At 32.4% G+C, this 144,179-nt stretch overlaps 1 protein-coding gene and 1 long non-coding RNA gene across 2 annotated transcripts; one reads left to right on the top strand and one right to left on the bottom strand.

The window, feature by feature from the left end:
* Positions 1–45,472: 45,472 nt before the first annotated feature.
* LOC126883599 (uncharacterized) lies at positions 45,473–97,488 on the top strand. Its single transcript, XM_050649251.1, has 3 exons — positions 45,473–47,062; positions 87,084–87,390; positions 97,283–97,488. Exons 1-3 carry the CDS (start codon positions 45,473–45,475, stop codon positions 97,486–97,488), a joined length of 2,103 nt encoding a protein of 700 aa, XP_050505208.1.
* Positions 97,489–111,877: 14,389 nt separating this feature from the next.
* On the bottom strand, positions 111,878–113,670 carry LOC126883554 (uncharacterized). The gene is made up of 3 exons (XR_007697708.1): positions 113,401–113,670; positions 112,909–113,313; positions 111,878–112,199 (listed from the first exon to the last, which is right to left on the bottom strand). It is a non-coding gene; the product is annotated as an uncharacterized LOC126883554 (long non-coding RNA).
* Positions 113,671–144,179: the final 30,509 nt, after the last annotated feature.

Below are 144,179 nucleotides of genomic sequence, written 5' to 3'. Positions count from 1 at the left end.
CGTGGGTATTTTGATAATATTTTGATTATTTCTTAAGTTTAATTTATTAATTGACAATAAAGATTAGTATTTTAAAAAAATTTTTGGTGGTTTTTCGCTAGAAAAAAAAACTACAAATGTTATAAGGTGTTGTGGAGCTTTCGAGTTAGCTTCAAGAGGTCACGCCGAAAAAGAAAATTCAGAAAATAGAGGCATATTTAAGGAGCTGGTCAGTTTTAGCGCCGAATTAGACAACGACTTAAAGGTTCATATTATTCAAAGTACCAGATCTTTCAAAGGTCTACCTTCTCCGGACATTTAGTTGCTTCTAATTTATTTATGTCGGAGAAGTTTTCTGCTTATAAGCATCAGTTCTCCGAATCATTTCTTAATGATAAACTGTGTGTTTAATGGTACTTACATAAATAAATTACAATAAAATTTTGGTTTTGAACAGTTTTATTCATGAAATAATCGCAACAAATTGCACTCGGCCTCTGAAATTAATATAGAATTTTTGCTCTCGTGACACTTTGACATAATTTTACTCGCCTTCGGCTCGTGAAATTCAAACTGTCAAAGTGTCACTCGGGAAAAATTCAATAATTTCAGAGCTCTTGTGCAATTACTACTGATAATTTTTGATAATATCCCGTCGTCAAGTATCTTACTTCAGATGTCCTTCGTTGCTACGAAAAAATACATTCAGTGACATTAATGACAATTACTGTTTTAAAAGTTATAACAGTGATGACTTTCAGCCGTCAAATATTTATAACAACTGTGTGTTTAACTGTAGTAATTTGTACTTACATAAATAAATTACAATAAAATTTTGGTTTTGAACAGTTTTATTCATGAAATAATCGCAGCAAATTGCACTCGATCTCTAAAATTATTATCGAATTGTTTCCCTCGTGCCACTTTGACATAATTTCACTCCCCTTCGGGTCGTGAAATTAAAACTGTCAAAGAGTCACTCGGGAAAAATTCGATAATTTTAGAGCTCTTGTGCAATTACTACTGATAATTCAATGAAATAAAATTGTTTTGACATAATATTTAAAAGTCAGATCAGTAGACAATTACAATGGTTTTAAATCGTCGTCATGGATACCAATATCGCCTTCGTGGTAACCCATTATATTGAAAGTTTGGTTTTGACAACCTTGTCAAAGAATTAATTTGTGTATTTTCACTTCTAAATAAAAATTGATATAACTCTAGTTTTTGTGGCTTTTTCCAAACGTACGGCTCTAGAAAAAATATTGTTCCTAACTCATGCGGAAAGTGTCACTCGACTGCTTGCCCGAACTCCGCTATCGCGTCGTTCGGGTCAACGGCAGTCTCGTGCGTGAAAGTATCACTTTCCGCACTAGTTAGGAAAATATCTATTAATAAGTGTTATCATGGATATCAACGATGTGCGCACTCGTTTTAATAATTATATAAACTTAATAGTCAAGTCAAAACGTGAAGATAATAAATCATTTTTAAACCGTGATGAATACACTAGCCGAATAGAATAGCCATGGTTCACTATCTTGTCAAAATAAAAATAATTACAAGTCTTTTTAAAGTTGTTTTAAATAAAAAATAATAATACATCATGGATAGCTTTATTTATTTATCAACATTGACCATTTGCTTCTGACCACTGTCGTTATTGACCGGTTATTGATGAAAAATCTAAGTTTAAGTTACGTTTTTACAACATTGGCCAATAGCTAAGGTTACTGTCGTTAAAGGCCGGGCATTATTTGTCGGAAATACCTAAGGAAAATGGACATTCACGACAATGCCCGGCCATTAACGTCAATGTCCAATTTACGTTATTGACCGTACCATATAATACAAGTCACATATTATTCATATTAGTATCTACTTGTACAGTTATACTAGTAACATATGCTTGTAGTTGGTTTTATATCACATTGAATTAGGCATGAGCTCTGTGAAAAGCGCTTCCGTCACAACGGATTTTCAGTTACTCCTTGAATTTTCCTTGAAAAATCAGAAAGAGTTATTCGGTTAGAAAAAATTTACTCGTCGACAGAAGCTGTGTTAAATGTATTTCAGCTCTTATGTCTACACCGTTTTGCCCTTGATGGATGAAGTAAAAAATATATATTTCCTTCTTTCGCTTCATTTCATTTGCGAGGTTTAACTTGAAAGAATGTTGTTTAAATGTTAAACCGACAGAAATGGGGGATGATATACGTAAATTTTGATTTGGGTGTGTGTAGCTGCTCTGATGTGTAAAATTTAGGGTGTGATTTCGTTGTTAACGATTTTTTATGGAGTTTCTGACTTTTGTGTCATTGCTACACAAACAGGGTTAGGCTAGCTAATTGGATCAAGAAAACATTTTTTTAATAATTAACCCTGACTTTAATGAATATTAATGTGTTGAGCAACATACGAAACGTTTTTTAACTTTTATGTAACACAAAAAACAAAAAGTTTAAAATTCATTTTAGCGACCTGCATAACCGGTAAAAGCTGTGATATCCTTATTTGATTATTTTGATTATCTTAATTATTTGTCTATGTAAAATAATGAGTTCTGTAATTCTTGTAAACATATTGAACGAATTTTCTGTACTTTATTTAAAAGTGTTTTCCTTCAGCCCAATAAAATAGATTGTAAATCTGAATTTTATTTCTGCAACCCATTCCCATCATTTAAGTCACTGTACGTCACGATTATATCATCCAGCCAAGATACGCAACTGAGACCCTTTCGGCATGCTGCTGTAATTTATTTTTCTGTGCCATTGATACGACGTTATTGTATATGGATTCGGTCATATTACTACCGGTACTCTCCAAAATTATTGAGAGACCTATAAAAGCCCGACTTATGTCCTTTCTCATTGATAACAAGATTTTATCACAAAATCAGTTCGGCTTTTTAAATAATAAATGTACCACCGATGCCATGTTTTTTGTACCACATGAGGTTTATCAAGCATTAAACAATAATCTGCACACTGCCACTGTTTTTGTGATTATGCCAAAGCTTTTGATTGTGTAAATCACGACATTTTGATAAAAAAAACTAGATTTCTATGGAATTCGAGCTATTTCTTTGAACTGGTTTCAATCTTATTAGGATAATAGGAAACAACTGATTAGAGCAAATGATACAGACTCTAGTCTTAAAAATGTTGTATGTGGGGTACCACAACGTTCAGTATTGGGTCATCTACTTTTCCTTATCTTTACTAATGACATCACTAGTTTAAAAATCGATGGAAAAGTTTTTCTTTTTGCTGACGATACCAGTATCATTTGGAGCAACTCAAATATCGCAACTATTCATGATACTATAACTTCTGATCTACTCACAATAAAATCCTGGTCCGATTCTAATTTACTCTCTTTTAACGTAGATAAAACAGTAGCATTACCCTATAAAGAAACTCTTCAACCCTTACCTCTTCATAACAGCCAGATCAGTATCGTTAATTCTGTAAAGTTTCTTGGTATTTTTTTAGATAGCAACCTTAAATGGTCCCTTCATATCGATGTTTTAAGCAAGAAACTATCCTCAGCTTGCTTTGCAATAATATCTGTTTCGAGGGAAATGAATTTAGCCTCTTCCAGAATAACATACTTTTCACTGTTCGAGTCCCATCTTCGATATGGTCTGCCTTTTTGGGGTTCTGGTACAGCTGTCCAATCCGATGTTATTTTTAAATTACAAAAAAGAGCAATAAGATATCTGTTTGGCCTCAGACACATTGCAGAAGCTAATTCAAAGATCACAGGATTCTAACATTACCTTCTTTATATATTTTAGAAACTGTTTGCTTAATTCGTAAACATTTACATGTCTTTCCAGCAAGACCTAGACATGATTATTCAACCAGAAATTCTACCTTTGACATCTATTTACCGATCCTGTCCAGTGAGTTAGTAAATAAATCTATATTATATTCTGCAATAAAACTATATAACTATCTCCATCTACAACTTAAATCTGCAACATATTTCCCCAAGTTCCGTAAAATGACAAAAGCCTGTTTATCTGAAAGACCATATTATTCAATAGCAGAATTTCTTAACCAATAACTAAGAAATTACAGTATTCTTATGTATAAGTAGAATCTTAATCTATATTTGAGTGTCATATGCAGGAGCACAACTTATTAAATTACTTATTAAATTTCTTAAGGTAGATTACGCAATTTGCAATTTTTTTTTAATTTTTGCAATAGATTGTTACTGATTTTTATTTCACTTTATCATGTTTTATTTGTATTGACGATTTGTATAATTTTAGTAAATTGTATTTGTTATTGTTTTTATTTATGATTCTTGTAAGCTTTGTCTATAAAATTGTTAAATTTTTCATGACAATAAAGCATATTTCTATTTTATTCTATTCTATTCTATCCATAAATAAAGGTTCTGTATTACCGACAAACGCATAACTTAGCACATGTCAGAACCTTTAGTCATGGCCGAAACCATATACCTACGATGACGTCATGGCGGCAATTTGCCTTCTTTTTCAATTCGTCTATTGGCTTGAAGAATTTAACGAATACAAAATAGTGACACCTTGGCCATGGTATGAAAAACGAACAGAGATGTGGCTTGTTTCAACTCATTCTTCAGGACAACGTATTTGAAAAGAGAAGACCAGAAGAAGAATATCTTCGCTTCAAAATCAGAAAAGTGGCTCAATACGTCTTTAACCAGATTATTCCAATTAGCTGCAAGTCAAGTTAAGATATCCATGCTGACCGCCAACATTTGGAATATCGTGAAAAGAAGAATATAATGACACAGAAAAATTAAATAGAGTAGCATACCACAAAAGGGCCTTAGTTACATAACCTTGCTCCTATTGGTTCAAACTTGACGGACCGCGCCTCAAATGATAGGATTTAATGAATAGAATATGATTATTAGTATAGTAAAATAAGAATACACTACATGTAAATCGAAATGTAAAATTCGTACTGGTTGGAACAAATTTTATATCAAAGTTTAGGTGAGTACCAAAGATATTTTCAAGAAATTATCCAAATCATATAAGGGGATCATTGTTTAAATAATTAAAAAGGGGTAATTTTTGCACAAGATTTACTTTTTTAACTGCTGAGGTAATTTAAATTAATTTTAATGAAAGTCTTTAGGTTTTTTTCTACAAAGCAGCTGAAGGACAAATCTTTCACCTAAGACTTACTAAATTAAATTTGACCCCCCTAAAATTTAAAAATCAAATTTACAAAAAAATATTTTTTTCGTTTTAAATAAGCACTATAATTGATTTTATTTAATACGAGAAGTTGCGCTATATTACCAGTATTAAGCAAAAAAAAAATTGGTTAAAAATATTTAATAATTTATGAGATATATAATTTGTTTATCAAATGTTACTATATTTTCAATAGCAAAAACGCGGTAGCACCAGAGTATAAACCTGTTTAAAATATAATTACTTTTATTTTTATGTATGTTTTCGTTAAATGTGTTGATAAATTAAAATTTCAAATTAACTTCTCTCTAAAATAACATTTGAAAATTGTTCTAATCCGCATATAATTTGTTTTTTTAATAACGTCGCGTCGCGGGGATTAAACATTTTGAAATGCTGTTCCTATAATCGGGTTTCTGGGAATTTTTCCCTAATTAACAATTTTTTTTTGTAATTTTTTCTTCTTTTTTTTTTCTTAGAGTAAAAGATATAGTTTTGCTTATAGAGGGGGTTTCATTAAGAATGTCCAATTTCTGAGTAGTCGATTCTAGACCTCAAAATATTAAGATTTAACCAAAATCACTTAAATAAAATATGGCTCCTTATTGAGTTACAGGGTGTTTTATTTAAACATTTAAAAATCTTTTGGCTCAGTATATTATAACTATTCGACGTATTTTTTTGATACTTAGTAGAAAGTGTAGGTGCTATACAACTTATGAAATTATGGTAAATACAGGTTTCCGGATATTACCAGAGGCGTACGACAGGGTAAAGAAAATGGTTGACCCTTCCCAAATTCTACGTCACTGGCGAAATTGCTATTTTAGTGCAATTTTTAGATTCTCCAATACTCTCTATGTAAATAACTTACTCTTCACTCGTAACGATAAAGTCATTAGTTTTCGAGATATTTGCAGTTAAACATGTAACGACGCAGGTACTTTAATGCTGCTAAGTGCGGCCTAATTTTTAATTTCAAATATCTCGAAAACTAATGATTTTATAATTAAGACTGAAGATTATTTTATTTATTCTTAATGATAAAATCATTAGTTTTCGAGACATTTGAAACTAAAAATTAAGCGGCGCGATAAACATATTAATCAAAATAATTAAATAACTGTGCCGTTACATGTTTGACTTCAAATATCTCGAAAACTAATGACTTTATCGTTACGAGCAAAGAGGATGTTATTTACATAGAGAGTATTGGAGAAACTAAAAATTGTACTAAAATGGCAATTTCACCAGTGACATAGAATTTGGAAGGGTCAACCATATACTGTCCCCTATCGTACGCCTCTGGTAATAGCCGGAAACGTATAGTACTTACACTTTCTACCAAGTATGATAAGGATACGTCGAATAATTTTAAAATACTGCGCAAAAATATATTTTTTTATTTTTAAATAAAACACCTTTTAACTAAATAAGGAGCCATATTTTATTTAAGCGATTTTAGTTAAATCTTAATATTTTGAGGTAGTCAATCTAAAACTCAGAGATTGGACATTCTTAGTGATACCCCCTCTATAAGCAAAACTATATTTTTACTATAACGAAAAAAAAAGAAGAAAAAACGACAAAAAAAATTGTTAATTAGTGAAAAATTCACAAGAACTCGATCATCGGAACAGCATTTCAAAATGTCTAATCCCCGCGACATTATTAAAAAAAAAACAACTTATAGACAAATTAGAACAATTTTCAAATACAATTTTAGAGGGGAGCTAGATTGAAATTTGAATTTATTAATACATTTATCGAAAACATACATAAAAATAAAAGTAATGAGGTTTTACACATATTTATATTCTTTTGGCAACAACCGCGTTTTTGCAATTGAAAATATAGTAACATTTAATAAACAAATTAAATATCTCATAAACTAATAAATATTTTTAACCAATGTTTTTTGCTTAATACTGGTAACATACCGCAACTTCTACTACTAAATAAAATAATTTACAGTGCTTATTTAAAACGCAAACAATACTTTTTTTTTAAATTTGATTTTTAAATTTTATATATAATTATTTAAATAAATAGGGGGTCAAATTTAATTTAGTAAGTCTTACGTAAAAGATTCATCCTTCAGCTTTGTAGAAAAATACGAGTATCCTAAAGACCTTCATTAAAATGAAAATTACCTTAGCAGTTAAAAAAGTAAATATTGTGCAAAAAGGACCCCTTTTTAATTATTTAAATAATGATCCCCTCGTATGATTTGGATACTTTTTTGAAAATATCTTTTGTATTCACCTAAACTTTGATATACAATTTATTCCAACCTATACGGAAATACATTTTGATATTTGTTGTTTTATTAGGCTATATGGAGAAAAATCGAATATGTAAATTAAAAAATCAATATTTTGACACATACTTCCGAAGTGGAAATCGAAACGTCAAAGAAAGTAATTTTAAAGTAAAATTGTAGTTTATTCCCAATAAAATTAGTAAATTGCATTAAGAAGCCACAAGATAATTTCTTCAGAACTATTGTTTAATGTAGTTAAAATCAATAGTTCTATTCGAATAGTAATTTTTTCAAAATATTTCATGGTATGTTTTTCTTTTTAGACAAATACAAAAGCTCTTCTTCCAGTATGTCCAAAGCTGATCAAGATTACAGATCTAAACAAATGAACCCAAACAATAATGCTTATTATAAATCGGAAAAAAGATAGGTAAGAACTCTTATTTTTTTAAAAAATATTTCTCGTAAACTTTTACTTGTAACATTCAGGACCTATTGTTCAATTGGAGATTATCTCCAGATTAAAAATATTCTCCAATTAAACTTAATATTGTGTTGTTCAATGCAAGTTTAACCCTGAACCATCTCTTAATAAGAGATTAATTTAGTTGCTCAAAAACGATGTATTAACGGTGTTAACTAGAGATTTGTAATTAACTATTTACATGGGAAATAAGCCACAATTAAATTGAAAAAATAATTTTATTAACTTTTCGACGGCCAAATTGGGTGTCGTTGTCAAAATAAAAAATACTACTAAATTAAACAAAAATGTTGTTGCTAAGTAAATAAAAATTCTTCTAATAATTTATTTAATCTGACTCATTTATATTGGCAATTCAGACGTATATTATACATTTTAAAGTAGAAGACTTTAAAATGATATCGCCAATATTTATGCGTTGCATTCCTGGGACGACTTTAGTAAAATATAGTTCATTCGATTACATGAAATCAATCCCAACTCAAGAATATATGTCACAAAAAAATCATAGCATGTGATCTGTCTTTAAAAAGACAACCAAATGCAACGATGACAGTAAATTTCTCGTGTTAGGGATTCCATAGTAAATCACAAGGGAAAACCAGGAAAAAACCTCGTGATACTATCCCGACATAGTAAGTATTTGGTCTTACATTTAATTTACTTTCAAAAAAATTTAACATCTGTTTTTTAAAAAATGATTATTCTTTTTCGTTTAAAAATAAGGAATTGTCAAGATTGGATCGAATAGAACAGAACAACGTGGAACGGGATCCTATAACAGCCACAAGAAATAGTACGAGGAAAATATCAATACCATATATAAAAGGACTCGAGAAACTAAAAACAATAGGAAATAAATTCAACATTTCAACAACATTCAAAACAACAAACACGTTGAGATCTATTCTATCTAAAACTAAACCTAACAATGAACAAGAAAGAACAAAGAATTGTATTTATAAAATACGTTGTGAATGCGAACAATTTTATTTAGGTGAAACATCAAGACCATTAAACGTTAGAATAAGTGAACATCAGTCTTATATTAAAAATAGAAAGTTTGATAGATCTCAAATATGTCAACACGCATGGGATAATGAACATAGAGTTCAGTGGAGAGATTCAAGTATAGTCCTGAAAGAAACAGATAATAAAAAGAGAAAAATTAAAGAAGCGGATCTAATTATGCTAAATGAAACCAATTGTGTAGCAAATTCCTCGGCAGAATGCAGTAGGATGTGGTTACCCATACTGAAAGAGGAAGTCAATAGAAAGAAAATACCACGATTAGTAAGTCAGTAACATATCGAGTTAGAACATATTTTATATTTTAGAATTATGTATGTAATATCTATGTATTATTAATATTATTTATAATTTAAAATAGCATATATATTAAAGTCGGAATTTGGTATTAGATTTGAGAGTAAACTAAATGTAAGCCCAAATACTTACGATGTCGGGATAGTATCACGAGGTTTTTCCTGGTTTTCATTCGTGATTTACTATGGAGTCTGTAGCGCGAGAATTTTACTGCCACCGTTGCATTTGGTTGTCTCTTTAAAGACAGATCACATGCTATGATTTTTTGTGGCGGATATTCTTCAGTTGGGTTGATTTCATGTAATCAAATGAACTATCTTTTAGTAAAGTCGTCCCAGGAACGGAACTCATGAATATTGGCGATATCATTTTAAAGTCTTCTACTTCTTCTTCTACTAAAAAGAAGAATTTTTTTACTTAGAAACAACATTTTTGTTTAATTTAGTAGTATTTTGTATTTTGACAACGACACCCGATTTGGGCGTCGAAACGTTAATAAAATAATTTTTTCAATTTAATTGTGGCTTATTTCATTTCCCATCTAAATAGTTAATCTTAAAAATGCCACATGGAAATAGCTTCAGAACAACATAGAGATTTGTAACCTTACTTTCTGGTTTTAAATTAAATATTTTCAAAAAATTTCCATGCTTAAACAACCAGAGTTATTGAACTATAGGTACATACTATATTGAATTGTTCTTTCTGCAAATTTTCATTCGTAGATGAGATTTCCAGTAATAACCCATTATAATTTCGTGTCTATAATAATGGTTATTTCTAATATCGCTGCCTTTGATTTTGATGTTGGAGATGTCACAGAGGACGAAGATTTCTTAGCTGTTGTTAATGTAATTTGACAAATGTAACTTGGTAAATGTTAAAACGTAAGACAACTTCCTTCTTCTTCTTTTTGTATAGACATGACTCTGCCTGCTTTTTAAATGTGCCTCCAGTAAGTTGTCATTCCATCCTTTCCGTGGTCTTCCCACTGACCGTCTTCGTATTGGGGAACCCTCTCTCGCCGCGCCGTCCTTATTACTCTGTTGTCATTCGGCTTATGTGGTCAGTCCATTTTACTCTTCTGTTTCTTGCCTAATTATTAATGTTCTATACTTTGCATCTCCATCGTAAATCTTTACTTCTAGCTCTGTCTTATAGTGTCTTACCATCGATTTTTCGAATGGATTTCATCTCAACTGTTTCGAGCAATCTTTTTGTTTTCTTTGTGTCAGGTCGTGTTTCTGCCGCGTATGTCATTATTGGTCTAATGACTGTTTTGTAAATTGTGCCTTTCATTTCTTTTCAGATATTTTTATTTCTCCATATTGTGTCATTCAGGCAACCTGCAGCTCTGTTTGCTCTATTCACTTGATCTTCCACTTCTGTTTCGAACTTTCCGTAGCTAGATTATTGTTGCTTAGATAGCTAAACTCCATCAGTTGTTCTATTATCTGAGCCTCCAGCTCCAATTTACATCTTATTGGATTTGCTGTGATAACCATGCATTTTGTCTTTTTTGGGGAAATTAACATATTAAATTTTTTGGCGGTTATATTAAATTGGTGCAGCATACGTTGTAAATCATCTAAGAAAACTGAACAGGCTAAAATAATACTCTTATACTCTATAATACTCTATAATATTCTTCCTCTTCTTGTGGAGCAGATGTTTGACCGTTCCGGATGTTGACGAGCATCATGTAAATTTTAACTTTGTTTACAGCTGCTAGAAACAGGCCTTCGTTTGATATATTAAACCAATTCTTAATACGTCGCCTTTCCAAACACTTTCTCTTCAATGACAATCTGTAATAAACCATCATTAATCAGCTCTGATTTGTCTATTGTTGAACATAGGCCTCCTCCATATATTTCCATCTTCTTCTGTTCTGGGCATCTTCTATCCAATTGGTCACAATTCTTTTGATGTTGTCGGTGCATCGCGTTGGGGTCTTCCTCGGCTTCGCTTGTCTTTCCCTGGTCTCCACTCAAGCAATTTCTTCGTCCATCTGTTGTCTTTCATTCTTGCAAAGTGTCCCACCCATCTCTATTTTTGCCTTGTAATACGTTCGATAATATCTTCCACTTCGGTTAGTCTACGAACTTACTCGTTCCTTACTCTATGCCAGGGGTGGCAAAGCTCCTTGATAGTCAGAGCCACTTTTCACAAGGTAACATTTTTCGCGAGCCCAATTAAAAACATATTCAAAAAGTATGTATAGAAGGTATGTACAATGTTTTTTAACAGAAACCTTATTTATTGAAAACAGAAATAAAATTATGAAATATTAAAACTTAATTACATTTGTTATCCTTATTCTTCTTCTCGTTGTCCTTATGCAATAAGAGAGTCCAATAAGAGAGTCGAACTTTGCTATCACCTATCACCTATCTATCTTTTTACCCATTTCGTCCACGCCTTTTGGTCTCCTGCCATGTCCTTCACCTGTTGCGCTGTTTTCCGTCTCTTGGTCTCGATTTCCTGGATTTTTTCCATCCACCCCTTTCTAGGTCTGCTCCTTCTTCTTTTCCCCTGTCTCTTGGCATCTGTCACCTTCTTTACTAGTCTATTCTCGTTCATTCTAGTTATATGTCCAAACCAATTCAAGTTTCTTTTTAATTTTTTTTCTCTATTGGTCCCTGTCTTAACACGTTTGTAATGTTTTCGTTCCTTTCCCTGTCCAAAATTTGTTTTCCTTCTTTAGGTAATTCTTTAAAATTTGGTGAATAATTTGTGATAGCACTTCTCAGTAATTCTTTCAGATGCTGGTTAGTTAATACTGATATGTGTTAGGATTTCACGAATTTTAAAATGGAATTAAATGGTCCACACAAGTACGTTGTTCCTAATATGGAAAGAATTCAACAAGCATCCTTTTTTAATTTGGGGTATGTACTTCGATTTTGGTACAAATTTCCAAAATTCGGTAATCGGCGTCGAATTATAGTTTTATTTTCGAGCTTAATCTTCTTGCGTTTCTATTAATTTTAATTCTCTAAATCTTGTTTGGGTCATATACTGGTAATAAAAAAGTCACTTTATGGACTATGTTTATTTAAAATGAATTCAGAAAAAAATGAAGAGACGATTTAAAATATTTCAAGTCTTGAAATCCTATACAAATCGGTGTGGAGTAAGTTGATTACTGACTTTTATGTCGCGCCACTCTTAATGTTCTTTAGCGCAGTTTTCGATGTGTCGTATCACTATTAGCTTGGATGGAAATGGAATTTGTTACAGAGTTGCATTTGGTCTTTCATATTTGTTGTCAGTAATTTAAAAGACATTCTCAAACACATATATTAAACGATAATATTTTTTTTAAATAATAACACATCATTGAAAAGGATCTCGGGTACATTTATCGAGAGCCACAAGTAATTCTTTAAAGAGCCGCATGTGGCTTGCGAGCCGCAGTTTGGCCACCTCTGCTCTATGCCTTAAGCTTATTTCAAGCATTGATATCTCCATCTTTTGTTGTGTTCTCAATTTTTCAGCTGATGTTTTTGTGAGACTTAAAGTTTATGCTCCGTATGTGAGGACTGATAGAACGCACTGGTTAAAAGATTTCCTTTTTAAATGAATTGATATATTTGATTTAAATACGTCTCTCTGAAGTAAATCACATCTTTTATTATTTCGAATAATAGACTCAAATCCGTTAAGTCTAAAGCTAATGTTATGGGGTTTGGAAAAATAATTGAGGTTGCGGAAACATCAATCAGAAATATTAAATCCATATCAGGTAGCTGGATATCAATATCTAATCTAAAAAAAAAAGAAAGAGACAAACGGACAGAGAAAAAAATAGATAAGGGTAAACCAGATACAGGCTGACTGAACATTTTACTTAGGCTATACAGGGTGTAACAAAAATACAGGTCATAAATTAAATCACATATCCTGGGACCAAAAATAGTTCGATTTAACCCAACTTACCTTAGTACAAATATGCATACAAAAAAAGTTATAGCCCTTTGAAATTACAAAATGAAAATCGATTTTTCCGATATATCGAAAACTATTACAGATTTTTTAAACAAAATGGACATGTGGTATTCTTATGGTAGGAACATCTTAAAAAGAAATTATAGTGAAATTTGTGAACCTCATAAAGATTTTATGGGGGTTTTGTTCCCTTGAACCCCCCCAAACTTTTGCGTACGTTCCAATTAAATTATTTTTTTTTCCTCTTAATACTTTTTCCAAAAGCTGATTTTTATCGAGATATTTTGAATATTTGTCAAATCCACCACATATTTGTATACTGACAAGAGACCTGGTAGTAATATGAAAATTTATTTATAAATTACAGTTTGAGATATATTTTGAACTATATTAGAAAAGAAGCCATATCTCGATAAGAGGTGTCTTATCGAAAAAAGACTAAAAGGCAAAAAAGTTTTAAAAACATTGTGTTTAACTAATGGTACCGCAATAATAGTAAAATTGGAACGTACACAAACATTTGGGGGACTTAAAGGCACAAAACCCCCATAAAATTTTTATGTAAATATAATAAAAAAGAAGCCGCAACTCGATTAAAACTGGTTTAACAAAAAATACTAAAAGACAAAAAAGTTTTAAAAACATTGCGTTTAACTAATGGTACCACAAGAATAATTTAATTGAAGCGTACATAAAAGTTTGGGGGGGTTTAAGGGAACAAAACCCCCATAAATTTTTTATGGGGTGCACAAATTTTACTATAATTTCTTTTTAAGATGTTCCTGCCATAAGAATACCACATGGCAATTTTAGATAAAAAATCTGTAATAGTTTTCGATATATTGGAAAAAATCAATTTTCATTTTGTAACTTCAAAGGGCTATAACTTTTTTCGTAGGCATATTTGTACTAAGGTAAATTAGGTTCAATCGAACTATTTATGGTCCCAGAATATGTGGTTAAATTTATGACCTGTATTTTTGTTACACCCTGTATAGAACTTCTAGAAACTTGGCTATATACAGCGTGTCTACTTAAGTTGGAAACATATGGGAAACTTTTTTATTATTAATTTTACGAAAAAAAGTTATTCTTTATAAAAAGTTCTGCAGGCCCCAAAACCTAAGATTAAATAATCAGATATCAAATTTTCTCAATATTATACGAGGTATGTCAAAAAATATGAATTTCGGTCAAGGGTAAAGTACCTTTATTTCTCTCAATATCGATAATTCTTATGATAAAAAGTTGTTTGGAACTAAAAACTAAGATCAAATATGCAATTACATGCTTCTAATTGAAAAAAAAAATGTTTTCTTAAATTTATGGATACGCAACATCGTTTTTAATTATTACAAATATGATAACTCGTTTATTATTCATTTTACGAAAAAAAGTTATTCTTCATAAAAAGCTTTGCATGGTCTAAAACCTAAGATACAACCATGATATATCAACTTTTATTAATTTTATACGAGGTGTGTCAAAAAATATGAAATTCGCTCAAGATTATAGTACCTTTATATTTCATAATATTTCAATTAGAAGGATGTAATTGCATATTGAAACATAGTTTTTAATTCTTAACAACTTTTTTAATAACCGTTTTCAATATTGTGAAAATAAAGGTACTTTACTGTTGAGTGAAATTCATATTTTTTGACATACCTCGTATAAAATTAATAAAATGTGATATCTGATGGTTGCATCTTCGGTTTTAGGACAAACAGAGCTTTTTATAAGGAATACCTTTTTTTCGTAAAAGTAATAATAAAAGAGTTATCGTATGTGTAAACAATAAAAACGAAGTTAGTGTCAATAAATTTGAGAAAAATTTGGAAAATATTTTTTTCCAATTAGAAGCATGTAATTGCATATTTGATCTTAGTTTTTATTTCCAAACAACTTTTCATAATAAGAATTTTCGATATTGAGAGAAATAAAGGTACTTTACTCCTGAACTAAGTTCATATTTTTTGACATACCTCGTATAATATTGACAAAATTTGATATCTGATCATTGAATCTTAGGTTTTAGAGCATGCAGAACTTTTTATAAAGAATAACTTTTTTTCTTAAAATGAATAACAAAAAAGTTTCCCATATGTTTCCAACTTAAGTAGACACGCTGTATAAATAGAGCACAATGGACAAAAATGAGGGAGACCTATGTCCAGCAGTGGACGCGAAAGGGTGGATGATGGTGATATAGAACTTATGATGGTAGTTTGATTTTAGTTAACACGTTCGGTACCCATGATGCACGAGTAGCGTCACAAAGGTTTTATCAAAAGTACCGATGACATATAAGTGGCGTTAGTAGTACTGTGGCGCTTGTCCAAGATGGGCACTGAACGTGTTAAGCATATTTACTCAGGAATCTGTAATTTAAAATGCCAGGAGAATTACGATATATTGCAAAGTCCAAAGTAAATAAAATATATGTATCTGAGAAGACGAACTAACAAGGACTCAACAATTTGTGATATTTTAAAGTGTCTACTTATATTCAATCAAATGCCCACAATTGGTCTTAATCATACCAATGACTATGTGGCTTTCCCAGAAGAAGAATGACGTAACTGCCAATTTTGTCAGCTGCTGTTTATTGCGTAATTAACTTCTAAAATACTGTGTGCACAGCACATGATACAAAACCGACAGGACTGTAACTGCGAGCTGAGCCACTACAGGGTAGTTGCGCCATTATTGAAATACGCGCATTTTAGACCTTGTTTCTGATGCACAATACCGCAACTGTAGATAGGGTTGAAAATGGGGGGATTAAATTAAGATAATAAAATTCAAACCAATAGGGATGAAAATAAAAGCCATTATTGTAAGGATAAACGCCGTAATAAATATTTAAAAATCGTTTTCCGTACAGAAAAATTTTAAGATGAACAATGGCGCAACTGTAGATAGGGTGGAAAATGGAGGCATTAAATTAAGATAATGAAATTCGAACCAATAGGAATGCAAATAAAAGCCACCGTTGTAAGAGTTAATGCCATACTGATGCTCCTGGATAATTACTCCTCATTTACTCCCTCATTTAAATATTTAAAAACCACAGTCATGATGTGAACAAGTCAGATTTGAGCTCAATGGTACCTAGAGCATAAAACATTGGATATGTTATACATCTATGTCTAATTTCCTATCTTATTTCTATGTTCCTATGACGGATTAATTGTAAAGGGTTTTTACCCAAATATTTATTATTTTGGTGGTTAGCATGTTAGATTCAAGCAAACCCTGATGATGATCGGTCAACCGATTGAAAACTAGTTCTGTTTTGTGATGTAGCCCTGTATAGGGATTTTAACAAATATAACTTTTATAAAGGATTTTATGGTTTTTTGTAATAAATGGTATACAGCCAACTACAGGAAAAATCTTTCCCTCGTGGATTTACAAATGGTTTTTTTGCTCTCCTGAAGAATTTTGCTTTTTGCAGTTACGTCATTGTTCTTACAGACCGACGATATTAGTTTCAACAGCAACTAACTGCCTTCTTAGCCTAATTAGATAAGAGAACAATTATATTCTAAAAAAATTTTACTATCTTTTTAAACATACTCCATCTTTATAAAATATTATTCTGTTTTAGGTTAAAGTATGCTGCGAGACACATCACCATATCACAGTATGCTGCAGTTACATCTCAAATATTCATAATACAATTAATACACTTATTTATTTAAATTAGAACTTAGAACTAATGTATTTTTTATAACTATATAAATATATGATATTTTATAAAGAAAATTTCATTTAAAATCAAATCTTCTTTAAGAGGATGGGTACGTATTTTCGGCTGCAATGCTATTCAAATCGGGATTCATTTCTTTCGAATCCTGAGAAAACTAATAAGTATTTTTGAAAAATTTAAACGCAGAATGTAATTAATAATAATACGCTCGCTAATACGTTATCAGCGAGGGCCGAAAGTCCCTGAGAACTTCTATAATGTTTATTTTAATAAGTTACAGGGGTGAAAAACTAAGAGAAAATTTAGTGTGATTTTTAATTTCAAATATCTCATTCAAAATAAACTTTTTATTTATCATAAGGGACTTTCGGCCCTCGATAATAATTTAGTCTTTCATTATGCGTTTAAATTTTTCAAAAATATTTATTGGTTTTTTCAGGATTCGAAAAAAATGAACACAATATCCGTAGTAATATTTTCCAAATCTATCTTTGTCTTACAACGCACTCAGTCGAATATAATGTCAGTCAGACAGTGACAATCATGCAGTGACAATTTTAAATATTTGACATCGCATCGGGAATATTTTGAGTTATTGATTAAATAATGTTGATATATAGTGTATTTGATAAATAATTGATTTAAGACGTGAACTTAATAAAAAGTTATTTATTGTGTATTATTTGTGGAAGATCCAAGCAGAGAATACATCAGAATAATATATTCGGTGATTCAAATCCAAGTATTTTGTTGTTAAATATGTTCAAAATTGTAAGTGTTCGAGAGTAACCATATATTATTAAAAAATCACTTAAACATTTTTCCTTTTCTTTTCTCTATTAAGTATTAGTTTTTTGTACATATAAATTATTACAATCACTGAATACATAGTTAGTGAAAAAATTATCACATATTTATTAACTGAATTAATAATTTGCAATTATACAAATATAACAGTTATCCAAGAACATTCAAAAGCCATCTCTTTAAATTAATGATGACATTTTCAAGTAGAATGACATTCTATATATTGTCCTTTTCATGATCATTTTTCACTGCGTAACAAATGATAGGAAAAAGGGTAAGTCCGTGATAATACACATTTATGACATTTATTCTAACATGACATTTTAGTTAAATCTGACAGTTGTCACATTTTATTTTCAATTTGGAATAAAAACAAATCAAATGTTTCTTGCATTTATAAAATGGTATTTTCTTTGATTTGTATAGTCTTATAAATTATACAGATTATATTTGTAATATTATTATAACTAGAATAACTAGAATAAATGTTATAAAAATGTCACGGACGAAATGTAATCACCGACGTGCCTTTTTTTCTGTCACATACAATTTAATGCGTTAAAAAGAAATCGAAAAACTGTGACGCACTGAAAGATGATCATGAGAAATACTGTAGTAATGTTTACATATCCATACCAGTGTGAATTTTACTACACGTAATTTGCCGTGTAAAGTTTATGTACCGATAGCCTTAAGGATACGGCAAATTATTAAGCAGAAAACGATGCCTTAGTAGACCGGGCAGTATCGTCGCCCCCGCTAGCGAAATTATTCCGATTCGATTTTTTTGCACAAACTTACTCAAAAAGAGGTTCTTATAACATATCCACAGGGTACCGGGCGGTGCCGTGGTCGAAAAATTGTATAAAAAATTTTTTTTAAACAAATTCACAAAAATAATTTTTTCATTTCGAACAATTTTTTTTAGATAACTTGGGTCATTCTGAGCAAAAATGGTCCCATGTCATTTTTCTATAAAATTTATTGTTGTCGAGTTATACGCGATTAAAAATTTGAAAAATGCGAAAATGGCCATTTTCAAGGCTTAACAATTCAATTGAAAATTATTATTATGAAATTCAAAAAATGACCACATCAAGTTTCAAACCCCTTCTTCAAGGTCCTGAAGAGATTTTTGGCATTATTTTATTACAAAGCTGCTATTTTTAATTATTAACAATTAGCGCTATAGTCCTGGATGTATCGTCGCCCCCGTTAGTGAAATTATTTCGATTCGAATTTTTTGCACAAACTTACTCAAAAAGAGGTTCTTATAACATATTCACAGGGTGACGGGCGGTGCCATGGTCGAAAAATTGTTTAAACAATTTTTTTAAACAAATTCACAAAAATTATTTTTTCACTTCGAACAACTTTTTTTAAGATAATTTGGGACATTCTGAGCAAAAAAGGTCTCCTGTGGTTTTTCTATAAAATTGATTGTTGTCGAGTTATACGCGATTAAAAGTTTAAAAAATGCGAAAATGGCCATATACATAACTCGACAACAATCAATTTTAGAGAAAAATCACAATAGACCTTTTTTGCTCAGAATAAACCAAATTATCTAAAAAAAATCGTTCTCATTGAAAAAATTATTTTTGTGAATTTGTTTAAAAAAATTGTTTAAACAATTTTTCGACCACGACACCGCCCGGCACCCTGTGGATGTGTTATAAGGTCCTATTTTTGAGTAAGTTAAAAATGTAATCGAAATAGTTTCGCTAAAGGGGGCGACGATACAGTTGAAGTATAGAGCTAATTGTTAATAATTAAAAATAGCAGCTTTGTAATAAAATAATGACAAAAATCTCTTCAGGACCTTGAAGAAGGGGTTTAAAACTTGATTTAGTCACTTTTTGAATTTCATTTTAATAATTTTTAATTGAGTTATTAGGACTTGAAAATGGCCATTTTCACATTTTTCAAATTTTTATTCGCATATAACTCGACAACAATCAATTTTAGAGAAAAATGACAAGGGACCTTTTTTGCTCAGAATGACCCAAATTATCTAAAAAAATTGTTCGAAATCAAAAAAATTATTTTTGTGAATTTGTTTTAAAAAAATTGTTTAAACAATTTTTCGACCACGGCACCGCCCGGCACCCTGTGGATATGTTATAAGAACCTCTTTTTGAGTAAGTTTGTGCAAAAAAATCGAATCGGAATAATTTCGCTAGCGGGGGCGACGATACTGTCCGGTCTATAAAGAACAACTAAAGTTACAGGTAAAAAGAATAATATACACAGTTGTGTTTCCGATTTTTCTTAAAGTAGCAATAGTTGTCTAAGCAATGGCAAGAGCATTTGCTAGAAGATTTTAACTTTTACACATAGTGCCAAGGAAGGAAATGATATTATATCGTTTTCGTTTTCGTATTATGACGATCAAAGGAGATGGCGCCTTTGTACGCTAACCACTGGAGTTGGAAACATTCAGGAGACATTGGCTGGCATGTGCGCATGCGACTTTACATTCAGCCCGGATGTCTGCTGAATGTATGGGAGCTCGAAATTATATTCTCACTTTGTTGATTGTCAATTCGGACATGAGAGGTTAAAGAATTTTTCTTCTACGCCATATATTATATTGTGTTTTTAATGGATTTTCTGAGTACACCACAAAAATGACACCACAAACAGCATTTAACAGAAATTCAGTATAATTATAAAAAAGGTGACTTTCTGAGCTTAAATGTAAGTATTAGAAATGCAAACTGGGATAATGTGATTAAGGAACAGTCAAATGTGAATGTAGCATTAGATGCATTTTATAATATATGGAGCAAGGAACAAGTTATAGTAGTTATATTAGTAGACGATTATATTAGTAGACGATTATAGTTATACAAGAATAAAAAAATATTCCAGCTACAAATGATCTGATATGAATATTACGTGGCGCGAAAATGTATTTTCATTTTGATGCAAAACAAAATTCTAGTTTTATTTTAAAATATTTTTTAATAATATTTGCCCAATTTGAAGTAAAACGCGCCACAAAAGAGTAACTTTGACACAGTTTGAATTTTGAAACTCTTTTGTGGCGCGTTTACTTCAAATTTAGCAAATATTATGAAAAAATCTTTTAAAATAAAACTAGAATTTTGTTTTGCATCAAAATGAAAATACATTTTCGTGCCACGTAATATTCATATCAGATCTTTTGTAGCTGGGATATTGTATGCGCCACTAATTTTTACGGCGTTTAGCGGTTTTTTATTCTTGTGTAGAAGAATTCATCTGTACTCAGTAGATATATCTTAAAAACACCCTGTAATTATCTACGATAATTACTTTCAGTTATTTATGTCATCATAACAATATTACACCCTTCATTCGATTATATAAATATTGTTATCCTAGATCACGATTCACTAATAATTGCAGAGTCAAGTATAAACACTTTTCATGGTCGATGCTGAATAGGCATTTCTAAATATATAAACAGCAAAACTTTAACAAGGGAATTCTTATTATTATATCAGACATTCGTCATTCTATTTTGGTGATCAGACGTAATATTTCCACATTAAAGTTAGTGTCTCTTTCTTCACGAGACGTTCTTTGGGTGCGGTGCTACCAGCTTATGCTCATGCGAGTGTAAATAAAACAACTCAACAAGTAAAAGCGTATCAATTATTCCACCCCTCGGATAAGGGATAACCACCCTCACCGGGAGAAGATAGCCTTAATGCCAGGGCTGTCATATGGCGATCCAAGACCAGGCGAGAACTCAGAACTAGCAGTCTAGAACGAGAAATGAGAAAACACGTCAATGTTCAGGCACCTAGACCACCTTAGACAACAGTGTGGTATGTAAAATGGATGGAGACATCAGGCCGACGCGGAGCTGAAAATGGAATAGTAGGGAGATGGAACATCGTGGGACAATGGAAAATGGACAATGCTATGGAACGTGCAGCGAGGACTTGTGATACGAACAAAGACGTGTAAAAGTGGTAAGTCCATATTAGCTATTTTTATGGTATTTCCTGATTAATATAAAGTATAAAGTATAAACATTATGTGCTACCTTAATTACATTAATATATGTTTCAAGTTTACCTATTTTTACTTAATTATTCTATTCTATTACCAATATTTATCAATATACAAAGATTTTTTTTACCCTCATATTAAGTTATTATAGGACGCAATGATACAATTTTATATGATTTTTTACATATTTATCAACGTATACTTTATCCTTGCTGACTTTTATTCGTTTATTATTTGACTACTGATTTTTAGTACATTTTTGCAATTTTTTATGATTTTAATATTTGCTATCGTAAATATACCTATCACAATAAATATACGATATAACAAATATACGCTATATGCATAATACATTTAAATTATTATTCTAACTACTTATTTACAAGGGTTAATATAACGTTATTTATTTTTGAATTTTTTATTACCACTGCAATTTTTACATATTTTTACCATATATTGACGTATTATTTTATCTCCATATTTTTTACTATATATCTATATACTACATATCTATATACACCGTAAGACTATCGAATTTATATTTTTGCTAAGAAGTGCAGAAGCTGGAAAAAAGAAAAAAAATTATGTATAAATGAGTAGCAACAAAGTTACTTGGGAAGATTTTGTCAAAATAATTGAGGAAATTGCACAAGAAATAGACAGGCAAAGCAGAAGATTCCTAAAGAAAAAAGTTCCGAAATCTAAGGACATAAAGGAAGAAGTGACGACACAGCTAATTAAAGCTTATAACAAGTTCACGCAATTGACTAGGAAAAACTAGGAAGCACTTTCGGACAAACAAAGGGAATCGTGCAACAAATATTTTGGAAAAATCAGAGACAAAGTTATACGATCATTTCAAGCAGTAAATGTGAGAACAGTGGTTCCAAGTTCAATACATCAACCAATCGACAAGGAAGTTGAAGAGGAACAAAGCGATGAGGAAATAGAAGAAGGAAAAAGCGACGAGGAAGGAGAAGAAGAAATAATTAACGACGGAATAAAAGAGGAAAAAGGTGACATAAAACAAGATATAACAATATTAAACATGGCTTTGACAATCAATGAATTTTTGAATATCGCAAGCAAGATATTGCCCAACGAGTTCGATGGAAGCGCAGGGAAATTACAACCATTTTTAGACGCATTAGAACTACTTGGAAAATTGGCAGAAGGTCATGAAGACACAGCTGTAACGCTAATAAAAACGCGACTCACCAATGAGGCTAGGAACCTAATAACCACAGAAGATACGATTCCACGGATAGCTGAAGCACTAAAGAAAGAATTAAAAGGTGATAATCCGAAGAATTTAATAGCCAAATTAGCCAAAAAAGCAAGGGCATAGAGATGCAGCAGTGTACGCATCTGAAGTGGAAGAGTTAGCAGAACAATTAAAAGTAGCATACATAGCGGAAGGAATGCCACTTGACTTAGCAAAGAAATATACGACGGAAGCAGTAGTAACAACAATGAAACGAAACGCTAATGCAGAGAAAGCTAAGCTAATACTGGAAGCAGGTAACTTTACATCACCGCAGGAAGTAGTATCTAAATTTTTGTCGATCGATACGACTGAAGAAAATGCACAAGGAAGAGTCTTAAATTATAGGACAAACTACGAGAATAGGAGAGGACAGCAGCAGTACAGAAGAGGATACCATAACAAATATGACAGAGGAAGAAGAAATAACTTCGGACAACGGAACGAAGGAGAAGCAACGGACAATCAACGAAATTATTCGAACAGAGGATACAGACAATTTAACAATCAAACATACAGAGGAAACCAGAGAGGCGGACGCAACAGGAACGTAAGGTTACTAGAAATAGAGGACAGTCAAGAAGAGCAAGAAAACCAGCAGTTGGGGTTTTGAATGAACAAGAAGTTGGAAGCACACAGGCAGAAATAAAATATAACATTTACAACTTCGACCTAAACCTAACGAACTTTGTACGAATGAAAACAGGAATTCTTGAAAACACAAGCACTTTTATCATAGACACAGGAGCTGACATTTCAATACTAAAATGTTCACAAGATTTTATGAAGGAACAGGTGAAACCAAACACAAAGGCGAAAATAAAAGGAGTCACTAAAGGAGAGTTGCAAACAATGGGAGAAGTTGAGACAACACTCGAAGTAAAAGGAACTCGATTCGAACACATCTTTCAATTGGTAGAACCTAACTTTCCAATTCCAACAGACGGAATCATTGGGAGAGACTTTATTTCTAACTTTCAATGTATACTAGATTACGCAAACCTTAAAATGCACATTAAAGAGGACAACGATTGTTACATTAGTACGAAAATTCTGGATAATATAGACAATGACACCATAATAATACCGCCTAGATGTGAAATTTACAGAATCGTAAAAATTTTTCAAACGTTAAAGAAAGACAGGATAGTGGAACAGCAAGAAATACAACCAGGAATATTCATAGCAAGAGCAATTATTTCAAGTAATAATCCATACATCAACATTTTGAACACAACGTACGAAACAGCAAATGTAGACGCAAGCACAATCAGGACGTTGGATATTAAACTATTCAATATATATAGACTAGTCAACGACAGCAAGGACAGAAAAAAAGAATTACGAGAATCACTGAAATTAGACATACCAGAATACATACGAGACAACTTAGTATCGTTATGCGAGGAATATTCAGACATATTCGCCCTAAGGCATGATATGTTAACCTGTAACAATTTCTACGAACAAAAACTAAGAGTTAAAGACCAAACTCCGGTATATATCAAGAATTATAGGACACCTCATGCGCAAACAGAGGAATTAAATCGACAAGTACAAAACCTAAGAGACCAAGGAATCATAGAACCATCTACATCCGAGTACAACAGCCCAGTAGTACTGGTACCGAAAAAAGCTATAGATGGAGGAAAAGCATGGAGATTATGCATAGATTTTAGACAACTGAACAAGAAGATAGTTACAGACAAATTTCCATTACCAAGAATAGATTCGATATTAGATCAACTAGGAAGAGCAAAATGGTTTTCAGTTATAGACTTAATGTCAGGCTTTCACCAGATACCATTAGAAAAATCATCGAGAAAATACACATCGTTCAGCACAGAAAATGGAGCATTTCAATTTACCAGATTACCTTTTGGATTAAATGTAAGCCCAAATAGCTTTTCAAGAATGATGTCAATAGCATTTTCAGGATTAACACCAGACAAAGCATTTCTTTACATGGACGATATCGTAGTAATTGGAATATCCGAAAAACATCACTTAGACAACCTGAAAAAGACATTCGAGACATGTCGAAAATTCAATTTGAAACTTATCCCAGGAAAATGTCAATTCTTTAGAAGGGAAGTAACATATTTAGGACATGATCTTTCTCAAGAGGGAGTATCACCAGACAAAGCGAAGTATGCAGCAATTGAACAATATCCGACACCTAAGACAGCGGAAGAAACAAAGAGATTTGTAGCATTTTGCAACTATTACAGACGTTTTATTAAAAATTTTGCGGAAATATGCAGACCACTCAACAAACTATCGAGGAAAGGAGTAGAATTTTCGTGGACCGAGGAGTGTGAAAAAGCATTCAAAAAGGTTAAAGCATCTCTGACGAAACCACCAATTTTAAAATATCCTGATCTCAACAAACAGTTTATCTTAACAACAGACGCATTCAATGAGAGTTGTTCAGCAATCCTAAGTCAAGATTATAACGGAATTGACCTACCTATAGCATATGCATCAAGAAGTTTTAGTAAAGGAGAATGTAATAAACCTATAATCGTTAAGGAATTACTAGCGATTCATTGGGGAATTAATTATTTTAAATGTTATCTATATGGAGCACCAACATTCAAAGTAAAAACAGACCATAAACCTTTGACACACCTATTTGCAATGAAAGAACCAACCTCAAAACTCACGAGGATCAGATTAGACCTAGAAGAATATGACTTCGAAATAGAGTATATAACAGGGAAAAGTAACTACGCAGACAGCCTTTCAAGAATAACATTGCATCAACTAAAAAACCTATACATAGACAACGCCCATATACTAGCTATAACAAGAGCTCAGCAAAAGAAAAGGAGAAAGAAGCAAGACAAACAAAGGCTAAAAGTGAACTCGCACTACAGCCAGAAGCCACCAAACAGACAGTAAGGAAGGTACTAAATAATTTAGAGGCGCATAGACTACCAATTTTGTCCTTTCGAGCAGAACTAATCTCACCAAGACTGAGCATTAGGGCCAAAAACAAAATAAAATGCAGCAAAAGCATAGCCACAGGATTGAATCGTTTCGATTTAAACCAAGCGTTGGTACAGCTTGATAAGCTGGCGGTAGAGAATGCAGTACGTAAAGTAAAAATATACGTAAATGATATTATTTTTAAAATGTGCACAATTGATGAATTTATTAAAGAAGGAAATAAAAAATTGAAGAATATAGAAATATACATATGTGAAGTACCAGAAACAATAAAAGATGACAAAGACAAACACAGATTAATAGGAGAATACCATAATCACCCGATGTTCGGAGGACACGTAGGGAATAACAGATTAATTAAGAAGCTAAAGGCAAGATTCCGATGGAAAAATTTGGAAAAAGACGTAAGAAAATACGTAAAACAATGCCACAAATGTCAAATTAACAAACCGAAAAGAACACATGTCGAAGAGTTCGTGATATCGGACACATCTTCCAAACCATGGGACATAGTATACATAGATACAATAGGTCCATTCACGAGAAGTAATGAAGGTAATAAATACTGTATCACAATGTTGTGTGAACTGACAAAATACGCGGTCAGCATACCAGTGTGCAATAAAGAAGCAGAGACAATAGCAAGAGGAATCTTTGATCATTTCATACCAACATACGGACTCATGAAGCAAATAAGAACAGACCAAGGCACAGAGTATAAGAACGAAGTAATGCAGGAATTAACGAAGCTATTAAAAATAGAACACAACTTTTCAACGGCATACCACCCACAGTCCATTGGAAGTTGCGAAAAACTGCACAGAACGTTGAACGAGTACGTAAGAGCATTCATAGACGAAGACAGAAAAAATTGGGATGTGTGTTGCAGAATGTTCACATACTGCTACAATACAACCCCTAACGCGTATCATGGATACACACCGTTCGAACTGTTATATGGCAGGAAGGTTAACCTACCGGAAGACCTTACACATGAGATTCAACCATGTTACAATATAGATGCCTACTACAATGAGTTACGATACAAACTACAAAGCGCACACGAGAGAGCCAGAACCTTCTTATTAAAACACAAAAAAGAGCGGCAAGAAAAGAATAAGCTCAAAGCAACACCACAACACTTTAAAATAGGAGACCTAGTCCTTGTAAAAAGGGAAGAGAATGGTAAGTTTGATAGTCTTTATGTAGGTCCTTTCACGATAACAGAAGTAAATAACGTTAATTGTAAAATCAGAATAGAAAACAATAAAATCAAGGAAATACATAAGAATAGATTATATGCTTACAATCCGAAAACACAGTGAGTGACAAGTGTTACGAAACAATGTTGTTAAACGAACATTTTATATTATTTATGTATTTGCGTAGGCTTAGGAAGTTGTATATAAAATAAATTTTTTGTATTGATTACAACACAGTATGGGTTGGTAGCACGACTTGCAAATTTCCCTCCCCGTAGTCGGAAAATTCCTAAAAAGGGAAGGTGTACAAGAATTCATCTGTACTCAGTAGATATATCTTAAAAACACCCTGTAATTATCTACGATAATTACTTTCAGTTATTTATGTCATCATAACAATATTACAACCTTCATTCGATTATATAAATATTGTTATCCTAGATCACGATTCACTAATAATTGCAGAGTCAAGTATAAACACTTTTCATGGTCGATGCTGAATAGGCATTTCTAAATATATAAACAGCAAAACTATAACAAGGGAATTCTTATTATTATATCAGACATTCGTCATTCTATTTTGGTGATCAGACGTAATATTTCCACATTAAAGTTAGTGTCTCTTTCTTCACGAGACGTTCTTTGGGTGCGGTGCTACCAGCTTATGCTCATGCGAGTGTAAATAAAACAACTCAACAAGTAAAAGCGTATCAATTATTCCACCCCTCGGATAAGGGATAACCACCCTCACCGGGAGAAGATAGCCTTAATGCCAGGGCTGTCATACTTGTATCAGGAGTTTTTCAAAGTTATTTATAAATTAAATGTATAAAGTTGAATGCAATGTTTCTTGATTACACGTTGAGCTTTATAAATTGTCGCCTTTGTCGCATTATCTCCCAAATGATCTAGTATCCAGCGAATGTACACTAGATTTTTTTCTATTCGAAATATATTAAAAAAAATATTGGGATGGCCGGCAAATGAACTCATATTGCCCGTTGCCAGATCAAATTAGCGTCGTAACCACTACAACTACATAAACCATTTGGGGAATAACCGTTAATTGGATTATACTTTTGTAGCATAATAACTTTTAAACGCCTTAACCGATTTTGTTCACTAAAAATGAGTTTAAAACGTATTGACAAGTAGTATCTTATGCATCTTAGGTCAAGTATGATAACTGAAGCTATTACAGGAATTATTGAGCTTAAAAAACCGTTTTTCCCATAAGAAATAGATTTGATCATATTTATGAAGCCTATAACTTAAAAATTAGAATTTTCTCGGATATAAGGTATACACCGTTAGATTCGCCTAAAGTCCTTCTACAAACGCTCAGTTATTGGCGTAATTCGTAAGTTGAAATTTTGAGTAATTGTCGAAAACCAAAATTTTCAAAGTTTAGTTTTTCAGTTTTTCGGCTATACTGAGCCGTGTGTATGTCTGATCCTGACAGCTTAAACACCATTTGAAAGCTTAACTCAACGCTATTGATTTGGTGTGATTTTTTTGCATAAAATTATCTAAAAAGTGTATTTAAGTAGATATAAGACTGCAAAGCAAAATTTACCTTTGAAAAAACAATATCTTTAATAGTCAGAAACTTAAAAATAGGTTTTTTTATGTTTTATTGCAAAATGGGAAATAAGACATTTTATTTAGGACTAGGTACGTATATCAGAACAAAAGTCACATAAAAATATGATGTTCTATTTTGCAGTATGAGAACATGCTTTATCGCTATTAAAAAAATTTATAGGCCAACAAATAAATAGGTGGATAAAACGGGACATAAAAAACTGTACCCCATTTTATCCAACTTATAAGTGTCCCGTTTTGTCCAACTCAGACATTTTTCAAAACAAAAATGGCTCCTGCCTAAACGTGAAAGTAAAATTAGATAGATTACACATGAGAATATTCATTAATGAGTGCTTAATTAAATGTAATAGTCACCGGAATTATATGTTTATATATGTAGGCAGTATATGTAATGTAGAAAACAATGCACTTAAAACTACAAAGTAGCAAAAAAATATAGTCAAACAATTCTAAACATAACAACTTTTCATCAAATAGTGGCATCGAGGTAAAACAAACTGAGAATGTTAAAATGACGACTGAGAACAAGTTTTCGTCATTGTCCATTTAATAGCAGCACTAGTTGGGTCTCTAGGCCAGGTATCCCGTTTTATCCGACTATCCCGTTTTATCCAACTCTCCCCTATATAGTGTCGCGTGTAGGGGTGTAGGTGTGCGCCACTGGCGAGAACTGCCGTTCTCTGGTAATTAGTAGACGATTGTGTACCGAAATTTTGTAAATATGTAAATTTAAAAAAATATCCGGTCTGCTTTACTACAGAAATTAAAAATTTATTAAAAGAGAAAGATAGATATAAAAAATTAAAGCTTGTTTCCAATTACTATTTACATAAATACATACAATGAGTAGCGTCAATAAATTGATTAAGTTAGAGGAAAGTAGGTATATAAGTAATATTGAAAATAATTTATCTACAGATATTAATTATTTTTGGAATCATGTGAATAGTAAGAAAAATGATAACACAAGTTTCAGCAATTACACATTTAAAGGGGAACAAAAAGCAGAGGATAGCACTGTAGATGCATTTGCAGACTTCTTTTCATCTGTGTATTCACCAATTAAAGTCTCATATAATCTTAATTTTCCTGAAAATACTGTACCTACATAGTGACAGCTTTGTAATAAAATTCATAACCGAAGCTGAGTACAATAATGGAGTAAAAAAGATAAAACTTAAGAAAGTAGCTGGGACTGATGGGATTCCGCCGTATATTCTTAAAGCTTGTGGAGAATAGTTAGAACAACCATTGCTTCATATATTTAAATTAATAGTTTCCTCTAATAGCTATCCTGTAGTATGGAAAACTGGTATTGTAACTCCTACATTCAAAACAGGTAATAAAATGAATGTAGAAAATTATAGACCGATATCGATAATGTGTGCACCAGCTAAACTATTCGAACAAATTATTTATTTTAGTCTATATCATTATGTCGAAAAGTTTTTAGTATCTCAGCAACACGGTTTTGTAGCCAGTAAATCTACTAGTTCAAACTTATTTATTTACATGAATCCGGCATATGAAATTTTAGGATCAAAGTCCCGATTAGATACTGTATATACAGACTTTCGTAAAGAATTTGATACGGTTGAGCATGATGTGTTATTATCAAAATTAAATAAGTTTGGTTTATCAAAGAATTTTATCGAATTAATAAAAAATTATTTGCTAAACAGATCTTTTATAGTTAAACAAAATGGGAATACGTCAGGTAAATTTGAAGCTAATTCGGGAGTGCCACAAGGTTCTAATCTGGGGCCTCTTTTATTTGTACTTTTTATAAATGACTCACCATCAGTATTAAAACATTCAGAATGTCTTCTATTTTCTGATGATTTAAAACTCTTCAAACGCATACAAACTGTTAGAGACTCTGTATTATTACAAAAAGATGTAATTAATTTACTTGAATGAAGCTATTGCAACAAGTTATACTTTAATGTGAAAAAATGCTGTATATTTACCGTAACACGTTTAAAAGATCGTATTATATTTGAATATAAAATTAATGAAGAAACTTTACTGAGTTGTACAGAGGTAAAAGATTTAGGCATCACCTATAATAATTTATTATCCTTCGCTGGCCACATAAATAATATGTATAACAGCTAAGTCTGCAAATCGATTATTAGGGTTTATAATTAGACAAACCTTTAATTTTAGAAATATAGCAACTCCTAAAATTTTATACTGTACTTTAGTAAGGGCAAAATTAGAATTTTTAGCTCATATTTGGTCTGGTGAGTATCAAACTGCATTAGATACATTGGAAAAATTTCAAAATACATTTTTGAGATATATTTATTTAAAAAAATATCACATACCACCAGACTATACTGAAGTTAGAACCACTCGCCTTAGAAATGAGTTTAAAATATTATCATTAGAAGACAGACGGAAACTTACAGCTTTAATATTTTTACATAAAATAATTAACAATAAAATGAATTCACCTAAAATTCTAGCTTTGATTAGGTTCAATGTACAGTTAAGATTAACTCGCAACATAATAATGTTTAATATTCCACTATTATCTACTACCATCAGGGCTCCTCTGGTGACCATGTTTCGACTAGCTAATAACATCAATACTCTAATTGATTTAGATTGGTCAGTCTCACAAAATGTATTTCGGGGAATAGTGTTACGATAAATTATTAATTTATCGGCATAGGATTAGTAAGTGTTGTCTTATAGATAATATACAAGAATGGTTTGTATTATCTGATATGCTAGATCTACTATGTACTTATTTTGTTTTTTTGTTAAATTTAATTTTTATGTTTTTGTATATTTATTCTAGAAAATCTTATTGTATTTTATCCTTGTTATTAGACCTTACAGGTCTGTTGGGATAATAAATAATTAAATAAATAAAAAAAAAGATAAAAGTTCAAATCTGCACGACGACACAACAGGGCATTTATAATAAAAAATAATAGCAGAACAATGCAGAGACAGCTATATAATCCAAAAGATGGAGGCGAGTAAAGCTGGGCAAACATTAAATCAGACATGTTAGAGTCAGCTAAAGAAGCACTGTGTGAAAGAAAGATAAATAAAAGCAAGTCTCTTCAAAGACGAATAACTCCGTGATTCTTCTGAAAAAAGATTAAAGAATAATGCAAGGAAAAGAAAAAAACTTACCATAAGAATTAAAATAAGCACTGGAAATGCTTCTCAAAAGAACTGGAACACGATTTTTATGTTTTACAAATAAAAATATGGCGCCTTTTAAGGGGTCAAAAAGTGGAGCTGAAGCTGGGAAGACCTGAAACATCGAAAAGGATGAGTGGATTGACTAATCTAAAGACGTTATGTACAGAAGAACAACAAATGATATTGGAACCAAAAATTACCACGAACGAAGAAGTTCACATAAGCAAGCCTGAAGTACAAAAAACATTTGAAAAACTAATGGATAAAAAAGCTGCAGGTAAAGATGAGATACGAAATTAATTGTTGAATTATGAGGAAGCTGCAATGATGGATCAAGTGACCGTATTAATTAACAAGATTATAAGACACACTAAAATACCAGAATAATGAAGGATAAGCGATTTAATCATATTATTAAAGAAGGGTTCACTTTTAGCCTATCCCTAACTAGCTGCTTGCAGAAAAAATGATCTCTGCTGCAAGCCCTTATCCCCTGCCGTACTGCTCCTCCATGGGCCTATCAGACACCAGCGTATTTCAATGTAAACCGTAGATTCATATCTAGAACTTTAAACTGCTGCGTTAAACTTTTTTATTTTTCTGTTCACCCAGCCAGGGTTTGAACGCACATCCACTAGATCCCGTTCAGCATCGAAGAGAAGTGATGTCGACCGTCGTCCCGCTTGGCTATCTGACCTAGTTAGAATTTCTCTATAATATATCAAAATATTTAGAAAAATAGACATACCTACGTAACCTTCCCTTTGATTTAATTTTTAATATAATTTAATTTTTTAATATTCGTGACTACATTTTCTTTTCTAGATTTATTTTATTCCTTTATAGGCCTGGATCACGCGCACCAAAAAAAGTTTATTAATAGTAAGCTAAAAATTTGTTGATAGCTTAACGGTGTCTAGTCGGACAAACTTTGATGTATGGGAACACTGGAACAGGGGAAGTTTTAATTGTGGAACGTGATTTTGCAGAAGTGACAACTAGCAGGTTGTTTTTAAGTTTATTCAATAGCAAACTTTGTATAATATATGAAAAAATATTTGTCCGACAAATACCTATGTTGGATATTTTAATAAGCCCGACACGTAGAACATGTCAAATGACAGGATTTATATTGGTGATAAATAGCAGTTTGATTTTTGCATGAGAGTTTAATGAAAAAGTAACAAATCAATAAATTGGAAGTTCTGCCCGAGAAAATATATGGGACGTTTTCGTAGTCTGATATTCAAAACCTCAGGGCCCCCGTAAGGGTTACTGGCGCCTGTGTGCAAAAAAGGATTTTGGCGCCCCTTAAGGCATTTTGGATCATGTTTTTTTATTTTTTTAAGGTAGGAAGGTGATTGAAACAAACCAAAAATCATGAACTTTAGAAGTAATATTTATAGTCCATTCCTCAAGGTAAAATATTGTAAAACCTCCGAATTTTAAAGAACTGGTTGGATTGACATAACGTTTGGCATACACATAGCTAACATGTCAAAGAATAAAGTGATATTGTGCCGATGTGTGCTTTTGCCCTGAATGTGAGTTTCTCGCCTTCTCGGGGGTGAAAAAAAATACGTTAAAAAAAGTCTGAAATTGGATAAAATGACTAAACAGCTTTTGTTGTATAAAGTTTTTCACTAAGTCAATACTTTACAAGTTATTTGCGAGTAAATATGTTCATTTTTCAACAAAAAAAAAACACGTTTTTAGAAGGATTTTCACAAATAAATCAAAAAGTAAGTATTTTATCGAAAAAATATAACTTTTATAAAGAAGTAACAAAATGGTGTAATTACCTATATATGAAGACTGCAGACCAAGTAGAAGCAGAGTTGTAGCTAATGAAAAGGATGTTCTTTTTCGACAAATTCCAAATCGAATCGTTTAACGGGAAATAACCAAAAAATCAAGCACTTATAAGGGAAAACTCATTATAACTTTTTAAAAGTGTTTCACGTTCCGTGTGGATGGCATACATGTGAGCCACATGATGCCTTCACCACTGGGCGGACGGCGCGCATATATGCCATTGATTATACACATTTTTAATATGTGTTTTTTGTCCGTTCACAGTATGCCTCAGGATCAAACATCCGCAAGCAATGTGTTAAAAGAACTTATATATTTTTTTTAGTTTTTTAAGATCAAATAAAGTAAGCTACGCTGAGAATAACGTTGGTACTCTTTTTGGTAAAAAAAAATCGTGAAAAGCACCCCCTAATTAGCATCCCAAATGAAATTAGTCGTTACCGCTTCACCACAAGATACTTTACTTGCAATACGTATCTATTGTTTATATGACCTGAAGTTTCATCGATTCAAAATGTTTATTTGTGAAAATGCTGTAGTTAAAAGGGCTTGAACGAGTCACTAATCACGAGTGTATGCAAATTCACATATCTTCACCAATTTTTTTCTTACAGGAAAACAAAAAAATCAAAAATATTGAGACAAACAAAACCTAAATTTGTTTACTGCTTGAGATTTTTGGTATTAATTTTAAAGTTATTTGGAAAAAAGAAATTTTTTCAAGATTAAAAAAAATTCACTTTAAAATAAAATTTTTTTAAAATGAGCACTTTAACCGATTAAACTTACAGATCATATAAACAATACATAGAAAGTAAATGGTAAAGCGGTAACGATTAATTTCATTTAGAATGCTAATTAGAGTGTAATTTTTACGATTTTTTTTCCAAAAAAAAAGTATGCTTGCTGCTTGTTCTTGTTGCTAGAAACTTTTTTAAACACTTTAAAGAAGTTGTATTGACTTTTCCCCGAAAAGTGCTTAATCTTTTGGTTATTTCACGTTGAAATATTCGATTTAGAATTTGACGAATAAGAACCTACTTTTCATTAGCTACAACTCTGCTTCCTCTAGGTTTGCAGACTTCATATATAAATTATTTTTTTCACATTTTTGTAAGCTATATTTTTGCTAGGAGTATTTTCTCGATAAAATAATCAGTTTTTGAGTTATTTGCGAAAAACCTTCTAAAACCGGGGTTTTTTGTTGAAAAACGAACATGTACGCTCGCAAATATCTCGAAAAGTATTGACTAAATCTATATAGAACAATTAGTCAGTTTATACAATTCCGGACTTATTTTGAACGTATGTTTTTTCACCGCCAAGAATACTTTTACCACCAGGGCAAAATCACACATCGGCACAATATCACTTCTTTTCTTGTTAGCTATGTGTATGAAAAATTTCATGTCAATAAAAGGGGTTCTTTAAAATTTACAGCAAAAACCGTAAGTAAATGGACTATTTGTAGACTAAAATATCAATATGAAACAAACAGAATAAAATCATAACAAAATAAATTAAAATGCCTGACTTCTGATAATATGTTCTCGCAAATGGGAATCGGCAGTAACTGGATAATTTTGTTTTTTTCGTTTGTTTGTTTTTTTTTTGCAATTTTTGACCCCGGGTGTTGGTGCCCCTAAAGGATGGCCGCCCGTGTGCATTGCACACTTTGCACATATGGTAATAGCGGGGGCCCTGCGAAACCTATAACCTGTTCCACAATTAAAAGTTTCCCTGTTCCAGTGTTCCCGTACATCAAAGTTTGTTCGACTAGACACCGTTAAGAGATTAACAAATTTTCAGCTTGCTATTGATAAACTTTTTTTTGACGCGGGATCCAGGCCTATTATCTTTAATATCTCCGGGTAATCATTAATAATTATTTAATATTTAGCAAAATTTATGTCTAGTTTGCATGGAAACTAATTAGTAGCAAACACCAAGAGATCTATTTCTCCTAATTCCCGGATTGGAAAGTTATATTAAAGGAAACTTGATTTAGAGATTTTAATTTCCGATCTCTTAGTAGTTGCTTATTGTTATCATTACTATCAGCATTTATAATCTTTATTTGGGGAAACAACTAACCCCCAAGAGAGATCCATACCTAGTTTTTGCCGGAATGCGAATACAGTAGGCGCTGTGTAATATTCCAATAATTCATTTTGAATTCTCGCTTTTCTAGTATAATTCAGTTGGGATCTCACTTAATTAGTAAAAATGAATAATTGCCGAAGGAGAAAAAAAACCGGAAATTTTTCATATTTTCGTGAAGGAAAAATAAAGGTCGTCAACTGAAATGGAAAATCCGGAATCTACCTTTTTCACTGCGCTAGAAGACGGTATGATTGATTAGTTTATGCGTTTTCGGTATGCAGAGTCGGCTTTGGGTTATTTGAAAATAGTAATTTTTAGTCTTTAGGTAATGAAAATGGTCTTTCACAATTAAGAAACAGAAACTTGAATACCTCGATCATATTATGAGACATGAAGATATATCATATACTCAAACTGATAATACAGGGTAAAATATAAAGCAAACGCGGACCCGGAAGAAGAAGATACTCATGGCTTCAAAACTTACGTCAATGGTTTGGACTAACATCGATCAAATTATGCAGAAACGCCGCAAACAAAATTAAAATTGCTATGATGATAGCCAACGTCCACAACGGATAATGCACATGAAAAAGAAAAAGAATGAAAATCGTCAATACTTAGGTACAATTTTTTATATTTTATTGTTGGTAAAATGGTTACTGGCTTCGGTACCTACAATAATTTTTGTTCCATCATCAGGCCAATACAGAGGATTTTGTTTATTTGGAAGACAAAACTTATTTTTATACTTGTTGTAGATCTATCGATCTATTAATTCTGACGTTAAAGTATTTCTTAAGAGGTAGTTATCCTCCAAGTAGCTATGACTAGAGGAAACTATCTCTTCATCTTTTAGGTGGTCTCCCCGGTGGACACTTGCCAGCTGGTTTTCCCTCTAGCGCAATTCTTGGTAGTCTGTGCTCCTCCATTCTTCTTACATGACTGAACAATTCTCTTCGTCTTTACCTGCCCCACCTTACTACATCTTGCACGCCAAATTGTTTCCTGATGATGTTGTTGCTTATTCTATCCCTTCTTGTTTTCCCTGCTATCGCTCTTAGTGTCATTGTTCGTAGCACACTTTTGGTTTTATTGGTGTCTTTTTTTGATTCGATACCATGGGTCATAACAGGTCTGATGCAAGTTTTATAAATTGTTACTTTGCTGTCCATTCTCGTATATTATATGGGTTATTCCAGACCATATCTCTCAAACATTTGGACATGACTGCGATCTTGCCTATTTGTCCTCTTAGGTCTCTAGCTGGGTCATGGTAACTTGTTAAATCTACACCTAGATATTTGAACTATTTGAAATGGTTCACTGTTCTATCGGTTTCCCCTCTACTACGAGCTTGCATCTAATTGGATCTTTCGCAATAATAATGCATTTTGTTTTCGTCCTAGATATGTTCATGTTGAGTCGTTGACATGCTTGGTAGAATCGATAAAGTTATCTTTGTAGGTAATCTTCATCCTTCAGTAAGTAATCTTCATACCTTTGTAGGTAATCTGCAATCAGGGCTGCATCATCCGCATAGCACACTATACCGATTCTGCTGTGACCGAGTCTGTATCCTAGTTGTAGCGATTCCACATTTAATATTATTCTCATTTTTACTAAACTTTGGGTCATCATTGTTTAAACAAAAGCGACTTCAAAATCGGAACTAAAGATTCATGTTCTATTTCTGCGACTGTAATGGCACGTCTGGTTAGAACTTTTTAAGCGGAAATGATGTAAAAACAAAAATTTTTGATTGATTTTCGACTTTAAAACAGTACTTACGGTTGTAACTCTAAAACCGGAAGTCCGATGTCAAATTTCTTATCTTTAATACTATCCTTGGATTATAAGTTTTCATTCGACACCTCATTTGTCATTCTATCTGTATTAATAACGGATCAGTTGAATTCGCTGATGGATGGGTTCTCGTTTTGCGAAAGCGTGTCGAATATCATATCACTTGTACTATTCCGCTGACTTTAAAACAGTACTTCTGGTCGCATTTCTAAAACCGGAAGTCCTAGGACAAAATTCTACCTTTAGTACCATGCTTGGAATATAATCTTTCATTTGACACCTCATTTATAATTCTACCTGGTATAATGACCGAGCAGTTATATTTGCGGTCTGACGGACAGACGGACAGATAGCCTAGGTCAAATTTTTCACCTTTAGTGCCATCCTCGGATTATAAGCTTTCATTCGACACCTCATTTGTCATTATACCTGGTATAATGACAGAGAAGTTATATTCGCGGTCGGACGGACAGAGAGCCTAGGTCAAATTTCTCACCTTTAGTACCATCCTTGGATTATAAGCTTTCATTTGACACCTCATTGGTCATTCTACCACGTAAAATGACGGATTAGTTGTGTTCACAGACAGACAGACAGACGGACAGACCGACGTGGAAAATTCAAAGTTTTCACATTTTTTCAAAATTAAATGAAAACAAGAATTATTACCAACAGACTATCAAATAAATTCGATAGTTACCAGCCTGTTGAACAGACGGGATTCCGTAAAGGTCATAAAACATAATCTTCTTCATCAAGTTCCATCTCCGCGACGGAGGTCGGCAATCATCATAGCTATTCGGACTTTGGAGACGGCTGCTCTGAAAAGTTCGTCTGATGTACATCCGTACCGTTCTCTCAGGTTGCACAGCCACGATATTCTGCGTCTTCCTATGCTTCTTTTTCCTTGAATCTTTCCCTGGATAATGTGTTGGAGCAAGTTGTACTTCTCTCCACAGTAATATGTCCCAGATATTCCAATTTTCTGGTTTTGATTGTATTTAAGACTTCCATTTCTTTATTCATCTTTCTCAAAACCTCTTTGTTTGTGACGTGTTCTGTCCACGATATTTTTAGAATTCTTCTATATACCCACATCTCGAATGATTCCAGTTTTTTCATTGATGCCGCATTTAAGGTCCAAGCTTCCATTCCGTAAAACAAAGTCGAGAAAACGTAGCACCTAGCCAACCTTACTCTTAGCTCTAACCTTAGATCTCTTGTGCAAAGCACTTTTCTCATTTTGTTAAAATTCGCTCTAGCCTTTTGAATTCTAATTTTAATCTCCAGGAAGTAATCATTTGTGGAGTGGATCATTGTTCCAAGATATGCATATTGGTCTATTCGTTCGACGTTGGTTCCGTTTATGAGGAGATACTCGTTATTTCTTTGAGTTTTAGATATTCTCATAAATTTATTTTCTTGATGTTCATTTTTAGACCGTATTCTTGGCTATATGTCGCTATTCTGTTAACTAGTCTCTGAAGATTTTCAATATTTTCGGCTAAGATGACAGTGTCATCCGCATATCTAATGTTGTTAATGGGAACTCCGTTCACATTTATTTCAGCTGTTTCACCCTCAAGAACTTGTTTTAGGATCTCTTCCGAGTAGGCATTAAAGAGAACTGGCGACAGTACGCATCCCTGTCTCACCCCACGTCTAATTTCAATTTCCTCTGACAACTGTTCGTTAACACGTACTTTTGCTCGCTGCTTATAGTACAAATTAGATATGATCCTGAGGTCATTGTAGTCTATCTTTTTTTAATTTCAGGACATTCATTGATTGTTCATGTCGTACTTTATCGAAGGCTTTATTATAGTCAATAAAACAGACATATATATCTTAATTGACGTCTAAGCACCTTTGTATTAGGATATTAAATGAGAAAAGGGTTCCTAGGCCTTTGCGAAACTCAAATTGTGTATCATTAACATCTATGTCCAGTTTATGATATATTCGGTTATTGATGACTTTCAGTAGCAACTTCAGCACATGGGACATCAAGCTGATGGTGCGGTAATCGGCGCATTCTCTTGCGTTTTTCTTTTTGGGGAGACAAACAAAGATCGACGTTAACCATTGGTTCAAAAGTATAATTAGAACATCAATGTGCTGTTCATCTATAATTTTTATTAATTCGATAGGAAGCATGTCAGGCCCAGGGCTTTTTCCGTTCTTCATTGTTTTTAATGCGTGTGCTATTTCTTCTTTTGTGATATCTGGACCTATTTCTTCTGAAGTAAGTTCTATGTTTTCCAAGTCTCCTCTTTCATCATCGAACAGTTCATCTATGTATTCTGCCCAGCGTTGTACTTTCTCATCGGTCTGTGTTATAGTAATCCCGTATCTATCCAGAAGTGCACCAGTCAGATTTTGTTTTCTTAGCCCTGCCATTACTTTTACTTTCTTGTGTAGATTAAATAGATTGTATCTTTTTCGAAGGTCCTCGATCCCTTTGCATTTCTCTTCAAAGTGTTTTTCTTTTGCCTGCTTTATCATCCTTCTTATCTGGTGGTTAATCTCCATGTATTTATTGTTATCTTTGTTCTTATATTGTCTCCGTTGTTCCATCATATTGAGTATCTCGTCATTCATCCATTCTTCATTTCTTTTTGTAGAAGTCTTCAGTATTTCTTTGCACGGTTCTAGTAGGCAATGTTTTAGTCGATCCCAGTGCTCGTCAATATCATTGGTGGTTATGTTTAGTTTGCTACAGCTAATATTAAGTTTTTTGTTGGAGGCATTCTTTTATATTTTGTTATTTAAGCTTGTTTGTGTCTATTGTAGGAGTTCTTTGATGTCTTTTAATGTCTTTTAATGTTATAAAACATAATACATAAGTGTAATGAATACAATGAACCTCTTCATTTTTCATTTGCGGATTACAATAAGGCATTCGATTCCATACAACCCTGGGCTGTATTAGAAGGAATAAATAACGCAAGGATTGATTACAGGTATAGAATAATACTTACTCCTAAAATACATATACAGCAATGCAACTATGCAAATAAATGGAACAGAACCAGCAAACAGTCTAACAACAAGCAAAATAAGAATGTAGAGAGAAATTAGACAGGGAGACACTATCTCTCCAAAATTATTTACTATTGCATTATAATAATAATAATACTAATATCGTATATCATTTTTGCCGGGGAGATCCTTTCGGACAGGCTCCAGCGCCATTTACATCTTTAACCCTGTTTCAAGTAACTAGTGTCGATGTACACTAGCCCAGGGGGACCGACGGCTTAACGTACTCTTCGAGGCACGGTGAAAAGCTCGTATCATTTTGGGAAATGAAAATGGATTGTCTGTGCTGGGGCTTGAACCCGGACCCAGGCTTATGAGGCCAGTATCATGCCGCTGCGCTACAGCTGTTCACACTATTGCATTAGAAGATGTGTTCAAGAAGTTAAATTGGGAACAACGCGGAATTAAAAAATCTATGGCGTTTTTTTTTAGGTTATCTACGATTTGTCAATGACAGTATTCATAAGCAACAATACAAAGGACCTAATCTACATGCTAAAGGAGCTTAAAATAGAATCTGAAAAAATCGGTTTAAAAATGAATTTAAATAAAACAAAAGTGATGACAAATCAAAATATCACAATCGACTTAGAAGTGAGATCTAAATTGTCGAAGAGTACATATACCTAATAATATATACCTAGGGCGCACGATAAAACTAGGCAAACAGAAACAAACGGCAGATATAACTAGAAGAACCCGAATGACTTGGACAGCATTAGGAAAACTCAATGTTGTATTGAAAAACAAAAATATACTAATAAATCTAAATAAATGGGTATTCAACAGTTGTATTCTACGAGTTATGACCTATGGAACGGAGACCGTTACACTTACAGAGTTATCAGCCAATAGATTAAAAACAATATAAACGGCAATCAAACGAGGTATATTAGGAGTATCTCTATATGTTTATACAAAATGAGTACATGCGAAGCAGGACGAAGGTGGAAGATATAATTGGAAGAATTGCGCAAATGAAATAAAACTAGGTAGAACAGTTGGCACGGCAAAGCAACGAAAGGTGGACAAGAAACATTGTGCATTGGAGATCACGCGACTACAGTCGTAGAAGAAGACCACAAAAACGATGTCTAGACGACATCAAAGCAAAAGTGGGGAAAAACTGACACCAAATAGCACAAAACAGAGAAGAGTGGAGAACTCATGGAGAGACCTTTGTCCAGGAGTGGATGTAATAAACTGAAGAAAAAGAAGAAGAAGAAGAAAATGAGAAGGAGAAAGAGAAGGAGAAGGAGAAAGAGAAGGAGAAGGAGAAGGAGAAGAAGAAGGAGAAGGAGAAGGAGAAGGACAAGGACAAAGACAAGGACAAGGACAAGGACAAGGACAAGAAGAAGGAGAAGGAAAAGAAGTAGGAGAAGGAGAAGGAGAAGGAGAAGGAGAAGGAGAAGGAGAAGGAGAAGGAGAAGGAGAAGGAGAAGGAGAAGGAGAAGGAGAAGGAGAAGGAGAAGGAGAAGGAGAAGGAGAAGGAGAAGGAGAAGGAGAAGGAGAAGGAGAAGGAGAAGGAGAAGGAGAATGAGAAGGACAAACACAAAGACAAGGACAAGGACAAGAACAAGGACACGGTGAAGTAGAAGGAGAAGGAGAAGGATAAGGGGTAGGAGAAGGAGAAGGATAATGAGAAGGAAAAGGAGAAGGAGAAGGAGAAGGAGAAGGAGAAGAAGAAGGAGAAGGAGGAGGAGAAGAAGGAGAAGAAGGAGAAGAAAAAGGAGAATGAGAAGGAGAAGGAAAATTTTCATTATCAAAGAGCGTAGATGAGAATTATGCCTAGATTTCCGTCTTCGGCTAAACGAAGCAAAACGGCAAAAACGAAGGCTAGACGACATCAAAGCAAAAGTGGGGAGAAACTGATACCAAATAGCACAAAACAGAGAAGAGTGGAGAACTCATGGAGAGACCTTTTTGCAGGAGTGGATGTAAACAAACTGAAGAAAAGAAGAAGAATAAGAAGAAGAATGAGAAGGAGAAAGAGAAGGAGAAGGAGAAAGAGAAGGAGAATAAGAAGGAGAAGGAGAAGGGAAAGGGGGAGGACAAAGACAAGGTGCAGGAGAAGGAGTGGAGAAGGATAAGAAGAAGGAGAAGGCGAAGGAGTAGGAGAAGGAGAAGGAGAATTTTCATTATCAAAGAGCATAGATGAGAATTATGCCTAGACTTCCGTCTTCGGCTTTAGTGCGGTATGGCTCATGAGGTCTTTCTCTGTCTTAGTTTTGCTTCTTAAACTTAAAAAGAAAAGTTTGTCGATTCTATTTTTTAATATACTTTTTAGCCCTAAGAAATTGGCGTATGTCATCTTACGCGTAGGTCTTCTGCTAGTGGTTTGTCGTCTCGGACAGTCCTCCTTTTAAGAGGATGTTGCCTTTTGATTATCAGCCCTTTACTCTTGAGTTGACTGCTTCTGTTTTCTGAAAGAAAGGATCGATTAGTGTTACTCTTGTGTTAATTAGTGTTTCCTGTCGAGACACTTTCTAATTTCCATGAGTTTAGCGTATGAGTATGTTCCAAAAAAGCCATCACACAAAACAACATCCATACTGTTCAATTTCTATGGGTTACTTCACACATAGTAGTCGATAAAGCACTAAACTTCCGAAAAAAAAAACGACAAGACAGATCTTAATAATTCTTTTTGCATTCCGTTCGTGAATGAGTAAGGAAACTTTGTGACCCATAGCCATAAGATAATATTGAAAAACTGCGTTTGTGCATACAAAAAATGCATTCTTAAAGTGCATCTCAAACAAACAAAAAAAATTCAGAACTCGCCAATTATCGGCAGAAATGAGTTCAATTTTGTTACTCGGTGGTTTTTGGGGTAGCTGATGACGAATATGACATCGGAAGTCATCTCCGGAGTACCTAGTGCCCAGGGTACCTACTGTTAACCTCGTCTTCTGGAGTTTTCGGCAAATTCATTAAAAAACTAGTCAAAAATCATCACTCAGGGGTTTTTGGGGCCGCTGACGACGAATTGGACATCGGAAGTGATCTGCGGAATACCTGGTCCCCAGGGTACCTACTGTTTACTTCGTATTCTGGAGTTTTCGGCAAATTCATTAAAAAATTTGTCAAAAATCATTACTCGGGGATTTTTGGGGTCGCTGAAGGTGAATATGACATCGGAAGTGATCTCTGGAGTACCTGGTGACTGAGTACCTACTATTTATCTCGTCTCCTGGAGTTTTTTTCTGAGCAACCTCTACGTCATGGAGTTTCATTTGATATCTTTGAAAAATAACACATTTTTTTTTAATTTGGCGCTATAAATTCTATAGGTACCATTGATGAATCATTATAAAATCGATGGTACGATGAATTTGCCGAAAACTCCAGAAGACGAGGTAAACAATAGATATCCGGGGCACCAGGTACTTCGGAGATCACTTCCAACGTCATATTCGTTTTCAGCAGCCCCAAAAACCCCTGAGTAACAAAATTGAACTTCATTGCCGAAATTGAGTTCTGATTTTTTTATTGTCTGTTTGAGATGCATTTTAAGAATGCATTTTTTGTATGCAAAAATGCAATTTTTTAATATTATCTCATGGCTATGGGTCACAAAGTTTCCTGGCGCATTCCCTAATCGAATGAAAAAAGAATTATTAAGATCTGTCTTGTCATTTTATTTTTTCGGAGTTAAGGCCAATCTTAGTGCTCTATATAAATAGTCCGTTCTTTAACGGTAAGATATCGCAAAACCTCTAAATTTTAAAGAACCGCTTAGATTAACATGAAATTTGGCACACACATAGCTAACATGTCAAAGAAAAAAAGTGATATTGTGCCGATATGTGCTTTTGCCCTGGGGGTGGTTTTCACTCCCTCTTATGGATGAAAAAATATTCGTCCAAAGTAAGTCAGGAAATGGATAAACTGGCTAATTTTAAGTAACTTTTGTTCTATAGCGTTTTTTCACTAAGTCAATACTTTTCGAGTTATTTGGCAGTGAATGTACGCGCTACTCACCCCCAATTTTAATTTGAGTCAGAGCGCATCGTGGATGCGTGCGATCATCACCCCGACTGAGGGGAAAGACCAGTACTCATTCGTCTTCAGGGTAGTACACTACATACAATTTTGTCACTATAGCAATAAATACATTAGCATGTATAGTGTTTTTCAATAATTATTCAGTAAATATAGAACACTTCAAGCGTCAGCTACAATTTTGGTCCTTCGTAATAAACCAGATCTACAGTTCAATTAATAATAAATAAGATTAGTTCATTTAAAAGCATTGTGTTTCGTTAAGTGACGCCAAGCCGAAAAAGCGCGCGCTCTAGACGCAGCCATCAAACGATTCATCATTCATCTGCATGGTAGGATTCTTCGATTCTTCAACTGGCCGGTCGCAACGACCACATCGAGGCGAGAAGGCGAGAACAGACAAAGATTCTCTGGTCAGGTACCTATTATACAAATATTCAGAGCTAATAATATAATCCTTATTTACCGTTTTCCTATACCATTTTTCAATTATTCAATGAAAGCAATTTAAAGACATTTTAACATGTTTTAATTTTAATTCAATTACATATTTCATTTTATTTATCTTACGCTATACTTATCTATTAAATAATAATATGACATATATTATTAAATATAATATTTATTATATTATAAACATTATTACACAATATCATTATATCGCATATTTATATAGTACAGTCATATTTAGTATTCGGTTTTATTTTAGTTAAATTCTATTTGCACTTTTAAATAAATCTTGTTGTTTTTGTTTTGTTAATAAATAAAATGGAACATTTAAAAACATTACGTGTCAAGCGAGGTAGCTTAGAAGCGCGACTAGCAAATTTTCAGATATACGTTGAAAAATGCATGACACAAATCGATTCAATAGACGATAGAGTCTTAAAAAACAGACTTTCGGATATTGAAAGTCTACTCGCGGAATTTTCGGAGCTTCAGGTAGGCATTGAATGCTCGGTGAAAGAAGAAGACTTACAAGGCGAGTATGACAAGCGCAAGGCATTTGAAAACGACTTTTATTCAATTATTTCAAAAGCGCAAGGTCTTGACAAGGAAAATAGTACAGATAATGTAGGTTCAGCTTCGGTTTCCAATCCAGAAAATAGCAGATTCCCTAGCTCATCAGAAGTACGATTACCGGCCCTAAATCTGCCAATATATTCAGGAGAGGCAGGTGAATGGCTCCAGTTTCGCGATAGCTTTGATAGCTTGATAAATAGCAACCTTTCCATTAGTAATGTACAGAAATTTCACTATCTAAAGAGAGCTTTGAAGGGTGAAGCATTTGAAGTTATCGCCAATATCCAGGTCACACATGACAATTTTCCGATAGCTTGGGATTTATTGTGTGACCAATATACTGAAAAGAGGACATTGTTGCATGTACATACCAAGGCCTTATTCGATATTCATCCTGTAAAAAAGGAATCTTCAAAGAGTTTAAGCCACTTGGTAGATCATGTGAGGATGCACTTAAGGTCTTTAAAGTCATTAGGACAGCCTACAGAATCATGGAATACTTTAATTATATATTTGGTATTCACTAAACTTGATCCAGTGACAATTAGAGAATGGGAATCAAAGGATCTCATGAATGATACTCTTAAGTTGGAAGCTTTTCTCACATTTTTGAAACAAAAGTCAAAAATGCTCAAAAGAATGGAGGAAAAACCTACAGAGGCAAATTCAAGCCAAAACGTAAAGGGACAAACTTCTAAACCACCAGCAGAGTCTAGTAATAGATCTAATTCTCATGTTCAGAGAAGTTATCACATCTCAAATCGTACTTGTGCATCATGCGATGCTCCAAATCACAAAATGTATACATGTACAAAGTTTCTAAGGTTGTCTGTGCCTGAACGAACCGATTTAGTCAAAAAATCCAATTTGTGCGTTAACTGTCTAAATCGGGGGCATCAAGTAAACAATTGTAACTTTGGTCATTGCAAAAATTGTACTGGTAAGCATCATTCTCTGTTGCACGTTTCCGAACCTTCTACATCTAACACCAATACGCAACAGTCTCTATTTACATTTAATTTAAGTTCAAAACAGGTACTTCTATCCACTGTCTTGTTAGAGGTAGTTGATTCAAAGGGAAATCGTCATGATTGCAGAGCACTTTTAGATCCAGGGAGCCAGTCTAATTTCATTAGTTCACATTTATGCCATAAACTTGCACTACCCAGAAAGCCTACAAATATTACGATTTCAGGGGCATTCAAGGTGGAATCCAAAATTCAGGCTGTTTGTCAAATTCAAATTGTGTCTAAAAACACTCCATTTACTGCTCCTTTAGTCTGTTTGGTAGCTCCAGAAATATGCGATGTTGTACCCGAAGCTCCTATTGATCCAGTATCTCTTTCGATACCTACATGTCATAAATTAGCAGATCCTGATTTTCACATTCCCAAGCAAATTGATCTTCTCATAGGTGCTGAGTTGTTTTGGGAAACATTATGCATAGGACAGATTCGTCTTAAACCTTCAGGTCCGTTTCTTCATAAAACTAAGTTCGGTTGGATAGTTAGTGGTCCACTTTCAAAGCCCCTTTTTTCAGACCGACCCAGTTCTTCTCCAAGTTATTCACAAAACTTAAACATACAAAGTCAGCTTGCTCGCTTTTGGGAAATAGAGGAGTGTTCTGACTTAATTCAGTCTCCAGAAGAGAAATCTTGTGAAGATATGTTTACTTCTACACACTACAGAGACAACGAAGGTCGATTCGTGGTCTCAATACCCTTGAAAGAACCTATTTCTAGACTAGGTGACTCAAGATCTATTGCACTTAAAAGGTTTCATGGTCTAGAACGTAAACTTCAGCGGAATGCACAGCTTCGAGAGTTATACACTTCATTCATGAGAGAGTATAAAGAGTTAGGGCACATGTCCAAGGTAGACCCGTCGAATAATACAACACAGTTCTTTTTGTCACATCATGGCGTATTAAAGGCAGATTCACTTACAACCAAATTACGGGTTGTATTCGATGGTTCTTGTTCTTCATCTTCAGGCTGGTCCTTAAATGATATACAAATGGTAGGACCAACCATTCAAAATGATCTCTTTCACATCTTACTTCGTTTCAGGCAACATACATATGTCATTTCAGCTGATATATGCAAAATGTATCGGCAAGTTTCAATTCATCCTCCACAAAGAAATCTTCAACAAATTCTGTGGAGAGAAAAACCTTCAGATCCTCTTTTGGAATTTCAATTAAATACGGTTACGTATGGCACATCTTAAGCGTCATATCTAGCCATAAGATCCATTTTTCAATTGGCTTTAGAAAATATGAATTCATATCCAGTCCCTTCCAAGGTCATCCAAAACGACTTCTATGTAGACGATCTACTCACGGGCTCTGATTCATTAACAGACCTGTCCAATATTTGCAAAGATGTATCTTCAATCCTCAAACAAGGTTGTTTCGAATTACGGAAGTGGATATCTAACGAACCTCAAGCCCTTAAACATATTTCAGATTCCAATGTGCAATTACACACATTGAACGTAGGTTCCAAGGAAAATACAAAAACATTGGGCATATTTTGGTCATCTTCGTCAGATGTCCTAACCTACAATTCAGAGGTTTTATTAGGCAACTCTTCCCAAACCGTTACAAAACGCCTAATTTTATCCAGTGTCTCACAGATCTTTGATCCATTAGGTTTACTAAGTCCTTGTGTCATAATAGCAAAAATTTTTCTTCAAAAACTATGGACGGAACGGTTATCTTGGGATGAGTCCGTCCCAGCATATATCCACACAGTGTGGGTAAATCTTCGTGATGAGCTCAATCATATTAATACCTTTAAGATTCCTAGACATATAAGATGTAACAACCCTGTTGTAACTGAACTCCACACTTTTTGCGATGCAAGTGAGAAGGCTTATGGTGCCTGCGCATACATTCGCACAATTGACATTCAAGGCAATGTTTATGTTCATCTACTTTGTGCCAAATCCAAGGTGAGTCCAATCAAGGCTCTTACAATTCCTCGATTGGAATTGTGCGGTACTCTTGTAGCCGCCAAATTGTCCCATCATATTCAGAGGGCGCTCACCATATCTTTCAGTGGCATATTTCATTGGACGGATTGTACAATAGTCTTGGGCTGGATAAACATATCCTCTTCTTCACTAAAAACATTTGTTGCAAACAGGATATCTGAAATTCAGAGCAAAACTTCATGTGAAAATTGGTACCACGTCAATTCATCTTCGAACCCTGCAGATCTATTGTCACGAGGTGTCACTCCAACTTCATTATTTGCATCTTCTTTATGGTGGTATGGTCCAGACTGGCTTTCTCTTCCCTCAGTGAATTGGCCCATTGCTTCCGTTTTCAAGGAAACGGAACTTCCTGAAATAAAAACCCCTCAAGTGCTACAAACTACAATAAGAGGTACTGCAATAATAGATATTGAACGATTTTCAAATTTCTCAAGACTTCATCGCTCTATGGCATTTTGTTTGCGTTTTATTCATAACCTCAAACCAGGTAACGATAAGTGCCATGGGCCATTGAGCAGTGAAGAACTGTCAAATGCGTTGAACATTCTTTCAAAGATAATTCAAGCTGAATATTTCAGTTCAGAAATAAAATTGTTGAGAGAATCATGCCGAATAAAAAAGGGTACTCTTAAGTTTCTTTCGCCGTTTTTGGACGACATGGGTATTTTGCGAGTTGGAGGTAGACTCAAACATGCCTCATGGTCATTCGAAAAACGCCATCCTATTCTACTTCCCAAAGATTCGCATTTTACAAAATTACTTTTCATTGATGAACATAAAAGGCTTCTTCATTCAGGTCCCAACCATTTACTTTCTTCTGTTAGGGACAGGTTTTGGCCCATTTCCGGCCGCAACATTGCTCGCAAAACAGTGCATAGTTGCATAACATGTTTCAGGGCAAATCCCTCTTTTCAAACCCCTATAATAGGTGATCTTCCCAAGGAGCGGGTTACTCAAACGTTTCCCTTCCATTCAACTGGCGTGGATTACGCTGGGCCCTTTTCTCCTAAAGGATAGGAAGGATCGGGGGTGCAAGACGTTTAAGGCTTGGGTTTGCCTCTTTATATGCCTTACAACCAAGGCTATTCATCTGGAGATAGCCACAAGTCTTACTTCCGAAGCATTCATTGCCTGCCTCAAGCGCTTTATAGCTAGAAGAGGCTGGCCCTTGCAATTATTTTCGGATAATGGCACTAATTTCACAGGAGCCAAGAGTGAGTTGGATGCAATTTCAAATTTTTTACTCAATAATGAGGCTGAGCTAGCTTCATTCTGCGCTAACGATCAAATAGTTTGGAAATTCATTCCGGCAAATTCTCCACATTTCGGGGGAATTTGGGAGGCGGGCGTAAAATCAATGAAAGTGCCTTTACGCCGAACAATGAAAAACAACATACTCACTTTTGAGGAATTTCAAACACTTTTAATTCAAGTAGAGTCAGTATTAAATTCCCTACCACTCTCACCTCTTAGCTCCAATCCCAATGATTTAAATTCCATTACACCAGCTCATTTTATCATCGGCAGACCATTCACTGCATTGCCTGAACCAGACCTGACGGACGTATCTACAAACCGATTGTCTCGTTATCAACATCTTCAGATGATGCACCAGCACCTATGGCATCGCTGGTCCAAAGAATACATGGGAGAGTTGCAGCAACGTCAGAAATGGTTTTCTGACCCTTGACCTAACATACAAATAGAACAATTAGTTTTAATCAAGGACATGCGGTTTCCACCTCTGTGTTGGCCATTAGGCCGTGTGACTGCCATTCATCCAGGACAAGATGGTGTGACTCGCGTAGTGTCAGTGAAAACAGCTAGCGGCGAATACAAACGCGCGGTTAAGAACATTTCACCACTACCGAACATTTAAGCTTACTTATATTGAAGACTTTCGTTATTTTCACTACCGAACATTTAAGTTTTCACTTATATTGAACACTTTGCGTTATTCTCATAACCATTTTTTTTTATCTCATTTATGTATTTTATCTTATTTATATGTATTTCCTTCATTCATGTTGTATATGTACTTGCATAATTTGTGTTGACATATTTGAAATGTATTTCAAGGCGGGGGGCATGTACGCGCCACTCACCCCCAATTTTAATTTGAGTCAGAGCGCATCGTGGATGCGTGCGATCATCACCCCGACTGAGGGGAAAGACCAGTACTCATTCGTCTTCATGGTAGTACACTACATACAATTTTGTCACTATAGCAATAAATACATTAGCATGTATAGTGTTTTTCAATAATTATTCAGTAAATACAGAACACTTCAAGCGTCAGCTACAGTGAATATGTTCATTTTTTCAACAAAATAACCACGCTTTTAGACGGTTTTTCTCAAATAACTCAAATAGTAAGTATTTTGTCGAAAAAACATTCTTATCAAAAATATAGCCTGGAAAAAATTTAAAAAAATGGTGTATATATCACGTTTCTATACCTGGCAGAAGCAGAGTTATAGCTTATTAAAAATAGGTTCATATTCGTCAAATTCCAAATGGAATATTTTAACGTGAAATAACCAAAAATGAAGCACATTTCGGTGAAAACTCATTACAACTTATTTAAAGTATTTAAAAAAAGCTTCATTTTTGTTTTATAGAAAAAATTTCTAGCATCAAAAGTAAACAAGTTACGCTCAAAATAAAGTTAGTCCCTTTTTGTTTTGGTAAAAAAATCGAAAAATTCACCCCCTAATTAGTATCTTAAATGAACTTAATCGCTACGACTTCACAAATTTCTTGACTGGTGCATGTATTGTTTATATGATCTGTAAGTTTCATCGGTTCAAAGTCCTTATTATTGAAAAAGATGTAGTTAAAAGGGGTTGAACGAGTCATTAATCATGAATGTATGCAAAATTTGAAACACCAAATCTTAATCAATTTTTGTCTAACAGAAAAACAGAAAAATACATGATATTCAGAAAAGCAATGCCGACTTTTTTTGTTTTTCAAGATTTTTGGTATCTCTAACAATTTTTAAGTTATTTTGAAAAAAAGCACATTTTTCAAAATTAAAATTTTTAAAAATTTTACTTTGAAACCAAATTTTTTCAAAAATAAGCACTTTGAATCAATGAAACTTACAGATCATATAAACACAACATAAGTAAAATAATTTGTGGAGCGGTAACGATTAATTTCATTTAAGTTGCTAATTAGATGGTGGTCTTCCCGATTTTTTTTTTGCCAAAACAAAAGGGACCAACTTTGTTTTGAGCGTAACTTGCTTAAATTTAATGCCAGAAACTTTTTGTAAAAACAGAAATAAAGCTTTTTTTAAACACTTTAAAAAAGTTACGACGGGTTTTCCCCAAAAAGTGCTTAATTTTTTGGTTATTTCATGTCGAAATATTCTATTTGAAATTTGGTGAAGATGAATCTATTTTTCATTGGCTATAACTCTGGTTCTACGAGATCCAGAGACCTAACGCGTATACCATTTTTTTTACTTTTTTATAGGTTATATTTTTGCTAAGAAAGTTTTTTTCGACAACATACTTACTTTTTGAGTTATTTGCGAAAAACCGTCTAGAAATGTGGTTATTTTGTTGAAAAATGAACATATTGACTCGCAAATAACTCGAAAAGTGTTTACTTGGCAAAAAAGCTCTATGGAACAAAAGTTACTTAAAATTAGTCAGTTTACCCATTTCCGGACTTATTTTGGACATATATTTTTTCACCCCCAAAAGGGGGTGAAAGTCACCCCCAGGGCAAAAGCACACATCGGCACAATATCACTTTTTTTCTTTGACATGTAGGCTATAAGTATGCCAAATTTCATGTCAATCCAAGCGGTTCTTTAAAATTTAGAGCAAAAACCGTGAAAGAATGTACTAAAATGTAGTACTTAATGATTCAAAATCATTTGTTAAAGTAAAGGTCGAATATTTGTGACAAGACCAGTGGAATCATTTTCATGATTCCACTTTCAATTTCAAAATTTCCGAATTGAAAATATTTTGTAAATCCGTGGAAATATAAAATTTCCAACACAGCTCATTAGGTCGTTGTTACCCGACTTTGTCTAGGACATACCCACATACCCCACTTATATTACCCACGGATATATACTTGACCACACTAATAATTCCACTTTATGTGATGACTGTAATATTCCACTTGGTGTTGTATGTGTTCCAACATGTAATGTACTTGTAGAGTATTCAGCAACAAGTGTAGAGTACCAACAAGTAAAATTTTGGAGAATATAACTGTTAAAAATGGACATTTCGTAAAATTCCTTAAATACATTAATCTACATAACAAAATTTGGCAAATTATATTAAGGTTCAAAATTTCGGCTCCAATGCTATTTAAATGTATCCTTTTTTTCGAATCCTGAAAAACTAATAAATATTGTTGAACTTTAAACGCAGAATGAAAGACTAAATTATTACCAAGGGCCGAAAGTCTTTTAGAATCAAAAAATTTTTCTATTGACTAAGATATTTAAAAATGAATATCACACTAAATTTTTCCTTTTTTTTTTCATCCCTGTAGCTTATCAAAATAAATATTATAGAAGTTTTCAGGGACTTTCGACCATCGGTAATAATGTCTTTCATTCTGCGTTTGAACTTTTAAAAAAATATTTGTTAGTTTTTTCAGGATTCTAAAATAATGAATATATTTAAATAGCATTGGAGCCGAAAGTTTGCGCCTATCACCTTAAGTAAATTATAAGCTCAGAGGTTGATGTGACCATTTCTGTATGCAAAAAAATAAAAGCATTTTTATATTAAAAATTACTCTGTCACATAAAGTTTACCAGAATGAAAAATAACGCACACTTAAATTTGAAAAGATTTACCCGGAATCAGTGGAGAAAAATTTTTGATAAAATATGTAGAAAATATAGAGATAAATATTTAGTTAGCTATTTTGGTGTATGCATGACAAATTCTGTATATTCAATGTCTGTTAACAGTTGGTGGAATTATTTTAAATAATTATTAGTTTAGCTATATTATTTTTTAAAATAGCTGCATCAAAAAAAATTGTTACAGTAAACGAAACAAACAATCAAATCATTAAATAGTTATTTATGATATAAGTGTTAAAAGTACACGTTTAAGGCACGCATGTGAAAGTTTGCAGAATGAGCGATAGCGAGTTCGGCAATTCACATGAGTGCCTTAAAAATATACTTTTTAACACGCATATCATACAATATTTTTTCTACAAACGTAATTACAGGACAATATCTACAAAAACTTTTACTTGAACTTGACTGACATTCCATTTTTATATTTTTTTGACATTACATCAAAATTGCCTGGCCTATAAGGTCAATACGAACTGCAGTGCCTTAAATAGTTATTTTCCTAACAAGTGCAGAATGTCATTCTTTTCCGTACGCGACTGCAGTTTGCCGAACGACGCGAAGAGTGAGTTCGGCCAGCAGTCGAGTGCGGAAAAGAGACTTTCTGCAAGAGTTAGGAACAATATTTTTTCTAAAGTCTTTAAAAATTACCAAATCTTAATCAATTAATTTAGTTAATATGAAAATACATACACAAATTAATTCTTTGACAAGGTTGTCAAAACCAAACTTTCAATATAATTAGTTAGCATGACGACGATCTTGGTTTCCATGACGATGATTCAAAACGACTGTTATTGTCTACTGATTTGACTTTCGAATATTATGTCAAAATAATTTTATTTCATCGAATTGTCGCGTTAATTTTATTAAAACAGGAACACAATAAGATATATTTGAAATAAATTATTAAATAATATCTAAATATTAGTTTATTGCATGTATTATAATTACTTTAAGGCCATATTAACATATCTAAATTAACAAGCGTGCGGAAAAGTAAAAACCGCGTGCGGAAAAGTAACACACGTGCGGAAAAGTTACACGCGTGCGGAAAAGTGAAACTTTCTAAACTAAAATGCGTGCGCGAAAGTAGACATTTTTGCACGCTCGTAGAAAAAATATTTTAAAGCACTAGTGCCTTAAAGTAGCATTTTTAACGCTCGTATGGAGTGCTAAAAATTGCATTTTTAACACGCGGTTGTAGAAAAACAATTTTATAAAAAAGTTTAAATGTCACGAAAAGAAAATTAGAAATGAAACCGGCTTTTCAATTATAAAGGTTTTTCAATTCTATATGAATTTCAATGGCGAGTATGATCACCTCCGGCTCTATATATAATGTTATTCTATACATCTTTCTACATTTTGATTTGAGTTTGATACATTTTTATTGGCTTATTACGTAGTTGGTGTCTGTTTGTTAAGGTGAAATGAAATCGATTTTAAGTTCTCTATACACAGCTCAGGACTGGATGATAACTCAATAATATTTAGTTTATATATCTCAAAATTAGTGATTTAGTGATGTTTGATTTATCATTTAAAACAATTAATGCTTCCACACGCTGCTGAAATTATTTTATATTGAAATAAAATATGTTGTTTAAATTTTTGACATCTTTTTGAAGTGAAAAATTCTTTAGCGACGTTGTGCGATTTTTGGATAGGGAAAAAATCATTGAATTCGCGACCGTCATCGCTTATGCTATATATTATGTGTATGTATATATAAATTGTATAGAAGTATTTAAATTTAAAATAAATGTAAAACTTATTTTAGGATGGGGAAAAAGGATTTATATCGCGAACATCATCGTGACCGACATCGCTTCGGCGAAATAAATTTTGTATATAATATAGGTATATTATGTGAGTATATATATATATATATATATATATATATATATATATAAATTGTATAAAAGTATTTAAATTAAAAAAAAAAAAGTAAAACCTATTTTAGGATGGGGAAAAAGGATTTATTTCGCGACCGTGTAAAAAAATACTACTTTGCAGTAGTATTTGTATGGGGAATGAAAATGATAAGATGAAGGGAGTGAGATAAACTGATAATAAGAGTATGAATAGATAGATGCAAACTGAAGGGAGTTAGGCTAGCTCGATATGCAAGTGAACGATAACTTGACACTCAAGGATGGATACGGCCAATTTTCATGCCTGTCGAAGAGAGTAGATCAAGATAGATAGGGATCATGGCTAGAAAGGGAAATATGAAGATAAAAATAGATGCTCACAAACTATATACAATCAATATAATAATATAATAAAAACAGAATATAGGATATAAAAAAAATAGACTAATTTGCGGGCGCCAGAAGTTGGGAGGGACCAAGCTTCCAGGTACCGTGGACTGCTCTGAAATATTAAATATATTAAATCAGTAAATTCAAAAATAATGGAGGAAAAAAAATAATTGATATACAAAACAAATAAATATTTATTAAATATAACTGCATAGATTTTTCACAACCTCTGAGTTTCGATAAGTGAAAACATGTGACTATAAAATGACAATTGTAAACATAATGCGGCAGATTCGTGCAATATATTATAAGAATTGCACATTTAATGATACAAGCGTATAATTTGGTCCACATATACTGCACAAATAAAGGTTCAAAATGAGACCATCTCAGATTTTGCCTTTTACAAAAATGGCCGTCATTCAAAATGGGCGACTATACATATATGACTAATAGCACGATATCTTTTGAATGAAAAGTCAGATTTCAACCAAATTTGGTACGTAGGTTCGTTTTGTGATTTACAAGATCGATGCCATAAACTGGAAGAATCGTTTTACCAGAAGTTTTGTTGTTCCTGGTTTTTTATGTAAAACTATTTTATATTATGTAAATAATTTATTTTCAATTTTTTCACCCTGTATATATTAATTTTTCAAAATGGTAATACCACTATTGAAAAGAGCGTAAGAATATGTTTTAGGAAATATTTTGAACTTTGTAGTTATGTTAATTATAATTAACAGGGTACAGGGTGAAAGAATTGGTAAAAAAACAACATGTTTTTACATAAAAATCAGGAAAAACACAACTTCTGGTAAATCGATTCTTCCGGTTCAAGACCTTGGTCTAACACATCAAAATAAGAATCTATATAACAAAGGACATCGCACACATCTTATGGAAAATATAATGTCACTCAAATTCAATAAAATTTATACGATTAGATTCGTTTTAATATAACGATCAATTCTTAACATTGCGCCAACTCTTAATTATGATTAATTACGGCGCAAATTGCAATTAAAGTTTATCGAAATCACATTTTTGGAGTCCATAAAATGTTAGTTTAGGCCGATGCCACATTATGCGTTTTGACCGGATGCGTTTCCGCCGCATCCGGTGAAAACGCATAGTGTGACAGATCGGTCCGGTTGCGTTGGAAACGGATGCGTTTTGAGTCATCGGTACGCGCTTACAAACTGCACCAGACTAAACGCATAGTGTGACAGGCCGGTCCGGTTGCGTTGGAAACGGATGCGTTTTCACCGCATCCGGTCAAAACGCATAATGTGGCATCGGCCTTACAATCATTATTGCTCTGAGTGCTATTCATAACAGCTTAAATCCCGCTGGGTCTAAGCGGATTAGTGAAACTAATCCGCTGATTTATGGAGTACCGAAAATCTGGGTATTTTAAAATATTTTTTCTCTCTCTAACTTATGTACCTACCCATTTGATTTCAGATTTATTTATATCAATTTCTGCTCTTATTTTTGAAAATAGAGAGTTGGCGCAATGATAAGATTTGATCGTTAATTTAAAACGAATCTATTGGTATAAATTTTATTGAATTTGAGTGACATTATATTTTCCATAAGATGTGTGCGATGTCCTTTGCTTGAAATCGGACTTTTCGTTCAAAAGTTATCGTGCTATAAGTCACATATGTATAGTCGCCATTTTGCATGCCCGCCATTTTTGTAAAAGGTAAAGTCTGAGATGGCCTTATATCTAAATTTGAAGCTTGATGTGTGTAGTATATGTGGTCCAAATTATATGCTTCTACCATTAAATGCACAATAATTCTTACAATGTTTGCACGAATTTGCCACACATAGGTACTTGTGATGATACGTTATGCATTTATTAAATGATAATTAACATAACTAAAAAGTTCAAAATATTTTCTACAAAATATTTTTACGCTATTTTCAATTAAAAAAAAAACATATTTTTACATAAACAACCAGTAAAAATACAACTTCTGGTAAACCGATTCTTCCGGTTCACCATGTCCCTCTTGTAAATCAAAAAGAAAACCTATATACCAAATTTGGTTGAAATCGGACTTTTCGTTCAAAAGTTATGGTACTATTAAACACATAAGTATAGCCGCCATTTTGAACGCCCGCCATTTTTGTAAAAGACAAAATCTGAGATGGCCTCATATCTAAATTTGAACCTTTATATGTGTAGTATATGTGGTTAAAATTATATGCTTGTATCATTAAATGTGCAATTGTTTCACATATCGGCCGCACTAATAATTACCTATCTGTATATAAATATAAAAACTATGATTAAATGAATACTGGCGTAGCTCTTATATGGAGCGTACCCACAACTTACATTTAGGTTAAACAACAACCTTCACCAAATAATCGTACGCTTATAATACGTACAGCAACGTTAAATACTACAGGGAACACGACTAATCAAAATACCTACCTAAAATAAACAATATATATATAACTCAATGAGTTGGACGGGCAACAAGCCTAATTGAACCGACGTACTCCTGGATGCAAAAGATCCTTTTTCTTTCTGACTAGTGGTTTTTTTTAACAAACAAGTGGAACTAAATGCTATCCTGAGGGGATAGGGATTAGGGATTGAATTTAATTTAATTACAAATGAATTTAAGTTAAGCAAACAAAATTTTGAATTTAAATTACAAGAAACAAGCTATTAATATTAAAATATATAGTTATGAAGAGAAAAAAATGAGAAACAAGCCTAATAATAATACTAAAAAACAATAAATGTAAGGAACTACTGTATGGGAAAAAAAGAGTTATTTGGGCCAAAGAGTTCTTTTACATAGGGTCATACAGGTATGGGAACGCTATTAAATTATGGGTAGATAATAGTAAGAGAGAAAAAAAATTAATACAAAATAAATATAGTCACGGTATGTGTGAGTGAATGAGTTAAATGTTCTGGATATTGATAAAAATGTATAAAATGGTATCGGCGAATAACTACAACATTACAAATATATATTGTTCCCAAAACAAACCCACTGGACCCGGTATGGCTCCCAAAAGTGTTCCTCGTAGCGTACACCGAAAACCCTTATCGGTGAAGTTAGCACAAAGGTGGTGCTAACTGCCAACTAAGTTGACCTCCTAGAGGTGCAGAAACTTCCTTATAAATATTAGAGACTGGAGACCTTAGGCTTGTCTCTTGTGACTTCAAAGGGGTGGAGGTGGTTCCTCTCGGTGTTGTGAGAGTCTTATTTATTCTTCATGGAAGGGCTAAACATAATCCCGGTTTTACTTCCTTGAAATAATGTAGGAAAAGTCATAGAAGAAAAAAAGGTCAGGATGTTTTTTTTTTTAGAATAAAGAAGAATGTGAAAAAGCTACTTCATTAGTAAGAAAAAACTCTTGTGTGTTGGTCTTGTCATAAGATGGAACCAATATAATGAACTTGACTTCATAATAGCAAGTAAACTTACAATTTAAATGAAAAATCTGATATTTATCCGAAGGAATATTATATTAACATAATATAATAATTATAAGTACAGACAGTATATTAACAGAATGATGCGAAGCCGGCCAGGAATATTTATTTGACAATTTATAAAATATTGGATGTACAAAGAACTTACAACTTAGAAGGAAAGAATAAGTAGATTCAAAAAGTAATGATAGATAATAATTTCTGATTTTAATTCAGAACTTCAAATGTTTGGTTATGTATAACCAAAAAAAATATAGTAATTTCCTAGACGGAAACTTAAATAACCATCGAATAATCTACATAAAATCCAAATAGAAGTTAATTTGCATCTAACAATGAGAATAACCTTACAAAAAAACAGTACAAGCAGCATATAAAAAAATGACTAAGTATATAAAAATTGAGTAGTTACCGAAGAATCCTCAATAAATCTTCATAGAGCGTCTGCAATTAGTCTCCTCGGTTCATCAAACTTTCAATATAATAATTATGATATACTTATTAAAATATATTAACGATATTGAACACTGAAACTTTTTAACACGTAAATCATACGAGGACCTTCGCCCTTTTCTTAAGCGCTGGTTTCCTCGAAGGCGGTGCCAACAAACTGCGACTGTAACACAATAAAAAAAGGAACTATACCATAAATACCTAAGCACAAAAGATCCACAAGGCCTCCGTAAATATAGAGATAAGAACAGAGAAGTTAGGGCTATTACAACAAAAGAAAAAAAATGAACAATGGGAAAGGTTATGTAGAAGTATACAACAGAATATGGGAGGAAAAAGAAGTTGAGAAGCCTGGAAAATTGCGAAATCATTACGAACTAAAAGGAAAGAGAAAACCTTTATACAATACATACAAGAGGAAGAGTGGTAGAATCACTATAAAAATCTACTGATAGAGCAAAGACCAGAATTCAGCAGTGATGGAGACGAACAAAAAATAATAAGGAAGAAAAAATAGTCATAACAGACAAAGAGATGAAACAAGCAATAAATTCCATGTAGAACAATAAAGCTGAAGGACCAGGAGGAATTGTGGCGTAACTAATCAAATACGGAACAGAGACAATAAGAAGAATGATATGCCGAATTATGTAAAGAGCAATAAATGGAGAGGACATCCCTAAACAATGGCAGGAAGCCTACATAACATCGATACACACAAAAGGCAACAGAAAAAAATGCGGAAACTACAGGGGGATAAGCGTCATCGCTACAATGGGAAAACTGTATGGCAGGATCCTCAGGAACAAAATAGAGAAAAATATAGAGGTAAAATCGGAGAACAAGCACGTTTCACAGCAGGGAAATCATGTCTAGATCATATCCATACAATACAACAGGCAATAGAGAAGAAAAGAGCTAAGAACAGAGATGTACACATGCGTTTATAGACCTTAGGAAGGCATACGACACCGTGCCCAGGAAAGAACTCTACAAAGCAATGACTAAAGTAGGAATACCAACTAACCTAACACAAGCGATCAACAACATATATACAGTGGAAATGAAGTAAATATAAAAATCGGAAACAAGGTAGTTGCTAACTTCAAAACAACAAAAGGATTACTACGGGGATACCCAACGTCACCAACTCTATTTAAAATATTTTTAGAACACGCACTAACAGGTAAACATTGTAGTGAATCCACTTTCTCTTTGTAATAATTTGTGCTTAGAAGTTGGAAACGAATAGAACTTAAATTGACAATTTTTTGTTTTATTTTTACAATTTATAACACAGCGTTTGCGAAATCCCATTCTCTTCAATGACATATGTCAATATGAAATATGTCAATATGACAATTTCAATTGACAATATGAATTAAAGAAAGTTACAAGATTTTTCCGTTACTCGCGCACGATCTTTTCTCGTATCCCCTCCAGGTACTTGCACACAACGAATAAGAATTCACGGTTCTTAGACATTTACTACGGTTGCCTACTTCGACTGTAGTGGGAAGACATAAAAAATACTATTTTTAAATTTGTAGCGGTAATGATCTTTGATTTTTGAATGTGTACTATTGCGTAGTAATGTGCAAATGTGTTAGCATTTGGGAAGCTAAACCATATTATAAAAAGTTCAATTCTCATGTGTCTCACGCGTCTAATTTTATACTGGCGCGTTAGCCTTTTTGTTTTTCCGATGGCCTGGGCTGGGCTTGAACTCACATACCTCAAGGCCTGTGAAGTGTGGGTCAGCCGCTAGTCGCACTGAGCTATCCGATCGACCAGAATATTTATACGGTAGGTTAAAATGTTAAAATTTTATTATGTACATATTAACGTAAAGATAATGTTCATAAAATTTTAGAATGCCAAGTACTGGCTGTAGTTTGGCCCAATTTATTACCTATTATTTAAAATCTTACAATAAATTATACAAGTAATTCTAATTCACATAATCCTAGCTAACCACTAGAGGACGGTATGTATTCATTAGTTAAGCCAGTATTGATGGAAATTCAGTATAAGCGACACATTTTCAGTTTAAAATGGAGATTGAAGTCCTAGATTTCCGCAAATCTTGCATTAGCCGTTGGATAAACGTGGACTACCGGTCCAGATTAATTTCAACTACAAAACCACTTAAATATCAACAGTTTTCCATAAGTAGGTATTATAATCGACTAAACATATTTATTTCACAACTTTTTTTACTATTTTCCACACATCAAAGACATAAAAATACCGATTAATCATATTACGATTCAAATTACTGTACTCTCGTGACGTAATCGCGGGCTTAATGTTCGTAGGCAACCGTAGTAACTGTCTAAGAACCGTGATAAGAACTAGCCTTATCTCGTACTATCTTACAAATTATTATGTTATCCATCTTTTGTGTTATTTAGCCGGTTATTATGGCACTCATCGCTATATTTATGTCCTATTTTACTATAAAATATATTCACACAATTTATTAAAACATTTACAGTTAATTAATACGACATAATACCAGTTCGTTATATATTCTACCTACTCTGTTTCCACCTCTGTATTCCAGAACTTTGTTTGATATTTGCATGCATTTAAATAAATTTGTATTTTAGAGGCAGATTCTCATTTTATTATCATGTAATTAAAGTACCATAAGTCAAATAGATATAATTAAATATTGCTAAATTTAAGGTTACATTTATAAATGCATTGAAAAATTCTTTGTAAAAGGTATAAAACAAAGGATTTTTCAATATAATTTTTGTGATTGATGGTATACAGCTTGAAACGAATTAGGGCGATATACTATCCCAGCTAATTGAAATAATATTCGAAAATATTACCCCAATCATCCAAGAGAGCCATCGCTACACGCTTAGCTTAGCTCAGTATCTCAAGGAGTGTGTTCGTCTTGTCCAAATCTTAGATATGAACTCTGAAAATTTAGAATAAAATCAAACAAAACAATACTTTTAACTAATTATGTTTATTGTTCATAAAAATATAATAAAAATGGGACTTATTAAGTGCATTAACAAATATATTCAAATTCTTGCCAAAAACTAACAATTCTGGATTATACTTATGGCTTTTGGTATCGGTTTGGTGGTAACTTCTTGATGTCGAATGGTATTATATATATAACCACTGGCGAAGCGTCCATGTAACCATTGTTACCATTGGTAACAGTTAAAATTTGTAAATAAACATTTTATGACTACTATGAAATAATTCCATTTATATTTTTTAAAAATAGAAATATTTGTTAATAGTATCTACCTAATTCAGTAAAATAGCCAACTAGACGCACGAAAATATCAGCGAGTTTATGTAAAATCGGTTGCACGTTATTATAATACGGCCTTACCACAGTATAAAGAGGTTCCATATATTTATTATACTGTGCCCTTACCGTGCGCCGCGCCGTTTACCACTTCTGTGAGCGGGGACGATGGCTCTGAAACCGCGTATTGGTGTTACCAAATTTTAATTTGGTGACGCTAGGTAGGGCCTGTGTCTATCGGGACAGAAAATACCGACCGTAAGAATATCAGACTTAATAAATGCAATTTTAATTATTATTATAATTATAGGTAATAATTATAATTCCATTTATGAAGTCTGTTATTCTTAGGGCCGGTATTTTCTCGATTAAACTCCGGTTAGTTAACCGTACCGGCGGCCCTTTGGATTCGATTATTGCATAATATGCATTATTAATTATTAGTCTATAACTTGTAACTGTACTTGCTTACTATACAGATAATATATCTATACCGTTTTATCCTATATAAATCATATTAATCGATTTTAATTACTTGTCGAAATATATTAATTAACAACAACATTATTATAATATGACATATAATAATATTGATTATACAGTACATTGTAGTGTATAATCAATAAAATAAAAATTATTTAATATTTTAGGCTAAAAATGACAAATGAATGTACTGATTAGTATACTAATTATACAATTTCGATTTTTTAATAAAGTATAAAGGTGATATAATACATATTTTACCTAAAAACAACAAATATGTTTTTAGTTTGTAGATACTTTATATAATTTCTTAAATTTTTAATTTTTTAATTTTATTTCATCTATTTTTATAATAGACGTGGATCGCGCGTACCAAAAAAAAGTTGATTAATAGCAAGCTGAAAATTCACGGTGTCTAGTCGAACAAACTTTGATGTATGGGAACACTGTATATATAAAAATATTTATAAAATACATTATCAAATATACATTATTAAATATATATATATATATATATATATATATATATATATATATATATATATATATAAAAACATGAGATGTAGATCCTTGAAACACACTCAGTGATCAAAAGATCCAAGGTTAATGGTTTGACGACCACTCGTACGAAATCAAACAGATGAAATAGAGAATGTGGAAAAATCCCCTTACGAACAATTCACACATCCACCATTTCGGGTTGGGAAAAATTTTTTGAATAGAATCAAAGATTCAAACACCAGTTCTTATATATATATATATATATATATATATATATATATATATATATATATATATATATATATATATATATATATATATATATATATATAAAGTCTTGTTAATTTTGAGGTTGCAGTCATAAATTTCAGGGGGCAGAATAAGTAAAACTCTTAGTTATTATCAAGCTTTCGCAAAATTTATTTGCTTCTTCAAGATATGCTACAAAAGTTTTAGTAAATACAATGAAATTAAGATGATATAAAATATTGTACATAAAAAGCATATATATATATATATATATATATATATATATATGTATATATATATATATATATATAGATAATATATAATATATCTGGTATATATTTAATATCTGGTTTTGGTAACACTTTAGAAAAAGTCACGCGTCGCCACTGTATATACCGGAAGATGTTAGGTGCTGTAGTCTGGATATCATGGTCTCATTCTTCTCATTAAAGTTGCATCACCGGTGATGTGTGAGGCTTAGGTTCCCAAAGAGGGAGAGGTTGATTTCTTTCCAAAAACTATAAGATAAAGACATATATCAATCATCAAGAAGAAAAAGCAAAAACGAGCCTTTGCCAAACAATCGTAAAAAATAGTTATTGGCAAAGGAATAATTAAATAGAATTAAGATTGAATATTACTAGTTAAAATTCAGTGGCGTAACTAGTCTGACCTGCGCCCCAATGCAAGTATTCCTCGTGCGCCTTTATTCCCAGACTTATTCTCCACCCTCCCCCAACCTCCAACACTATCAATACTTTATCCATTTCCGGATAAAATATTTTGGGAAAGTTTTATTTTGTTATATAAGTTGAAGCCATGCTTGTGGAATGTAAAAAGTAAAGAATATTCTAACAGGCAACTGCAAAACAACGAATATGAAGAATTAGTGGAAAAATGCCAAAAATTTTTATTTTTTGCTTTTTATTATTCATAGGACATTGGAAAACAGTTAAATACACAACGCGGGAACCAGTACAACTGTGAGATTTGTCCGTGAATGTGTAGTAACAACGGATCTGTCCGTCGGACATATCCGCCGGACAAATACGCATGTGAATAGGGCCCTTTAGCTACGTAGGACGGATACAGACGTAGGACGGATAGAATTTTTAAAATGATCTTAAATTGACTCCCAGTGAAAAACTCCTGTCATCGTGAGCTCCAAAAACTCCTCTGAAGATCAGTTGGGTAGAAAGAGTTATAAACGAAAGGGTTTTGCAACGTTTGAATAAAAAGTTGCGAAGTAGTGAACACGGTTAAAAGGCTAAAATTGGAATAATTTGATCACGTAATGCGTCACCCAGAAAACTATGACATACTTCACCTTGTCATTCAAGGTAAAATAATGGGAAAAGGAAGTGTGGGCCGACGTACAACTTTTTGGCTTTACACCAATTATTTGGGAAAACTAGCACTGAACTATTTCGTGCGGCTGTAAATAAGACAATGATTGTTAATATGCTACGCAACATGAGAGCCAAAGATCGACATGCGGTCTCGGCATCTTAAGAAGAAGAAAAACTCCTTTTGTGTTAAACCTACTTAGTGATACTTAGTAATATAACAAATTCTATATTACATACCATTTAAGGAATATATCGATGATACTATAATTTTAACATGTCATTATAAAACAAATTAATTCTATCACAATATGAGAAAGTTGAAAAGTAAATTAAGCTGTTCCAGCATTTTTCATCACTAAGAAAGATTATACAAAGAAATATAACAGTAATTTTAAAGTTAATTATTAAAAAGTTATTATTCAAAAAATTAATTGAAAGTAAAATTAAGGGGCTATCCTAGTGTAAAAGTACGAAATTCACATACTTTTCTTTAATTTCTAAAATAAAAAGAACTGTGCCAATTGTTTTGAAAATTTGCATGAGCATTGCACCGTGAAAATAAAAACATAGCTCCACTGCTGCAGTGATCGGGACTAATAGAGACCCTGAAACATGAAATTTCAAAGTTATTTTGAAATATAAGTTATTTTCTATACTATTAAACTAGGGGTATTTGATCGGATAAAAAATGTCAATTTGGCGGTTTCTCAAACTGCAAATGTTTTAGCTAATTTTAAAAAAATTTTTAACACTTCGTCATTTTCCCAAATTTTAATATTTTTCAAAAATCATAGTTGATGGTATAGGAAATCTGTTGTGACTGAACGGAAGTGAGTGAACGGAATCAAATACTACGAATATTTTTTTTACATTTTTATTTTCGGGAAGCTACAGGGAGTTTTGCTTCAACATATTTTTTTGCTAAAATTTTTCCAGAATATCAGTTTTTTGCGCCCCCCTAAGGCCTGCGCTCCAATGCACCGCATTGGTTGCATTGGCGTTAGTTACGCCACTGTTAAAATTTGATTACTAAACGTGCATATATGTAAATTAAAAAGATATAGGTATTTAAAACTAAAATATCAGAACACATGCTTTTAGATGGGAGGTTAGGTTAGATATAAAAAAATATTAGAAGAAATTATTATAAAAAGCTGTATGAAAAATTCACCCCAAGAGGATATTAATTGTTGATGGAAAATAAATCTAATATTCAAATTACATGCCCATTCAAGGAATAATTACGTCCCTTCCATTTTCAGTTTGTCAGCGGGTAGGGATGAAGTGTCACTGTCATTGAAAACGACATTAGATCGCCTTAAGTTGTTGATTCTTCTGCAGCCAATGGACATGTCCCCTTCCCATTCTAAGGTTGCTCACGCATAATGGCTTCTCCATATATGTTAAACAGAATTGGGTTTATCACGTAGTCCTGTCTTACACACTTACCTACCTACCAACCCTGAACGTCTCCGGCAGTTCTTCATGATGATGATTTTCCAGTTCTCCAGAAAATGATATAACAACCTTAAAAATAAAAAATTGTTGAACAAATTAGAGAAGAGATCAGAAAGTAGAAGAATCTTGTAACAGAAGAAGACCCCACAAGATGATGATAATGTCACGTTCAGTCTCTGAAATTGTTGTCGTTGTTTTAGTATTATATTCGGATAAGAGATATGTTACATGAAAAATGAATAACCATTTTCAATTCGTTTGCAACACGAAACTACAGTAGCATCTTATTATAGTTCAATCAGAGAATGCAGCAAGCACCTCTACCGGTTTCGAAAATTATTAGTCTCTCATCAGGAGGCACATAATATGCTGCTCTCTCTGACCCAACCAGGACAAACCCCGGCGTGCAGTTACGGATTGCAAGGAACGAAATGGCAGGGATGCCCTAGCGGCAACTGCTAGCAAAAGACTAAGTTTTCATTCTAATAGCACATAAAATAACATTAAAAATATGACTCAATATTAGGGATGGGAAAAACCTACCGGTTTAAACCTAAAACCGGTTTTTTACTTCTCAATAACCGGTTTCACCGGTTGTTTTTTTGTCCCGGTTATAACCAGTTTTTTCTTTTTAAAGTAAAAATCGGTTATTAGGTTTTTACGGTGATTAGGATTAGGTTAGGTATTATTTTGGATCCCAATCATAATTATTATTCTCAAGTAATAATTATTCCAAACAAAACCATAATTCAAATTTTATTTTATTTTATAAAATATAGAAGCAAACTGAAAGTGCAATCTCACATCAGACAGAAACAATTATTAAGTTTTATTATAATATTTCCTTGAAAAGGTATTTGTAATCATAATATTTACATAAGAAGTGATCTGGTTGAATTAGACGCAAACATCATCTATTTTTCACACTTGACTCTTGACATTGAAAGTGGGTGAATGCCTTTTTCCGATTACCAAAAATAATGCTCTGACTACGAATATCGAATTACTGATTACGAATACGAATCTCCAAGAATTTCGCTACGTTTTCAAAACGATACACTCATACAGGAAGTATTAAATAAGTTAAAATGTACCTACAAATATACAAACGTGTTACAAGTAATACATGTTCTTTCGATAGTACTAATTTTGATCATATTGATATCAAGTCGAATGGAGTATCGCAAACTAAAGTGTATTGTAAATGTAACTTTGTAACCTATTGGATTAAAAAAACCGAAAACCGGTTTTTCCAAAAACCGGTTTTTTTTGGCCGGTTATAACCGCCAGGTTAAACCGTAAACAAAAAACCGGTATAACCGAAAACCCGTGTTTTGTCAAAAACCGCCATCCCTACTCAACATCTCACCAGATTTAAAACAATGGGAAACTTCTCTGCTTACACCTCCGAGGCTTCTAAAATTTGCAGGCCATAACGGATGCTGAGACTAAAGAAAATAAGGAAATTTTACAATTTATAATTCACGTCCCATCTGCTCAGCGCGGTAGAGTTTCAACGAGAACGGTTCCCTTCGTACTCCAATCAGAGTAAACACGTAAATCAAAAATGAATAACCATTTTCAATTTCGTTGCAATACGATATGATATGATTAGATATGTTATAGTTAAACCCCGAAGTTCCGGCACTCCTAGGTTTGACTGGTCAATCATCAGGTCTAACTAATTGTCTTAGTCAAACCCTGAAATAAATTCCATTTTCGGCCTTTGACTGAAGTGTTTGTAGTCAAACCTAAGAGTGCCCAACTTTTCAGCCAAACGTCGAAAGAAAAATAATTTATTTTGGGCTTTGCCTAGGCAATCCTAGAAGCGACTGACAGATTCTGTTAAACCTCCATCTGTACTGTAATGAATAAAAAATTTATTTTATCTCAAAGATATAAAATGAGAATGCCATTGTCAACTGTGAAATCAGATACTTCAGTACGGGAAAAAACTAAGGATCACCTTACTGACAAATCCTCTGGACCGTCGTTACTAGAGAGCAAGATAATTGTTCAATAATTGAGATTACTTCTTCAGATGTGGTTTGTTGAGTTTGGCAAAAAGAGAGCTCTACCGCACATACATACATACATGTAAAAATTTAAAATTACATGCATGCATTGTGCACACACAAAAATATAAAAATAAATAAAGAAAAAAGGAGATTGAAGGATGTTTTGGGCATCACACAAGATAAAATAATTGACGGTTTATACAGAGTAGGGTAGTAGAAATGTAGTAGGTAATAGTATGAAATAACACAAAAAGAATTTTCTTAAATAGGAAGATATACAGGAGGTTCAGCTGTCTCTAAGAGAAATGAGCTCAAAAGATTCTAAAGGGGGACAACAACTCTTTATAATATGCTACTGCAATAAAAAATGCCCTTCAGAATTACGTAAATGTAGAAATACTCCAGGCTGCGGGTGAAAAATAGGTCGATTTCAGGATATAATTCAGGAATTTTTAAAACCTGTCAGGTGTTGTAAAGGACGATGCCAGGAATAACTTCTACTAAAATGTGACCAAAAATATTGTGAACTTTTTTTGTTATTGCGATTTTCATTTGTTAAATTTGCAATTTTTAAAGATTTTTAATTTTGCAGCTTACGATATTGATTCTAGGGTAAAAATTTTTAATAGAAAGTTGTAGTAAATTAAAAAACCTACAATTTGAGCTATGGTAAGTTTAATTTCGTTTATTGGTTATTGCAAAACAGCATGCGAAAGGTCCAAAATGGCCGTTTTTACAATTGCGTTATTTATTGTACAAATAATTTTTTTTATTTTTTAAAGCTTTAAAATGAAGATCTGTCGATTCAAAATATAAAAAAAAATTGTAAGGACGGATTAACGAATTTGTTGCTTAGATATTATAAATTGTTTATCCCAAGAGGTCAAATGTCGAAGGCTATAACTTTTTGAAAAAAAATCGTAGAGAGTTGGTGAAACATCCAACCTCCTTCTAAAGAGTTATGTTTTCATATTCTGATGTAAATAAATGCGTAAAATATTTTTAAACTTTTAATTTTTGGGTTTGAAAATAAGGGGGCAAATTTCGTTATAAAGGTTTAGAGGTAAAGCGGCCCTGTACATCCTATGAGTTTTTAACTTACAGATTATTGTTGCTAAAAACTAAACGAAGATTTATAAAAAAATAAAAAAATTCTACGACCAACTGAAGCCGAGCTAAATGTTGGGCTTGGAAATAAGGGGGCAATTTTCGTTATAAACATTTAGAGCTGAAGCGGCCCTGTACATCCTATGAGTTTCTAACTTACAGATTATTGTTGATGAAGACGAAACGAAGATTTATAAAAAAATAAAAATTTTCTACAACCAACTGAAGTCGAGATAATTGTTTCTTTTTTCTTAAATCGTAGTGCCTTTATTTACAACAATTAAGAAATTATTTTACAGTCATTGACTAAAGAAAGACTTATATTAACTTAAATTTAAAATAATTATAAAATATAGTTACATTTAATTATTAAAAATTATTTTTAAAATCGGTGCTTTTGAGAGCGTCCGAATTTTGCAAATCGCCCGGCTCGCTTCAAATCCGCGCGCTCGGAAAATTTTTACGTAACTTGTATTAAATTTTGACCTAAAACAATTTAATAATATTACCATTATAATATACAGTCTATTTACCACTGTATTTGTTTTTCTTGATAAACTTTTATATGTGAAATCTCATTTCTGAAGAAATAATATTACAAAAATGATACATGTATATGAAATATATAACTTCCAGGAGGAAAATAAACTTCCTGTAGCTGGCTGTATACCATAAATCACAAAAATACCAAGTTTCTTGTAAAAGGTATATATTAAAATACCCTAAATAAGGGTCACAATACAAAACGTTTTCGGATTAAGGAATCCATCATCAGTGTTTAAAAGCCAAAATTTGCATGCCTGAGCCACCAAAATGTATCGGGTAAAAACCCTTTAAATGTAAATAATAAGGATGTTTTACATATTTATATAAAATTCATTGGATGGTATAGATAAACCTGGATGTTACCCAGGGCAACACAGGACTCTCTCCACGTGGTTGGAACTTTTTTTGGAGAAAACCTCACATATTGGATTTCAATGGCCAACTGACCTTTGGTGACCAAAGGTCAGTTGGCCATTGAAATCCAATATGTGAGGTTTTCTCCAAAAAAAGTTCCAACCACGTGGAGAGAGTCCTGTGTTGCCCTGGGTAACATCCAGGTTTATCTATACCATCCAATGAATTTTATATAAATATGTAAAACATCCTTATTATTTACATTTAAAGGGTTTTTACCCGATACATTTTGGTGGCTCAGGCATGCAAATTTTGGCTTTTAAACACTGATGATGGATTCCTTAATCCGAAAACGTTTTGTATTGTGACCCTTATTTAGGGTATTTTAATATATACCTTTTACAAGAAACTTGGTATTTTTTTTTAAATATATAACTATATTTTAAATTTTTTCATTGTTATATAAATATAATAATAATAATGTTACTTCTTATTATACAATATAAAACTTTTTCTTCTTGTAGTGACTATCCGTTTTGGATGTTGGCGACCATCATGGCAATCTCTACTTGCACACTAAATCGGTACTGCTGCTCTAAAAAGATTTGTAGTTGTTGTGTTGAACGACGTACGTAAATTTTCTAGCAAGGTAATCCTTCGCCTTCCTGGTTCTCAGTTTCCAAATGGGGTTTGCCAAATTGCCATTATGGTCGCCAACATCCAAAACGGATAGTCACTACAAGAAGAAAAAGTTTTATATTGTATAATAAGAAGTAACATTATTATTATTATATTTATATAACAATGCAAAAATTAAAAATATAGTTATATGTATCATTTTTGTAATATTATTTCTTCAGAAATGAGATTTCACATATAAAAGTTTATCAAGAAAAACAAATACAGTGGTAAATACACTGTATATTATAATGGTAATATTATTAAATTGTTTTCGGTCAAAATTTAATACAAGTTACGTAAAAATTTTCCGAGCGCGCGGATTTGAAGCAAGCCGGGCGATTTGCAAAATTCGGCCGCTCGCAAAAGCACCGATTTTAAAAATAATTTTTAATAATTAAATGTAATTATAGTTTATAATAATTCTTATTTTCAGATAATATAAGTCTTTATTTAGTCAATGACTGTAAAATAATTTCTTAATTGTTATAAATAAAGGGACTACGCTTTAAGAAAAAATAAACATTTATCTCGGCTTCAGTTGGTTGTAAATTCTTTAATTTTTTTAAAATCTTCGTTTCGTCTTTAGCAACAATAATCTGTAAGTTAGAAACTCATAGGATGTACAGGGCCGCTTCAGCTCTAAATGTTTATAACGAAATTGCCCCCTTATTTTCAAACCCAACATTTAGCTCGGCTTCAGTTGGTCGTAGAAATTTTTTATTTTTTTATAAATCTTCGTTTCCTCTTCAGCAACAATAATCTGTAAGTTAAAAACTCATAGGATGTACTGGGTCGCTTCAGCTCTAAATGTTTATAACGAAATTTGCCCCCTTATTTTCAAACCCAAAAATTAGCGGTTTAAAAATGTTTTACGTATTTATTTACATCAGAATATGAAAATATAACTCTTTAGAAGGAGATTTGGACCGCATTATGTAATAGCGGATTAAGCGCCAAAATGTAGTTTTGAGATAAATCGGTTTAAAGATTTTAAATTTGTTTTTGGTACTATTTCTAAAATATAGTACTGACATGTTTCATATTTAATATATTAATGCAAATGTAAATAGACTTTTACATGTGTTTAAAATTTTTTAAAAATAATTTATATTTTAAAAGTTATTCGATCAAATGTCGCTTAATTCGTTAATGATTTTTTAAGATATACATGAGTTAAGATCCGAATACCGGATTAAGAGACATATTTGGCCCTTAATCTGATGTTTCCTGGCAAAGGATGTCTTTTAATTCGATATCTTAAACGTTAGTAAATATGTTATGTTTTGTAATAAAGAATTAACCTACTATTCGTGGCGCTTGATTCGTTATTACACTTACAAAGATGCGGATTTTTGTTTATGAAAATGGATTATGTACCATTATTGGGGTTTAGTTCGTTATTACAAATCCTAGTGTGAGATTTTTTTTAATAAAATAAAAAATGTCGCTTAATACAGGCATTTAAAAACAGCTTTTTTTAAAATTTTTTTACAAAAAACATATTTTTATACATAGATTTGCACCCTAGCTGCAAGATGGCACTATTATCCCGATTTTGGACTTTTGGCGGTTAATCCTTTATTACATAACGCGGTCCATTTGATGTTACAACAACTCTCTACGATTTTTCTTCAAAAAGTTATAGCCTTCGACATTTGACCTCTTGGGATAAACAATTTATAATATCTAAGCAAATTCGTTAATCCGGCCTTGCAATTTTTTTCATATTTGGAATTGAAAGATCTTCATTTTAAAGCTTTAAAAAATAAAAAAAAATTATTTGTACAATAAATAACGCAATTGTAAAAAACGGCCATTTTGGAATTTTCGCATGCTGTTTTGCAATAACCAATAAACGAAATCAAACTTATCATAGCTCAAATTGTAGGTTTTTTAATTTACTACAACTTTCTCTCAAAATGTTTTTCTCTAAAATCAATATCCTAAGCTGCAAAATTAAAAATCTTTAAAAATTGCAAATTTAACAATTGAAAATCGCAATTAAAAAAAAACCTCACAATATTTTTGGTCACATTTTAGTAGAAGCTATTCCTGGCATCGTCCTTTACAACACCTGATAGGTTTCAAAAATTCCTGAATTATATCACGTTTTTTCACCCACAGCCTGGAGTAAAAGTCCAACTTGTTGCGCAATTCTAAATGTTATAATGTTTCACCATTTGAGAATAGAGACTAATTTTTTATTTTAATTACGACAATATAAAAACAATAAACAATAAATTTATTGAAAAATTATGTTTCATTAAACCCAGTCTAACGAATTTGATAATTTACCTAATCGGAGATTGACTGGTCAAAGCACGATTTCATGAAATTAAGTTTCGACGATTGCCTGACCGAATTAGTCTCTCCTAGGTTTGACTAGTCAAAGACCAAAAATGGAATTGATTTCGGGGTTTGACTCAGAACGTTAGTCAGACCTGAGGATTGACTAGTCAAACCTAGGAGTGCCGGAACTTCGGAGTTTGACTATAACAGATATACCATCACTAAACTAACATTTAAAAACGCTGTATAATAAATTCTGTATAATAATATATGCTAATAATATAGTTAATTTTGTTTATATAAAATAAAGATAACGGTAAAAAGTCATTCAAATTGAGCATTGCGTGGTGTATTTTATTACAAAGCATAATGCTTCCTAATGTCTTTCAAAACCAGAATCATTACAAGAAAACATTTTCCATCTGCTTGCCAAACACAAAAGTGAACATTATCGTTAAAAATCAATGATTTCACAATGTATATAATAGCGTTATCAATAAAAATCACTGACAAATACTAAAGCTATTATTAATGTTACATACCATCAACGACTAAAAGCAATTTGAACCAAAATAATGCCGACATCAATTTGAACATTTTTATTAAATTTATTGGTTGCTCGTGATGTTAAAATTGAATAACTGTTTCATTTCAACATTTAATGAAATGGACGTTGTTGCTTGTAAATAATTGTTATAGGGCCTGCAAAATTTTATTTTATGGCATATACATAAAATGTGTTTGTTTATAACTAATTGTCATGATATTCAAATTTTAAATTCTCGTTCGCGCATTGAAATAATATTTTTTTTCCGAAATGAATTGTTACAACGGCTAAACATTACATTAGTATTTATTTCATTAAAGTTCTGTTATATATTACAATTATTCAAATTATTTACTTTGTCGGAATTAACAATGTTGTTTGGTTTGACAGTAAACATAAAGAACACAAAATCCATGGTTACCAGTAAGAGGGGCAAAGTCATTACAAGGATCCAATTGAAAAGTGAGTAGTCTGGATTACGGAAGATCTAAGTCCAAAACTCAAAAATTCTATCAAGAATAAAGCAATCAAGAACAGCCTTTTTAAAGATACGGAAATATTTAGTAAGAAAATACTCAATCCGCAAATCAGATATCGGATGGTAAAATGTCCCCCTATTCTTCTTTATTGTGTCGAAGCCTGGATTGTTAATGTTGATTTAATGATAAAGCTGTAAGTTTTTGAGGTTTGGATTTTTAGTAGAATTTTGAAAAATACAATGGACCGATCATATTACGAACGAAATGGTATTGCATAGAATGGAAAGAGACAGAGAACTTTTGACTTGACCACCATTAAAAGGCCAAAGACAGCATATTTCGGTTACGTACTTAGAAATGATAAGTACGAGTTGTTGCAGCTGATTATGAAGGGTAAAATCGAAGAAAAAAGGGGTCCTGGAGATGAAGTCTAGTATGGTATATATGCAAAAAAATTATAGTTCAAAAATAAAAATCGACCTGTTTCGGGATTTACCTCCAAAATTTCCCATTCTCGAGAAAATGAATTTATTCCAACCTAAACGTCCTCACTGTACAATCCTGCCTATAGCTTTACAATATATTGATACTTATAGCATGGTTGGATCGCTCGTTTGCTTGGTGGGGAGGATGAAGTTGGTTGTTGTTGAATCCAGATGATGTGGGTAGCCCTTAGATGTTTGTCATTTGAGTATATTGGGAGCAGCTTCAGTTTCTATTTGATTTTTGACGGATATAACCACGTGGTGTCATCCATTGCCAAATAAAATAATCAAACGAGGCTTAACTCGGCAATATCAATTCTGTCAAAAGTAATGACAGTTAGTGGAAATAATTTTTCATTCGTTTATAGTTTTTATTGAATTATATTTAACGACTTATTCTTAGTAAGTTCAATTTAAGTTGGTTCCTTATCCTTCGTTTCTAAAGTGTAGTTTTGTTTTAGTTACGAAAGAACTTTTGTGTTGTGTTAATAATAAAAAAACTGAAGCCGGTCCTGAACATGGTAACACAAACTGTGTTTACATTTCAGTCCCAAAAAATCATCTTTTTCATAGTAGTTTATATCCAAATAAACTTGAAAATAAGCAAAAAGTAATAGTATATAGTGCAGTTACTTTACGGAATAAACCAGTGAGTTTTTATTATTTATTTATTCATAACATTACAATCATACCGTTTGTAAGGTTAAGTGACGGCCGAAAGGCCAGTTCTCGGAACTAGTTCTGGTTCTGAAACTGGTTCATAATTACTAATGAGTTTACCAAATCATACCCGATCCGACCTAACTAATTTGTCAACAATCATGACTGAAGATCATCAACAACCTCAAAACAAAACCTCATATTCAGCTGTGCTTAACAATGCTTCTTCAATTCAGTTTCCTTCAAAGCTTCAAGCAATTTTATTTAATTCGCTACCTGATACTAAAATAGAAGAGTACTTAATAGCAATTGGTGAAGTTGTTCATCCGCGGAATATTTTATTTTCATCAAGGCTATCAAATAACAGAATATGTGTTTATCTCTCCAGCGAATCCTTGGTGGAAAAATTTATGTCCGGTCCAGCAGAATTAACAATTAAAGGCGAAAATCTAAAAGCACGAAAATTGATAACTTCGAACGAAAGACTGTTACTATCGGGTGTTTGCCCTTCTATTCCACATATTCTCATAGAGAATGAGTTAACCAAATTCGGTCTTAAATTAATGTCACCTCTAACCTTCCTTAGAATCGGTAGTCAACTTCCAGAATTTCAACACGTCCTCAGTTTTAGAAGACAAACTTATATTCAACCACTTGTAGATATAGACCTTCCTTCTTCTTTCTTAATGTCATATGATCAAACTTCTTATCGCATATATTTAAGTTTAGATAAACCTTCATGTTTTATCTGTAAGAACACAGGTCACATTGCAGCAAATTGTCCAAATCATAATCAACCAAATGATTCCTCTCATATATCCAACACCAACCGCAACAACCAATACAACAACAACCAATACAACAACAACCAATACAACAACAACCAATACAACAACAACAACCAATACAACAATAACCAATACAACAACAACCACAAGAATCCCCCCAGTCTATTCCATCACCCCTAGAAATGGAACCAAATCATCCAGTCAGTAATTATAGTGCCGAACCTTCACTTAACCAACAAACATACTCATTTAATGCCCCCGGTATTAATTATGGAAACTAATTTTACATCTGAGGATCAGTCAACGACCAATAAGAGAACAATTTCGGAAATTTATTCTACTCCATCTCCCACTGAAGAATTAGATAAAGAATTTAAAATACCAACACAAACCAAAAAGAAACAAAAAAAGCAAGCTGAATCTGTCACATCAATTCAGGAAATAATGATGCCAACAAAAACAGTATTTCACGATACGTCAAATAATTTTAACTTAACATATGAACAAACTGTTGACTTTTTTGAAAATTGTACTAGCTCGACTAACCCCCTGAGTTTACTACAAACATACACAACGGATGTATCTAACTTTGTAAACATGATAACAATAATTAAGCCATACTTTACAGAAAAAAGCATGAAAACCAAATACACTAAATTATTAAAAAAAAAATCCAAAATCTGCTAGACGATCCCACTTATCAAGATAGTGATTGCTCGACAAATTCAGCTCCAGAAATAAACTAAAATCTTCGATCCGATACTACAAAGAATGTTAACGGGTTTTATCCCCGTTTAGAAATGCTTAAACATTTATGTTCAATAATCTCACCATCAATAATATTATGTTTACAAGAAACAAACTTTAAAGGATATCATAGTTATGACATGAAGAATTATTCTTGTTTCCATAAAAACCGAGACAACGCAAATATCGCTAGTGGAGGAGTTGTTACGTATGTTAACAAAAAATATGAATTAGAAGCATTAGTAATCAATAGTAATTTAGAAGTAGTAGGAGTATCAGTGTCCTTTCCACAAAAAATTAATATCTGTAATATTTATATTCCACCTGACTTACCTATCACAGAAGCAGATATTATTATTTCAGATGTATTAGATCAGATTCCCACTCCCAGAATAATCGTTGGTGATTTTAACAGCCATAATCCACTATGGAGATCTCTTGGAATAAATTCCGAGGGCAAAATTTTAGAAAACATAATTACCTCAAAAAACCTAAACGTACTGAATGATGGACAATCAACAAGATATAATATTCATACAGGTACTTCATCAGCTATCGACCTGTCATTATGTGATCCTGTACTGTCAGCAAAGTTTTCATGGGATGTAATTCCGTTTTTATTTGGAAGTGATCATTATCCTATTAAAGTCTCTTTTAACAGTAATTATGAAGACACTAATACAACCCCAATTCCAAAATGGAATCTAAAGAAAGCCGTTTGGTATTTATTCAAATTATATTCAACAGTACTGCCATAGCTTAAAAGAAGTCACCGAAAATCATCATATAGGTGAACTTTTGAATTCGTTTATATCATTAATCCATCTTGCCGGTGAAAATCATATAGGTAAAATACAAACTCTACATAAAAGAAATTCATTACCATGGTGGAACGCAGAGTGTACTGACATAATAAAGAAATATTAAAATCCTTTAGAAAATTGAAACGTCACAAAACACTTGAAAATACTATAGAATACAGTCGAACCCGCTTATTGGAATAGCCTTTGTGACAAGTAAAAGTATTCCTATAACCGGGATATTTTATTAACCGATCATCGGTTGCTAGTATAAATGTTTCGGGACCTCAAATTTATATTCCTTAAACCGGGATATTCCTTTAAGAGGTATTCTAATAAGCGGGTTCGACTGTATAAGAAGTTACGAGCTCAAGCTCAAGAATTTATGTCTTCTATTAATTCCACTATGCCTATAAGCACCGTATGGGAAAAAGTTAGAAAAATATCTGGAAGTAATACCTATAAAAAGATTCCATTTTTATGCAATAACAAACAGATAGTAACATATAATAACGAAATAGCAGATTTATTAGCAAAACAATTTGAAATGAACTCCAGCAATAACAACTTTTCTAAAGAATTTATCAATACCAAAATGATTTCGGAAAATAAATTAATAGATTTTAATTGCATTGAAGATAATCCTCTTAATATAACATTTACCATGGAAGAGCTTAATCACTCTTTAAGTACCAGCAAAAATCGGCGCCAGGACCAGACGATATTCCTGTTAGTTTCTTACAAAATCTACCAGATAAGGGAAAACAATATCTTCTTAACCTATACAACAGAATTTGGACTAATAATGAGTTTCCCGCAAAATGGACGCAGGCGATAATAGTTCCATTACTAAAACAAAATAAACCACGAACTAACTGATCCCGAATCCTATAGACCAATTACGCTTACCAACACAATGTGTAAAATCTTGGAAAAAATGGTGAATAATAGACGAAGGTGGTTTTTGGAAAATAATAAATTAATAATTAATGAACAAAGCGGCTTTCGTAGGAACAGATCCACTATAGATAATTTAATTGACCTAGAATCCGAGATAAATGAATCGTTTGCAATTGGACAGGAATGTCTTGCGGTTTTTTTCGATATAACAAAAGCGTTTGACATGGCTTGAAGATACGACATTCTTAACACACTAAGTCATTGGGGCGTCAAAGGTAACATGCTATATTTCATTCAAAATTTTCTTAGTAAGAGACAATTTAAGGTTAAGATAAAAGGTACACTATCCAGCACTAAAGACCAAACAAATGGAACACCTCAAGGATCTTTTATTAGTTCAACACTATTCTTAGTAGCAATAAACAAAATCTTAGAAAACTTTCCAAAACCTGTTAAAGCGAGATTATACGCTGACGATTTAGTTATATATTCAAGAGGAAAAATATTCTTTCTATACAGACAAATTTACAATGTGCATTAAATCACCTTGAAAACTGGTCGAAAGCTGTAGGGTTGCAATTCTCTAGAACCAAAACTAAATGTATTTTATTTTCAAAAAAACGGCAGTCTACAACTCCAGATCTTCAGTTATATGGAAACAACTTAACTTATGTGGAACACTTAAAATTTCTAGGAATGATCTTTGATAAAAAACTATCTTGGAAGTACCACATTATGCACATTAAACAATCCTGTCAATCTGGTATCAATTTATTGCGTATACTGTGCAATCGTAATTGGGGCTCAGATTGTAAAAGTTTGATTCTTATTTACAAATCTCTTGTACGATACAAACTCGATTATGGATCAATTGTATACTCATCTGCAAAGAAGACACTTCTTGCTCACCTAGAAGTCATACAAAATACAGCATTAAGAATAGCCACAGGAGCATTCTGTACTAGCCCCATTAATAGTTTACAATGTTTAACCGGAGAACCACCTTTAAATTTCCGAAGAATGTACTTGTTATTAACCTACGCATCATCCATATATGCAATTAAATCGCATCCCACTTTCCACCACACTATTGCAGAACGTTTCAAAGAAACTTATATAAATAAAAAAAGAACGAACCCCCCCTTTTACGAGAGAATCAGAAGATATCTCTCTCTCCATAATATTCAATTTCCAAAATTTTTTAATCAGACAAATACAGTTACTCCTCCCCCCTGGACCTTTCCTCCTGCAATATGTGATCTAACTCTTTCTAAATACAATAAGCTTGATACCCCCATGCAACAATTATTCAATCTTTTCTCAACATACTTGCTTCTTTCCCAGATCATTGTTATATTTATACAGATTCATCTAGGACTGCTGATGGTGTGGGATCGGCAGTTGTAGATTCAAACACTATATTACAATTTAAATTATCTTCCACTTGCAGTATTTACTCTGGAGAACTATATTCAATTCTGCAAGCCCTCATTCACATTCGTACTCAAAAAATTTAAAAATCTGTCATAATTACCGACTCTCTCAGTGCATTACATAAGATAGAACAGTTATATACAAGTAATCCTATAAGTATTTTAATAAAAGAACAATTATATTTACTAAAGAACACGATGCAGCAAGTAAGCTTTATATGGGTTCCATATCTCTAAATCAAATCGCGCTATTTGTGACCTGTGTAATTGCGACATCAATGTAACACATAATATATTAATAGAGTGTCCTAAATATATGAATGAAAGACAAAAACACTCCATACCTCTCAATATAAAAGCAGTCAGGATCACACTGTAAGCTTACACATTTGTTTAATTATTTGAAAGACATTAATGTTTTAAACAAACTATAACCACTGTTAGCATTTTGTAAACCCCATTCTTAATTTGTAAATTATGATATTGTTACCTAAATGTGAACTTATGTAATAATCAAAATGTTATTAGATTTAAGTAACCATGTATCGATGACAGTACAGCTAATAACCCAAAGTGGTTGATGCTGATAAGAATAAAAAAAAAATAAAATAAAAAACTAAACATGGTTTATTATTGTTGTGTACCGTTGTGTACAAATCATAGAAAAAAGTTAGAAAAGTTAGAAAAATGCATAGGTAAATAGTAATTAGTTTATAACTGTTTTATCTGAAACAACAAATAAATACACGTACCTATATTTAGAAAAACATTGTCTAACTTTTTTATATTCCTTTTCCTTACTAAATTTGACAGCAAAAATAACATATTTTGTAACTTGGGAATTCCGAATAATTTATGGGTATTACTTAGATATTATTTAAATAAAATACTTTAACAAGCTTAGTAGTTTTGGTATTTTATTTTAATAATATAGGTGAGATTATTTCTTGTAAAATAAGAACATATTTTAATTAGTAACTAAAGGGCCCGCAAGAGGCGCTGAACGGATGAAATTAATGCTTGTCCATTTGAATTTCCCGCCAAATGGTGATTAGTTAACAAGTGGCGAAAGGAACCGAATTTTTACAATTAGATGCCTATTTATACGGTAATGCCATGATACAATAAATTTAGGTTAGGTTATACATGATACAATAAATTTAGGAGGTATGACACCAAAGTTTTTCAAATTCGTTCGGTTCTGCGCATGACGTCAATACGTGACTAGTTAGCGGCGCCAATTTAAAATAACCTATGGATAACATGAAGAGTGGAAGCATTCTGGTAACAAAATTACGGATTATTTATGTTAAATTTCTTTTTACGAAACGTAGTGATAAAGTAATGGATATAAACTTTTGTGAATTATGGAGGATTTATTGAAGATAAAATAGGCAAATGTGCACTTAAAATAGTGATGTTTTCATTAAAATGATTATCACACTAACGTAATTATAACATTCACTGAATACAATGAGAAAAACCTAATTAACACCTACTAAATTTCAATAATTTCCGTTATTAAAAAGGTTTTTCGCATCTACATCAGTCCCGTCTTTGAGAGGATGTGGAGTCTTATTTTCGTTAGAGGTTTGGTCATGACATCTGTAACTTGTTCTGCAGTGGAAATTTGTGTGAAGGCTTTTTAGTTTTATCACAATTTCTTAGGTTATATCTTCTTGTTTCCATATATACCGATTCTTTTATGGTCATCTTCACCATTCCTTGAGATTATTTCTGTATCGATCTCATTTTGTTCAAATTGAGGAATACCTATAATAATGATGGTCATTTTTAGAATTATTTTATATAAGGAGGTATTGTAGAGACAATTGAACTCGTTTCTGATAACCAGCTTTTCCAAATGTTTAACCTGTTATATAAATAGCAGAAACAAACAACAACAAATGACTAAAATGTCGGGATCGTCACGTATTGACGTCACTTGACATTTGACAGGAGCTGCGTGGTGTCATATCTTCGGTTTCATGATATCATGCGGTAATACTATATTATTTATCTATGCTGGAGACCACGCGAGCACAGCCCTAGTAGAGGAAGACCACAAAAACGATGGCTCGACGACAAATTATAAATACGGAGAAATTGGCACCAAATACCATAAACCAGAGAAGAGTTTAAAACTCTTGGGGAGACCTGATAAAATTCCTGTTGGGTTACTCAGATTGTTAGATGAAGAGGGAATTACGATACTGCAAAGATTTTTCAACCAAACCTATAAAAAAGGAAAATTCCCTGTCTAATGGCTTATATCTACCTTTATCCCCTTTGCCAAAAAAGAACAACGCAACAAAGTGTCAAGAGCACCGACTGATAAGTCTGATGAGCCATTCTTTAAAAATATTCCTCAAAGTTCTTCACTACAGAATCTCCACAAAATGCGATAAGGTTATTGGTTGCTCAAAATTTGGATTTCGAAAAGGCCTGGGTACCAGGGAAGCACTAGTTGCAACCCAAGTGTAAGCTCAGAACTGCTACGATCAAAGGAAAGATGTAATGATGTGCTTTATAGATTATGAAAAAGCCTTCGATCGAGTACAACATCATAAACTCGTACATATACTAAAACAACTCGACATAGATCAAAAAAACATTCGTTGCATAGAGGCTCTTTACTGGAATCAAACAGCTGTCGTCAAGGTGGATAATGAAGCAACGCAAGCTCAAAAAATTCTCAGAGGTGTAAGACAGGGATGCATTCTCTCCCCACTACTGTTCAATCTATATTCAGAAAGTATCTTCCAGGAAGCTCTTGAGGAATGCGAAAGCGGCATCAAAGTGAATGGTACCTGGGTCAATAATATACGATATGCGGATGATTCGGTCTTAATAGCAGACAATATAGAAGACCTCCAAAACCTTCTTAATAAAATTGGAAAGCCTAGCGAAAACATGGGACTTAGCATCAACATAAAAAAGACGAAGTTCCTTATAATCAGCCGTCAATTATGTCAACATCAAAATGCAAGACTAGCATATAACAACCAAGATGTAGAGCGCGTAAGAAAGTTTAAGTACCTGGGAACCTGGCTATGTGAAGACTGGATGTCGGATATGGAAATTAAATGTCGGATAGAAAGAGCCAGAAGTGCATTCATGAAATTCAGAAACGTCTTTACGAACTCTGACTTTGACCTAAACCTAAGATTAAGATTCACAAAATGCTATATATGGTCGGTGCTCCTATATGGCATGGAAGGATGGACTTTAAAAATAAACACAATGAATAAGCTAGAGGCATTTGAGATGTGGATCTATCGACGAATCCTTAAAGTTCCCTGGACCGCAAGAATAACAAATGAAGAAATCCTGAGAAGAATCGGCACAGAACGACAACTGATGTGCACAATTAAACAGAGAAAAACGGCATACTTGAGACACATAATTAGAAATGAAAGATATTAGTTTCTGCAAACCTTAATTGAAGGAAAGATCGAAGGAAGAAGGGGAGTGGGCAGGAAGAAAATGTCATGGCTCCGTAATGTCAAACAATGGACAGGACTAAAAAACATAGGAGACCTAATACATACTGCAAGGGATAGAGAAAAATGGTCAAACGTTATCGCGAACATCCATTAGTGGATTGCATAAGAAGAAGAAGAAAGGGAGACCTTTATCCAGGAGTGGATGCAAACAGGCTGAAGAAGAAGAAGAAGAAGATCATTTTGCTTACTTTAAATTTCTTTATTTTGTTATAAACTCTGCGGGATAATTATGTAGTAAACAAGAAAGAGTATCAAATGTTATTCCCAGTGTAATTTACATATTTATACAATAACCGCAAAGGAGAAAACGTATGCTTTTCAATAGTTTAATTAACTTGTCTCCTCCTTATGTTAATTTTTGTTTAATTACAAGCTAGCAAATATATTTTATCTTTACCAACGTCTTTGTATGATTGTATATACTCCAAGTGTAATTACCGCAGCGTTAAATGAAGTCGTTAGCGGAACATACACCGCCATTTATTATTTGGACCAAGTTCTAAACAAAACTAAAGCAAATATAATATGTTATTATACTGCGGCTTTTAATTTTCACTTGCTAACGTATCAACATGCGGATGTGAGTTTGAGTAGTTCAGTTTTGTGGTATAATAAGGGAGAATTTTATATTCCCGTACTCGTAACTTCATTATTAGACAACTATGGAAGTTATAACTAAAAAAACTCATAAATGAAATAACTAAAATTAAGCACAAAATTCGATTTAGACTGAAAATTCAGTAGGTACCTACCTTACAGAATTATTATAGATCGAAATAGCATTGCATTAAAGTTTTAATAACTTTAATGTTATGAAATAATAAAAAAAGTGTTATGTACAGTACCTTCTATACATACAATGTGTTCCAATAGGGCTTTTCATCGATTGTCATTTGTTTCGAGCTTCTGTCATGTGTCACATAATATTAATATATCTACGTCATACGTCTTTGGTTTGTATCTGGTATATATCAATAACGTATGACGTAGATATATTAATATTATGTGACAAATGACAGAAGCTCGAAACAAATGACTGTGAATGAAAAGCCCTATACATTGGAACAATATAAAAGAATGTGTGTGTACTTTGTACGCACGTAAGAAGTTATACTTCTACTACATATTATGTGATTTTTAAGACAATACCAAAAATTTAAAAAAATAAAAGAATAAAACGCACACAAACACATTGAAAAATGCCAAAAAGAAAAAATGATTTCTGAACGATAATAATTGTTGGCAAAATTTTTAAATACGCATTTTCTGAAAAAAAATTACATAACAAATATACTTACAATCACAAAATGCATAAAAAAATAAAAAATAAAAACTTGCATCGGGAATCGAACCCGTGAATTTCGTGGCGCTTTGATTCGTAATAGAAGCCTAGACTCACTCGTCCAATTCCACATTATTTGTCATGTGGAAAAATAGGGTAACTGAACGTTTTACTGTTTGACAGTTGTTTTGAATATAATTAAATTATGTAGTTTAAATTTTGTGGAAGAAAATATTAAAATATAACAAAACAGTAAGAAAGCAATATATTAGATGAAGATTGGTAGAACTTTTGTTGGTAATCAAATTAAGTATGTAAATCAAAGCATTACATACCTACTAGATAAATAAATCTACGCCAAAAAATCATAATTTAAAAATAAAAATCGGACCTAATTTGGGATTTCTCTCTAAAATCCCCATTCTTGAGAAAATAAATGTACAGTACAGCGTCGATTATCCGAACGTCGATCAACTGAACGACCGCTTATTCGAACTATCGACTCCCGCGTCCCGCACTCGAATACCGAGCAAGCGTTAGTAATTGACGCTTAAAATATCTTCAATTTTCTTCAATATTGTATCCAAAAATAATTATGTTGTTGCAAAGACTGCACTTTTTTGTTTAGTTGCTAGTTGTCATTATCAAGATATAAATAAATATGTAGGTATATAAATATGGCTTTTATTCACTTGTGGATAAATATGTATGACTATAAATATGTATCAATATATTGTAGTTCGATTATCCGAACAAATCGGTTTTCCGAACACCTATGTCCCCCAATTAGTTCGGATAATCGACGCTCTACTGTATTTCAACCTAATCCAAATGTATAATTGAAGAGCTTATTGCAACATAATGGTAAGCCACAATTCTACAGAATTCTCCTTTATTGCATTATGTATTTGAAGAAACCTATGTTAAGCCATATAAAAATTATTTGGTGATTACTGCAATAGATGGCGGAGTTATTGCTGTATCGTGTTTATACAATCGCCCATTTCTGTTCACTTTTTCGCGTAAAACGTGGTAAGCCACATTAAAATGGCGCCGACATTAGGTGCACGTGCTGAATTAAGAGCGGTTTTAAGCGAAAATAGCAGTTTAAATGTAAATTTTATTGATGATAGGGATGACAGTGTAGCAGACAAAGACCATAAGCCCAGTGGCGATGATTTTCCGTCTTAATCTAGTGAGGTAAGCTTTATTTTCTGATTTTTTGGCTTACCATGTTTTTGCACAAAAATATTCATATATATTACATGGAACAATATGGTATGCCATGTGGCTTATCGAGTTATTGATATAAAATTTTTGAAATATTCGCAAATTCTAGAGTGTAATACAGTCTCTTTTTGTTGTTCTAGGATGAATTGCAGGAACTAATACCCAGGCTTTTTAAAGATAAGGAGGTTAATTCAGAGAAGAAAAAACCAACAAGATGGAGACAACGAAATGAGGAACACTATGATCGAAATGAAAGAAAAAGAAGCCGTAATTCAGGACAGCAGTATACTTCTAAGAAAACCAAGACGATTATTAGTTCACGTGAAATTGGCGAAGAAAATTCCGTTTTACGGAAAGGCAGACCTGCAATAATAGAATTGTCAAACATTCCCAAGAAATATAACGAACCTCTGAAAATTGCGAAAAATAAACTGGACAATATAAAAAGTTTGTTTATATCCCGCCAGTGTACCACACTTTTTATAATCAGTTAAACGCAGCTTCTGAAGTTAATGAAGAAGTGGAAATTGTAGAAACATAATTTAGTTGATTTTTTTGTATTGCGATTTTTTAAATTTAAGAATATGTTAAGCCACATTTTTTTTTAATAAACTTATTTTTTTAATATAAATATGTGTTTTTTTTTGTGAAATAATAAATGTACATGTATTTTAATAACTAATATAACTAACTAACAAGCGTTCAGGTTTTTACATTTAAACCAATATTTTTTAGATTTTTTTAAAACTTTAAACATTGATATCTCGGTTTTATTATTTTGTGGCTTACCATTATGTTGCAATAAGCTCTTCAATTACAATATTATTATAATAAAAACTACTTTCCAAATTAGAATGAGTTTTCCTTGTCCAAAATAGTCCAAAAGTCCAAAAATATAGGTATACGAAAACTATTTAAAAAGGCAGTATAACTATTAACTAACTTTTGTTTGTTGTTTCCTTTCACACAAATTTTAAAACGAAACAACCATAAATAATCTAACTACAGCTGTGCCACAGCCGCCATATTGAATAATTTTTGACATGTCATTTGAACATCCAATCAGAACAAAGTTATAATGCGCATGCGCCGGGATCATAGGTTTTAACATATAAAAATTCACCCTCATATCGCCGGTAAAGAAGTATAACTTCAAAAAATACTTTTTTATTATTATGTTTAGGAAATAAATCCTTGTAAAGACGAGATAACAGAAGAGTGCAGACGAAGATATAACCAGAAACTTTAAGCACTCAAAGGTTGGAGTTCATGAAGAGTTGTTTTGCTCTTCATAAACGAGTTTGTGATCGTTAGCTAGTTGAATTATAGTTATTCCAGTAGTATGGTTAGAACATTCTTAAAGTGATCTAATGTTTAATTACCAGTAATTCCAGTATGAGAAGGTAACCATATTAAAAGAGACTGTTATATCATGAGTAGAGAGATTTTGGTAAATGTCACGATTATGTTGAACCAATGAGTGGTCACTGAAAATAATATTGATTGAACGGATAGATGAATGGGAATCTGTACAAACAGCAATATGTATGGTTTGATGGGAGATGTATTAGCACTATACGAGCCCTAACAACTATATGTTGGAACAAGCAGTTATTTTTCGGATAAAATATCAATTTACCGAAATTCTTTTATTTACATTTTTTTAAAATGTAAATATGAAATTAACAACATTTTTTATGATGTATGGAATTATTTCTACGGTTTAATTATATATTTTATGTTGAATACTGTTCAATTAATTGTTTAATAATCGGAAACTGCTGACAACTAAATATTGGAACATTTTAAATTTTCCTCGTGTTTAGCGTGCCTAGCGAGAAACGAGTGAAGTTTTATAAGCTTGACGGAAAGAATGCTTTGAAATCAAACATACGAGTAGCTAGTTTGTTGTCAATAAAGATAATATATTGCACATCCGGAAGTCGTGACGTAACTGGAGACTGGCAAGTTCGTAATGGTTCGTAATCATTCGTAACGTCCGATTACTTTGAATTGTTCGCGGTTGTATTTTATATTTTATCTTTGACAGTTATTTTGACTGGAATCTCGACACTAAATTCTTTTCGAATACATTGAAGTTTAATGTTATTTTGCTAATTGAATAATTTCATCACATAATGCATACAAATCCCATTGAACTTTAACAAGAATTCAAATTCAACTTCCGGTCTCCAGTTACGTAATCAATGCGCGAGCTCGGACGTATTTGAGCTACGGGAAAATACTATCTCTTTATTTATAGTATCATGGTCAATAGGGCTTTTCATTCACAGTCATTTTGTTTCGAGCTTCTGTCATGTGTCACATAATATTAATATATCTACGTCATACGTTATTGGCATATAGCAATGATACAAAACAAAGACGTATGACGTAGATATATTAATATTATGTGAAACATGACAGAAGCTCGAAACAAATGACAATCGATGAAAGGCCCTATACGCTGTGAGCTCGTACGTAGAGGGGATATTTACAAATTCGCGAGCGCCAGTAGTGGCAAGTCTGTAAACCTTTACTGGAAATTTGACATAAATGTCAAAGTGATTAATTTAAAATTAAAATTAAAAACATTAATTATAAAAAATATTAGTTGGTCAAGCTGTGGTATATACAGGGTGTAACAAAAATACAGGTCATAATTTAAATCACATATTTTGGGACCCAAAATAGTTCGAATGAACCTAACTTACCTTAGTACAAATATGCACAGAAAAAAAGTTATAGCCCTTTGAATTTACAAAATAAAAATCGATTTTTTCGAATATATCGAAAACTATTAGAGATTTTTTATCGAAAATAGATATGTGGCATTCTTATAACAGGAGCATCTTAAAGAAAAATTATAGTTCAATTTGTGCTCCCCATAAAAATTTTATGGGGGTTTTGTTCCCTTAAACCCCCCCAAACTTTTCTGTACGTTTCAATTAAATTATTATTGTGATACTATTAGTTAAACTCAATATTTTTAAAACTTTTTTGGCTCTTCATATTTTTTCGATAAGGCAGTTTTTATCGAGTTGCAGCTTCTTTTTTAATATGTTTACATAAAAATTTTATGGGGGTTTTGTTCCTTTAAACCCCCCAAATGTTTGTGTATGCTCCAATTAAACTATTACTGCGATACCATTAGTTAAACAAAATGTTTTTAAAACTTTTTTGCCTCTTTGTATTTTTTCGAGAAGGCACCTTTTATCGAGATATGGCTTCTTTTTTAATACGGTTCAAAATATACCTAAAAATGTAAATCATACAATAATTTTTTATATTATTACCAAGTATCCATAATCGTACTTAACCATATACAAATATGTGGTGGATTTGACAAATATTCAAAATATCTCGATAAAAACTGACTTTTCGAAAAAGTACTAAGAGCCAAAAAAGTTTTAGAAATATTGTGTTTAAGTAATGGTACTACAATAATAATTTAATTGGAACGTACACAAAATTTGGGGGGTTTAAAGGAACTAAACCCCCATAAAATTTTTATAGGATGTCCAAATTTCCCTATAATTTTTTCTTGAGATGCTACTGTCATAAGAATGTTATATGTCCATTTTCAATAAAAACACTTTAATAGTTTTCGATATATTGAAAAAAATCGATTTTCATTTTGTAACTTCAAAGGGTTGTAACTTTTTTTATATGCACATTTGTACTAAAGTAAGTTAGGTTCAATCAAACTATTTTTGGTCCCAGAATATGTGATTCAATTTATGACCTGTATTTTCGTTACACCCTGTATTTTTACCTTAAATATACTTACGTTTTAAATACTGAATTTAAGTTTTTTTACTGTTCCGTAATATGTAATTATAAATTATTCTATTAATCTTAGCGCCATCTACACGATAATTGTGAAAGTATCCGAAGTAAGAAATTCATATTTTATCAATAGAACGTCAAAATGATTAGCAAAATCTTAAAAAAATCGATTACAATTTAATTACTTTTTTGCGTTGTAAATATTAAGCGATAACAATTAAATAATAAATTTACAAATTACCGGTGAAAGTTGAATTAGTAATCCGCTAGGAGCGCCACCAGTGAAGCTCAGAGCGTATAAGAGCGTTCGCGGGCAAGGTTAATAGATTAGGGCGTAGGTTGTCTCATAACTGTAGACCAAAAAAAGGCTGGCTTTTTAAAGGCGGGAATACGTCATCCGTACGACAATTTTAAAATTGTCATAAGAGACAATGCTAATAAAAGGTTCAAATACTTAGGTTTTGCAATATATTTTGAGATTTTCTTGGGTATAAGTATATTAAGTGGTTCTTATATTGGTAATTATATCAATTTTTCCCTTAAAATCAATAGTCTGCTAACAAAAAACTAGAATTCATTTAACACTTATTATGTATGTTTTAAATGGAGAAAACAATTTAATTAGCACAAAAATCCAAAACAATAGAAGAAAAAGTTTAAAATCAAAAATACTAATATGTAGGTACTTACTTATTATGTTTTTCGTGGAATGTGCAGCACTTTTATCATTTTTGGTGGTATGCAACAACAAAAGAACGAATAATATAAATAATTTATTATTAGGTTAAAATATAAAAAAGACGTAACATAATATTAACATATTCAGACACGAGGAAATGTTTGCTACCTATTTTCTTATGTTTAGAGGCCCATTTATCTTGTAACATTTTATTATCCATTATTGTTTGATAATGTTAAGGTATTTGGGAAATGTCCAAAAACATTATTTTGTTTCCATCTGGTTCAGGAATTTTGGAGTTGCTTTTACATATAAATATGCTACAAATGTTACCACCACTCATCTAAAAAATGTTATAACATACAAAACTACATATTATTATGTGTAATATTATAATTGTTAAACTAATCTTACACGGTTACGAAAACACACTTCACAAGTCATTACTGCCTTTGTATAGGACCCAAATAAGTAATTAAAGTAATATTGTCCTTATATGCTTAAAAACTCAACAAATATTAAACAAATAAACGATATTATAAGAAAATTCCACAAAAATATACGGAAATATAACCACAAACAACTGTCAAACTTGAATTTGTCGTACGAGTGACGTAGGCATTCCCCTCCCTCTCACTTCGCCCACATAGTTATGAGATAACCTAACCCCTATCTATGAACCTTGGTTCGCGGGCACCTGTCGGCGACTAGTCGTTGACAATTCCTAACCTTACCTAATATAAATGATCATCATCATCATCATCATTTGGCTCTACAACTCTATGTGAGTCTTGGCCGCGTTTACTATTTCCCTCCATTGTTGTCGGTCCTGAGCAGCTATTTCCCATTGCTGTACTCCCATTTTGCGTAGATCGCTGGCTACTGCGTCCTTCCATCTCTTTCTTGGGCGACCAACTGACCTTTTTCCATCGGGCCTTTCCCAGAATGTGGCGTTTAGAAGTCTTTCGTCACTTGATCTTAGTACGTGACCCGCCCATCGTATTCTGTTTGATTTAATGTAGCGTACTATGTTTTCATCTCCGTATATTGTTTGGAGTTCATCATTGTGTCTTCTTCTCCATTCTCCTGTTGTCTCTTCTCTGCAAGGCCCATAGATAGTCCGGAGTATCTTTCTTTCAAGTACCAGTAATTTTGTTGTTTCCCGCTGATTCAGAGTCCAGGTTTCGCTTCCGTACGTTATTGTGGGACGAATTATTGTCTTATATACTCTTATTTTTGCTGGTCTTGAGAGTATTTTTGATTTAAGTAGGGTCCTTAACGAGTAATATGCCCTGTTTCCTGCAATAATCCTGGCTGCCACGTCTTTTTCATAGTTATTTCCAGATGTTATGATCGCTCCCAAGTACTTAAATTCTTTGACGACTTCAAAATTGTATTCATTAATTGTTACGTTTTGTCTAACCCTTGGTCTTGGGTTCTTCGTAACCACCATGTACTTGATCTTGTCCTCGTTGACCTTAAGACCAACTTCCTTGGCTCCGTTCTCGAATAGGGTGAAAACTTCTTTTGCATCTCTGGTGGATTGTGCAATTGTGTCCACGTCATCCGCAAAGGCTAATAGTATTTTTGATCCTTGGGCGGCAAATCCGTTTGTCAGTTGTGGCTGAGCTTTCCTTACTGCATGTTCCAGTGCGAAGTTAAACAGCAGGGGGGCGAGAGGATCTCCTTGTCTAAGTCCTGTGTCAATGAGGAATTCCTCCGACGTGTTGCTGCCAACTCTGATTCGTGCTGAAGCGTTCTCCGTGCTCACCTTTGCTAATCGTACCAGTTTTCCAGGTACTCCCATTTCTACCATAGTCTCCCACAATGCTTCTCTGCTAACAGAATCGTAAGCTTGTTTGAAGTCCACGAAGATTTGGTGTACATCGCGGTTGAATTCCCAGTTTTTTTCCAACACCTGCCGTAGGACGAAGATCTGGTCTATAGTCGACCTTCCCGGTCTGAATCCGCTTTGGTAGTCGCCTATTATTTCCTCTGCGTATGGAGTTAATCTTCTAAACAGTATTATGGATATAATCTTGTATGTTGTATTAATTAACGATATTCCTCTATAGTTCCGACATATTTGTTTGTCTCCCTTCTTGTGAATAGGTATTATATGGCTTTCATGTCAGTGTTTCGGTATTTCTTCTCTTTCCCAGACTTCTCTTATAAGATGATATATCTCAAGATGTAGTTTGTCTCCCCCTTTTTTTAGTAGTTCCGCCTGTATGCCGTCTGGGCCTGGGGCTTTGTGGTTTTTTAGGGACGAAATTGCGGACTTTACTTCAGCTAGTGTGGGCCCTGGTATTTCAGGTTCGGCTAACTGGTACTGTCTTTGTTGCCCTGTCGTTGTGGGGTTTTCTGTATTTAAGAGTTGCTCAAAATACTTTCTCCATTGGCGGCTTATCTCTTCGTCGTCAGTGAGCAATTGTCCTGCATCGTCTTTTATAAATCTTGGGCTGTTGATCGTGTTGCCCGTCATTGTTTTTATGTCCCTATAAAACTGTCTAGACTGACCGGTTCTATGTTCCTCCTCGAGTTGCTGTATTCGTGCTTCTAGGTACTGTTTCTTTTTTCTTCTCAAAAGTCTTCTCGTTTGAGTCCTTACTCTGTTGTAGTCTTCCCTGTTCTCTTCTGTAGGTCGCGCTAGTAGCTCCAGCCTCTTGATTGCTTTCTGCTGTAAGCTTTGTTCGCACTCCTGGTCAAACCACTGGTTTTTCTTCTTGTTATTCTTTTGTTTCCCTATCGTTTCCGCTGCGGCGCTTTCTATGGCGTTTGTTATATTTTGCAATTTGTGGTCTATGGTCAATTCTGGTGTTGATGTCTCTTCTTCTTCCATTGTCTGCAATTTATTTTGGATCAGTGACTGATATTGGCGTTCATTATCAGGTAGATCGAGCCTTGAAATGTCCCATCTGTTTGCTTGTTGGCGTTGCTTTCGATGTCTCGTGTTTAGCCTTGTTCTTATTTTTATTCTGACCAGGAAGTGGTCAGAGTCACTTTCTGCTCCCCTTAAACTGTGTGCGTCGATGATATTGCTAGAGTGTCTTCCGTCGATGAGCACGTGGTCTATCTGGTTTCGTGTGATTCCGTCATTTGACACCCAGGTTACTTTATGTATATTTTTCCTTTGGAACTGTGTAGTTTTCACTACCATATTGTTGGCTACAGCGAACTCTGCCAATCTTGATCCGTTATCATTGGTGTTATCGTGTAAGCTATGTGTACCGATCACCGCTCTAAGATGGTCCTCTTTACCTAGTTTGGCATTGAAGTCTCCCAGTATGATTTTGACGTCGTGTCTGGGTGCCATTCTAATGCTAATATAAATGATACCTGGGTGCTAATATAAATGATACCGTTAAAAAATAAATAAACAAGGTATATTTACTATTAATTAATATTAATAACTAATTATGAAATTATACTAGGTAAATATACCTTGTATATCTATCTATTAAAGATATTATTTATATTATTTTGAAGTGCGCATGCGATTTGCCGACAATTTGTCGCCGACAGATACCAACAAACGCACCTTAATTATAACGCGTCATTTGAGTTTGAATAAATTACAACTGCCAGTTTTATTATCAGTAGTAATAACCCAAGGACATTGATAATTGTTCGAAAAAATTTTATAACAGATTTCGAAAGCTTGTTGCTTGGAAACAGACCGACGCCGTAGGCGGAGGTCTGTTGCCTGTAAGCAACAAGCTTGAGAAAGTTGTTAAAACATTTTTGAGCATTTACCAATGTTCGAGGGTTATTCGGATAGAAAATTTTTTGCTGGTTATGAAAAAAAAAATACAGAGCAGAAACAATTTATTTAAATGTGCAATTAACATACAAATTTTTTACTGTAAACAGTATTCTTTGGTATATTTGATTCGATAATTTCATTAATATTCTCATCAGTATTACAACCAAATCGTGACATTTTGAAATATTGAATATTTGAAATGTCAAAATCGAAATGAAACGAAATGTAGGTATCCATAGCTACATGATTGAGTGAAAACAGCCCATGGGATCTGTTTTCAGTATAATGTTGGTTTTATCGGTTGTATTCAATCAGATGACCACAAACTAATTGATTTCATTGGATTTCTAATTGAGCAAAAAATTTCCGGAAATTTTTTTGAGATCATGAATATTTTGAAAATTTCCCGAGTCGCAGACGAGGGAAATTTTCTAAAAATATTCATGATCAAAAAAAAATTTCCGGATATTAATTTGACTTCGCGTGGTATTCGGTAAGAAAATTCCACACCAAATTTGCATTTGAAAATCCAAAGCTGCATGAACAGATTAATAGCGCGCCATAGCTTTGTCAGCAATTATTTAGGCTTTCAAATTCGTAATTTCTACTCATTGTAGTTGCATGGGAATACCATTTCAAGATAGAAAATAGTATATTCTTCAATTTTACATAAGTTTTGAGTAACTACAAGTGATAGAAAATGAATCAAAACTAAATTATGTAAACAAATAAAAACCAGTCTGTCAAAAATGTTGTGTTATTGTAAACGTCAAAAAATTTCCACTATAATTCGCTGTTGGGTACCCCACGAGCAAAAAATTTCCGGTAAAATACCTCCGTTGCCATGGTGATCTGTCAAAATAACGTATTTTGATTGGTTCAAAATTACAGGTGTGGAATTTTCACTAGTAATACCACTAGAGGTCAAATTATTTCCGGAAATTTTTTTGAGATCATGAATATTTTGAAAATTTCCCGAGTCGCAGACGAGGGAAATTTTCTAAAAATATTCATGATCAAAAAAAAATTTCCGGATATTAATTTGACTTCGCGTGGTATTCGGTAAGAAAATTCCACACAAAATTTGCATTTGAAAATCCAAAGCTGCATGAACAGATTAATAGCGCGCCATAGCTTTGTCAGCAATTATTTAGGCTTTCAAATTCGTAATTTCTACTCATTGTAGTGGCATGGGAATATCATTTCAAGGTAGAAAATAGTATATTCTTCAATTTTACATAAGTTTTGAATAACTACAAGTGATAGAAAATTATTTTTTGGCCTTTTTAAAACTAAACTACGCAAAATTGAAAGTACTGAATGGGAAAAAGGTAAATAAATTAGTGTCTAAATATTATATATATTTTATTAGACATAGAAACTTAATTGAAAACATTCAAAGTCCTGCATTTTCGCCATTAAGAAGAGATGAGGTGTCCGAAGAATATAGAAAACATCTTAGCTTTGTAACTAAAATGAATCAAAACTAAATTATGTAAACAAATAAAAACCAGTCTGTCAAAAATGTTCTGTTATTGTAAACGTCAAAAAATTTCCACTATAATTCGCTGTTGGGTACCCCACGAGCAAAAAATTTCCGATAATACCTCCGTTGCCATGGTGATCTGTCACAATAACGTATTTTGATTGGTTCAAAATTACAGGTGTGGAATTTTCAGTAAAATACAATAATGGCACGCGGAAAACCTACTGACCCAAAAGTGCGAGAAATTATTATTCATCAGTACCACAAAGGGAAAACAATGCGTTTAATTTCCAGTGAATTAACGGTAGCAACAACTACTGTGTTTAATATAATTAAGAAATATGGTGAAACTGCCAGTATTGATGTTCGCGGCAAAAGCTCAGGCCGTCCAAAAGCTATTTCTCAAAGGAGTGTCAGACATTTAATCAGAATATGTAAGTCGGGAAGAAGAAATACACTACGAGAAGTAACTGCTAGATGGAATAGAGAAACTGGGATGAATGTTTCCAGAGAATGCTGTCGGAAATATGTCCACAAAAGCGGTCTTAGTTTTTATAAGGTATGTTTGGTTAGTTGTTATGCGTTATAAATTTTCTATTTTTTTTATTTATTTGATTAGGCCAAAGAAGAACCACTGTTGACGGAAACTCAGAAAAGGAATCGTTATTTGGGCTAAATCTAAACTTTCGTGGACCAAACTTGACTGGGACAAAGTTTTCTATAGCGACGAAAGCAAATTTGATGTCTGTGTGGGAGATTACCGAAAGCGTGCGATTAGGGAAAAGACAGAAGCATTCCATAAAGATTGTCTCAAAAGGACTGTAAAGTTTCCACAGGGTATCATGGTGTGGGGTTGTATGTCGGCCACAGGGGTGGGAACTTTACATTTTATTGAAGGCATACTAAACGCAGCCAAATATCAAGATATCCTTGAACATTCGTTTTTACCAAGTGCGGCAACGTTATATCCATCCGGAGATTTTATCTTTCAACAGGACGGAGCCTCATGCCATACGGCTAAATCTACCAAAAAATGGATGAGAGAACATGACATTAAAGTTTTGTCACATCCTTCTAGTAGCCCGGATCTTAATCCAATAGAGACATTTTGGCACAAAATAAAACAACGCCTAAGAAATAACCCTCAGCGTACAACTACGTACTAAATTGCAAGAAATATAGGATAGTTTCACTCCTGAGTTCTGTGAAGGCCTAGTTGATAAAATGCCTAATAGAGTTCAGGCTGTTATTCAAGCTAAGGGCGACTTTACGCCTTATTAATTTTATTTTAATTTGTTAAAAACCGCTTGTTCCAATATTTAGTTGTCGGCATTTTTTGATTACCTAACAATTAATTAAATAGTAACCAATATAAAATATATAATTAAATTGTAAAAATAATGCTACACACAAAAACAGTTGTTAATTGCATATCTACAAATATTAAAAAAAAACTAAATAAAAGAATTTCGGTAAATTGGCATTTTATTTGTAAAATAACTGCTTATTCCAACATAATAGTATAGTTGTTAGCGTTCGTATGTTTCACATGTGTAAACACTGCATGTTAATTATATCGATTTTTTGTATAATTTCTAAAAATGTTTTTCAAGAATGTTAGAAGGTTCATGGTTCTAAAAATGGTAAGTGATATAATATCTATCCAAGGAAAACATTTAGCCCAGGTGCGAAGTACCTAAAGGATTAAAAAATGGATTAGACAGACGGAAGTCAATATTTTTAAGTAGCGGAGTTATTAATTGAAGGATAGGTTTTATGATAAGATGTTGAACATTGTTACTGGAAGAAAAGGAATCTGGCTCATTCATATTGGCAATTCAAATATGTATTATACATTTTAAAATAGATTACTCTGACTGATATTGTCAAAATTTTTGAGTTACGTTTCTGGAACGACTTTTTTCGAAGATAGTTCTAGAAATAATTGTAACTTGAGAATACTCGTCAGAAAAGTCATAACAAAAATGATTTGTCTTTAGAAAACAACCACATGCAATAATGGCAGTAAAATTCTCCTGTTAGTGATTCCATAGTAAATCATGAGGAAAAAACAACTAACTAAAAGACTTCAAGATACAATGCGAAATGGTAAGTATTTGGTTTAGTTTACTCTCAATATTAACATCAAATTCCGATTTTATATTTACGCTATTTTAAATCATAACTGATGTATTAGACGATTTTTTTACAAAATAAAAAACATTTGTTTAATTTATTAATGTTCTGTGTCCAGACGTCCAAGACGTCCAAAAAACGTCCAAATCATTTTAAATAAAATTGCAGTTTATTCCCAATAAAAATAGTAAATTGTATTTAGATGCTACAAGAAAAATATAAATAATTAAATTATAACATGAATATTTTTTCTACATGTAAAATAATATTTTACATTCAACCAAGAATATAATCTTACCGATAAAAATGAAAGTTACGATGAAAGAAAGTAGAAACTCTTTGTAAACTCTTTCATTATTTCATTCAGCACAACTTTTTCCTGTGCAAAGGATCCAAAAACCCCATCATTTATATCGCCCTCATAACAGTCGATGTTGAATTAAAGAGGACAATGGAAGTCTCCACTCCTTTAATTGGTTTGAATTGTGCGCCAAGAAAAATGGCAAAAGGCCTTTCTGCCAACTTATTGATCTGAATATAATTCAGCTTACCACCTCAATAAATTGCTTTCGATTAAATGCTAATTATAGGGGTTGATATTAACTTCTGAAAAGGAGCAAAAACGGAGATGTCAACACAGGTAGCGCTCTCAATATTAAAGGCTTACAATCAATGAACAAAAAGCTGGTTTCAAAGGAAATTATTGTTATCAAATGTTAAAATTTAGGTAAATTAACGTGTCCATTATAGCTAACATTCAGATATTTTGACAATTTGCGAAAATTACAGATATACCGGGTGTCCACTTATATTTTCCCCCATTTTAACTACCTATAACTTCTAAACGGCTTAAGACAAAAATATGCGGTTTTCGCTGAAATGTTTTATTTTAGTAAAGTTTTGTCTGAATGGATTGAATTTTTTATATCACTTTCAAATACGAAAAAAAATGGCGGATTTTTGAAAAAATCGTTGTTGACTTTTTTTTAATGAAACACCCAGTATATTTTTTTGTAAATTGAAAGAAAGGTCACTACCCTATCTAACGATATCTAGTTTTTCAAAATCGGTTGTCAAATCATTGAGTAATTAATTTTTAAAATGAGAGGTGCAACGTGGATATTATCACATACCTAAATAACATAACTAAGCAAATTGATATTATGTTATGTGATTTCCACATTGCATCTCTCATTTTAAAAATTAATTGCTCACTCAATTGACAACCGATTTTAAAACAAGCTGAAAATGCGAGAATTATCATAACGAAAACTTTGTTTATTTACGTATTTTAATTCATAATATGGAAAATTGCTATTATGAAAAGTTGTTTAGAATTAAAAATTATGTTTTAATGTGCAATTATATCATTCTAACTTAAATGTTGTGAACTATAAAGGTACTTTACTCTTGATCGAAATTCATATTTTTTTATATACCTCGTATAAAATTAATAAAATTTGATATATGATGGTTGCACCATAAATCTTAGACCATGAAGAGCTTTTTATGAAGAATTACTTTTCTTAGTCAAATTAAAAATAAAAGAGTTATAAATGAAAATGTTGGTATCCATAATTTGAAAAAAATCTTCAAATATTTTTTTCCATTAGAAGGATGTAATTGCACATATCAGACCATAATTTTTTATTCCAAACAACATTTCATATAGTCGGTTCGCTAAACTCAGACACAACTGACTAGTGATCTTAGTTAGTAATTTTACCAATTTGGCAAAAAATATAATTATTAAATAGTTAATACTTACTAAATAATTAGTAATCTTGCCAATTTTGTCAAAATTGGCAAAAAACAAAAACATTACCTACTAAAATCACTAGCCAATTGTGTCTGAGTTTAGCGAACCGACTATAATAACAATTTTCATTTCATAACAAATGGAACAGTCCATTAATCATTAGGTACTCCCATTAAAGGGGCGGCCGTATACTCGTATAAACCTTTTTAAAATTGTTCATAAAGTATTACTTTCAAAGTATACTCAAATTGTATATTTGAACATCGTATTTATTTTATATAATAATTAAATTCACTATCAAATGTCATTGATATTTTATTAATACTTTATTTAAAATTTAGTTTGACATCCACCAAGTGTCAAACTCAAATAATGTAAATACCCTATGCTTTGCTTAACAAATTCAGATTAAAAAACTAGCCTACTTACTAGCAACGATTTCAGCTGACGTTTAGTGTGTCGGCAGAAAATAAAAGGATTGTGACGTCACATTTTAGATTTTGAGGTGGATTATCTCGAAGACGGTTAGAGATATCGAAATTCTGTTTTCAGATTTGGGTTCAGAAGACAAAACTACATAAGAATCCATCGATAAATATGCTCTAATTGTTGCAGGAACGGCAACGCAATAACACACAGACTTTAAGAATTTATAAACGAAAAGTTTTCGTTGAAAATTATATATCGCTGGATAGGTAAATGACCGTTTTTTAAGTTACAAAAAATATACTGGGTGTTTTAATAAAAAAAGTCAACAACGTTTTTTAAAAAATCCGCCATTTTTTATTTAAAAGCATTATAAAAAAACTTGAAAAAACGGTCATTTACCTATCCAGCGATATAAATTTTTTTTCTACAACCGTGTTAAAAATGCCATTTACCTACTCTATCTCATATTATGCATACGTTTTTAGTTTGTGAGAACTGTCATTATAGATAGCAGTGCGTGAAGGATTTAAAGTGTGCGTGAAGTAACAATGTATTTTAAATGGGCTTTACTTTTTCGCACACTTTCATAACGAGCGATCCACAATTATTGGGATCAAAGCTAGCCGTGCAAAAATTACTTACCTATGCCTTGTTTTAATCTGAATTTATATCATTGGTTTATTAATTAAATTTGATTAACATTATAAAACATAAAAATTCAGACAAAACCTTGAACACAGAACTTTAATCAAAAATAAAAAGAATTAACAAAACAATAATAGGTAAATGAAATAAAACAATATGCTGTATATTTATGTCCACCACCAACATCTCTACATAACCTAATTTTTCTTGTTAGGTTGACGAACACTGCAAATGTGAGGTAAACTGGAAAGTATATCTGAATTAAGAATAGACATGCACTGTATTGCTGTCTCTGTCGTTATAATCAAATATCCTTAACTCGCATTGTCATGGTGATGACATTTAATTACAACAAAAGTTTTGACAGTTTTGTGGTTTGAAAGAAGTTAGAATTTTTAAATGTCAAAGTTCTATAAATTGTAGAATAGAAATGAATTCCAGTGACGTAGAGTTACAGTTTTTTTATTTGTTTTTCGTAGATAAAATATTGTATGAAACTGTGCGTGAAGTACTTTTTGCGAACTTACGCGATGTATAGCACTCGTTCCGCTGTCGCTCGTGCTCACTAATATACTTCACGAACTGTTTCATAAATAACTATTTTAGTACTCCATAGGAGCATTAAAAATGCTACTTTAGGCACTAAGGTACTTTTAAAAAGGAATTGTCAAATTGTGAAACGTCAAAATATTTATATTTCATTTATTAACATTAATATTAATAGTACAACTTGCGCAATTTGAAAAAGGTGGTTTAAAAGGTTTTTTAAAATTTAATTTAAACTGTATTATTGCCTTTTTAACACGTTTGTAGAAAAAACAAATTTACGTAACGATATAATATTTTCGTTAAGAATTTTTAGACATTCCCCTCGAGTGTAGACAACCAGTTCTACCTTTTACGGATCATAGGTTTCATGGTTTCAGCAATTAACAAAAATATTTTATTTTATAAATTTATAACGTTTGTAGAAAAAATATTGTATGATATACGTGTTAAAAAGTACATTTTTAAGGCACTCATGTGCGTTATAAACCTTCACATGCGTGCCTTAAAATTGTACTTTTAACACTTATATCATAAATAACTATTAAAATCGGTTGTCAAATAAGTGAGCAATTAATTTTTAAAATTAGAGATGTAATGTGGAAATCACATTACATAATATCAATTAGCTTAGTAGTTATGTTAGTTATGTTATTTAGATATGTGATATCCACGTTGCACCTCTCATTTTAAAAGTGAATTACTCAGTGATTTGACAACCGATTTGGAAAAACTTTATATCTCTGGATAGGTGAATGACCTTTATTTCATTTTACAAAAAATTACACTGGGTGTTCCATTAAAAAAAGTCAACACTTTTTTTTTCAAAAATCTGTATTTTTTTTTTCGTATTTGACAGCGATATAAAACATTCGGACATCTTGGATATTAAAGCACCCTAATATGTCTGTGTAGATTATGGCGTTCGATCCGACCATCACTCGTGACATCGTTGCCGTATCCTCTATTTTTTCATATTATCACGTTACAATTTTTGTGATATTATACACGAGCGTGACACTCAAAAAAGCGCTTAGTTTTCGAGATACTGACCACAGAGGGATGAATGGCTAATTTTATTCATACTTTATATTTTCGAGGGTGCTGAAAACGAAAATGAAGTTTATTTTGAATTTTATGTGGGGAAACATTGTCAAAATCGCAATTTTAACCTAAAAATAAAAAAAAAGAAATCACGTTTTTTTGCGTTTACCTCGCTACAACTCTGTTTCGTTTTAATATTTTTTGCTGAAATTTTTACACTATATAGCTGTAACATTTCTAAAGACAAAGGTATCTGCCTTAAGTTTTTATTCTTATCATGATAAATGTTATAAATTTTTCAAAGAAAAAGGTGCGGATTTGTGCATTGCAAAGTTTAATCGCAAAAGTTGTGTGACGAAGTTTAAAATTTAGCTTCTCAATCACATTTATTTTAAAGTAAAGAGTACAAAGAAGTTTTCTGGTAAGTTTTAGATCAAAATGTTTTATAAAAAAAAAATAGTGCAACTTTTAATATCAACATTATAAATCCCCAATATAACGCTTATTTTTTGAGGGACAGACAATCTAGGTCTAATTTTTCACATTTAGTACTATCCTTGGATTATAAGCTTTCATTTGACACCTCATTTGTCATTTTACCTAGTATAATGACGGAGAAGTAAACGTTATTATTCTATTATTCTTGTAGGTACATTTAACATTGATTGAAATTATAAAAGAAATCTATAGAAAACAGCATGGCAACACTGTAACGCACAAACATAAAAATTCAGCCACATTCAGCTGTGCGTTACATAGGGTGCTTTAATATCCAAGATGTCGAAAAATTCAATCCATTCAGACAAAACTTTTACTAAAATAAAACATTTCCGCGAAAACCGCATATTTCTATCTTGAGCTGTTTAGAAGTTACCGGCAGTTAAAATGGGGGAAAATATAAGTGGACACCCGGTATGTATAATATCATTTAAAATTCTTGAGTTCGGTTTTGAATGAAAGACCGTTTTGGAGTGTAATTTTCATAGTCACGACGAATTTGCTTGAAAATCTGAATTTAGGTTCCACTTACCCTCCAGTTCAAAGTTGGACTTGTGCCGTTGCGTTGGTTGAGTTTACTTGTGGAGTGAAAGTCACGCCTTCTCGGGGGTGAAAAAGCATACTTTTAGAATAAGTCTGTAAATTAATAAACTGACTAATTCTAAGCAACTTTTGATCTATAGAGTTTATTTATAATGAAAATGTTTATTTTTCAACAAAAAATAAATACACGCTTTCAGGCGGTTTTTCGCAAATAACTCAGAAAGTAAGTATTTTATCGAAAAAAATATTCCTAGAAAAAATGGCGTATTTATAAAGTCTGTAGATCTAGTAAAAGCAAATTCCAAAGCGAATATTTCAACGTGAAATAACCAAAAAATGAAGCACTTTTCGAGGAAAACTATTAAATTTTTAAGTATTTACTATTATACTAAAAGTATTTAAAAATAACTATATTTTTATTTTTTTTTACAAAAATTTCTAGCATCAAGACTAAGCGAGTTACGCACAAAATGAGGTTGGCCCCTATATTTTGGTAAAAAAATGTTTGATTGGTCCCAATTGCTTATTTTTGAAAAAAATTGTTTTCATAGTAATTCTTTTTAAAATTTGTAAAAATACTTTTTTGTCAAAGTAACTTAAAAAGTATGAGTGATTCGAAAAATCTCTAACAATAAAGAAATGTAGGTTTTGCTTTTATAAATGTTTTGGTTTTATTTTGTTTTTCTGCAAGACAAAAATTGGTTAATAATATGTATGGCTGTAAGTTTGCATACACTCGTGATTCGTGACTCGTTCAAGCCCTTTCAACTACAAGCCTTTCAAGTATAAGCAATTTGAACTGGTGAAACTTACAGGTCATATATAAAAAATACACAAGTAAAGTAAATTGTAAAGTAGTAATGAATAATATCATTTGGGATGCTAATTAGGGGGCGATTTGCTTGATTTTTTCACCAAAAAAGGGATTAATTTTAGTTTGAGCTTGACACACTTAATTTGGATGCTACAAACTTTTATAACAAATAAAAAATAAAGCTTTTTTAAACACTTTTCCCAAAAAGTGCTTAATTTTTTGGTAATTTAAGGGGATAGGCGCAAAATATTGGTACAACGCTATTTAAATGCATTCATTTTTTTCGAATGCTGAGAAAACTAATAAATATTTTAAAAAAATTTAAACGCAGACTGAATTATTACATTATAACCGAGGGTCGAAAGTCACTTAGAAGAAAGAGAAAGTTTCTTTTGAATGAAATATTTGAAATTAAAAATCACACTAAAGAACACCGCACACATCTTATGGAATATGTAATGTCACTCAAATGAAACAAAATTCACATGAATAGATTCGTCTTTAAATTATAATAATTTTATAGCATTGCATCAACTCTGAATTTTGCTTAACGAGTGCGTAAATTGATATAAATAAATCTAAAACCAAATGGGAGTGTACGTGAGTCAAAGAGAGAAAAAAGATATTGTAAATTGCCAGTTGGTAAATCTTTCTTCAAGAGGCTTAGTCTTATCTTATCAATAATAAAGTAGATACAATTTGACCAGGCGTACAAAAGCATGTAGTTCCTGTAATCCGCTTAGCTTGCTGGGTAAACCCTTGTGAATAGCTAATAGACTAATAGTATTTATGAATGACACTTTTATGAACTTCAAAAATGTGATTTTGATAAAATTCAATTACAATTTACGCCCTTCTTAATTAAAATTCAGAGTTGGTGCAATGCTACAAAATCATTGTAATTTTGAGACGAATCTAAATGTAAATTTTATTGCATTTGAGTGACATTATTTTTTCCATAAGATGTGTGCTGTCTTTTCTTCTGTTTTCACCTCTATAACTTATTAAAATAAACATTATAGAAGCTTTCAGGGACTTTAGGCCATCGGTAATTACCATCAAAATTTCTATCAATGTTCACCTAATATATTGTTTTCTTACTCTATGTTTTGTTGTATTTTTTCAATTCTAAATCATTTTAATTCAAAATCAAAATAATTTAATTTAATTCAAAAATGTCAAAAGCTTAATCCGTTTAGTTAGTCGATCTTCGCACATAATGACACATTGCCTCCGTGGCGAAGCGTTTAAGGCGAATTAACCCCAATATACCAACCGCGGTGATAGCTGGTTCGAATCCCAATAAAAACTTTTATTTTTTTATTTTTTTTTATACATTTTATGATTGTAAGTATATTTATTATATAATTTTATTTTCAGAAAATACGTATTTAGTTAAAAAATTTTCCGACAATTAATGTTCAGAAATCATTTGTGGCATTTTTAATGTGTTTGTGTGTGTTTTATTCTTTTATTATTTTAATTTTTGGCACTGTTTTAATAAAAATGTTTGAGAAGTAGTAAGTATAAATTAGTTTAATATTTAAATAAAATATAAATAAAAAGTATATTAATTTCGTTAAATCATATAATACAAGTATAATTTCTTACGTGCGTACAAAGTACACACACATTCTTTTTTTCGAAAAATACTTACTTCTTCAGTTATTTGCGAAAAACTACCTGGAAACGTGGTTCTTTTGTTGAAAATAAACATTTTTAGTTGCAAATAAGTCGAAAAATATTAACTTTTTTGAAGTATTTTAGAGTGAAAAAACTTTAGAGATTAAAAGTTGTTTAGAATTAGTTTTATCCATATACTCTTTTTAAACGTTCCTTTTTTCACCACTCAAAAAGGGGTGACTTTCACCACCCAAATAAAATCAACCAAAGGCACAAGTCCAACTTTGAACTGGAGGGTAAGTAGAACCTAAATTCAAATTTTCATACCATTCGCTGGTGACACTGAAAATTGCACCGTATTCTTTTTCTCATGATCATCTTTCAGTGCGTCACAGTTTTTCGATTTCTTTCTAACGCATTAAATTTTATGTGACAGAAAAAAAGGCACGTCGGTGATTACATTTCGTCGGTGACATTTATAACATTTATTCTAGTTGTCGATAGATGGCGCCGTAATAAAAAAATAATATTTTTTTTTAAATTAGATAATAATATTACAAATATAATCTGTATAATTTATAAGACTATACAAATCAAAGAAAACACCATTTTATAAATGCAAGAAACACATTTGATTTGTTTTTATTCCAAATTGAAAATAAAATGTGATAACTGTCAGATTTAACTAAAATGTCATGTTAGAATAAATGTCATAAATGTGTATTATCAAGGACTTACCCCTTTTCCTATCATTTGTTACGCACTGAAAAATGCTCATGAAAAGGACAATATCACCATATTTCACGTTTATTTACTGGGCTATTAAAGCTGGTTTGTTTTTAATAATTACGTATCTCTTGAATAGTAGTTGTTATGTTAACTTTTTGCTATAAAGCACTTCTTCAATTTCTTAGTTGGTATTTCTCTGTGACTGAGTAGTAGTTCATTTCTCAGTTTTAATTAACATTCTTTCCACAAGCTAGTATTTTAATTTAAATATTTACGTGCTTGTATCCTGTAGGTTAATATGTACTTCCTAATTTAATGTTTAAAATGTATTTTATCAGGATTATCATGGGATACCCTCAGGATTATTTCCATCCTTCCTTACTAGAATAGACTGGTGCCCAGGGCCGGCGATAACGGGCCTGCAAGGGATGCATTGCAGGCGGGCGCCCCTGTTTGGGGGGCGCCAAAGTGAGCTTCTGCTGGTTTTATGTAAAATACTAAAATAGAAAAATTCATTTTTTTAAATGTGGTTTTAATTCATCATAATACCCTAATCTTTGTTTGTTAGTTGTGCATATCACATAATATACAAAGATATTATGCAATGCGGCATAGAATTCTTACCATGTAGTAATGTAATATATTGGTCAAAGATATCATATTTCAACCAAACAACTTTGATCTTAATGAGAATGCTTTGTTTATGTTCTTCAAATTTCTTGCAAGTTGTTAGTTTTGTATCAGCAGTTATGAGAGGAAATGAATGATTTCTAGTAAAATAAACAAGATTGTAATACCGTTTTCTTGCCGCCTGCGCCTGTCTAATTATTTAAGTATTATGTACCTATTAATAGGTATCAAGTTAAGTATTAATCCCATAAAAACATAATATTTAAAATAAACATTTAGTATTATTTCAGGTGATTATAATACAGAATAAGTTGTATTCTGCAGTTAAAGAATCTAGCATTCAATTAATATAAAATTATATTTAAGTAGGTACTACTCAGTACTATTATTAATTTACGGTTAAGTTATTATTTTTATTTAGTTAAATAGAAAGTTCTTCTAGCTACACCTAAAATCAGGTGGTTTAACCACATAAAGTAATACAGAGGATGTGTTCCATTACCAAGTGCATCCAAGGTAACGTTTAGTACAAAGCCTCCTAAGGGTAAAAACATGCCGAAGATACATGGATGAGCGCGGTGTAGGTCGCGATCGCGGTCGAGGTTTACATCGATGACTGGCAGAACATACCGAAGATACTTTTCGTATCCTGTTTTGGTACCGACATCGCTGTAAACCGCGATGCAAGGTCGCGAGGGTGAACGGATGACACATTCTTGGTATGTGCGATCTCATAAGAAAATGAAGGTTTGTTTTGATATCGATGTAGCGACCGCGATCGCGACCTACATCGCGCTCATCCATGTATCTTCGGCATGTTTTTACCCTTATTTGATATGTACTGCGATGGGGAGGGGTGGTGGTACAGCTTGGGAGTCAGATAGATACGGGGTTAGGTTACGCAGTGACCGGTTTGATCTTCAGACATGTGGGTCTCACTGTTCCATTTGAACACACATAATGTTCCCGAGGCTGGGGTTGTACGATTATCTGTGTGTATGTGTGTGGGATAAGGGGCGCCTGTGCTAGTTTTGCAGGCGGCAACTTATAACCTAGCGCCGGCACTGCTGGTGCCTTATTATCCTTATTATAACTTTCTGAATAGTGAAGACTGCACATGCTTTCAGAACTACACACCGAATCTTCTAAAATAGGACTGAAAATTAATTTAAACAAAACAAAACCCATGCACTCCGATAAAAAACCATAACAATAATAAACGACAAAATTAGAGAAAAAGTTGAAGAATATACATATATACTTAGGACAAAAAATAATACTAAATAGGGAAATTCAAACGGAAGAAACAAAAAGAAAAAGAAAGTTAGCATGGGCAGAATTCGGCAAACTGAACTATATGTATACTCAAAAATCAGCAAATTCAACTAAATCTTAGATCTAAAGTTTTTGATGCATGCATTATTCCGATATCAACATATGGGGCACAAACATGGACAATCACAAAAAAGAATATGAACATACTCAGTCACTCAACACGCGATGGAAATGGCAATACTTGGAATATCACTTAAAGACTGGAAAACACACATATGGATAAGACAGAAAACCAAAGTCACTGATGTGGTACAAAAATCATTAAAATTGAAATGGGAATACGCTGAACATGTAGCTAAGAGCGATCTAAACAAATGGCACAAAACAATTCTAACCTGGAGACCATGATGACCATACCAACACAAAAGACCCAGAGGCAGACCTACTATGAGATAGACAGATGATCTGGAACTGACTGCCGGGAAAAATTTTCTACAAGTAGCGTACAACAAAAAACAATTGAAAGGAAGAATTGAAGAGGCTTATGTTCAGATGTGGACGTGAATCGCTAGACGAAGAAGAAGAAGAAGAAAAAGTGAAGACTGGATCAAATCTGGCTGAATTGTTCGTATTTTTAAATACATTCTTACCTTTGTTATTATTAAATGTATACAGGGTGTAACAAAAAAGTGTAACATAAATTAAATCACATATTCTGGAACCAAAAAATGTTCGATTTAACCTAACGTAACATTAGTACAAATGCGCACATAAAAAAAGTTACAGCCCTTTGAAGTTACAAAATGAAAATCGATTTTTCCAATATATCGAAAACTGTTAGAGATTTTATATTTAAAATGGACATGTGTTTTTTATGACTGTAACATCTTAAAAAAAATAACTTAAAAAGTACTAAAAGTACTAAGAGGCACAAAAATTTTAAAACATTGTGTTTAACTAATGGTACCACAATAATAATTTAATTGGAACGAACAAAAACATTTGAGGGGTTTACGGGAACAAAAACCCCGATAAAATTTTTATGGCGTGCATACATTTCACTGTTATTTTCTTACAAGATGGTCCTGCCATAAGAAAACAGACATGTCCATTTTAAATATAAAATCTCTAACATTCTTCGATATATTGGAAAAAATCGATTTTCATTTTGTGAATAAGTGTAATTGTAATAGTATATTATTCAACCAGCATGTAATGATGGGTATTGCTCACGATGATGGAGTTTGCGAAGATGATTGGAACCGAAGGCGAGAGTCGTTATTCATGAGAGTTAGTATTAGCCATTACATGTGAGTAGAATACTATACTCTTTCTACCTTTTTTTTTATTAGTAGCAAAAATTATTGTACTTTAAAATGATTCGTTTAATGATAACTATAACAGAAAAAAAAACTAAAATAATTTGGTGTTTCTTTAAAATTTAAATATCTTAGAACAATTTTTGTTTTAATTTAAGGAGAATTATATAAATAAACAGTTTCTTGACTGTTCCTTTGTTTTATTTCTTCGAGCAATACGTTTTACAAAACGAAACAAAAATTTTGAGTTTAAGTCTACAAAATGTCCACTAATATACCAAAGGTATACCGCTCGGAGATGGAGGGGTTTTCCGATGTTTTGAAGGGGAAAAGGCAAAAGTTTCCTTAGGGGCCTCATAGCTTGGGTTGCCTATAGGGGCCTCCAGATTCTTAATCCGGGACTGCATATTGCCACCCCGCAAGCTTCATGCTGCGGGGGCCTCTTTTACGCTCCTGTCTGTGCGGTACCTGCTCCCAAAGCCCGGTATATATTTTTCTTTTAAAAAATGTTTCGAATGTCGAGACAAGTAGAACCACGGTACAGGTACAGTCTGTAAGTGTACCGTGAGTAGAACGCTATTTTTAGCATTTAAAACAAACGAATATTAACAAAGATATGGTTTTCGCAATTTTTAAAAATTTACAATTTTACAACCTGTTAAGAGGGAATTTTCCATTTAGTCAGATTTAGAAAATCGAAAATTTTGTCTTTATATAGTGTCGCATGTACGGGGGGTGTGCGGCACTGGCGAGAACTTCCGTGCTCTGGAATGTCTCCATCTTTATTCTTATTATTATTATGTCTTTTGTGTTATTTTGCCGTATATTACCTCACTCATCACTGTATATGGGCCATAAGTTAATTGGTACATCAATATTGGTGCACATTTAATTATTTCCGAATTTATTTGTCTAATAAAACAATACATTGCTGTATTGCAATATATTGATAAAATATTGCGTATTTAAAATAACAAAAAATGTATACATAGCTATGTCAATTATGTACTGTCATGATTTTAAATAGTTATTATGATTTTTTAAGATACTCAAACCATAGAATAGTTAAAAATAATAGATAATTTAGTAATTTTAATAAAGCCCAAAGTATATGGATAATTTTTTATTATTGCCACTTTTGAGGGGTATCGTTGATTGGAAGGTTGAGAAGAATGAGAATTATAAAAAGAACTAAAGTTAGGAGAGCACTTAGTAATAATTAAATAGTTATAAGATGGTTTTATTTAAGTGTATAAAGGTAGAATTACATAAGAAATCAAAATAGGTAATCCTATATCAAAGATGATATTTCAATGACATATAAATTAGAAATTAGTAAATAGAATATATAATAATTTGAATTTTGAGTTTTACCAGAGAATTACTTCTATTTGTATCATACAATAGCCTTATTTGTTCGTAAGAATCATCAAAAGGTTCCATGTTTCCAAAAGTCACTTCGAAAGGAACTTCGTTAAGGTGATACGTCTTGCATCATTTAGCTGCATGTATAGATTTGTGAAATTATGTTGAAATAGACATTAATCTAAAATTTGAGAACAATAGTTAGTTCAATATTAATAGTATTAGTATAAATTTTAAAGAAAAATGTGGAAAATAGTTCAATAGAATAATAGCTTTGACAAATGTCGAAACTATAGGTCAAATTAACGTATAAGAATGATATTTTGAGGAAATGGCTTATGCATATTCAATTGCTGATTTATTTTGTGTAAATTGAAAGTTATTTCAATCCTTTGTATGTAGTAATTGTGTAAATATTTGAATTTTAATATGTGAGTGTAAGTGATAAAGAAACTAAAAATGAAGTGTCGGACGTTGAAATGAACCCTAATAGAACTTTAATAAGGGCACCTAGCAAGAAGGAAATTATATCAAAATGAACTAGAAAGTTTAATCTATTCAAATCCCAGATTAGATTATACCCAAAGATTAGGATAGAATCACAATTTGGGTTCATATTTCCAAAATTTTCATCAAAATTATTATTTTGATGAAATGTCAAATTTATTGGAATTTTTTGATTGGTGAATTCAAATTTTCATAGCAAGGATTGTTATTAATAATTAATTTCCATTGGCTGTGAAGGGACGCCAAGCCAAAAGGAATCCATTTTAGAGAGACTTCTGCAGGCTTTTGAACAAGCAACACCTGTTTATAAGGAGCTCCGCAATTTTTGAGAAAAATGCGGTAAATCGTAAAAATTTTAAATTAAAAACTTTTATTATACTAACCTGTATAAATAATCTTCATGGTGAAGAAAAAATTTTCAAAAATGACCCTCAACTTTATAAGAAAAGTGAAAAAGTATTGTGATGCGGGTATCTACCAGATTTAGAACATTGTTCCAGTGAAATAGAAGGAGTTGGTTTCTTCTTGGATCCGAAGAGACTTCATAGCAGTTTGGTTTATCTTCATATTACATCGTGAAAGGTTGTACTGAACAGTTTATATTTTTAATTGATCATGATCTAAAGTCAATGTTTTTTTCATTTTCTAGCTTTAGTATAACAAATTTTGAATATTCAAGATAATTTTGGGTTATCTTCGACTTAATTTTTTGTCAAATACTTTTATTTTTTTTATATAGTTAAATTCATTGCATCGTATTTCTTCCTTCAGACTTTCGACTAGATAACCTAAAATAAATAATTTAGCGTTAGATAGATCAGCAAATATTTCAAGTTGATATCATATTGATCTGATCTATATTATTGTATAATTACCTTGTATTTTTGATGTTGCATAACAAAGCCTTTATTTTCAATATATTTCCAAATTCGTGTACAATATTCGACTGTCTTTTGTTATTTATCAACCATTTCATATAGCTGTATTTTTGTGTCGTTTGTTTAGTTGATATTTCAGAAATCTTTTCTCACACCTCCACAGATAGGAGATCTCATGCAGAATTCACTTTATAACTGAGCTAGTAAGGTAAGTGATTAATAGATGGCGCCGGGCAAAATCAATATTAAAATCAATTATTATTAAATCAGTATATATTTAATAAAAAATATAATTAAATTAAAAATATTAAAATAAAAAATAAATAAAAAAATAATTCTATAATAAATTAAATAAAATAATTAATAGTAAAAATAAATAAAATAAAATAACTTCTATAATAATTGGCCCCACGAAATATATAATAATTGGCTCAACCAAAAATAAAATAACTTATAAAAATAACCAAAAAAATAAAATAAATTATTAAATAAATAAATATATAATAGTACATACATAGAATTAATTAGTTTTTGTGACCACATTTGAAATATTGCTGTTGTTAAACGAATTATCCATGTCTACTCAATAAATTAATTATATTTATATAATAAACCCCCAAATATTCAATGGCTTCACAAAAAAATGAAACTATGCAAATAAATTTTTGATTGATTTTTTTTTAATAGCGTTATATTTTAATAGCATGAAAAACTTTAATATACAGTGAGCACTTAAAGGTTGGAATAAATTCATTTTTTTTTGTGAATGGACGATTTTGGAAAAAAAACCCCGAAACAGGTCAATTTTTATTTTTAAATTACGACTTTTTGGTATATTTATAATACTAGTGACGTCACCCATTTGGGCGTGATGATTTAAATGAGAAAAGGGGTCGTGTGATAGCTCATTTGAAAGGTAATTCAATTCTTTATTCAGCAATATAAACATTAGCCTAATTATTTATACAGGGGTCCAAAAATTTTTTTAAAAATTTTTATTGACTTAAAAAAAAGAATGTGTGTAATTTATTTAATTCAAAATACATTTTACTGCTATCAGAAAACAGGAAAAAAATGTTTATTTGGCAAATAAAAATTGTTTTTTGCTTAAATTCAATATTAAAGCAGCCACCCACCAGCCTTGTGACAATTTGAACATTTAATTTAAGCGAAAAGCAAAGATTATTTTTCAAATAAACATATTTTCTGTTTTCTGAGAGCAGTAAAATGTGTTTTGAATTAAATAAATTACATACATTCTTCTTTTTATGTCAATAAATTTAATCCAAACAAATTTTTTTGGACACCCTGTATAAATGATTAGGTTAATGTTTATATTTCTGAATAGAGAATTCAAGTACCTTTAAAATGAGCTATCACAGGACTCCTATTCTCATTTAAAAAAATCATCGATGATGTCATCACGCCCAGATAGGTGACGTCACTAGTATGATATATATGCCAAGAAGTCGTAATTTAAAAATAAAAATCGACCTGTTTTGGGATTTTTTTCCAAAATTGTCCATTCTCGAGAAAATTAATTTATTCCAACCTTTACGTGCTCACTGTATATTAGACCAGGGCTGATCTGTTTTGAGGTGTATGCGAGAGGTAGCATTCTGATTTTTGAAGAAAAAGTTGTGTAATCACTTCAGTAATAATAATTGACTTATCCACCCTTTCAAATAAGTCGAGAATATTAATAAAAAATTTAAGCTATTTAAAAATGTTGAAAAACAACATATTTTGTGAATTTTCTTGCTTATAACTTTAAAGCGGTTCAATTAGAGAAAGACATAAAGAAAAAATGGCGATACTTGATTTGTTTATAAGATACGCCTGGTTAAAAATGTTTTTGGACTGTGGACTGGAATGATCTTGTATTAATTTATGAAAATCTCCATCACGAAGTTGAAAATGTCTCCTCAAATTTTCAACATAAAACTCTAAATCAATTTCATCAAAGCTAATAGCAGTACCAGTATTTTCTTCTTCGAGATTCATAATATTGCTTTGTAAAGTTTGCCCTGGCAGCTGGAGCAGCAATCAGTACACTTCAGACCGTGCTTAATGCAACAATATGACTTGGAACATTCTTTAAAACACAACTAATTTTCCGTCCAAAAATCATTTAAATTAGCAAATCATTTTAACCTAGCCGTTTCTTAAGCCGGACTCAAACGACTCGTGTACTTGGCGAATAATCGTCACTTGCGTATACTTGCCATGTCGTCTGAGTGGGATACTCGTACAATTATTTGTCACTCGTTGCCACTCGTTCGTCTTCCAACTGTTGTCGGTAAAAATAACTCGAGTCAAAGGGATCACGATTATTCGTACACTTGCGAAGTACATACTTGTCCAGGGCCGTCTTAAGCATACACGGCGCCGGGGTGCAAGACTCATATTTGCGCCCCTCTTTTGTCAGAAGATTATAATATAGGTTATAGGTACGCAAAAATTAAAAATAATTATGTTTGCTTTCTTTATTTATGTTTTAAAAAACATGGTTTGAGTATTCACAAAAGATCAATCTTATAAGCTTATAACACTATATCGATACATTTTTGGCAAAGTAACGTAAGTGACATTTTATGTTTTTCTATTAAACTAAAGCTATTATTGTTTATAAGGTACTGCCAAAGTGTAGTAAGCCTAGAATTAATTCAAACATAATGTCTAGCCTTACAACACTCCGGCAGTACCTTCTAAACGATAAGAGCGTTTGTTTAATGGAAAAACATGATTCGCCAAAAATGTCACTTACGTTACTTTGCCAAAAATGTATCGATATTATATCAAAGTTAACTTTTCTAGCTTTTAAGTTGGCAAAAGTTTTTATTACTTTGGTGATACTTTTTACTTGCTTTTCTATACTTATTAAATCGAGGTTTGTTCATTTGTCTGTTTGTCTTGTTAAGCGCAGATAATTTTTAATTAATTTAAGTTTAGAAAAAAACCTTTCTCCTTCAGCTACTGTTACTGGAAGTGTTAAATATATCCTTCGAAATATTTGGAAAAACGGAGAGTAAATTATTAGATTATATAACCTAAAATATCGAGTGGAGTTGTGTCTTTATTTATAAAAAATATTAGTAACAATTCTAACTCATCGAATAGATCTTCATCATGTACCTATGTCAGATCTACTTCCATGTGCTAGCTTTTTTATAAATTAAACATTGTGACTTTTTTAACTTTTCTTCGGAGTTTCTCCAACTCAATATATTTTACAAGAACGATAATTATGATTATGTTCCCTCAACATTTCAAATCTTTCCCTTAATTTTGCAATGGCAATGTCCAATAAATAATAATAGAAGTTAACTTTAAAATTTTGTTTTGTATCTAACAGAGGCTTGTCTGCAGCCTCGTAATTGAAGTGTCTTTTTCGGGGACGTGGACGAACAGTTTCAGAAAATTTAGTTTCGCAATCGAGTTCTTTAGCAATTGGTACGCATTGGAGTCAATTCATGCAGTGTCGGTGCAGTTGTTGGCTAAATCTTTACTAACTTGATCAAGCATTTTAACAGTGGCCAAAATAATATCCCGCGTTTGCAAAGTTTTACTGACAATATTGACCTTTGCTAAAATATTTTACCAGTCACGACAGAGCAGATACTCTGTTCTTTAATTTTGTCATCAATGAGCTTGCGATGTTTCTTGTGTCATTGTCGTATTTGTCAAAAATTCAGTACAATGCATCGTACATTTTCCCTATATTAAAACGAAGTATATTTTTAATGAGTCAATTCTACTCTCCCATCGCGTATTTGAAAGCGGTTTTAATGTAAAGGTGGGTATCTCATTCATTATGACATTCAACCGTAATGTTGATGCGAAAAAAAAACATAAATTTTTGAACAATTGAAAAAAATTTGTTATTTCCAATGAACATTTAGCAGCATCATTTAGCACTAAATTAAGGCTGTTAGCCGCACAAGGAACATAAAACGCACGAGGATTCATGTCTAAAATTTTTTTTGAAGGCCAATATTTTTGCCTCTTATACTTGCTCCATTATCATACCCTTGGCCTCGTAAATCAACAAAATCAATATTCGTTCATTTCAAAAATTCTAATACTTAAACAATTATTTAATTTTTGTCCGGTTAAGCGGTAAAAAACCTAGAAAATTCTCTCTAATTTCGGCAAGCTTTGTTGACGAATTGAGATAAACGAACCTAATAGTAAGTTGTTCCTTGTGTGAAATTCAAAATTCAATATTGGTCAAAATTACGAGTCACCTTTTTGAAATTATTTTTGGAATAATCTAAATGGGTTTCATATTTCAATTGCATATCGTAGGTGTAGTAAGCATTAATAGCCTTTGTAAAAAATACCGAAAGCGCACTTGTATATTTTTGTTATTTGTAGTTTTTTTAAAGAATTTTGAAAATTTTTAAATGACAAAAAGCGTAAGTTTGAGCCTAGCAAATGTTCGGCTTGCGCCCCTTGGACTTGGCGCCCGGGTGCCTCGCACCCCTTGCACCCCCGGGTTGAGACGGCCCTGTACTTGTCTATACTTGCAGAGGCCGTCAAACGAAATGTATAAATAATTAGCATTTACTGCGACTATTTCTTTAGACCAGTGCATTTAGCACTAAAAACACCGGAATAAATCGATTTTTAAATACACCACCAAGAGACTTGCTAATTTTGCATTGTGTTCAGGATGATGTCAGGAAAAAAGTCTACAATAGAAAAATGGGTGGAAATGCCTAATTAATAATTGTTTTTTAAAGTTCTTAACATATGCATTAAAAAGTGCATAAACATGTCAAAATAAGCATATTAAAGGCCAAGTTTTCTTACTCGCGAGGTTTTGAGGTCGCTGAACATGACTACGCTATCAGAACCTAGCACCTGGTACCCAGGGTCACTGCTAGGGCACGGCTTCTGGAGGTTCGAGGGCTAACGACCCTACATTGATGCAATCAGTTTACTTGGAGGTTTGTGGACTCGCTGAATACGAATAAGCCATCAGCCGACACCCGTAGCCCCTGGTGCCCAGTGTCACTGCTGTAAGGCACTAAATGGTACTGAGAATTTGGTACTAAATTAATGCAAACGGACTATACGGGGGTTTGGGTGCTGCTGAACACGAATAATCCATCAGAACCCACCTCCGGAGCACCTTGTGCCCGTGGTCACTTCTAAGGCACGTCATCTTCTGGGGTTTTTAAGGTTTTCGGCACTGAATGCATGCAAATAGATTAAGTAGGCGGTTTTTGGGTCGCTGAATACGAATACGCAATCAGATCCGACCACCTGGTACACAATGATAAGGCATGTTATTTTCAGGAGTTTGGAGGGTTGTTGGGCATCAATCACGTGCAACGGGGGTCGGTTTTGATGGCATATTTTTGACCAGTTACCCCAAAAATTCCCGAGTAATTTGTTTGCATAAATTTAATACCTAAAACCCTCTAAACTCTAGATGACGTGTCTTAGCAGTGAACCTGGACACCAGGTGCCTTGACGGTCAGTTCTGATGGCGTATTCGTCCTCAGCGACCCAAAAACCTCCGAGTAACAGAATCTGGCCCTAATACACTTATTTTGACATGTTTATGCACTTTTGGATGCATATAATGCACTTTAAAATGCAACCATGCATTTACAGCCACCTTTCTATTGTTGACTTTTTTACTGGTGTCATCCTGAACACAATGAAAAAAGTTGTAACTTTCTACGCGCTGTATTTAAATATCGATTTATATTTTTTTAAATGTCCTGGTCTATTTATTAGTAATCACACCACGCCAAATTTTTACGCTCGCGTACTTGTAAATTGTACACGTCTTGTGTGTGCCCGGTTTGTCATTGCAATCGCAAACTCGTATACTTTGCAAGTAGACGAATAATTCTGTACTTGCGAAGTACACGAGTCGTTTGAGGCCAGCTTTAAATACGAATAGAAAAATCAATTATTGCTTTTTATTTCGATAAGACTTTGCTCCAAAATGAATCGTTTTAAACTTATAAACAACGAATGAAGAGAAAAAAGACTTTTTCTATGGATGCTATACAATGTGCAACTTCTCTCACTACTTCTTCTTTAAGCTCCATCTTCTATCGCATTGTTGGAAATCATCATGGCAATGCGGAACCAATAGCTCTGCACTACTGCATTCGAACCATTCCCGTAAGTCCTTAAGCCAGGATGTTTTTCGTCTTCCCACATTTCGCTTTCCTCGGATTTTGTCTTGCATAATAAGTTGTAATAATGAGTATTTTTGCCCTCTCATCACATGTCCCAAGTACTCAAGTTTTCGTCTTTTGATAGTTAGTATTATTTCCGGTTAATTTCCTATCCTTCTAGATACTTCCACGTTTGACATCCTTTGAATCCATGATATTCGGAGGATTATTCTGTAACACCAAAATTCAAAGTTCGAAACTTACATACATTCAAACCGAAAAATTTCTCACACAGTGAGAAAAGTCGACCATTCCAGTGAGAAATAATTTTTCTTACTGGTTCTCCGCCAGTTTTCCATACACATACACCAAATACAAACACACATACGCAAATTTTAGAAAAGTCACTAGCATCATCTCTTAGTCGACTTCAAAGCAGCCTATGACAGTGCTCCTATGACAGTATTGGGATCACACAAAGTTAGTTAAATTGATAAAACTAACAATGTAAAAGCAAAATAATAAGGAAGATATTTGGATCAACCTATTGCAGCGATGGTTCGTGGATAATTAAAATGAACTTCGAGCTGGATGATCTAATGTAGAGCGCAGATATTGTTAGATTTTTAAAGTCACAAATACTAAATTGGACCGGTCACTTAGAAAGCATGCCAAATAATCGAGCTGTAAAAGTAATCCAGATATGGAAACCCCAAGGAAATGGAACAAGAGAAAGGCCCCGTAAAAGATGGATAGACAACGTGGAGGGGGATTTTAAAGCCATGAACATCAGGCAGTGGCGAAGGGAAGAATCCGACAGGGCAGAATGGATGAACATTGTTAAGCAGGCCAAGACTCACAACGGGTTGTAGCGCCATTAGAAGAAGAATAATAACAATGAAAACATAAGTTCGTGCGTTGGAATTATACGTTCTTTAATATTACGTACGTGGAGAAAACTCTACGTTCTTTAATATTAATAATGGTCTAAGACAAAAAGAGTGTGCCTCCTTTTAGTATTTCCTTGGAAAAAGCAGTCAGGCAGAAAAATATTACATTGAACTGAACCATCATTAATATAGTCAAGGGTAATAAGGATTTTCTCGGGACACTCAAAGATCCAGGTAGCTGACTACTTTTTTAGTTATTGTAGACCTATAGGAAGAAAACTTACCTGTTTCCTGCCTAGAGTTCGCGTCCGTTTTTTAATTATTAACAATTTAGTGCAAAAATCACGATTTTTCGATTTTTTGCACTCCATTCAAAAACTAAATGGTTGACATAAAATTACAAAATTCAGTTTTTTAGAATTGAAAAACTTTCAAAAATCTTCGAAATGCCGATTTTTGAAAGTTAAAAAGTTAATTTGTTGCTACGCAAACTGCAAAATAATTGAAAATCGTTATTTGTTATTAACTTTTACTAAAACTACCATAGAACTTTAGTGTTTCACCCAAAGTTGGATACTGGGGTACTTAACAAACCCTCAAAATTTGAGACCGATCCATTAATTAGTTAAGGAGATATTTTATTTGTTTATCCCAGAGATTTTTATTTTGAAATAAGATAATACGAAAACTAATGAAGATAGAGCAATTCTGAGGATGCCAAATGAAAGTAGAATAGTGATAGTATCAAAATGTATTAAAGAAAGATAAAAAAAATAATTAACATTTTGTAGTTTATAAACATTTAGAATAACTTTAAAAATGTTGTTCGTAGAAACAATCTTTTTACATATTCAAAAAGATAGTATTTTAACACGAATTTTCAAATAAAAAAATTTAGCCTGGGCCTTTGGGACAAAGTTAGCCGTATGTTTTTTTTTAATTCACAGCTAATTTGTTTATAATACTTAAGGAATCTCATTAATGGTAGGGGAGCAAAGTATGCTAAATGTGCAGCACTCGAGCGCTTTGGGGACCTATTGGGTTGTGAAGAGTAGGTCCTAAAACCAAAAAAAGTTAAGTTAAGTTTTCCATTTTAGTGGGCGCTTGCCATTTTTTAATTTAATTTTCCATTTCCAACAATCGTTTTTTCCGATTATAACGCCATCTATCCATAATTCGAAAAAATGTTTCGAATAAGAGTTACTTATTTTTACGTAAGGAATCCAAATCTGCAATAAAAAATGAGGGTTCCCATTTAAGATTTTAAAGTAACCCCCCACCCCATCTCCGTGGGGGGTCGTGTTTGGTGCCATTCGATAGATTTTTCAAAAATATTGAATAAGTGTATTTTACAGTTTTTCGATCTGATGTTCATTTCGCGAAATATCGTGGGATTCGTATTTAAAATATTAAATTTACCCCCCACCCCTCTCCGTGGGAAGTCGTGTTTGGTATCATTCGATAGATTTTTAAAAAATATTGAGCACATATTTTTTAGTTTTTCGATCTGTCAATCATTTCGCGAAATATTCGCTTTTTTCTTGTGAAACTTTGGGACTCGCCCATTTCCTTACGCCCAGCCCAAATCGTCAGATTTTTGAAATATACACTCTTTTGCATGTACTTAACTTACCTTATCTTAATCTGACAATTTCGAGTTTTTTTAAGGATAGATTTTTTTTTTCGGGCCCCCCTTAACGAACTCCCCTGTGTTAAGAGCCAATATATGGTAGAGTTACATCTACAGGGTACCAGGGTTCTCCCCATATGATAATCTGACGCGCTCGAGTAACTGCAAAAATCCCCGCTTGGGCTCCCCTACCATAATGTCATTTTAAAGAATGGGATTTGTATTTTTTCTTAAAAAATTTGCACAAACATTATACCTTCACAGCACCCTCTACGATTTTTCAAAAATGTAATGCAAACGATTACTAGGGGAACTTACAAATCCAGCGAGTTAAAATACCGAAAAAGCAATTTCAAACGAATATAATTTGCTGTATCTCCGGATCAACTCAATGGACTTTGATCTTTCTTTTTTTAATTGGTATGTAATTTTTACGTACATTACAAATATGCAATTTGTTTATAAATGCATTAATTAATAAACAGTCTAATTTGTTTAAACAATTCTTGAAAATTGTGTATTACTTTATGAGGCGGAGAAGCATGACTTTTCTTGACGCGCCCGATATTACGCGCCGAACGAAGTGAGGCGCGCAATAGAGGGCAAGTCAAGAAAAGTCGCTTCGTTGCCGAATAAAGTATACTATTTTTTCTTCAAACGTAGCAATTTTCAACCATAAATAATACAATTCATACGCTATTTTTACTCGAAATTAACTGTGACAACTATCAAAGTCGTCTAGATGTTAGAAATTAAAATAATTAAGTCGTCGGTGGGATAAACCCTCATGATTCGCCAACATCGGGAATTATTGCTGAAAGTTGTGCTCGACCATCAGTATCATCAACAATTACCAATTCGTATCAAGAGTCGGGAACATTTTTGCACGGTTTCAATTTTGAAAATGCCTCATTAACTAATTGTACTTTTAATATTACTATAAATAAAAATGATGTTTAATTGTTGTTAATGACATTTGTATTGTTGCTTTGTGACATGTTTCATATTGTTGCCATGACAACATTTTTCCCTCCGCCGTAAAGAAATGGGAAAAAAAACTGCTGCCGGCGGAGACATCAAACTTTGACAGGATCAAGTTAGATAAGTAATGTCATCATTATTTGACGTTTGAAGAAAAAATATTTTTTTTACAAAACTATTTTTTTAATCATAGTATTATTAGTGATCACAGAAAAAGTTAAAGTACACTTTAATAAATAAATGATTTTTATTAGATACTAATTTATTGAAGATAATTTATTTATTAAAGTATACCTTAACCTTTTCTATGATTAATAGGGATAGTATGATTAAAATCATAGATTTTTGGGAAAAATTTTTTTTTTTCAAAAATTGTTTAAACAAATTGGACTGTTTATTAATTCATAAATGTCCAGACAAAGTGCATACTTGTAATGTATAGAAAAATTACATATAAATTAAAAAAAGAACCATCAAAATATATTCAGTAGATCGCGAGATATAGAACATGACATTAGTTTTAAGTTGCTTTTTTTAGTTTTTGAACTCGTGCATTTGTCGGCTCCCAGCTCCCCCGTCACTTACCACGACTAGTCACCAATTGAACTACATTTTTAAAAATTCTTGTAAAATGCCAGCTTTTCTAATAGGTAAAATGACTTTTTCTACGGACAATATTTTTAAAGTTATTCTAAATGATTTTAAACTACAAAATTTCCCAAATTTGGCATTAGGATTTTTGACTATATTAGATAATTTTTTATCGTTTTTTAGTACATTTTGATAGTATTAGTTTTTGAATGGAGTGCAAAAATCGAAAAAATCGCGATTTTTGCATTAAATTGTTAATAATTAAAAACGGACGCGAACTCTAGGCAGGAAACAGGTAGGTTCTCATCCTATAGGTATACAATATCTAAAAAAGTAGTCAGCTACCTGGATCTTTGAGTGTCCCGAACATGGTCTATTTCTAGCTTATGACCCTGCAGTAATAGGACCATACAAATTTGCGCATTCACTGATGATATCGTTACACCTAGTGGGCAGAAGTATGAGAGACGTAGTGCAATGCTTTATAAAGTTTACGAACGTCGCCAGTGAACTAGGACTTATTCTAAACGAGGAGAGAAACAAAATATATGTTGGTTGCTAAATCCCTCAAAATATTCAACGCAATAACCAAATTAACAACCACCCTTTGAGAAAATCAAAGAATTCACATATTTTTGATCGCTAGTAAATAAAACAAATTTTAATACTACAAGCGACGAAGTAAAAAGACGCATAGCAATAGCAAACAGAACTCTACATGGTCTTCAAAAATATCTGAGAAATAATAACCTAAAACGTGCAGTAAAGCCTAACATTTACAAGACCTTAACAAGACCGGCTTTATGTTTTGTTTATATTATGTATATTTGTTTTGTTTGTATTATGTTTATATTATGTACTACTTACTTTGTTTCTGGCCGCATGGTCTTATCCTAAAGCCAATAAAAAAATTAACAAGACCGGTTTTGTTGTTTATATAACCTAGACATTATCCCAAAACGACGAGGGACTAGTTGGAATCTTTGAGAGAAAAAGCCTTCAAAAAGTTTTTGGGGCTGTAAATGAAGCTGCTGTATGTCGTAGAAGATATAAACTTGAATTGAATATTACTAGCTATACACATATCCACACACTGTTCAGCTACGGAGACCTGGATATAAGAATGAGAAATCAAGTACCTATAAAAAAAATAAACTGGTAAGATACCTTAATAACACTAATATGGCGGAACCGATATATTAACACTAAGATGAAATCAAGAATTTATATAGACAGTGTAAGACCAATAATGACATATGTGTTACCGGCCAAACCCGATTTCAGGACAAACTAGTTTGACCTAGGCCAAACTAGTTTGTCCTAAGCGCGTTAGGATAAACTAGTATGGCCTAGGTCAAACTAGTTTGTCCTATCGCGTGTAGGCCAAACTTGTTTGTCCTAGGCTACACTAGTTTATCCTAATATAAATACACACATTTCAGGCCAAACTAGTTTGGCCTAGGCCAAACCAGTTTATCCTGATATAATAAAGACTCACACTTCAGGATAAACTAGTAAGGCCTAGTCTAAACCAATTTAGCCGAGTCGAAAGTAATTTAGCGAATGTTGTAAGGATTTTTACATGCGGGGAATTCCCAAATCACGTCCCAACAGGGATGGCAAAAAAAATTATACATCGATATATTGTATCATGTGATACATCGAATGAAGATATTGATACATAAATCAATATATTCTTGTATAATTAAATAATATAAAAAATAATCAATAAAAGGATGAGGTTTTCACCAAAAATTAAAAGAAAAGATACACTTACGAATAAAATCGAGTACGAATTAATATTGTTTTCATCAATTTTGAAAAAATGTGGAAACGTTGAATTATGCACGTCCGTCTGTCCGTCCGTCCGCCCTTCTGTCTGTCTGTCCGTCCGCCCTTCTGTCTGTCTGTCCGTGAACTCAACTCCTCCGTCATTACATCAGGTAGAATGACAAATGAGGTGTCAAATGAAAGCTTATAATCCAAGAATGGTACTAAAGGTGAGAAATTTGACCTAGGCTCTCTGTCCGTCTGACCGCTAATATAACTCAATATTATTGTTTGTTTGTTACGAATAATTTTAATTTGAATAAAAATGATTATTTTTCCATGAACAAAAAACTTTATTCAATTTATTATTTATATTAAACCGTACTAATTCGCTGAATTACTTTCTTATTCTTGGCTTTTTCCCATTATGGGTTTGCCGTTTTAGTCTTCCATAGCACTATATTCTCCCAGTCGCCATCTCTGAGGTCTCTATCTATCATAGCATTTCCGATGTGAGTTTTCCATCTCACAGCAGGTCTTTCTATCCGTCTTCCTCCCCCGGATCCCAGTCCAGTAATATTTTCGGCCACCTGTGCTCCGGCATTCTTTGTACTATACATGCTTGTAGCATTTCAGGGCTCTAGTTTTACTACCAAAACTTTTTGTAATTGACTTCTATTCTGTTCCATATTTCCTCTATTCTTATTATATCATACTTTGTAGACACCTGCTCATAAACTCCAATTCAACTGTTTGTATTTTATTTTGTATTATTGTTGTCACTGGCCATTCTTTCGCTCTTGTAGGGTAATATTCAGCACTATGCCCTGAAAAATCCTGTTTTGTTTTCTTTAGTTAGAGTGTTCTTCCATATCACTTCATGGAGTGTTTTCGTGGCTTGTTTTCCTTGTACTATTTTCATTTCTATATCTTTTATACAAGTGCCATCTCGGTTTATCATTTACCCTAAATACTTAAAAGTCTTACAACTCTTAATAGCGTCTTCTAAACTTATGTTTAAATCAGCAACAAATCTGTAATCAATTATTTACTTTCGACTAGATTAAATTGGTTTAGACTATACTAAACTAGTTTATCCTGATATAAAAACATACACTTCATGATAAACTAGTTTGGCCTGAAGTGTGTGTCTTTATATCAGGATAAACTAGTTTGGCCTAGGCCAAACTAGTTTGGCCTGAAGTGTGTGTATTTATATCAGGATGAACTAGTTTGGCCTATGCCTATTTTGTCCTGAAATCGGGTTTGGCCGGTAACATTTGCAACAGAAACAAAACCTGGCATAACCACAATAAGTAAAAAGACTACCTATCGGAAACGGTAGAGATGAAAGTACTGAGAAGAATTACTGGAAATACGCTGAGAGATTGAAAGAGGAGTAAAGACATTAGAAGAAAATGTAACGTACAAAGTATAAACGAATGGCAAATATTCAAATTCAGATTTGTCAAAAGTAGCAAGAGATAAATCACCAATCGGCAGAAGAAGCATCGTCCACTAGCTCGAAAGATGGAGTGATAACCTTCCATAGGGGTCCATACTCCAATCTTTATCTTCATAAGGTTCCATCTTCTATGGAAGGTTGGATATCAATTCGCCACTGAACAAGCAGAATGGCTTCTAAAGTGGAAGGAGAAGAAAAGACATACATTCAGATATTGTGAAATTTATTAAGCTACAGTGAACAAAATGAGCTGGATCCATTGCCAGGATGTCAGATAATGAGTACACGGTGACATTCTCAAACCTAGAGAGCAAGAGAAGTAGAAGAAGATACGGTAGATATTTTTTTATATAGGTTTAAAGAATTTTAAATCTCTATTAATATAAGAAGAATAAATAGCGCAAGAATATCTACATTCTCGTACATTAGTCCAATCAACAGCCAATTTCTCGTGGAATTTTGAGAATCAGGGTTGATTTCTTAGAAAATTTGGATTTAAGTAGTTAAACCTTTGTCACAATCTACCCTACGCCGAAGCGGACTTCTGCCCTTGGGGTGAAAACAATCCCATCTAGGGGATGAACATTTTTTCAATCAAAATAACTATGGAAGTCGATAAACTGACCTATTCTGAGTAAATTTTTTTCTATAAAATTTTTTGAAAAGTTGATACTTTCCACGTTAGTAATGTTTTATAACCGTTTTTCATGAATAACTTAAAAAAATTTAATTTTATAGAAAAAATTATAAAGAACAAAATTGTAGCTAATAAATAATCGAAGAGATTCGCGTTGGAAAGACCTATGTGAACACAATAACTACTGAGTTATTTCTCTTTAAAGGATGGTTATTTTCGAAGAACCTCGAAATGTAGAACCAATCTCAAATAACTCAAATATGGTGCAATTTTTTGGAAAAACGTAAGAAACATCTTTTAAAGCTCATTAAAAACTTTTAAATGAGCTGTGATAAAAGTTTTTTGCATAAGAACTGACTGGTTTATGACGAAAATAAAGTTGCTTCCTATTTTTTTTTAATGTAAAAATTACACCCTCGTCATTGAAACCCTAATAGAAATAAATAGATTCCCACTTGAAATTAACATTACTCAGGTATAATTGATACGATCCATGTGATTTGGCCCATTTGGAATGCTTAGTTTAGAGAATATAGTTGATTAAATCAAAAATGATATTTTTAGAATTTAAAAAAGTGCATTTTTCTTAAATAAATCTAAAAGTATTCATAATATCAAAAAATGTTTAAAATATTAATTGCAGGATATTTCTTACCGAAAATTTTGATTTTTTTTTTGGTTCTGTATCATGAATACTTTTAGGTTTAATTATTCGTTTCTACTAGGATTGTAATGACAAAGGTTTAATTGTTATATTTCAAAAAAAATATAGGGAGCGACTTTATTTTCGTCATAAGTCAGTTAGTTCTTATGCAAAAAACTTTTATCAGAGCTCATTTAAAAGTGATTTTAATGAGCTTTATAAGATGTCTGTTAAGTTTTCCCAAAAATTGCACTACATTCCAGTTATTTGAGATTGAAGGTTTTCCATTTCGAGGTACTTCGAATACAATCATCCTTTAAAGAACAATAGTTGTTATTGGGTATACAAAGATCTTTTCAACGCGAATCTCTTTGTTTTTTTATTAGCTATAATTTTTTGTGAATTATTTTTTTCTATAAAATTAAATTTTTTTTAAGGTATTCGTGAAAAACGAGTACAAAACGTGAGCTTTTTAAATGAAAAATGCATTGTTTCAATCGCTAATAACTTGGAAAGTATCAATTTTATAAAAAAAATTATACAACAAAATTTACTCAGAATGGGTCAGTCTATATCGACTTCCATAGTTATTTTGATTGAAAAAAATAATTTTCATCTCCTACATGCGGTTGTTTTCACCCCATGGCACAAAAGCCCTGTTCGGTATAGGATAGATTTTGAAGAAAAGGGGTCAACCGAGCTGAAATCCAAATTGTCATTAAAATCGGTGTTGATTCTCAAAATGCCACGGTTTTACAGTTTTTTACCGCTGGTGACTGGTCTAAATGTGTATAAAAATATACAAAAATAGAAGCTTTTATTTTGTATTTTTAAATGTAATAATATTGCCTAAAAGGTATTCATATTTATAATGAAATACAAAATTAAATTCCATTTCTAATGCATTTATCGATTATTTTCGCATCGATGCGAAATCGATTTACAGTTATAGTTCGAGTATCTCTATGTATTTCAAATAAATCCTATAGGTATTACTCAAACTTACCTACTACAAAAACAAGTTTTTGCCATAAGCAAAAACCGCAATCAGTTAGCAGTTGTGGCTGTACCCGTATTAAATCATAGAGTGCTTTGCATGTCCTGTAATGTAATTTTAATACCTTAACGACCAATATCGCTTAAAACATTCTTTCTATTAGTGTGCTTTGAACCAATGAATATTTGAATATTAAGTGCGTTCGCGGGAGCCTGTCGGCGACTAGTCGGCGACAAATTAGCAGCAAAAGGCATGCGCACTTTAAAATGATATAAATAATATCGTTAATAAATAAATATACAAGGTATATTTGCCTAGTATAATTTAATAATTAGTTATTAATATTAATTAAAAGTAAATATACCTTGTATATTTATCTATTAACGATATTATTTATATTAAGTGAGGTTAGAAATTGTCGGCGACAATTTGTCAACTGTACCCGCGAACGCACCTAATTGTGTTCACCTAGTTTGACATTTGTGGTGTGGTAGTTTCTTTGTGTTGCGGCGTCTTTTGAAAATGCCGAAAAAAGGTAAGTTTATGCAATTTTACGTTTACAAATTTACAACGAAATGAAATATATTGATGACATATAAAAATTTAAAGATTAATTGATTTAGTTCATACAAATTTACAGTAAAATATGTACTGTTTACTTTTATAAAATAAAATATAAAACAAATAAAATTTACTTTTTGCGTTTTGGGAGATGTTATTATTAAGACATCTTGGTAAAAGATTATTGTATCATTTTTGTGTGTTATTATTTGACATATTTGATATAAGAGATGATATAATTTTTTACAACAAAATATGTAGGTACCTATTGTTAAAATGCTAATATTTACTTTATAATAATATGCATGTACTTATGGCAATTTATCGTCTTATTTAAAATGGTTCCTTTTCCACATTATACAGGATGATATTAGTGTTCATATTAAGATTTTAATATACTATCTGTTAATGTTGTACGCCATGATTTATACAGGGTGTTTCATTAATAATTGTCCATATAGTAACTGGAGAAACCTTAGCACAAAATACGAAGATTTAACCTAAAACACTTAAATAAAATGTGGTTCCTTACTGACTTACAGGGTGTTTTATCTAAAAATTTAAAAACTATTTTTGCTCAGCATTTTAAAACTATTAGACGTATCCTATTCATACTTGGCAGAAAGTGCGACTACTATACACTCTTCTAAATTATAATAAACAAACGTTTCTAGCTACTACCAGAGGCGTACGACAGGGGATAGTGAATGGTTGACGCTTCTCAAATTCTACGCCACTGGTGGAATTACTATTTTAGTGCCATTTTTAGATTCTCCAATACTTTCTACGTAAATAATATACTCCTCATTGGTAACGATAAAGTCATTAGTTTTCGAGATATTTGAAGTTAAATATGAAACGGCACAGTTATTTTGATTAATTTATGGTATTATGATTCATATGATTAAAATTTTAAAATTATTTGTACCCAATACTTAAAAACTATTTGGCGTATCCTTATCATACTCGGCAGAAAGTGTAGATACTGTACACCCTACTAAATTAAAATAAATAAACGTTTCTAGCTACTACCAGAGGCGTACGACAGGGGATAGTGGCTGGTTGACCTTTCCCAACTTCTACGCCACTGACAAAATTGCTATTTTAGTGTAATTTTTTGATTTTTCAATACAATTTAAGTAAGTAAATAATATACCCTTCATTCGTAACGATAAAATGGTTAGTTTTCGAGATATTTGAAATTAAAAATGAAGCGACACCATACATTAATCAAAATAACCGTGTCGTTTCATTTTTAACTTCAAAGATCTCGAAAACTAATGACTTTATCGTTACGAATGAAGAGTATATTATTTTCATAGAAAGTATTGGAGAATCCAAAAATTGAACTAAAATAGCAATTCCGCCAGTGGCGTAGACTTTGGAAAGGGTTAACCATTCTCTTTCCCCCGTCGCGCGTCGTACGCCTCTGGTAATAGAAAGAAATGTTTGTTTAACATAATTTAGTAGTTTGTACAGTAGTATACTTCCTGCCTAGTATGAAAGTGATACGTTGAATAGTTTTAAAATGCTGAGCAAAAATAATTTTTAAGTTTTTAGATAAAACACCCTGTAACTCAGTAAGGAACCACATTTTATCTAAGTGTTTTAGGTTAAATCTTCGTATTTTGTGCTAAGGTTTCTCCAGTTACTATAAGGACAATTATTAATGAAACACCCTGTATAGACTAAGGATTTCCACAGTTTTCACTGTATTGCTTCACTCAACCGTTCTCTCCAGTTCTTTTTGTTCTGCCGGTCCCTTCCTGCAGATTTCTTCTTTCCATTGCTTCGTCCACTTCATCCCTGGAAGATCTTCGGGGTATGCCTCTCTTCCTTCTTCCTAATGGTCTCCACTCTGTTATTTTATTTATCCAACGATTTTGGTCTCTTCTTTTGTTATGTCCGTAGCAGGTTAATCTCTTCTGTTCGATGTAGTCTATTATATTCTGAGTTCATTCCCATTCATTTCTTAATTTCTATGTTAATTTATTCTATCTCTTCTTGTTACTCTGCAGCTTCTCTTAGGAATTCTGTCCCTCTTGCTCATATTTTGCTTTTGATTGTCTTATTTCTAGGGCCGGCAGACTAAAGCACACAAGTCAAAAAAACCGATTTTTCTTTTTGTACATGCACATGTCCATATACTTTTTCTCCACCGACTGACTCGAGCACTTACGTCATACACCTTTATTTCACATTGATTTTAAGTAGCTTACTTTTTCAACCTTTCAATTGCTATAAATTTATAGACGTTATAAAGAACATAAGTTGACTTATGTGAAAAAGTACAACTGATATATTCAGTTTTGCTGATTTATAAGCATGACTTAAGTTGTTAGGTACATCAAGTACTTGAAGTTATCGTCTTCCTTGTTTAGGAATATACAGATATTTAACTTTAGGTACCTACTTAAAACATGGCTAAGAGAGAAGCGATATTCGAAAGTATACCCATGAACGATCACATCAATCACTTATTTTGTATTTGCTGTCTTTTTCTACAAATAACAAATGTTTGTCATAGAAAAAGACAGCAAATACAAAATAAGTGATTGATGTGATCGTTCATGGGTATTCTTTCATTTTTCCGACTGTACAAAAAAAGGTCTGCTTACATGTCATCATTAATAGAGATTGTAGAAAAAGCTTCTCAAAGATAACGCGAAATAGACCCTGAAAACAGAAATTTCGTATGAAGACGTATAAATATTTTGTTGTAATAGATGTAATGCGTTAAGCTATTTGTAGGGGGTGGCAATGAAGAAACAGTCTTCAGTAGGTGGTACAAAAATTAATGACATGCGTGGAACAACTGTACCTAAAAATAAAATATCCGAGGACAAAAGGAAGGAAATAAAAAACCATATCTTGTCTATTCCGTCATAAGAAAGTCACTACACCAAAAGAGTACATCAAAGAAGTATTTGCCTTCCCTCCTAACAATCACCAAAATATATCAAGCTTACGAATCTAAAAAAAACGACACACAGATTGTATCAAAATGATAGTACCGTACAAGTGCATACAATACATGTGATTTACAACAGTGTTTACCGACTCCATCATCGACTTCTTATGTAGCTTTTTATAAACGTCAATTTTGGACGTTCAATTTGACCGTACATGACAATAAGACTAGAAGAGCTTTATGATATATGATATGTGTGGTATGAATCTACTACTGCTCGAGGAGCGAATCAGATTGCATCTTGTCTCTTTAAACATCTTCAAACAAACGTACCTAATAACACAAAAAGTGTAATATGTTACTCTGATACCTGGGGAGGTCAGAATAGAAATTCTCACGTGGATTCTATGTTTACGTGGGCTGTAGATAACTTACAGTAGAGATAATCAACCATCAATTTATGGTTCCCGAACATAGCCATTTAGAAGTTCAACAGTTCATGGAATAATAGAAAGAAAAAAGAAAGCAGAAATCCAAATATATCTTCCTCATGACTGGAGTCAACTTATTAGGCCAGCAGTAACAAATTTTAAGCTGTGGAAATACTGACTTTTTGGATTTTTGGACTTTTACTTTGGTATTAAGAAATAAAGATGTAGATGGAAAGCAGTTTAAATGGTTGGACAAAAGGTGGCTCCGCTATGATACGGAATTTAGAATGGTATCTTACAAAGACACCTTACAAATGGAATCAAATTTTCACAAGATACATTTAAGACGGAGGGCATCCTTTATGGGTCGCCCCCAAAATCTCAACTATCATCAACACGCCTAACTTCACGCGCAACTTTGATACATCATTGATTCAATTTCTATAATATTATAAATATTTATTTTTCTTAATATTATGTATCCGAGTTGCTGTGAATATGATAGGTCGTATCCAACTTGGGGCCTATGCTTTTTGGATATATCAAAGTTGCGCGTGAAGTTAAGCGTGTTGATGACAGTTAATCTTTTGGGCCCCACCCACCCTTTATACCTAATAACATTCCAATTATATCACTATTGCCTTTAACTATATCAAAAGACAAAAAGATGACTTAATTTCTCTACTAACAATAATACCAAATTAATGTTTTCCATAAATTTTATATAGATTTGCCTAGTACGGAAAATGTATAGCTAATATGTATTGATGGAAGAAAATATTGTGTTGTAACAAACTAAAATTCCTAGTTGTGCTGTTAGACATAAGTCACATATACTTGCGTTTTTTTTAACATAAGTCAGGAAAAATAATTTTCCATAATTTTTTATAGAGTCATACTTAGCTACAAGGAAGGATGTTTTACACAATCTCATAAAATGCAGTAAATGTTTTTAAGAAATATTGAATTTTTTTTTATACAGTTTTATTCGATTTCTGAAAATCTATAGTTTTTGACTTATGTGCTTTAGTTTCCCGACCCTACATTTATTGTCCAATTTTCACACACATAAGTGAGGATACTTCTTGCGACGATATTAATTATTCTTTTTTTATGCTGATGTACTTATCCCACAGTACCGGATTCAATTTTCGTATGCAGTCTCTTGTTTGCCGTAGTTTATTTTTTTATATCTTCTTCCGTTGTTCATTTTTTGTTTGATATTATGAAACCTAAATACTTGTAGTTTGTCTGTTCCTTTGATTTGTTTATCTTCATCTGTTTCCAGCTGTTTTATTTCAGTATTCTCCGTTATTAGGTAGTCAGTTTTCTTAAGGTCAGTTTTTCCATCCCATTCTTTGTATATTTCTGTCCCAGTTTTCCCATCATAAAAGTGAGGTCTTCTTCGTCTTGTGCGATCACATTTGTATAATATATTATATACAGGGTGTCCAAAAACTCTTCCGACAAACGAAGACAGGAGATTCTTCAGATAATTTTAAGTCAATTTAGCTCAGTTCACCTAGTCCGAAAATGGTTCCTAAGGGAGCTAGAGCGCTTTGAAAATGCCGTCTTGTAATTAGTTTTTCTTAAATACCTCCAGAACGCTTCAATTTAGAAAAACGAAAATCGGTGCATATCTTATCTTCTAGAGGTAAATGGATTTCATCCATTGAAAATTTCTAGTATCGATCGTAGGCGTCCGTTTTGGGTAGGGCAATGGTTATTTTAACACATAACTTTTTTGTCTTTAACTTTCAAGCATTTTTGACACTGGATTATTAAATTGTAAGGCATTCTAGTACTAAAAAAAGGTACTCTTGCTTTAAGTCGGTAGGACACACGGCTTTCTAGAAAAATCCATTTAAACATTTTTCGTTTTTTGAATTTCAAAAAAATTGAAGAAATTTATAAAAAAAAAACGGTGTATTTTACAACCTTAAAGCAAGAGTAACTTTTAGTACTAGAATACCTCATAACTTAATAATCTAGGGTCAAAAATGCTTAAAAATTAAAGAAAAAATGTATGCGATAAAATAACCGTTGACCTACCGAAAACGGACGCATATGACCCGTACTAGAAATTCGCAATTAATGAAATCGATTCATCTCTGAAATATAAATAAAATTACAAGTTTTCGGACTTCTTAATAGTTTTTTTTTGGAATTTTTTTTTTGGAAATTCAAAAAAGAAAAATTTTCAAATCGATTTTTTTAGAAAATGGTTTATCCTATCGACTTAAAACAAGAGTAACTTTTAGTTGTAAAATACCTCACAATTTAATAATCCAGAGTCAAAAATGCTTAAAACATAAAGATAAATAAGTTATGCGATAAAATAACTGTTACCCTACCCAAAACGGACGCCTATGACCGGTACTAGAAATTCGCAATGCACGGAATCGATTTAGCTATGGAAGGTAAATATGTTTACCAATTTTTGTTTTTCTGAATAGAAGGGTTCTGGAGTTATTTAAGAAAAACTAATTAAAAGACGCCATGTTCAAAGAGCTCTAGCTCTTTTAGGAAATATTTTCGGACTAGGTGAAATGGGTTAAAATATCTTTAAATTATCTGAGGAATCTCCTGTCTTCGTTTGTCGGTGGAGTTTCTGGACACCCTGTATATGATTTGATGTATTTAATATACGAGATGATATAATTTTTAACAATAAAATATTTCTAATAGGTTTTTTGGTACTTTATAATATGCATGTTGTACCTGTTGTTAATATATTGTCTTATTTAGAATGGTCCTGTTTCCACAATCCCTGTTTTTGAAATCATTGTAAAGTAAAGTTGTCTATTTTTCACACATACATAGGTAATCGCTCTTCTTCTACCGTTAGGTGTCGAGAGACGTGCTTCTAGCCTTTGATGGATTTTCTCCTTTCTTTCCTGTTATTCGCCATTTGTATTGCTTCTTGTTAAGATTTGCCCTTACTTTGTATTATCTCTGCTTTGTCACTCTTTTACTCTTTTATTGATATCATTCTTCTGTATTTCTCTATTGGTTTAGCTTTCCACACCGATTTCACTTGCCTGTTACTGCAATTCATGTTATATAACCGAGCCATGCTAATTTTATCAATTTCTGCCTCTTCTTTTTGTCCTTCTTGTCCCCATGGTTCTTCTGATGAATTTTTTCTCTACTGCTTGTATTCTACTTTGGTGTCTTCTGTTTAAAATAAAGTTTTCTGCTCTGTAAGTTAACGTTGGCCTATATATTGTTTCGAATATTGTCATCTTCGTTTTCTTTGATATTTCTTTGTTGTTAAGGAACATTTGATTGAGTATTAGGAATATAGTTTTTCTGTACTCTCTAGATTATAGCAATATATTATAGCATAGATCATCTTCAATGCTTCCTGTGTTATTTACTACTGTTACCAGGTATTTCTATATGTTTGTTTGCTTTATTTTTTGTCCATTTCGATTAGGTCATCCGTGTTTTTTTCCTTGTTCTCTTCATTGTCTGTGTATTCTCTTTATTTATATTTAGGTTGTATTTTTTTTGTTTCCGAATTCCATTTTTCTAAATTGTGCTTCAACGTTCCTGCTGTTATGTCTTGTTTTGTCATGGTCTTGTGTGTTATGTCCTTTTCTGAATCCGCTTTGTATGTCCTCTAGTTTAAGTTCTATTCCTATCCTGATTTTTCTGTCTATTATTATTTCGTATTGCTTTATTGCTTCAAATAATAGATATAGACCTGGATCCCGCGTACCAAAAAAATGTTGATTAATAGCAAGCTGAAAATTTGTTAATAGCTTAACGGTGTCTAGTCGGACAAACTTTGATGTATGGGAACACTGAAACAGGGGAAGTTTTAATTGTGGAACAAGCTAAAAATTTGAAACATCAGACTACGAAAACGTTCCATGTATTTTGTCGGACAGTACTTCCAATTGATTTGTTACCCTTTTATTATACTCTCATGCAAAAATCAGACAGGTATTTATTACCAACTGGGCATTTTAATAAGTCCGACACGTAGAACATGTTAAATGACAGGAACTATGTTGGCGCCAAATATCATTCTGATTTTTGCATGAGAGTTTAATAAAAGGGTTACAAATCAATTGGAAGTTCTGTCCGACAAAATACATGGGACGTTTTCGTAGTCTGATGTTTCAAATTTTTAACTTGTTCCACAATTAAAACTTCCCCTGTTTCAGTGTTCCCATACATCAAAGTTTGTCCGACTAGACACCGTTAAGCTATTAACAAATTTTCAGCTTGCTATTAATCAACATTTTTTTGGTACGCGGGATCCAGACCTAATAGGGATATACCTCTAGTTCTGGCAGTCTCTTGTGTTCTCCTCCTTGAGTACGGGTAAAATTATCGCATTTGACCATTTTCCAGGCAGTATTTTTTTTCTTCTATATTATATTAAAGATATATAGAATAATCTTTTTTGCCTTTTCTCCTTTATATTTCAATAGGACTAACTTCATCGCTCCCAGGAGCTTTTTAGTCTTCATCTTTCTTATTGATTCTTCTAGTTCTTCTTCGTGTATAGCTTCTGTTTCCTCCGTTTTCCCTATGGTCTGCCAATTGCGTTGCTTTCATTTTCCTTTATTTGTATTTGCTCTCCGTTCAAAAGTAGTTATGTTATCTTCATCTTTCCATTATGTATTTTTTCATCGGTTATTATTGTTCCATTTTTGGTTATTATTTGTTTTAGTTTTATTTCTTTATTGATTCGTAGGTTTTTAAGTGTTCTTTGAAACAAATTTACAATTTTTTATTGTTGTCTCCCATTTTCTCTTCGAATTTTTCCCAGCTTTTTTTTTTCTCATTTTGACTATGTATTTAACTTTCCAAAATTTCTTCTTTTCTTTTATTTCGATTTTTACCTTCTTATTTCAACATGGTGCCCGTTTCACTTTCCTATTATTTCTTGTGGTCCCACATATAAGTTTTGCTGCATTTTTCATAGCATCTCTAAAATGTCCCGATTTTTCTTCTACTCTTTCTGTAATTTCTCCTTCGTTGTCCATAACCTTCTCTAATTTTCCCGATTTCTTGATTCGATTCCTAAATCATTAATATAGTTAATGATTTTTATTTAATCTGCCCTTAGTGTATGTACTTTATCGATTTCCTTGTATTTCATATCCTTGCTTTCTGGGTTTTTTATTTCTTTATTTGCAAAATGAAATGCCCTGATCTATAAATGTTGTCTATTTAATAAAAATCGTTCTTTTTCTTCCATTGATTTGAGGTATATAAATACTTATAAAATGGTTTACATGGTTTTTGGTGATGTTGTAGTCTTGGTACTCCTGCGTGTGCTCGTGCTTGAGGTCATGCATCTTTCTCAACTCTACTGTAGATAATATATAATTTTAATATCTTATGTTGCCTTCTGTATCTGTAGAGTACGGAGGGCGAGTCAAGTCCCACAGCACTTAGGACACAATTGACCCAATGTGCATCCTCTCAGGGAGCTGTCGTCCTAAGTTCATTTCCAACCTTCCATTTCCAGGAAGGTGGACAAATCACCAGGGGACAACTCCCATATGTCGACAGGTGTAGGTTAAGGCTTGCCGAACGCATACTCTCGTATTTTATGCCGGATTTATACTCAGCCATTGCCACTGCTGCTGCCGCTGCCGGAAATATTGCCCAAAATACGATATCGACGCGAGTGAGGTGTTCACATCAGTTGAGTGAGGTGAAGACACTTTATGGAATTTGGAAATTTCCATAATAATTGTAGTTGACCAGCCAAAAAGGAAAACTATTACTTTTACAGGTACCTATAGTCCAGGGTAATAAGGATTTTCTCGGGACACTCAAAAATCCAGGTAGCTGACTACTTTTTAGTTATGGTAGACTTATATTAGGAAGAAAACCTACCTGTTTCCTGCCAAGAGTTCGCGTCCGTTTTTTAATTATTAACCATTTAGTGCAAAGATCGCGATTTTTTCAATTTTGTGCATCCCATTTAAAAGCTAAATAGTTGACATAAAATTACAAAATTCAATTGACATTATTTAGAACATTATTCATTGACATTATTAACAATTATTTAGAACATTAAAAACCTTTAAAATGCCGATTTTTGAAAGTTAAAAAGTTAATTTGTTGCTACGCAAACTGCAAAAGAAATGAAAATTGTTATTTGTTAATAACTTTTACTAAAACTATCTTAGAACTTTAGGGTTTCACCCAAAGTTGGGTATTGGGGTACTTAACAAACCTTTAAAATTTGGGACCGATCCATTAATTAGTATAACAGCTATTAAATTTGTTTATCCCAGAGACCTTTACTTTGCAATAACATAAGATAGAAAATAATGAAGATAGGGCAATTTTGAGTATGCCAAATGAAAGTATAAGAGTGATAGTATCAAAATATATTAAAAAAGATAAAAGAATTAATCAATATACTATCAATATTCTAATTGATTAAAAAGTAGTAAACTTTGTATCTGGGGCTTTTCGTTGTTTTCCTCGTAATACGAGAGATGTCGCTGGATTGCGTCTCAAAAGGTGGGTTCATTGCATCGCGATGGTTTGCCTTAAAAGAGGCAGAATGTTTGTATTCCCTTCAGAGTTGTGACTGCATAAACTTCACTGATGATACATAAGGATGCTGAAATAGTTGCTATATGGAGATGGTAGTCCAACTCTGAATCGAATATAAACAAAACCTTCCTTAAACCCTTTTTAATCAATATAATCAAAAATCCCAATGCCAAATTTTTGAAATTTTGTAGTTTATAAACATTTAGAATAACTTTACAAATATTGTTCGTAGGAACAATCTTTTTATATATTCGAAAAGCATTTTAACACGATTTTTCAAATAAAAAAAAGCGTGGGTTCATTAGGGACAAAGTTAGCCATGTGTTTTTTTAATTCACAGCTAATTTGTATATAATAATTAAGGAATTTCATTGATGCCATTTTAAATAATGGGATTTGTATTTTTTGTTAAAAAATTTGCATAAACACTGTACCATAACAGCACCCTCTACGATTTTTCAAAATTGTAGTTCAAATGGTTACTAGGGGGAACCTACGAATCCACCGAATTAAAATACCGAAAAAGCAATTTCAAACTAATACAATTTTCTGTATCTCCGGATGAACTCAATGGATTTTCATCTTTCTTTTTTTAATATGTATGTAATTTCTACGTACATTACAAATATGCAATTTGTTTATAAATTTATTAATTAATATTCAGTCTAATTTGTTTAAACAATATTTTACAAATATTTTTTACAAAAATCCATTTTTTAATCATAGTGTCATTAATGATCATACAAAAAGTTAAAGTTCACTTTAATAAATAAAATATTTTTATTAGATTATTTCATTCATAGGGGCTGGCTGAAAGACTTCGGTCGATGCCCTTTTGTTACATTGTATCAATAAAGTATGTCTCTCTCTCTCATTCATAGGAGATTCTGGTCAATAGAAAGCTACAGAAATAAAAATTAAACTGATAATTTTTGATAATATACCGTCCTCTAGTATATTACGTCAGATGCCCTTCGTTGCTATGAAAAAATACATTCAGTGACATTAATGACAATTAATGTTTTATAGGTCTGGATTCCGCGTATGAAAAAAAAGTTGATTAATAGCAAGCTGAAAATTTGTTAATAGCTTAAGGGTGTCTAGTCGGATAAACTTTGATATATGGGAACACTGGAACAGGGGCAGTTTTAATTGGGGAACAGGTTAAAAATTTGGAACGTTCAGACCACGAAAACGTCACATTTATTTTGTCCGACAGAACAGACTTAAACTCTCCGAACAGAGATTAAACTCTCATGCAAAAATCAGACTGCTATTTATCATCTGTCATAATTCCTGTCATTTCACATATTCTACATGTTCCACTCATTAAAACGCCCATTTGGTGATAAATAGTAGTCTGATTTTTGCATGAGAGTTTAATCTCTGTTCGGAGAGTTTAAATCTGTTCTGTCGGACAAAATACATGTGCCGTTTTCGTGGTCTAACCGTTCCAAATTTTTAACCTGTTCCACAATTAAAACTTCCCCTGTTCCAGTGTTCCCATATATCAAAGTTTGTCCGACTAGACACCCTTAAGCTATTAACAAATTTTCAGCTTGCTATTAATCAACTTTTTTTTCATACCCGGGATCCAGACCTATTAAAAATTATAAAAGCGATGACTTTCAACCGTCAAATATATATAACAACTGTGTGTTTAATTGTACTAATTTGTACTTACATAAATAAATTACAATAAAATTTTGGTTTTGAACAGTTTTATTCATGAAATAATCGCAACAAATTGCACTCGATCTCTAAATTATTATCGAATTTTTGACCTCGTGACACTTTGACATAATTTCAACACAAATTAAAACTGTCAAAGTGTCACTCGGGAAAAATTCGATAATTTTAGGGCTCTTGTGCAATTATTACTGATAATTATTTATTGAAGATAATTTATTTATTAAAGTATACCTTAATTTTTGTATGATTAATAATGATAGTCTGATTAAAAACAAAATTTGCACAAATATTATACCTTCACAGCACCCTCTACGATTTTTCAAAAATGTAGTGCAAACGATTACTAGGGGAACCTACAAATCCAGCGAGTTAAAATACCGAAAAAGCAATTTCAAACGAATATAATCTGCTGTATCTCCGGATCAACTCAATGGATTTTGATCTTTCTTTTTTTAATTGGTATGTAATTTTTACGTACATTACAAATATGTAATTTGTTTATAAATTTATTAATTAATAAACAGTCAAATTTGTTTAAACAATTCTTGGAAAAATATTTTTTTTACAAAAATCTATTTTTTTAATCATAGTATTATTAGTGATCACAAAAAAAGTTAAAGTACACTTTAATAAATAAATGATTTTTATAAGATACTTATTTATTGAAGATAATTTATTTATTAAAGTATACCTTAACCTTTTCTATGATTCATAGGGATAGTATGATTAAAATCATAGATTTTTGGGAAAAAATAATTTTTTCAAAAATTGTTTAAACAAATTAAACTTTCTATTAATTAATAAATGTCAAATTGCCAATAGACGAATTACATATTTGTAATGTACAGAAAAGTTTCATACAAATTAAAAAAAGAAAGATCAAAATATATTCAGCAGATCCCGAGATATAGAAAATGATAGTAGTTTTAAGTTTGCCCTCTTTAGTTTTTGAACTCGTGCATTTGTCGGCTCCCAGCTTCCCCTTCACTTACCACGACTAGTCACCAACTGAACAACATTTTTAAAAATTCGTGTAAAATGCCAACTTTTCGAATTAGTCTATTGATTATGTACTATAGAAAGGAACTACAACGTTAACGGGGTTTTATTATTTCATGTGGTCAATGAATCTCTATATATGAAAAAACCGCGGAGTGCTACCATTTAAAGGGGTGCGTTTTTGAGATATGAGTGAATTAGTCCCTGGGCACAGGTTACATTAGGGTGAGTTCTATGCACTTTTGGTAGAAACACGTCTACATAAAAATTGTTCCTGGTTGAATTTCCTATCTAAATATAACTTTTTAAAGTCAACGATACTTTTCTTTTACAAAAATATGTTCAAAAGGAAAAGCACAAAGAAACCCAAAAGAAAGAAATTTTGTTTTTTGTCCCATAACTTTTGTCCACGGGGATATAGGTATAGACATTGCTTCACAGAAAAAAAACTTACACATTTTCTCTTTAAAATGATGTTCCGTAGAGGTCATTAGGATTTACATTTTTCGAAATATGATTTTTTGAAATTCGCCACTCACAGCAATTTTGGGCAATTTTCCTTGTTATTTCGCAAATATTGTTCTGTAACTTTTTTCTACGTAACTTTAGGCATATGCAATGGTACATGCAAGAAGAACAGAAATCAATTACCTTTAAAATGTTCTACTGTATAGTGTTGTCCGACTTCTTTTAAAGAGGTTATCTTTTTTAAGACTTTATACTTTTAATGACTTTTTATATTTTTCACGATTATTTTTTAAATTTCCCATTATAACTTTTTTTTCTACATTTAGGTATATATTATATAATGAAAAAGAAAGTTTTTGTTGTTTACTTTAAAATAGTGTATTATAAAAAATTCTAGGATTATTTTTGAATAAGATATGCTTTTTCAAAATGTAATAAGTACTTGCAACAATTTTTGATTTTAGGATTATTTTTTAAATTCCTCATTATAACTTTTTTATGTGATCGTGTGTTATGATTGATTCTTATTTTTTATAGGTAATACTTTGGATCCACTTGACTCGGTCAAGCAAACTTCAAAATATGGATAATTCCAATATTTACTGTCAAAGCTCCTGCACCACAAGCTTTGCTTGAAAAATAGACTGTAAATGTACCAAAGGATGTACAAAAAACTGCGGTTGTAGAAAGATAGGAATGAGTTGTTCAATATTCTGCAAAGGGTGCATGTGCATGGGTACTAATTGTGGGAACTCTAAGATAACTGAAGTGTCAGAGGAAGATATTGAAGCTAATGATAACGAAGAGACTGACTTTGATTTTGAAAATTTTTTAAATGTCAACGTTTAAATAATTTTAAATAAAGTGATGTTTGCTAAGACTAATGTTTATGTAATTTTTGTAAAAGAAATCATTTTAAATAATACAGGTAAAAAAATATCAAAGAATCACTCGGTTTCCAATATGTATTTAAATATAGATGATACACCATTTTAAAGAACAGAAAGTAAGCCCTCTTTATTGAGCAATATATAGTATATTATGTACAAGGAAAAAAAAGTTATAATGAGAAATTTCAAAAATATTCGTAAAAAATGTAAAAAATAATATTTTTATATTAGGTATTATATAATATATATAATATATTATATAGTAAACCATATCTTGAAAAACCATAATCTCTTTAAAAAAAAAGTCGTACAACGCTATACGGTAGACCACTTTAAAAGTAATTGATTTCTATTCCTGTTACGTGTACCATTGCATATAATTAAAGTTACGTAGAAAAAAGTTACAGAACAATATTTGCAAAATAACAAGGAAAATTGCCCAAAATTGCTGTGAGTGGCGAAATTTGAAAAATCATATTTCGAAAACTGTAAATCCTAATTATCTCTACTAAACCACATTTTAAAGAAGAAATATGTAGG

The sequence above is a fragment of the Diabrotica virgifera genome, chromosome 4, assembly GCF_917563875.1.
Source record: "Diabrotica virgifera virgifera chromosome 4, PGI_DIABVI_V3a".
NCBI classification, from domain to species: domain Eukaryota; kingdom Metazoa; phylum Arthropoda; class Insecta; order Coleoptera; family Chrysomelidae; genus Diabrotica; species Diabrotica virgifera.
Note: the sequence above shows the minus strand (reverse complement) of the source record. Positions and strands in the feature narration are given on the sequence as shown.

Bases quoted from the DNA above. Each gene is read 5' to 3' on its own strand.
- LOC126883599 (XM_050649251.1), top strand. From the start codon at position 45,473: ATGGAACATTTAAAAACATTACGTGTCAAGCGAGGTAGCTTAGAAGCG. The intron at 47,063-87,083 runs GTATCTCTTTCG...TTGTTGTTCTAG, and splicing joins CCGAAGCTCCTATTGATCCA to GATGAATTGCAGGAACTAAT. The intron at 87,391-97,282 runs GTTTGTTTATAT...TTATTTGATTAG, and splicing joins TAAACTGGACAATATAAAAA to GCCAAAGAAGAACCACTGTT.